Here is a 144,179-nt window from a genome sequence, read left to right on the forward strand (position 1 = left end):
AATAAATTATGCAATATTATGGAACCGAAACAAAATGACAAATATTGATTTTTCATATAATCTTACAATGACATCATGAATAAAGATGATGATCTGGAACCAAAATCTGTCATTACATGTCAAAATAGACATGATTGGACTCAATGGAAAGGAGCAATACGAGCTGAATTAGAATCGCTCAATAAAAGAAAAAAGTTTTCGGATCAATTGTTATCACTTTTAAAGATGTGAAACGTATGAGATATAAAATGAATTTTTATCCAAAAAAAGAAATGAAAAAAAATCAAGTTACAAGGTAAAGCTAGACTTGTAACTCAAGATTTCTCTCAAAGACTATGAATGGATTATGAGGAAAACTTATTCTCCTGTTACGGATGCAATTACTTTTAGATACTTAATCAGCCTAACAGTTTTTAAAAAAAATTAGAAATGCATCTCATGGATGTTATTACTACTTATTTAAATGAATCACTTGATAATGATATATACATAAATATCCATGAAGGGTTTAAGGTATCAGAAGCATCTAATGCAAAACCCAAAGAAATGTATACCATTGAATCACAAAGATTTTTATATGGGCTGATACAATAGTATAACTAATTAAGTGATTACTTAATAAGAAAAAGGGTATACAAATAATCTTAATTGAACATGTGTTTTTATTAAGAAAACAACATCCGGATATGTGATCATAGCCGTTTATGTCGATGATCTTAACATCATAGGTACAAATAAAGAGATCCATGAAGCCATTCAACTTCTAAAGAAAGAATTTGAAATGAAAGATCTCGGAAAAACTAAGTATTGCCTTGGTTTGCAGATTTAGCATATGCCTAACAGTTTACTTGTACATCAAACAACTTATACAGAAAAGATTTTAAAACGTTTCAATATGGATAAGGCAAAACCATTAAGTACTCCTATGGTTGTTGCATCCCTAAATATTGACACTGATCCATTTCGTCCCTGTGAAGATCATGAAGATATCCTAGGACCAGAAGTACCATATCTTAGTGCAATTGGAGCTCTTATGTATCTTACAAATTGTACAAGACCTGACATTTCTTTTGCAGTTAATTTGTTGACAAGGTTTAGCTCAATCCCTACAAAAAGACATTGAAATGGGATCAAGCAGATATTCTGATACCCTTGAGGAACTGCTAATTTAAAATTATTTTATTCTAACGCTTCAAAACAAGATTTGTTTGATTATGTATATGCAGGTCATTCATCAAATCCTCATAAAGATAAATCTTAAACTCGGTATGTATTCTTAAATGGAGGTACCACAAAATCATGGCGTTCTTAAAACAAACACTTGTTGCAACATTATCAAATCATGACGAAGTGATTGCATTATATGAAACTACTCGAAAATGTGTTTGGTTGAGATCAATGACACAAATCATTATTGATTCTTGTGGACTAGAACGTTATAAAAGACCAACAACTTTCTTCACCAACAACTATATATGAAGATAATGCAGCTTGCATAATACAAATGAAAGAAGAGTATCAAAAGTGACAGAACAAAATATAAATGCTGACGAGGCGCCAAAGCCATAGACGGCCTAAGCGGTCATAAGTTTGATGGAAAAGAATGGTATGTTGGTAAGGCTCAGAAAAGACTGAAAGGGAATAAGAATTGAAACAAGGGTTTGAGCAAATCATGAAGGAGACTGTAGACAAATCACAGGGGCTAAACTTGTACATAAAAGATTTAGATGATACAATTTTAGATGAACAAGATCTCGTAAAAGACAACCAGTTAAAATGAGATACGTTCAATCAACAACTCTGCTGATCTTTATACCAAAGCACTGTCAACCGCTGTTTTCAGAACACACGTTCACAATATTGGCATGAGGCAACTACAAAAGATGTGACGACTCAGCGATGTCTGCTTGAGGGGGAGTCAACTCTATACTGCACTCTTTTTTCCTTGACTAAAGTTTTTATCCCACTGGTATAACAACCCTCATATTTCCATACCTGAATTGACTAATTTGACTATAGGGTTGTTATCCATACGTAATATATAATAAAATTTGACATTGATCAAATATTTATTTTTAGTCGACACTTTTTGTTAACTAAAGTTTACACTAATTATATAAAATAACTTTAGTTAATATTAATATTAATGCGTATTATATTTAAAACTATATGAAACATAATTATTAATTAAATGATAAGTTATTTTAATCATTATATATATATTTTTAGCTTATAAAAAAAAGAGATTTTTTTTTATAAATTAAATAATGAGCCCATGAATTTTGACTAAATATTTTCAAAAACAAAAACTTATTAAAAATATTTTTAACATGTTTTTATTTTTTGTCAAAATTGGCACCTTTATTTTATTTATATTTTTTCTTTTCACCAACCATTTTTTTTCCTATAAATACCCACTTCCATTTCATAAAAAACTTGTATCAAATCTTTGGAAAAACTCTCTCACAAACTTGGGAAAGTACTTGAGGTATTTTCTATATTTTTTATCGAATTGCTTTTATTTTTTTGTATATTCTTTAAAAATTCGAATTTAATATATATAAATTATTTTTACATGTTATAATTAGTATTATAAGTATTATGATGTATAAAAATAATTTTGATAATTTATGGAATATTATTTATGTGACGACCCGGGAATTTCCGACCAAATTTAAACTTAATCTTTATATGTTTCCGACACGATAAGCAAAGTCTGTAATATTGAGTCTCAAAAATTCTTGAATTGGTTACGTGAATTCAGTTAACCTTTGACCTTGCCCGATGATTCACGAACAATTGTTGTTAATAAATATGTAATATGTATATATATATATATATATATATATATATATATATATATATATATATATATATATATAATTAATAAATATTAAAGATTCAATAAATTATATAACTGATAAGTTTTATATAACAAATGGTAATATATTAAATGTAATTACTAGTACAAGTGAAGGAATAATTATTATATTAATTTTGTTAGTATTATTGTTATTAGTATTATTAATATTAATATGATTAATGTTATTATTATTATCATTAGATATTATCATTAATATAATTACTGATATTATTATTAAAATTATTTTTATTATTAATAATAAAATTAATAATATTATTTTTATTAATATATATTTATTAATGATTAATAATAAATGTAATATAAATATAAAGAATCTGATAAAGGTGCAATTGGTTATACATCCATTTCAGTATCTTTAGTTTTCTATGCTCGTGATCTTTTACATTTCACATCCTACTACCAAACACATCAATCTTTTCTTTTGAAAATTGATCAACTCACATGTATTATTATCACCCACTATCATATTTCTTATAAACTATAACCACATGTTCAACAACTCATTGACCATTTATCAATCCTCAACTCTCTCTTTACAAACTAACTTCTATCTATATTTATATATATACATACGTACACATATGTCTAACAGAGAATGAATCCACCACTCCACCTTTTAATCACACACCCCCTTCACATGTTTCGTTGATCAACACCACGACTACCATCAATAGCTCCCACAACCCACCCCATCCTCTTCAACCATCAACCTTGATCATTCCCTTATAACCATCGGAAACCATCACCTCAACCACTTATCTTCTTCACCATTCCAACCACCATGAACCCACTGTACAACCACAAATCCCTCATCTTTTATTTCTGTTTCTAGCTTGTCCAAAATAAGTAATATATCGAACCATTGATGACACCAACAGTCACGGTTGCTGCTACACATGTTATTATGTTTCTGTTTTGCTTAACTCAGTCCAAAACCACCACCAAAGATGTTAAAACAGCCTGATATGGCAGCTTGTTCACTATTCCAGATCAAACAACCATTTTCTTCATCGTTATCTACTGCACGTTACCTTTTTGTTACTGCAAACTACACAGGCTGTTGCTATTAATTTATGTTCCCGTTCATATTTGATCACTAACATCAACCAACTAATATTTCGTCTCGTGTTTGGTTCCACACAACAATATCACCACAGCCATTAGAACCACTAATTCCACCATCAAACCCGAACACCCTTGAGTTGCTTCTCGTATCTACTACTCCTGTTGAAGCGAAGATCAAATCAAAAACATTTATCACAATTTCATCTACTGATCTTATATTTTTTACAGATCACAACACAAATATAACTGCAGTATTTTGTTCCAACTCATTCATATTCTTAGTATGTTCAATTTAGAAATCAATCAATTTAGGTTGGTTACCACACTTTGAGTTCGAATATGTTCTCTATATGTGAATCCTATTTTCCGTGCTCAGTTTTTAAGGATTAACAACAAACAAAAATTTCAACAATATAGCAGAATCTCTAATAAAGTATTCGAAAACCACCATGAATGAACTTGAATGGTGAACTTTTGATCGAGCACGATTTAGATTATGATTCGTTCTCGATCACTCAAGCTATGTGATGTTTCAATATGTCTAAAATTAATTATAGATTTCCAGAATTCAAAGTCAATGAATAAAGCTTTTCGGTCAATTTGTCAATTCTTAAATTCTAAAGTATTGCTGGAACAATTGATGGTTTACGAGTGTTCTATGGAAGATTATAAACACTTTTCAGGAAGTAATCTATACCTGATACGCTTCAGATGTCAATTTCTGACTTTCAAGTTCATCATCATCATCGCCTCTACTCTTAACAAATTGGAGTTGTTGATTTGTTCTTGGCTTTAATTCCTTCACAAAACTTCTTAAACGCGGGTATAGGGAGCAAGATCATTTGATTTTGTGACTTGATTTTATGGAAGTAATTTTGGGGATAATTGGTGTTCATATGAATTGAGGAAAGAACCGGTTTGTAGCAGACAGACGAATCGAATGATATAGCAGACCATCGGATTCAGTTTAATCGAGCAAAGTATTTGGATTCAAATCTTGGGTTTCCAGTTTTATTTTAACATGATGGACTTATATTAAGCCCACACATTTCCTTATGGTAATAATATAGTTATTAATGTAGTTATTAATATTATTATTATTATTATTATCATTATTATTATTATTATTATTAATATTATTGATATAAATATTAGTATCATTATTTTTATAGTTATTACTATAAATATTCATCATTGTTAAAAATTAACATTTTTACTAAAGTTATCATTTTTTTTACATTATTATTAAAAGTATCTTTATTTTTTTAAATTTATCATTTTTATTATTATTATTATTATTATTATTATTATTATTATTATTATTATTATTATTATTATTATTATTATTATTATTATTATTATTATTATTATTATTATTATTATTATTATTAATTAGTATTACTATTATCATAATAGATAAACATTTTTACATATACTATAGATATCAATATAATTATGTATGAAAGTATTAATTTTAATGCGTAATAGATAAAGATAAAACATTAATAAATATATATATATATAACACTATTAAATTATAATAATTAATAATTAATAAGAATATATAAAATTGTTTGATTACCATTATATGTGTTAATATATATATATATATATATATATATATATATATATATATATATATATATATATATATATATATATATATATATATATATATATATAATATAGGTTCGTGAATTCGAGGTCAACCCTACACTTGTTAAATGACGTCATATGTATTTTTACTACAAAATACAGTATGGTGAGTTCATTTGATTCCCTTTTACTCTTTACATTTTTGGGACTGAGAATACATGCGCTGTTTTTACAACTGCTTTATTAAATGCTTTTGAAATATATTTTGAACTGCTAATACATGAAATGCTTTTATAAATGTTTGACGAGATAGACACAAGCAATACATTCCTCGAATGAATTATTATGCAGACAGAAGTTCTGCGGATTATTGTTGAATTATGTGGACATGATAATTGCCACCGTTGAATTATGTGGACATGATAATTGCCACCATTGAATTATGTGGACATGATAATTGCCACCAATTGATAAGAATGTTATGTATCGAGAGAATGATTTTATACACAGGTTATGTGTATGTTATTTTTGTGCACAAGATATGTGTACGGTTACTAAGATTTATGAAAGATGATTTCGTACACAAGAAAGGTGTACTGTATTTAAAAAATATAGCATGTACATTACAGGCGGGTATAGGATTCGGGCCCATTTGTACCATGCAACATTTAACTTTTGTGGTCTATTAAAATGATGAATTTTATTGTTTTATGATAAACCTATGAACTCACCAACCTTTTGGTTGACACTTGAAAGCATGTTTATTCTCAGGTATGAAAGAAATCTTTCGCTGTGCATTTGCTCATTGTAAAGACATCATTTGGAGTCGATCATCGCAATGGAACCAGATGTTGGTGACTTCGTCCAGACGAATTAGGACGGGGTATGACAATTTATAATTAAATACGAATTATGTAGTATTTAAACATAAAAACAATATAAAATTCTTAATAAAATATTAACAGTAATAAAAATAATTATAATTTTTTTTTGAGATTATTAAACTTTTATAAACAAGCAAAAATTATAAAAATTAAATAAATGGGACGATTAGTATTTAAAAAGAATTTACTTTTGCATTATTCTAAACCGAGAGAAATAATAAAGAAAATACAAAATAAATACAAACGTGTATTAAATATTTTTTTAAATTTTTATATAATTAGTAGCATCACTAGATACTTTAGAAAAAATATAAAAATTAATTTTAAATTATTTTTCCTATTTATTTAATTATAGGTCGATTACAATGGTTAAATAATTAGAAAACATTAAATAAATAATATTTTGATATAAAATTTGATTTAATAATTTTTATAACATTTTTACATAATATAGAACCTGTAAAAAATATAAAATTATTTATTTAGGTCGATTTAATATTTATTACGTAATTAAATTTGATTAATATAAACCGAGTATATATATAAAGAAAAGTGGGAAATAAATACAAAAACTTGATAAAATTATTTTTATAAAATATCCTACTGAATTGTATAATTAACTAAGTTTATAAAAATTATAAATATAATATTTAATGAATTAATATTTGAATTAACATATATTAGTATGATTTTCGATTAACATAAGTATATTACATATACTAAATTAATATTATTATTATAACTTACGGTTAATAACTAAGTATACTATATAATAAAGTATAATTCTTATAATGTAAGTTAATAACAATACATTATTAATAAACAATTATTTTATAACTATACTAATTTAATAATAATAACTTATAGTATATAATATAAGATAATCAAATTGTTAATACATTAATAAATATAATACAACAACAACAACAACAATACCCAATCCCACCAATGTGGGGTATGGGGGAGGTTGATCGTAGACAATCCTTCCTCTATCCTAGAATAAAGAGCGATCATTTCTCCACCCCGAGTGTAACACTCCCAAGAGTAGAGAAATTCCTTTCTCTCTATATTCGTCAGATAGAGAGATTGCTTCCAGGGACCTCCGGCCAGAAAGTAAAAAAAAAAAAAAAAAAAAAAAAAAAAAAACGATACAAACGAGACGCCATGAAAATGGTGAGATCAAATCTTCATGGGTTTTACATCATGCCTGGGGTTTAATTTAGGCTCTAAGTGGCGGTAAAGTCTCCAATAAATCGATGCTTGCCGTTGACTCACTTAGTAGAGCCATAAAATATAAATATATATATATATTTATATATATATATATATATGGGAACGTACCTTAGACTGCCGTGCGAAGCTCAAGGGATGACGGGAAATGCTACACTACATACCAACATACCTGCATACGCATACATACATACGAGAACATACGAGCATACAACCATAGACATGACGGCCAACAAAAAAGCACGCATACCAACAAACATAAACATGCATACCCAAAAACATACCTACATCACATGCTAGCAACCATAACCCAAACCCTAAACATAAATATGCAAACAAACCAACACAAGCAAACATACATACCCTACAACCAAACAAACTCATACGAACCAGCACATACATACATACACAAAACCAAGAAGAGGTCCAGGTAAACACACAAACACACAGACCCACAAACGCAAAACAAACAACAACCTACTCGTCTATTCTAATTCTAGTCCTCCACGTAAGCCTATCAGAAGTCATGTCCTCGGTCAATAAAAGTTCCTTCAAGTCGAGCTTAATTCTATCATCCCACCTACGAGTAGGTCTACCCCTTCTCCTTACTCCGTCAACCGTCAGTGCCTTGATTCTCCTAACAGGTGCAGTAGGGGGTCACCTCTTCACATGTCCAAACCATCGAAGTCGTTCTTCTCTTAGCTTGTCGATGATGCTTCTGACTTTCAGGTTCTCCCTAAAAACGCTATTTGGGATCATATCTAGCATTGTTTTACCGCATATCCACCTCAGCATCCTCATCTCTGCCACCTCCATCCTTCTCTCTTGTGCCTTCGTCATTGGCCAACATTCTGATCCATATAGCATAGCAGGTCTAATTGCCACCTTGTAAAATTTCCCTTTCAGCTTTAGAGGGATCTTCTTGTCGCATAAGACCCAGTCGCTGCCCTCCATTTCATCCACCCTACTTTAATACGGTGTGTCACGTCTTCATCGATCCTCCCCGATTTGTGGAGCATCGAGCCTAGGTATCTAAACGAGGTTTGCGGATGCAAGATCTGGTCTCCAATGCAGATGTTCACTCCATCCTCTTGTTCAATGATCCTATCAAAATCACATCTAAGATATTCCGTCTTTTGTCTACTAATTAGTAAAGTGAAGGTTAATCAAAGATAATGTACAATTCATGTGAACTTCATCGCTACTCACGGTCGTAAGTGAATGATGTCTTGGTTGCCATTTATGGGTAAGCTTGTGGATCTCGAATGCCATGACTTAGATTCTGGTCAAGAATCCTCAGCCCCCGGTTACATCTGGTCATTCCTGACTTATTTGATAGCAACGAAGTTTGAGTAAAGTTATACAACGTCTTGCTAAAGATTAACCCGAACTTTCTAAAATTGGAAAATTACTATAAGTGGAAACTTTCCATAAATAGTAACCTTCCAAAAATGGAAATTCTTTAGTGAACCATTACTATCAATATAGTACTATATACTATTGTCTGTTAGGAAATGTCTGATCATAAGTTCTATATCTAGGTTGAGATCTCGGTCACGTTCTTCCGTTCAATTCTTTCGTGGAATACTCTTTTGTGCTACTAAGGTGAACTTCATAGCCCCACTTTTTACTGTTTCATAACTGTTTTATAACTTTTGGGGTGAGACACATGCTTGCTTTATAACTGTTTTACGCTTAGACACAAGTACTAAATTGTTAACTATGCTGTCATGCTTTGATTCATGCTAAATCCCTACCGTAATATCTTTAATTGCTACGTTTAAATGCAAACTTAATTATTGTGAATAGGCCTATTGAGAGTAACGTCTCTAACCATTTGACCGTTGGTCTTTGGTTACATAATAATGATTTCACGACACTGACAGTACAAGATGTCATAGGGTAAACTTGTTTAGTAGCGATATTACAAAATGCAGCAACACTTTTAGATTGATATTTCTATATCAATCAACTTTAAACTAAATCTTGCGGTCTAAAACTTTGGATATTATTTATAAACCTGTGAATTTCACTCAAACTTTTTGGTTGACACTTTAAGCATGTTTTGTCTCAGGTGATGATTGAGCTAGCTGTTTGCAACTTTGTGATGATAGATTTGATGCTTGCATGGAGTCCACATCGCATATTATATTTTAGTTCATAAACATTTATTTTACGTTTTAATAATAATGTAAACATGTATTACTGCTTCCGCTGTTTTATTAACAAAGGTTTTATTTAAAAAGTCTCATATAGAGTCGTTCTCGTTTATACAACTGTGTTATGATATGATTGGTCATAATTACCCCTGGTCCATTTTGGGGGGTGTGACAGATTGGTATCAGAGCAGTGCTGTTGTAGAGAACCAGGATTGCATTTTAAGTGTGCCTTATACAATTAGGTACCTTAGCAATGTAGGACTACAACTTTCCTTGACTATAGTGCCTTTAATTGTTAAATGCTACACTATACTTTAGAAACTTTACTTATCTTAGAATGCCAAGTCAATCTAAGAACTCTGTTCACTTTTTTAAGTACTATCTAATTACGCCACCCCGTTTAAATGCGACACTACGATTTCTAAAAATTTTGACATTCCTAAGTCATCTATCATGGTTTGTGTATTACATATGTATTACATGAAATATTATCCATGAATTTTGAAACTCCTATATTTGTTACTATTCATACTCAAACGTATATAACTCCCTGTTATATCACGTACCTATATGCCTTATGCCTTTATGCATCGGTTTGCGAACCAGAAAATTTTATTGAGTTATCGAGAATCTCAAAGACATTATAATGTCATCACTATTCATATTCATTACTTTCTTTGCTTTCTTGTTGTTTTGATCATTGAATTTTTCTGACGGATGACGTCTACGAAACTATAGAATAGAAAGCGTTTGGATTACTGATTTTAAAGGATCCTATAGCTCAAGTCCCTGGACCTGAATAGGGCATTACGAATTGAAAATCTTTAATCAAAAGATTATCAGATTACATACTTATCATCTAGACACGTCATACTACCATTATTAGAGTATAGGCACATCATATCTTATTATATCTTATCGTATCTATCCCAATAATCTTTGTCTAACACTTTTCCTAAATTTCCTCCATAAATTACGGAAATCTTTTTGCTACATATGCATATTCAAGGAGATGAATATATCATCCAGTATTTAACACTAATCTCATATCAAACCCTAATTCAAATCACATAATATGGATTTCTCAACTGATTCCTCGAGCTCCAATGGCAGCGTAACTGGAACAAACGAACCAATCAGCCATCATCTATTTTGGATGAATTGGGGATGGGTTCGTAGTAAACTTAATCAATGGAGACAAGAAGAAGGTAATCCCTTCCACCAACCGAATTCACCTCTTGGTGAAGAACCTGAAGCACTTACCGGCGAACCCGTTCGAAACACTATTTTCACCCTCATTTCCAGGATATCCAGTCACGAATATATAATATCTAAAATTCTAGATCTTATTCATCCACTTGTCCGAACCGCCAATCATCCCGGAATAATAGAAGAAGTCAACGAGCTTCGCGCTCGAGTGGTGGCTCTAGAGAATATGGTGCGAAACCTACGAACACCAGCAGCAACACCAGCAGCATAACCAGTACCATCAGCATCACCACCAACAGCATCAGTTTCACCAACAACAACATCCGCATCCCACGCCTCAACATCACACTCAGTACCTCGAACATCAACATCATACGCCCCATAGATACCAAGGAATATTAGTAATAATGAGTTAAGATGTATTGACTCATTCTTCCTGAAGAACTATATATGTATACTTTATATATATGGATTGGAACAATAATAAATCTTTTCGTACTAAGCTATTACGTGTGAATCTTAACTAGTATGTACTACTTGGTTAATTCATATCATAATATGCTATGATGTATATCCTTTGTTAACGACTTAACAATCGTTAATCACTGCTTCAACACAATAAACTCCGTTTCATAATAAACCAAGTGTATTACTCAAATACAAGATTGATTGTATACTTCCATTTTTGATATACTCGAAATTTTTTAGAAAAACATTATTCGTGTCTTGTGAATTTCACAAGGATTACACGAGCACCAACATCATACACCAAGGTATATCTATAATAATGAACGATGAACTATTGAATCATAACTTCATTAGCGAAATATTTCGCGACAATTATGAAATCTCTAAGATTTCGGAGATTATTTACTCTCGTTTCAACAGCAAATTAAATGAGTTTAATATTATATTACTCATTAAACCTATCTGAAGAATACATATATGAACGTATATCTTCACAAAGATTGTAATTCTTTTGTACAAACTGTTAATTGTGAAAATATTTTAACGGGTAGGTAATACCTGAGAAATATTTAGATTTCACATTAATATGTTACACCGTACATTCTACAAATTCTGATTCAATAATCAGTAACTATACATCCACAAGATATATGTATCTGTTCACTAAAAAGAACAACCATCTTTATACAAATTCAATTATCTATTCTAATTTTGACATATCAGAATCCAAGTAAAGCTTTAGCAGGTGTTATCCTTCTAAAAAAATAACTACATTCATGAATTATATTCATTCGTATTCTATGATGAATTATCACATCAAACCACCGAAATTATCGTTCATTTCTTTTGAAATCAACAACGCCTATTCATCAACCATTAGATCCGTTGACGATTACAATCAGATTTTAATCATCTAAAAACGAAATTTCTTGAAACCATCTCGGATTGATAACCAATGATTCAAATATGGCTGCATTAAATGCAGAGGAAACAGCAAAATTGTAGATGGTCTCAATGGCCAAAAGTTTTATAATAAAGAATGGTACGTTGGAAAAGCTCAAAAGAAAATTTAGAACTGAAAAACGGATTGAGCTAACCATGGAGGAGACCAAGGACAAATACAGGGACCAAACCCTATATTCAAAGAATCCAGGTAATTCTGGATCCGATGAATTCTTTAGAGAATATCTTGCTCCGAAGTCATGTTAAAAGCTTGCGGAAAATTTTCTTCATCAACTTTCGAACTTAGAAATTCCAAAATATCATCATAAATATCCTTTATATTTCTGATGATATCATCATAACGATTCTTGTCTGTAATTAATTATCTCTTTGCGGTATCTTTATCACATCATAAAGGAAACTGTATTAGTTTCTATATTCTGTAAAATTCAAGTTTAAATTATGAATGATTTGAAGAAGTGTTGGGAATTGAAGCATGAGTTAGTATAATATAATGATGTCAGGCCAACGTGATTATATTACAGTAAGTCATGCTAAATTTTTAATGGAAGATGATGATTCATAGACTGTATAAATCACCATTCGCCATGTTACACGACTCTTACATTCTATTTAACCTCTAAACATATCAAGAAAATATTTTTCTTGATGATTCGGTCTTTTCCGAATATTCTGGTAATTTGACAAATCAAATCGTGCTATTACCTTTCCTTTCTACTTTATAAATTATGATCATTCGAAACTTCATACCTATGAGTTTTGGACCATTATTCGCTTGACTTGAAGTCGGGAAGAAGAAACAAAAGCATAAAGCTCCGACATATAAGGGAAAATATAAAGCCCGATAACAACACGGAAATTACAAACCGTGTATATCAATGAGTATAGCAACATAAAGACACAGGAGAATTAAAAACACTATAACCCCAAGATAATTGTAGAAGTAAACAGATTCCTCTGGGGGTAAATGAAAAAGAAGAATGACAGAAATGATAGTCAGAAAAATATCCAGGATAAGAACTGGATGGAGCATTTTCACAATCTTTGGAAGTATGAATCGAGAAAGAAAGTATAGAAGTGGTGAAGATAATGAAACAGAAGAAGCTAATTTATAGCAAAATTCTAGACACAACAATCAAGGCAATTTTAATTTCCTTAATTACCGGAGAATCAAATCTTATACAGATTATAAAGTTTTCCTTTAAATGAAATGTCCCGTTCTTATTGATTAAAAACGTTCCATATTAATTGATTTCGTTGCGAGGTTTTGACCTCTATATGAGACGTTTTTTAAAGACTGCATTCATTTTTAAAACAAACCATAACCTTTATTTCATAAATAAAGGTTTAAAAGGCTTTACGTATATTATCAAATAATGATAATCTAAAATATCCTGTTTACACACGACCATTACATAATGGTTTACAATACAAATATGTTACATCGAAATCAGTTTCTTGAATGCAGTTTTTACACAATATCATACAAACATGGACTCCAAATCTTGTCCTTATTTTAGTATGCAACAGCGGAAGCTCTTAGTATTCACCTGAGAATAAACATGCTTTAAACGTCAACAAAAATGTTGGTGAGTTATAGGTTTAACCTATATATATCAAATCGTAACAATAGACCACAAGATTTCATATTTCAATACACATCCCATACATAGAGATAAAAATCATTCATATGGTGAACACCTGGTAACCGACATTAACAAGATGCATATATATAAGAATATCCCCATCATTCCGGGACACCCTTCGGATATGATATAAATTTCAAAGTACTAAAGCATCCGGTACTTTGGATGGGGTTTGTTAGGCCCAATAGATCTATTTTTAGGATTCGCGTCAATTAGGGTGTCTGTTCCCTAATTCTTAGATTACCAGACTTAATAAAAAGGGGCATATTCGATTTCGATAATTCAACCATAGAATGTAGTTTCACGTACTTGTGTCTATTTTGTAAATCATTTATAAAACCTGCATGTATTCTCATCCCAAAAATATTAGATTTTAAAAGTGGGACTATAACTCACTTTCACAGATTTTTACTTCGTCGGGAAGTAAGACTTGGCCACTGGTTGATTCACGAACCTATAACAATATATACATATATATCAAAGTATGTTCAAAATATATTTACAACACTTTTAATATATTTTGATGTTTTAAGTTTATTAAGTCAGCTGTCCTCGTTAGTAACCTACAACTAGTTGTCCACAGTTAGATGTACAGAAATAAATAGATAAATATTATCTTGAATCAATCCACGACCCAGTGTATACGTATCTCAGTATTGATCACAACTCAAACTATATATATTTTAGAATCAACCTCAACCCTGTATAGCTAACTCCAACATTCACATATAGAGTGTCTATGGTTGTTTCGAAATATATATAGATGTGTCGACATGATAGGTCGAAACATTGTATACGTGTCTATGGTATCTCAAGATTACATAATATACAATACAAGTTGATTAAGTTATGGTTGGAATAGATTTGTTACCAATTTTCACGTAGCTAAAATGAGAAAAATTATCCAATCTTGTTTTACCCATAACTTCTTCATTTTAAATCCGTTTTGAGTGAATCAAATTGCTATGGTTTCATATTGAACTCTATTTTATGAATCTAAACAGAAAAGTATAGGTTTATAGTCGGAAAAATAAGTTACAAGTCATTTTTGTCAAGGTAGTCATTTCAGTCGAAAGAACGACGTCTAGATGACCATTTTAGAAAACATACTTCCACTTTGAGTTTAACCATAATTTTTGGATATAATTTCATGTTCATAATAAAAATCATTTTCTCAGAATAACAACTTTTAAATCAAAGTTTATCATAGTTTTTAATTAACTAACCCAAAACAGCCAGCGGTGTTACAACGACGGCGTAAATCCGGTTTTACGGTGTTTTTCGTGTTTCCAGGTTTTAAATCATTAATTTAGCATATCATATAGATATATAACATGTGTGTAGTTAATTTTAAAAGTCAAGTTAGAAGGATTAACTTTTGTTTGTGAACAAGTTTAGAATTAACTAAACTATGTTCTAGTGATTACAAGTTTAAACCTTCGAATAAGATAGTTTTATATATATGAATCGAATGATGTTATGAACATCATTACTACCTCAAGTTTAGTAGGTAAACCTACTGGAAGTGACAAGAAATGATCTAGCTTCAAAGGATCTTGGATGGCTTGAAATTTCTTGAAGTAGGATCATGACACAAAAACAAGTTCAAGTAAGATTTTTACTCGAATTAAGATAGTTTATAATTATAGAAATCGAATCAAAGTTTGAATATGAATATTACCTTGAATAAGAAAGATAACCTACTGTATATAACAAAGGTTTCTTGATCTTAGATGATTACTTGGAATGGATTAGAAAGCTTGGAAGTAAATTAGTAAACTTGAAGGGATTTTTGAAGTGTTCTTAAAGTGTTCTTCCTATGATGATTATAGCTTGATTCTTGAAGTGATTTTTGATGAAGATGATGATTAACTACTGGAAAAATACATTCATAATAGTGTGTGTGTGTTGAGAAAGAATTAGAAAGAGAATTGGAAGTGAAATGGAGTGAATGATGAGTGGTAATTGGTGAGTGGTGAGTGGGGTTAAAAGGAGTTCTAGTTAGTTGACTAGCTCATGGTAGAAGTTAAAATTGATTAGTCATACATGAAATAATCAAGAGTGGAATCCCATGCTTGTTCCTATTGGTATATACTCATAGTAAGTACGTTTTGAAGCTGTGTATAATACGGGTAAGAATACGACTAGAATTCTTGATGAAAGAAAAGAATGGAAAAGTAACTGTAGCCATTTTTGTTAAGTATGAGTGTTTTGATATATGTCTTGAAGTCTTCCAAAATTATTTTAATACATCTAAATACACTACATGTATATACATTTTAACTGAGTCGTTAAGTCATCGTTAGTCGTTACATGTAAGTGTTGTTTTGAAACCTTTAAGTTAACGATCTCAATTAATGTTGTTAACCCATTGTTTATTATATCTAATGAGATGTTAAATTATTATATTATCATGATATCATGATATATTAATATATCTTAATATGATATATATACATTTAAATGTCGTTACAACGATAATCGTTACATATATGTCTCGTTTCGAAATCCTTAAGTTAGTAGTCTTGTTTATATGTATATAACTCATTGTTAATATAATTATGGAGATACTTACTTATCATAATCTCATGTTAACCATATGTATATCCATATATATATCATCATGTCATTTTTACAAGTTTTAACGTTCGTGAATCGCCGGTCAACTTGGGTGGTCAATTGTCTATATGAAACATATTTCAATTAATCAAGTCTTAACAAGTTTAATTGCTTAACATGTTGGAAACATTTAATCATGTAAATATCAATCTCAATTAATATATATAAACATGGAAAAGTTCGGGTCACTACAGTACCTACCCGTTAAATAAATTTCGTCCCGAAATTTTAAGCTGTTGAAGGTGTTGACGAATCTTCTGGAAATAGATGCGGGTATTTCTTCTTCATCTGATCTTCACGCTCCCAGGTGAACTCGGGTCCTCTACGAGCATTCCATCAAACCTTAACAATTGGTATCTTGTTTTGCTTAAGTCTTTTAACCTCACAATCCATTATTTCGACGGGTTCTTCGATGAATTGGAGTTTTTCGTTGATTTGGATTTCATCTAACGGAATAGTGAGATCTTCTTTAGCAAAACATTTCTTCAAATTCGAGACGTGGAAAGTGTTATGTACAGCCACGATTTGTTGAGGTAACTCAAGTCGGTAAGCTACTGGTCCGACACGATCAATAATCTTGAATGGTCCAATATACCTTGGATTTAATTTCCCTCGTCTACCAAATCGAACAACGCCTTTCCAAGGTGCAACTTTAAGCATGACCATCTCTCCAATTTCAAATTCTATATCTTTTCTTTTAATGTCAGCGTAGCTCTTTTGTCGACTTTGGGCGGTTTTCAACCGTTGTTGAATTTGGATGATCTTCTCGGTAGTTTCTTGTATAATCTCTGGACCCGTAATCTGTCTATCCCCCACTTCACTCCAACAAATCGGAGACCTGCACTTTCTACCATAAAGTGCTTCAAACGGCGCCATCTCAATGCTTGAATGGTAGCTGTTGTTGTAGGAAAATTCTGCTAATGGTAGATGTCGATCCCAACTGTTTCTGAAATCAATAACACATGCTCGTAGCATGTCTTCAAGCGTTTGTATCGTCCTTTCGCTCTGCCCATCAGTTTGTGGATGATAGGCAGTACTCATGTCTAGACGAGTTCCTAATGCTTGCTGTAATGTCTGCCAGAATCTTGAAATAAATCTGCCATCCCTATCAGAGATAATAGAGATTGGTATTCCATGTCTGGAGACGACTTCCTTCAAATACAGTCGTGCTAACTTCTCCATCTTGTCATCTTCTCTTATTGGCAGGAAATGTGATTATTTGGTGAGACGATCCACTATTACCCAAATAGTATCAAAACCACTTGCAGTCCTTGGCAATTTAGTGATGAAATCCATGGTAATGTTTTCCCATTTCCATTCCGGGATTTCGGGTTGTTGAAGTAGACCTGATGGTTTCTGATGCTCAGCTTTGACCTTAGAACACGTCAAAGATTCTCCTACGTATTTAGCAACATCGGCTTTCATACCCAGCCACCAAAAATATTTCCTGAGATCCTTGTACATCTTCCCCGTTCTAGGATGTATTGAGTATCTGGTTTTATGAGCTTCTCTAAGTACCATTTCTCTCATATCTCCAAATTTTGGTACCCAAATCCTTTCAGCCCTATACCGGGTTCCGTCTTCCCGAATATTAAGATGTTTCTCCGATCCTTTGGGTATTTCATCCTTTAAATTTCCCTCTTTTAAAACTCCTTGTTGCGCCTCCTTTATTTGAGTAGTAAGGTTATTATGAATCATTATATTCATAGATTTTACTCGAATGGGTTCTCTGTCCTTCCTGTTCAAGGCATCGGCTACCACATTTTCCTTCCCCGGGTGGTAACGAATCTCAAAGTCGTAATCATTCAATAATTCAATCCACCTACGCTGCCTCATATTCAGTTGTTTCTGATTAAATATGTGTTGAAGACTTTTGTGGTCGATATATATAATACTTTTGACCCCATATAAGTAGTGCCTCCAAGTCTTTAATGCAAAAACAACCGCGCCTAATTCCAAATCATGCGTCGTATAATTTTGTTCGTGAATCTTCAATTGTCTAGACGCATAAGCAATCACCTTCGTTCGTTGCATTAATACACAACCGAGACCTTGCTTTGATGCGTCACAATAAATCACAAAATCATCATTCCCTTCAGGCAATGACAATATAGGTGCCGTAGTTAGCTTTTTCTTCAATAACTGAAACGCTTTCTCTTGTTCATCATTCCATTCAAATTTCTTCCCTTTATGCGTTAATGCAGTCAAGGGTTTTGCTATTCTGGAAAAGTCTTGGATGAACCTTCTGTAGTAACCAGCTAGTCCTAAAAAATGGCGTATGTGTTTCGGAGTTTTCGGGGTTTCCCACTTTTCAACAGTTTCTATCTTTGCCGGATCCACCTTAATACCTTCTTTGTTCACTATGTGACCGAGGAATTGAACTTCTTCCAACCAAAATGCACACTTTGAAAACTTAGCGTACAATTCTTCCTTCCTCAATACTTCTAACACCTTTCTCAAATGTTCACCGTGTTCTTGGTCATTCTTTGAGTAAATAAGTATGTCATCAATAAAAACAATGACAAACTTGTCAAGGTATGGTCCACACACTCGGTTCATAAGGTCCATGAACACAGCTGGTGCATTAGTTAAACCAAACGGCATGACCATAAACTCGTAATGACCGTAACGTGTTCTGAAAGCAGTCTTTGGAATATCATCTTCTTTCACCCGCATTTGATGATACCCGGAACGTAAGTCAATCTTTGAATAAACAGACGAGCCTTGTAGTTGATCAAATAAGTCGTCGATTCTTGGTGGTGGGTAGCGGTTCTTGATGGTAAGTTTGTTCAACTCTCGGTAGGCGATAGACAACCTGAATGTACCATCTTTCTTCTTGACAAACAAAACAAGAGCTCCCCACGGTGATGTGCTTGGTCGAATGAAACCACGCTCTAAAAGTTCTTGTAATTGGCTTTGCAGTTCTTTCATCTCGCTGGGTGCGAGTCTGTAAGGAGCACGAGCTATTGGTGCAGCTCCTGGTACAAGATCTATTTGAAATTCAACGGATCGCTGTGGGGGTAATCCCGGTAATTCTTTCGGAAATACATCGGGAAATTCTTTTGCAATGGGAACATCATTGATGCTCTTTTCTTCAGTTTGTACTTTCTCGACGTGTGCTAGAACAGCATAGCAACCTTTTCTTATTAGTTTTTGTGCCTTCAAATTACTAATAATATGTAGCTTCGTGTTGCCCTTTTCTCCGTACACCATTAAGGGTTTTCCTTTTTCTCGTATAATGCGAATTGCATTTTTGTAACAAACGATCTCTGCTTTCACTTCTTTCAACCAGTCCATACCGATTATCACATCAAAACTCCCTAACTCTACTGGTATCAAATCAATCTTAAATGTTTCGCTAACCAGTTTAATTTCTCAATTCCGACATATATTATCTGCTGAAATTAATTTACCATTTGCTAATTCGAGTAAAAATTTACTATCCAAAGGCGTCAATGGACAACTTAATTTAGCACAAAAATCTCTACTCATATAGCTTCTATCCGCACCCGAATCAAATAAAACGTAAGCAGATTTATTGTCAATAAGAAACGTACCCGTAACAAGCTTCGGGTCTTCCTGTGCCTCTGCCGCATTAATATTGAAAACTCTTCCGTTGCCTTGTCCATTCGTGTTCTCCTGGTTCGGGCAATTTCTAATAATGTGGCCCGGTTTTCCACATTTATAACAAACTACATTGGCATAACTTGCTCCGACATTACTTGCTCCGCCATTACTCGTTCTGACACCATTTGTTCCTTTCGTTCTATTAACCCCTCGTCCGTAGACCTCACACTTCACCGCGCTATGACCATTTCTTTTACACTTGTTGCAAAATTTGGTGCAGAACCCCGGGTGATACTTTTCACACCTTTGGCATAGCTGCTTCTGATTGTTGTTGTTGTTGCGGTTATTATTGTTGTTGGGATGATTGTTGTAGTTGCTGTTGTTGTTGTTGTTGTTGTTGTTGTTGTTGTTGAGCCGTTTGTTGTAGTTGCGATTGATGTTGCGATTGTTGGGATAATTGTTGCGATTATTGTTGTAATTGCTGTTGTTGTTGTATTGGTGATTCTTATCACCATTTTCCTCCCACTTTCTTTTGACTTGCTTCACATTGGCCTCTTCAGCAGTCTGTTCTTTAATTCTTTCTTCAATCTGGTTCACTAGTTTGTGAGCCATTCTACATGCCTGTTGTATGGAGGCGGGCTCGTGTGAACTTATATCTTCTTGGATTCTTTCCGGTAATCCTTTCACGAACGCGTCGATCTTCTCTTCCTCATCTTCGAATGCTCCCGGACACAATAGGCACAATTCTATGAATCGTCTTTCGTACGTGGTAATATCAAATCCTTGGGTTCGTAACCCTCTAAGTTCTGTCTTGAGCTTATTGACCTCGGTTCTGGGACGGTACTTCTCGTTCATCAAGTGCTTGAATGATGACCACGGTAGTGCGTACGCATCATCTTGTCCCACTTGCTCTAGATAGGTATTCCACCATGTTAACGCAGAACCTATGAAGGTATGCGTAACGTACTTCACTTTATCCTCTTCAGTACACTTACTTATGGCAAACACCGATTCGACCTTCTCGGTCCACCGTTTCAATCCGATCGGTCCTTCGGTTCCATTAAATTCCAAAGGTTTGCAGGCAGTGAATTCTTTGTAGGTGCATCCTACACGATTTCCTGTACTGCCAGATCCAAGGTTATTGTTGGTATGTAGCGCAGCCTGTACTGCGGCTATGTTTGAAGCTAGAAAAGTACGGAATTCCTCTTCATTCATATTCACGGTGTGTCGAGTAGTCGGTGCCATTTCCTTCAAAATAGTCAAATGGAACAAGTTAATCATACAGAATATTAAGAGTAGTTAATAGTATTTCGTAGCATAATATGAACTCATTTATAAAAGCTTTTTCTTCATATTAGCATTTTATAAGTTTAAATTCGGGTAGTACCTACCCGTTAAGTTCATACTTAGTAGCTAATATACAATTCAACTACTACAATTCTATATGAAAAACTGATTGTAATAATATTTCGCGTTCAAACTTCTATACAATATTTTACAAACTTACAATACCGCTTATTTTACATAAAGCATGAAATATAGCACACAATAACTTTGATACAAGATAGTTGTGAAGATAATTCTAGCTAGTACACAAGTCGTTCAGCAAAGGCAATAAAGACACGTAATTCATACGTCCAGAAACAAGTCATGCATTCTGGTTTTACTAGGACTACTTCCCATCCTTGGTCTTGTGGAACATAACCGTTATGGCCATTGATAAGACAGCGTGTTGTAACGTCGTCAAAGGGACGAGGGTTACGTAATGACCAACCGTCTCGTAATAACCTAAAAACCTCATTTCTTACCCCAATTACCGACTCCGTCACTTGTGGGAACGTTTTGTTTAATAGTTGTAGCCCGATGTTCTTGTTCTAACTTTGGTGAGAAGCGAACATTACTAACCCGTAAGCATAACATGCTTCTTTATGTTGCATGTTAGCCGCTTTTTCTAAATCATGAAGTCCTATATTCGGATATACTGAGTCAAAATAATTTCTTAACCCGTTGCGTAAAATAGCATTTGGGTTCCCCGCAATATATGCGTCAAAGTAAACACATCGTAACTTATGGATTTCCCAATGTGATATCCCCCATCTTTCGAACGAAAGCCTTTTATAAACCAAGGCATTCTTGGAACGTTCTTCGAATGTCTTACAAACTGATCTCGCCTTAAATAGTTGTGCCGAGGAATTCTGACCGACTCTAGACAAGATTTCATCAATCATGTCTCCGGGTAGGTCTCTTAAAATATTGGGTTGTCTATCCATTTTGTGTTTTTATACTGTAAAATAGACAAGAGTTAGATTCATAAAAAAAATACTTATTAATACAAGCAATTTTTACATATATCATAAAGCATAAGCACACTATATTACATATATTACACCACACGAATACAACTATCTTATTCCGACTCGCTCGTTTCTTCTTGTTTGGTTTTGGTTCGTTTTGCCAAGTTTTTAGGGATATATGATGTTCCCCTAATACGAGCCGTCGTTGTCCACATTGGTTTAGAAAAACCTGGTGGTTTAGAGGTTCCCGGGTCATTGTTACAACTTAAGGACTTCGGGGGTTGACGATACATATAAAGTTCATCGGGGTTGGAATTAGATTTCTCTATTTTTATACCCTTTCCCTTTTTATTTTCTTTTGCCTTTTTAAATTCAGTTGGGGTAATTTCTCTAACATCACAGGAATTCTCGTCGGAATCCGATTCATCGGAGAATTGGTAATCCTCCCAATATTTTGCTTCCTTGGCGGAAACACCATTGACCATAATTAACCTTGGTCGGTTGGTTGAGGATTCTCTTTTACTTAACCGTTTTATTATTTCCCCCACCTGTTCTATTTCTTCTTCCGGTTCCGATTCTTCTTCCGGTTCCGATTCTTCTTCCGGTTCCGACTCTTCTTCCGGTTCCTCTTCGGGAACTTGTGAATCAGTCCACGAATCATTCCAATTTACATTTGACTCTTCATTATTATTAGGTGAGTCAATGGGACTTGTTCTAGAGGTAGACATCTATCACATAATATCAAACACGTTAAGAGATTAATATATCACATAATATTCATATGTAAAAATATATAGTTTCCAACAAAAATGTTAAACAATCATTTTTAAAGAAAACACGGTCGAAGTCCAGACTCACTAATGCATCCTAACAAACTCGATAAGACACACTAATGCAAATTTTCTGGTTCTCTAAGACCAACGCTCTGATACCAACTGAAATGTCCCGTTCTTATTGATTAAAAACGTTCCATATTAATTGATTTCGTTGCGAGGTTTTGACCTCTATATGAGACGTTTTTCAAAGACTGCATTCATTTTTAAAACAAACCATAACCTTTATTTCATAAATAAAGGTTTAAAAGGCTTTACGTAGATTATCAAATAATGATAATCTAAAATATCCTGTTTACACACGACCATTACATAATGGTTTACAATACAAATATGTTACATCGAAATCAGTTTCTTGAATGCAGTTTTTACACAATATCATACAAACATGGACTCCAAATCTTGTCCTTATTTTAGTATGCAACAGCGGAAGCTCTTAGTATTCACCTGAGAATAAACATGCTTTAAACGTCAACAAAAATGTTGGTGAGTTATAGGTTTAACCTATATATATCAAATCGTAACAATAGACCACAAGATTTCATATTTCAATACACATCCCATACATAGAGATAAAAATCATTCATATGGTGAACACCTGGTAACCGACATTAACAAGATGCATATATATAAGAATATCCCCATCATTCCGGGACACCCTTCGGATATGATATAAATTTCGAAGTACTAAAGCATCCGGTACTTTGGATGGGGTTTGTTAGGCCCAATAGATCTATCTTTAGGATTCGCGTCAATTAGGATGTCTGTTCCCTAATTCTTAGATTACCAGACTTAATAAAAAGGGGCATATTCGATTTTGATAATTCAACCATAGAATGTAGTTTCACGTACTTGTGTCTATTTTGTAAATCATTTATAAAACCTGCATGTATTCTCATCCCAAAAATATTAGATTTTAAAAGTGGGACTATAACTCACTTTCACAGATTTTTACTTCGTCGGGAAGTAAGACTTAGCCACTGGTTGATTCACGAACCTATAACAATATATACATATATATCAAAGTATGTTCAAAATATATTTACAACACTTTTAATATATTTTGATGTTTTAAGTTTATTAAGTCAGCTGTCCTCGTTAGTAACCTACAACTAGTTGTCCACAGTTAGATGTACAGAAATAAATCGATAAATATTATCTTGAATCAATCCACGTCCCAGTGTATACGTATCTCAGTATTGATCACAACTCAAACTATATATATTTTGGAATCAACCTCAACCCTGTATAGCTAACTCCAACATTCACATATAGAGTGTCTATGGTTGTTCCGAAATATATATAGATGTGTCGACATGATAGGTCGAAACATTGTATACGTGTCTATGGTATCTCAAGATTACATAATATACAATACAAGTTGATTCAGTTATGGTTGGAATAGATTTGTTACCAATTTTCACGTAGCTAAAATGAGAAAAATTATCCAATCTTGTTTTACCCATAACTTCTTCATTTTAAATCCGGTTTGAGTGAATCAAATTGCTATGGTTCCATATTGAACTCTATTTTATGAATCTAAACAGAAAAGTATAGGTTTATATTCGGAAAAATAAGTTACAAGTCGTTTTTGTCAAGGTAGTCATTTCAGTCGAAAGAACGACGTCTAGATGACCATTTTAGAAAACATACTTCCACTTTGAGTTTAACCATAATTTTTGGATATAGTTTCATGTTCATAATAAAAATCATTTTCTCAGAATAACAACTTTTAAATCAAAGTTTATCATAGTTTTTAATTAACTAACCCAAAACAGCCCGCGGTGTTACTACGACGGCGTAAATCCGGTTTTACGGTGTTTTTCGTGTTTCCAGGTTTTAAATCATTAAGTTAGCATATCATATAGATATAGAACATGTGTGTAGTTAATTTTAAAAGTCAAGTTAGAAGGATTAACTTTTGTTTGCGAACAAGTTTAGAATTAACTAAACTATGTTCTAGTGATTACGAGTTTAAACCTTCGAATAAGATAGTTTTATATATATGAATCGAATGATGTTATGAACATCATTACTACCTCAAGTTTAGTAGGTAAACCTACTGGAAGTGACAAGAAATGATCTAGCTTCAAAGGATCTTGGATGGCTTGAAAGTTCTTGAAGTAGGATCATGACACAAAAACAAGTTCAAGTAAGATTTTTACTCGAATTAAGATAGTTTATAGTTATAGAAATCGAATCAAAGTTTGAATATGAATATTACGTTGAATAAGAAAGATAACCTACTGTATATAATAAAGGTTTCTTGATCTTAGATGATTACTTGGAATGGATTAGAAAGCTTGGAAGTAAATTAGTAAACTTGAAGGGATTTTTGAAGTGTTCTTGAAGTGTTCTTCCTATGATGATTATAGCTTGATTCTTGAAGTGATTTTTGATGAAGATGATGATTAACTACTGGAAAAATACGTTCATAATAGTGTGTGTGTGTTGAGAAAGAATTAGAAAGAGAATTGGAAGTGAAATGGAGTGAATGATGAGTGGTAATTGGTGAGTGGTGAGTGGGGTTAAAAGGAGTTCTAGTTAGTTGACTAGCTCATGGTAGAAGTTAAAATTGATTAGTCATACATGACATAATCAAGAGTGGAATCCCATGCTAGTTCCTATTGGTATATACTCATAGTAAGTACGTTTTGAAGCTGTGTATAATACGGGTAAGAATATGACTAGAATTCTTGATGAAAGAAAAGAATGGAAAAGTAACTGTAACCATTTTCGTTAAGTATGAGTGTTTTGATATATGTCTTGAAGTCTTCCAAAAGTATTTTAATACATCTAAATACACTACATGTATATACATTTTAACTGAGTCGTTAAGTCATCGTTAGTTGTTACATGTAAGTGTTGTTTTGAAACCTTTAAGTTAACGATCTCAATTAATGTTGTTAACCCATTGTTTATTATATCTAATGAGATGTTAAATTATTATATTATCATGATATTATGATATATTAATATATCTTAATATGATATATATACATTTAAATGTCGTTACAATGATAATCGTTACATATATGTCTCGTTTCGAAATCCTTAAGTTAGTAGTCTTGTTTATATGTATATAACTCATTGTTAATATAATTATGGAGATACTTACTTATCATAATCTCATGTTAACCATATGTATATCCATATATATATCGTCATGTCGTTTTTACAAGTTTTAACGTTCGTGAATCGCCGGTCAACTTGGGTGGTCAATTGTCTATATGAAACATATTTCAATTAATCAAGTCTTAACAAGTTTGATTGCTTAACATGTTGGAAACATTTAATCATGTAAATATCAATCTCAATTAATATATATAAACATGGAAAAGTTCGGGTCACTACATTAAATCCCTTGAATTTCGGAAATCATCTTTAATTATGTCAAAAGTTAAGGCAAACTGATATTTCCTTATTTCAAACTTTTAAGATAACTTCATTTATACTCTTCCTATAATCGAATCATTTTATCCATATTACCCAAGGTTGATAAAACAATATTTTCAACTCATATTCATCATTCTTGTTGTAAAGAATGACAATCTCTATCAAATTTCACGACTATGATTTTCATGAACTCCTCTCTATTTTGTCTACCCAAGCGTGGTGGCGTAAACGCTCAAGATTTAAATGAGCTCGATATTATTCATAACACATTTTATATATCCAATTTACTGAAATAACTTGTATAACATCATCATTTTGAATGATCTCCGCATTAATAATAAAATGCACTTCGTAGAAGAACTTGTAGAAATTATGGTTTGTATGATTTTAATTCTTGAAACAGAACAATATTCTATCCGTTGGAATTCACGCAAGGCCCCGAGCATACCTGGGAACGTGAAAACCAAATAAAACGTAAATATCCTCGTCTATGTACGAACAACACCGATTAATGGCAACAACTAAATTTCGGGACGAAATTTCTTTTAACGGGTAGGTACTATAACAACCCTCATATTTCCATACTTAAATTGACTAATTTGACTATAGGGTTGTTATCCATACGTAATATATAATTAAATTTGACATTGATCAAATATTTATTTTTAGTCGACACTTTTTGTTAACTAAAGTTTACACTAATTATATAAAATAACTTTAGTTAATATTAATATTAATGCGTATTATATTTAAAACTATATGAAACATAATTATTAATTAAATGATAAGTTATTTTAATCATTATATATATATTTTTAGCTTATAAAAAAAGAGATTTTTTATAAATTAAATAATGAGCCCATGAATTTTGACTAAATATTTTAAAAAAAAAAACTTATTAAAAACATTTTTAACATGTTTTTATTTTTTGTCAAAATTGGCACCTTTATTTTATTTATATTTTTTATTTTCACCAACTATTTTTTTCCCTATAAATACCCACTTCCATTTCAAAAAACTTGTATCAAATCTTTGGAAAAACTTTCTCACAAACTTGGGAAAGTACTTGAGGTATTTTCTATATTTTTTATCGAATTGTTTTTATTTTTTTGTATATTCTTTAAAAATTCAAATTTAATATATATAAATTATTTTTACATGTTATAATTAGTATTATAAGTATTATGATGTATAAAAACAATTTTGATAATTTATGGAATATTATTTATAATTAAATACGAATTATGTAGTATTTAAACATAAAAACAATATAAAATTCGTAATAAAATATTAAACAGTAATAAAAATAATTATAATTTTTTTTGAGATTATTATACTTTTATAAACAAGCAAAAATTATAAAAATTAAATAAATGGGACGATTAGTATTTAAAAATAAGTTACTTTTGCATTATTCGAAACCGAGAGAAATAATAAAGAAAATACAAAATAAATACAAATGTTTATTAAATATTTTTATAAAATTTTTATATGATTAGTAGCATTACTAGATACTTTAAAAAAATATAAAAATTAATTTTAAATTAATTTTCCTATTTATTTAATTATAGACCGATTACAATGGTTAAATAATTAGAAAACATTAAATAAATAATATTTTGATATAAAATTTGATTTAATAATTTTTATAACATTTTTACATAATATAGAACCTGTAAAAAATATAAAATTATGGATTTAGGTCGATTTAATATTTATTACCTAATTAAATTTGATTAATATAAACCGAGTATATATATAAAGAAAAGTGGGAAATAAATACAAAAACTTGATAAAATTATTTTTATAAAATATCCTACTGAATTGTATAATTAACTAAGTTTATAAAAATTATAAATATAATATTTAATGAATTAATATTCGAATTAACATATATTAGTATGATTTTCGATTAACATAAGTATATTACATATACTAAATTAATATTATTATTATAACTTACGGTTAATAACTAAGTATACTATATAATAAAGTATAATGCTTATAATGTAAGTTAATAACAATACATTATTAAGTGGAAACTCGAATGCCATGACTTAGATTCTGGTCAAGAGTCCTGAGCCCCCGGTTACATCTGGTCATTCCTGACTTATTTGATAGCAACGAAGTTTGAGTAAAGTTATACAACGTCTTGCTAAAGATTAACCCGAACTTTCTAAAATTGGAAAATTACTATAAGTGGAAACTTTCCATAAATAGTAACCTTCCGCAAATGGAAATTCTTTAGTGAACCATTACTATCAATATAGTACTATATACTATTGTCTGTTAGGCAATGTCTGATCATACGTTCTATCTCTAGGTGGAGATCTTGGTCACGTCCTTCCGTTCAATTCTTTCGTGAAATACTCTTTTGTGCTACTAAGGTGAACTTCATAGCCCCACTTTTTACTGTTTCATAACTGTTTTATAACTTTTGGGGTGAGACACATGCTTGCTTTATAACTGTTTTACGCTTAGACACAAGTACTAAATTGTTAACTATGCTGTCATGCTTTGATTCATGCTAAATACCTACCGTAATATCGTTAATTGCTACGTTTAAATGCAAACTTAATTATTATGAATAGGCCTATTGAGAGTAACATCTCTAACCATTCGACCGTTGGTCTTTGGTTACATAATAATGATTCCACGACACTGACAATACAAGGTGTCATAGGGTAAACTTGTTTAGTAGCGATATTACAAAATGCAGCAACACTTTTAGATTGATATTTCTATATCAATCAACTTTAAACTAAATCTTGCGGTCTAAAACTTTGGATATTATTTATAAACCTGTGAATTTCACTCAACCTTTTTGGTTGACACTTTAAGCATGTTTTGTCTCAGGTAATGATTGAGCTAGCTGTTTGCAACTTTGTGATGATAGATTTGATGCTTGCATGGAGTCCACATCGCATATTATATTTTAGTTCATAAACATTTATTTTACGTTTTAATAATAATGTAAACATGTATTACTGCTTCCGCTGTTTTATTAACAAAGGTTTTATTTAAAAAGTCTCATATAGAGTCGTTCTCGTTTATACAACTGTGTTATGATATGATTGGTCACAATTACCCCTGGTCCATTTTGGGGGGTGTGACTGTAGTGACCCGAACTTTTCCATGTTTATATATATATTAAATAAAATTGTTATTTACATGATTAAGTGTTTCCAACATGTTAAGCAATCAAACTTGTTAAGACTTGATTAATTGAAATAGGTTTCATATAGACAATTGACCACCCAAGTTGACCGGTGATTCACGAACGTTAAAACTTGTAAAAACTATATGATGACATATATATGGATATATATATAGTTAACATGATATTATGATAAGTAAACATATCATTAAGTATATTAACAATGAACTACATATGTAAAAACAAGACTACTAACTTAATGATTTTGAAACGAGACATATATGTAACGATTATCGTTGTAACGACATTTAATGTATATATATCATATTAAGAGATATTTATACATCATAATATCATGATAATATAATAATTTAAAATATCATTTGATATTATAAACATTGGGTTAACAACACTTAACAAGATCGTTAACCTAAAGGTTTCAAAACAACACTTACATGTAACGACTAACGATGACTTAACGACTCAGTTAAAATGTATATACATGTAGTTTTTTAATATGTATTCATACACTTTTGAAAAACTTCAAGACACTTATCAAAATACTTCTACTTAACAAAAATGCTTACAATTACATCCTCGTTCAGTTTCATCAACAATTCTACTCGTATGCACCCGTATTCGTACTCGTACAATACACAGCTTTTAGATGTATGTACTATTGGTATATACACTCCAATGATCAGCTCTTAGCAGCCCATGTGAGTCACCTAACACATGTGGGAACCATCATTTGGCAACTAGCATGAAATATCTCATAAAATTACAAAAATATGAGTAATCATTCATGACTTATTTACATGAAACCAAAATTACATATCATTTATATCTAATCCATACACCAACGACCAAAAACACCTACAAACACTTTCATTCTTCAATTTTCTTCATCTAATTGATCTCTCTCAAGTTCTATCTTCAAGTTCTAAGTGTTCTTCATAAATTCCAAAAGTTCTAGTTTCATAAAATCAAGAATACTTCCAAGATTGCAAGTTTACTTCCAAGTTTTCTAAATCCACTCCAAGTAATCATCCAAGATCAAGAAACCTTTGTTACTTACAGTAGGTTATCTTTCTAATACAAGGTAATAATCATATTCAAACTTTAATTCAATTTCTATAACTATAACAATCTTATTTCGAGTGGAAATCTTACTTGAAATTGTTTTCGTGTCATGATTCTGCTTCAAGAACTTTCAAGCCATCCAAGGATCCTTTGAAGCTAGATCCATTTTTCTCATTTCCAGTAGATTTATCCAAGGAACTTGAGGTAGTAATTATGTTCATAACATCATTCGATTCATACATAAAAAGCTGTCTTATTCAACGTTATAAACTTGTAATCACTAGAACATAGTTTAGTTAATTCTAAACTTGTTCGCAAATAAAGTTAATCCTTCTAAATAGACTTTTAAAATCAACTAAACACATGTTCTATATCTATATGATATGCTAACTTAATGATTTAAAACCCGGAAACACGATAAACACCATAAAACTGGATATACGCCGTCGTAGTAAAACCGGGGGCTGTTTTGGTTGGGATAATTAAAAGCTAAGAAGAAATTTGATTTAAAAGCTATACTTCTGGAAAAATGATTTTTCTTATGAACATGAAACTATATCCAAAAATCATGGTTAAACTCAAAGTGAAAGTATGTTTTTCAAAATGGTCATCAAGATGTCGTTCTTTCGATGGAAATGACTACCTCTTTCAAAAACGACTTGTAACTTGTATTTCTGACTATAAACTTATACTTTTTCTATTTAGATTCATAAATTTAAGTTCAATACGAAACCGTGGCCACTGGAATCACTCAAAACGGATTAGAAACGAAGAAATGGCGAGTAAAACAAGATTGATAAAAACTACTCATTTTACCTACGTGAAAGTTAGTAATAAATCTATTCCAACCATAACCTAATCAACTTATATTGTATATTATGTAATCTTGAGATACCATAAATACGTATACAATGTTTCGACCTATCATGTCGACCCATCTATATATATATTGCGGAACAACCATAGACACTCTATATGTAAATGTTGGAGTTAGCTATACAGGGTTGAGGTTGATTCCAAAATATATATATAGTTTGAGTTGTGATCAATACTGAGATACGTATACACTGGGTCGTGGATTGATTCAAGATAATATTAATCGATTTATTTTTGTACATCTAACTGTGGACAACTAGTTGTAGGTTACTAACGAGGACAGCTGACTTAATAAACTTAAAACATCAAAATGTATTAAAAGTATTGTAAATATATTTTGAACATACTTTGATATATATGTATATATTGTTATAGGTTCGTGAATCAACCAGTGGCCAAGTCTTACTTCCCGAAGAAGTAAAAATCTGTGAAAGTGAGTTATAGTCCCACTTTTAAAATCTAATATTTTTGGGATGAGAATACATGCAGGTTTTATAAATGATTTACAAAATAGACACAAGTACGTGAAACTACATTCTATGGTTGAATTATCGAAATCGAATATGCCCCTTTTTATTAAGTCTGGTAATCTAAGAATTAGGGAACAGACACCCTAATTGACGCGAATCCTAAAGATAGATCTATTGGGCCTAACAAACCCCATCCAAAGTACCGGATGCTTTAGTACTTCGAAATTTATATCATATCCGAAGGGTGTCCCGGAATGATGGGGATATTCTTATATATGCATCTTGTTAATGTCGGTTACCAGGTGTTCACCATATGAATGATTTTTATCTCTATGTATGGGATGAGTATTGAAATATGAAATCTTGTGGTCTATTGTTACGATTTGATATATATAGGTTAAACCTATAACTCACCAACATTTTTGTTGACGTTTAAAGCATGTTTATTCTCAGGTGAATACTAAGAGCTTCCGCTGTTGCATACTAAAATAAGGACAAGATTTGGAGTCCATGTTTGTATGATATTGTGTAAAAACTGCATTCAAGAAACTGATTTCGATGTAACATATTTGTATTGTAAACCATTATGTAATGGTCGTGTGTAAACAGGATATTTTAGATTATCATTATTTGATAATCTACGTAAAGCTTTTTAAACCTTTATTTATGAAATAAAGGTTATGGTTTGTTTTAAAAATGAATGCAGTCTTTGAAAAACGTCTCATATAGAGGTCAAAACTGTAGTGACCCGAACTTTTCCATGTTTATATATATTAATTGAGATTGATATTTACATGATTAAATGTTTCCAACATGTTAAGCAATCAAACTTGTTAAGACTTGATTAATTGAAATATGTTTCATATAGACAATTGACCACCCAAGTTGACCGGTGATTCACGAACGTTAAAACTTGTAAAAACTATATGATGACATATATATGGTTATATATATAGTTAACATGATATTATGATAAGTAAACATATCATTAAGTATATTAACAATGAACTACATATGTAAAAACAAGACTACTAACTTAATGATTTTGAAACGAGACATATATGTAACGATTATCGTTGTAACGACATTTAATGTATATATATCATATTAAGAGATATTAGTACATTATAATATCATGATAATATAATAATTTAAAATCTCTTTTGATATTATAAACATTGGGTTAACAACATTTAACAAGATCGTTAACCTAAAGGTTTCAAAACAACATTTACATGTACCGACTAACGATGACTTAACGACTCAGTTAAAATGTATATACATGTAATGTTTTAATATGTATTCATACACTTTTGAAAGACTTCAAGACACTTATCAAAATACTTCTACTTAACAAAAATGCTTACAATTACATCCTCGTTCAGTTTCATCAACAATTCTACTCGTATGCACCCGTATTCGTACTCGTACAATACACAGCTTTTAGATGTATGTACTATTGGTATATACACTCCAATTATCAGCTCTTAGCAGCCCATGTGAGTCACCTAACACATGTGGGAACCATCATTTGGCAACTAGCATGAAATATCTCATAAAATTATAAAAATATGAGTAATCATTCATGACTTATTTACATGAAAACAAAATTACATATCCTTTATATCTAATCCATACACCAACGACCAAAAACACCTACAAACACTTTCATTCTTCAATTTTCTTCATCTAATTGATCTCTCTCAAGTTCTATCTTCAAGTTCTAAGTGTTCTTCATAAATTCCAAAAGTTCTAGTTTCATAAAATCAAGAATACTTTCAAGTTTGCTAGCTCACTTCCAATCTTGTAAGGTGATCATCCAACCTCAAGAAATTTTTGTTTCTTACAGTAGGTTATCATTCTAATACAAGGTAATAATCATATGCAAACTTTGGTTCAATTTCTATAACTATAACAATCTTATTTCAAGTGATGATCTTACTTGAACTTGTTTTCGTGTCATGATTCTGCTTCAAGAACTTCGAGCCATCCAAGGATCCATTGAAGCTAGATCCATTTTTCTCTTTTCCAGTAGGTTTATCCAAGGAACTTAAGGTAGTAATGATGTTCATAACATCATTCGATTCATACATATAAAGCTATCTTATTCGAAGGTTTAAACTTGTAATCACTAGAACATAGTTTAGTTAATTCTAAACTTGTTCGCAAACAAAAGTTAATCCTTATAACTTGACTTTTAAAAATCAACTAAACACATGTTCTATATCTATATGATATGCTAACTTAATGATTTAAAACCTGGAAACACGAAAAACACCGTAAAACCGGATTTACGCCGTCGTAGTAACACCGCGGGCTGTTTTGGGTTAGTTAATTAAAAACTATGATAAACTTTGATTTAAAAGTTGTTATTCAGAGAAAAAGATTTTTATTATGAACATGAAACTATATCCAAAAATTATGGTTAAACTCAAAGTGGAAGTATGTTTTCTAAAATGGTCATCTAGACGTCGTTCTTTCGACTGAAATGACTACCTTTACAAAAACGACTTGTAACTTATTTTTCCGACTATAAACCTATACTTTTTCTGTTTAGATTCATAAAATAGAGTTCAATATGAAACCATAGCAATTTGATTCACTCAAAACGGATTTAAAATGAAGAAGTTATGGGTAAAACAAGATTGGATAATTTTTCTCATTTTAGCTACGTGAAAATTTGTAACAAATCTATTCCAACCATAACTTAATCAACTTGTATTGTATATTATGTAATCTTGAGATACCATAGACACGTATACAATGTTTCGACCTATCATGTCGACACATCTATATATATTTCGGAACAACCATAGACACTCTATATGTGAATGTTGGAGTTAGCTATACAGGGTTGAGGTTGATTCCAAAATATATATAGTTTGAGTTGTGATCAATACTGAGATACGTATACACTGGGTCGTGGATTGATTCAAGATAATATTTATCGATTTATTTCTGTACATCTAACTGTGGACAACTAGTTGTAGGTTACTAACGAGGACAGCTGACTTAATAAACTTAAAACATAAAAATATATTAAAAGTGTTGTAAATATATTTTGAACATACTTTGATATATATGTATATATTGTTATAGGTTCGTGAATCAACCAGTGGCCAAGTCTTACTTCCCGACGAAGTAAAAATCTGTGAAAGTGAGTTATAGTCCCACTTTTAAAATCTAATATTTTTGGGATGAGAATACATGCAGGTTTTATAAATGATTTACAAAATAGACACAAGTACGTGAAACTACATTCTATGGTTGAATTATCGAAATCGAATATGCCCCTTTTTATTAAGTCTGGTAATCTAAGAATTAGGGAACAGACACCCTAATTGACGCGAATCCTAAAGATAGATCTATTGGGCCTCACAAACCCCATCCAAAGTACCGGATGCTTTAGTACTTCGAAATTTATATCATATCCGAAGGGTGTCCCGGAATGATGGGGATATTCTTATATATGCATCTTGTTAATGTCGGTTACCAGGTGTTCACCATATGAATGATTTTTATCTCTATGTATGGGATGTGTATTGAAATATGAAATCTTGTGGTCTATTGTTATGATTTGATATATATAGGTTAAACCTATAACTCACCAACATTTTTGTTGACGTTTAAAGCATGTTTATTCTCAGGTGAATATTAAGAGCTTCCGCTGTTGCATACTAAAATAAGGATAAGATTTGGAGTCCATGTTTGTATGATATTGTGTAAAAACTGCATTCAAGAAACTGATTTCGATGTAACATATTTGTATTGAAAACCATTATGTAATGGTCGTGTGTAAACAGGATATTTTAGATTATCATTATTTGATAATCTACGTAAAGCTTTTTAAACCTTTATTTATGAAATAATGGTTATGGTTTGTTTTAAAATGAATGCAGTCTTTGAAAAACGTCTCATATAGAGGTCAAAAACCTCGCAACGAAATCAATTAATATGGAACGTTTTTAATCAATAAGAACGGGACATTTCAGTTGGTATCCGAGCGTTGGTCTTAGAGAACCAGAATTTTGCATTAGTGTGTCTTATCGAGTTTGTTAGGATGCATTAGTGAGTCTGGACTTCGACCGTGTTTACTTGAAAAATGATTGCTTAACAAATTTTGTTGGAAACTATATATTTTTAACATGTGAATATTATGTGATATATTAATCTCTTAACGCGTTTGATATTATGTGATAGATGTCTACCTCTAGAACAAGTCCCATTGACTCACCTAATAATAATGAAGAGTCAAATGTAAATTGGAATGATTCGTGGACTGATTCACAAGTTCCCGAAGAGGAACCGGAAGAAGAGTCGGAACCGGAAGAAGAGTCGGAACCGGAAGAAGAATCGGAACCGGAAGAAGAATCGGAACCAGATGAAGAAATAGAACCGGTGGGGAAAATAATAAAACGGTTAAGTAAAAGAAAATCCTCAACCAACCGACCAAGGTTAATTATGGTAAATGGTGTTTCCGCCAAGGAAGCAAAATATTGGGAGGATTACCAATTCTCCGATGAATCGGATTCCGACGAGAATTCCAATGATGTTATAGAAATTACCCCAACTGAATTTAAAAAGGCAAAAGAAAATAATAAGGGAAAGGGCATAAAAATAGAGAAATCTAATTCCAACCCCGATGAACTTTATATGTATCGTCAACCCCCGAAGTTCTTAAGTTGTAACAATGACCCGGGAACCTCTAAACCACCAGGTTTTTCTAAACCAATGTGGACAACGATGGCTCGTATTAGGGGAACATCATATATCCCTAGAAACTTGGCAAAACGAACCAAAACCGAAGAAGAAGAAACGAGCGAGTCGGAATAAGATAGTTGTATTCGTGTGGTGTAATATATGTAATATAGTGTTCTTATGCTTTATGATATATGTAAAAATTGCTTGTATTAATAAGTATTTTTTTATGAATCTAACTCTTGTCTATTTTACAGTTTAAAAACACAAAATGGATAGACAACCCAATATTTTAAGAGACCTACCCGGAGACATGATTGATGAAATCTTGTCTAGAGTCGGCCAGAATTCCTCGGCACAACTATTTAAGGCGAGATCAGTTTGTAAGACATTCGAAGAACGTTCCAAGAATGTCTTGGTTTATAAGAGACTTTCGTTTGAAAGATGGGGGATATCACATTGGGAAACCCATAAGTTACGATGTGTTTACTTTGACGCATATATTGCGGGGAACCCAAATGCTATTTTACGCAACGGGTTAAGAAATTATTTTGATTCAATATATCCGAATATTGGACTTCGTGATTTAGAAAAAGCGGCTAGCATGCAACATAAAGAAGCATGTTATGCTTACGGATTAGTAATGTTCGCTTCTCACCAAAGTGAGAACAAGAACATCGGGCTACAACTATTAAACAAAACGTTTCCACAAGTGACGGAGTCGGTAATTGGGGTAAGAAATGAGGTTTTTACATTATTACGGGACTGTTGGATATTACGTAACCCTCGTCCCTTTGACGACGTTACAACACGCTGTCTTATCAACGGCCATAACGGTTATGTTGCACAAGACCAAGGATGGGAAGTAGTCCTAGTAAAACCAGAATGCATGACTTGTTTCTGGACGTATGAATTACGTGTCTTTATTGCCTTTGCTGAACGACTTGTGTACTAGCTAGAATTATCTTCACAACCATCTTGTATCAAATTTATTGTGTGCTATATTTCATGCTATATGTAAAATAAACGGTATTGTAAGTTTGTAAAATGTTGTGTAAAAGTTTGAACGCGAAATATTATTATAATCAGTTTTTCATATAGAATTGTAGTAGTTGAATTGTATATTAGCTACTAAGTATGAACTTAACGGGTAGGTACTACCCGAATTTAAACTTATAAAACGCTAATATGAAGAAAAAGCTTTTATAAATGAGTTCATATTATGCTACGAAATACTATTAACTACTCTTAATATTCTGTATGATTAACTTGTTCCATTTAACTATTTTGAAGGAAATGGCACCGACTACTCGACACACCGTGAATATGAATGAAGAGGAATTCCGTACTTTTCTAGCTTCAAACATAGCCGCAGTACAGGCTGCGCTACATACCAATAATAACCTTGGATCTAGCAGTACAGGAAATCGTGTAGGATGCACCTACAAAGAATTCACTGCATGCAAACCTTTGGAATTTGATGGAACCGAAGGACCGATCGGATTGAAACGGTGGACCGAGAAGGTCGAATCGGTGTTTGCCATAAGTAAGTATACTGAAGAGGACAAAGTGAAGTACGCTACGCATACCTTCACAGGTTCTGCGTTAACATGGTGGAATACCTATCTAGAGCAAGTGGGACAAGATGATGCTTACGCACTACCGTGGTCAGCATTCAAGCACTTGATGAACGAGAAATACCGTCCCAGAACCGAGGTTAATAAGCTCAAGACAGAACTTAGAGGGTTACGAACCCAAGGATTTGATATTACCACGTACGAAAGACGATTCACAGAATTGTGCCTATTGTGTCCGGGAGAGTTCGAAGATGAGGAAGAGAAGATCGACGCGTTTGTGAAAGGATTACCGGAAAGAATCCAAGAAGATATAAGTTCACACGAGCCCGCCTCCATACAACAGGCATGTAGAATGGCTCACAAACTAGTGAACCAGATTGAAGAAAGAATTAAAGAACAGACTGCTGAAGAGACCAATGTGAAGCAAGTCAAAAGAAAGTGGGAGGAAAACGGTGATAAGAATCACCAATACAACAACAAAAGCAATTACAACAATAATCGCAACAATTATCCCAGCAATCGCAACATCAATCGCAACTACAACAAACGGCCCAACAACAACAACAACAACAACAACAACAACTACAACAATCATCCCAACAACAATAATAACCGCAACAACAACAACAATCAGAAGCAGCTATGCCAAAGGTGTGAAAAGTATCACTCGGGGTTCTGCACCAAATTTTGCAACAAGTGTAAAAGAAATGGTCATAGCGCAGCGAAGTGTGAGGTCTACGGACCAGGGGTTAATAGAACCAAAGGAACAAATGGTGTCGGAACGAGTAATGGCGGAGCAAGTAGTGTCGGAGCAAGTTATGCCAATGTAGTTTGTTATAAATGTGGAAAACCGGGCCACATCATTAGAAATTGCCCGAACCAGGAGAACACGAATGGACAAGGCCGCGGAAGAGTTTTCAATATTAATGCGGCAGAGGCACAGGAAGACCCGGAGCTTGTTACGGGTACGTTTCTTATTGACAATAAATCTGCTTACGTTTTATTTGATTCGGGTGCGGATAGAAGCTATATGAGTAGAGATTTTTGTGCTAAATTTAGTTGCCCATTGACGCCTTTGGATAGTAAATTTTTACTCGAATTAGCAAATGGTAAATTAATTTCAGCAGATAATATATGTCGAAATCGAGAAATTAAACTGGTTAGCGAAACATTTAAGATTGATTTGATACCAGTAGAGTTAGGGAGTTTTGATGTGATAATCGGTATGGACTGGTTGAAAGAAGTGAAAGCAGAGATCGTCTGTTACAAAAATGCAATTCGCATTATACGAGAAAAAGGAAAACCCTTAATGGTGTACGGAGAAAAGGGCAACACGAAGCTACATCTTATTAGTAATTTGAAGGCACAAAAACTAATAAGAAGAGGTTGCTATGCTGTTCTAGCATACGTCGAGAAAGTACAAACTGAAGAAAAGAGCATCAATGATGTTCCCATTGCAAAAGAATTTCCCGATGTATTTCCGAAAGAATTACCGGGATTACCCCCACATCGATCAGTTGAATTTCAAATAGATCTTGTACCAGGAGCTGCACCAATAGCTCGTGCTCCTTACAGACTCGCACCCAGCGAGATGAAAGAACTGCAAAGCCAATTACAAGAACTTTTAGAGCGTGGTTTCATTCGACCAAGCACATCACCGTGGGGAGCTCCTGTTTTGTTTGTCAAGAAGAAAGATGGTACATTCAGGTTGTGTATCGACTACCGAGAGTTGAACAAACTTACCATCAAGAACCGCTACCCACTACTGAGAATCGACGACTTATTTGATCAACTACAAGGCTCGTCTGTTTATTCAAAGATTGACTTACGTTCCGGGTATCATCAAATGCGGGTGAAAGAAGATGATATTCCAAAGACTGCTTTCAGAACACGTTACGGTCATTACGAGTTTATGGTCATGCCATTTGGTTTAACTAATGCACCAGCTGTGTTCATGGACCTTATGAACCGAGTGTGTGGACCATACCTTGACAAGTTTGTCATTGTTTTCATTGATGACATACTTATTTACTCAAAGAATGACCAAGAACACGGTGAACATTTGAGAAAGGTGTTAGAAGTATTGAGGAAGGAAGAATTGTACGCTAAGTTTTCAAAGTGTGCATTTTGGTTGGAAGAAGTTCAATTCCTCGGTCACATAGTGAACAAAGAAGGTATTAAGGTGGATCCGGCAAAGATAGAAACTGTTGAAAAGTGGGAAACCCCGAAAACTCCGAAACACATACGCCAATTTTTGGGACTAGCTGGTTACTACAGAAGGTTCATCCAAGACTTTTCCAGAATAGCAAAACCCTTGACTGCATTAACGCATAAAGGGAAGAAATTTGAATGGAATGATGAACAAGAGAAAGCGTTTCAGTTATTGAAGAAAAAGCTAACTACGGCACCTATATTGTCATTGCCTGAAGGGAATGATGATTTTGTGATTTATTGTGATGCATCAAAGCAAGGTCTCGGTTGTGTATTAATGCAACGAACGAAGGTGATTGCTTATGCGTCTAGACAATTGAAGATTCACGAACAAAATTATACGACGCATGATTTGGAATTAGGCGCGGTTGTTTTTGCATTAAAGACTTGGAGGCACTACTTATATGGGGTCAAAAGTATTATATATACCGACCACAAAAGTCTTCAACACATATTTAATCAGAAACAACTGAATATGAGGCAGCGTAGGTGGATTGAATTATTGAATGATTACGACTTTGAGATTCGTTACCACCCGGGGAAGGCAAATGTGGTAGCCGATGCCTTGAGCAGGAAGGACAGAGAACCCATTCGAGTAAAATCTATGAATATAATGATTCATAATAACCTTACTACTCAAATAAAGGAGGCGCAACAAGGAGTTTTAAAAGAGGAAAATTTAAAGGATGAAATACCCAAAGGATCGGAGAAGCATCTTAATATTCGGGAAGACGGAACCCGGTATAGGGCTGAAAGGATTTGGGTACCAAAATTTGGAGATATGAGAGAAATGGTACTTAGAGAAGCTCATAAAACCAGATACTCAATACATCCTGGAACGGGGAAGATGTACAAGGATCTCAAGAAACATTTTTGGTGGCCGGGTATAAAAGCCGATGTTGCTAAATACGTAGGAGAATGTTTGACGTGTTCTAAGGTCAAAGCTGAGCATCAGAAACCATCAGGTCTACTTCAACAACCCGAAATCCCAGAATGGAAATGGGAAAACATTACCATGGATTTCATCACTAAATTGCCAAGGACTGCAAGTGGTTTTGATACTATTTGAGTAATAGTTGATCGTCTCACCAAATCAGCACACTTCCTGCCAATAAGAGAAGATGACAAGATGGAGAAGTTAGCACGACTGTATTTGAAGGAAGTCGTCTCCAGACATGGAATACCAATCTCTATTATCTCGGATAGGGATGGCAGATTTATTTCAAGATTCTGGCAGACATTACAGCAAGCATTAGGAACTCGTCTAGACATGAGTACTGCCTATCATCCACAAACTGATGGGCAGAGCGAAAGGACAATACAAACGCTTGAAGACATGCTACGAGCATGTGTTATTGATTTCGGAAATAGTTGGGATCGACATCTACCGTTAGCAGAATTTTCCTACAACAACAGCTACCATTCAAGCATTGAGATGGCGCCGTTTGAAGCACTTTATGGTAGAAAGTGCAGGTCTCCGATTTGTTGGAGTGAAGTGGGGGATAGACAGATTACGGGTCCGGAGATTATACAAGAAACTACCGAGAAGATCATCCAAATTCAACAACGATTGAAAACTGCCCAAAGTCGACAAAAGAGCTACGCTGACATTAAAAGAAAAGATATAGAATTTGAAATTGGAGAGATGGTCATGCTTAAAGTTGCACCTTGGAAAGGTGTTGTTCGATTTGGTAAACGAGGGAAATTAAATCCAAGGTATATTGGACCATTCAAGATTATTGATCGTGTCGGACCAGTAGCTTACCGACTTGAGTTACCTCAACAACTCGCGGCTGTACATAACACTTTCCACGTCTCGAATTTGAAGAAATGTTTTGCTAAAGAAGATCTCACTATTCCGCTAGATGAAATCCAACTCAACGAAAAACTCCAATTCATCAAAGAACCCGTCGAAATAATGGATCGTGAGGTTAAAAGACTTAAGCAAAACAAGATACCAATTGTTAAGGTTCGATGGAATGCTCGTAGAGGACCCGAGTTCACCTGGGAGCGTGAAGATCAGATGAAGAAGAAATACCCGCATCTATTTCCAGAAGATTCTTCAACACCTTCAACAGCTTAAAATTTCGGGACGAAATTTATTTAACGGGTAGGTACTGTAGTGACCTGAACTTTTCCATGTTTATATATATTAATTGAGATTGATAGTTACATGATTAAATGTTTCCAACATGTTAAGCAATCAAACTTGTTAAGACTTGATTAATTGAAATATGTTTCATATAGACAATTGACCACCCAAGTTGACCGGCGATTCACGAACGTTAAAACTTGTAAAAATGACATGACGATATATATATATGGATATACATATGGTTAACATGAGATTATGATAAGTAAGTATCTCCATAAGTATATTAACAATGAGTTATATACATATAAACAAGACTACTAACTTAAGGATTTCGAAACGAGACATATATGTAACGATTATCGTTGTAACGACATTTAAATGTATATATATCATATTAAGATATATTAATATATCATAATATCATGATAATATAATAATTTAACATCTCATTAGATATAATAAACAATGGGTTAACAACATTAATTGAGATCGTTAACTTAAAGGTTTCAAAACAACACTTACATGTAACGACTAACGATGACTTAACGACTCAGTTAAAATGTATATACATGGAAACTCGCATGGATCCTAATTATAGTTAGGGGACAATTCGTCACAACGTTTTATTGTCTCGAGGTTGTTTAATACCAGAGCGATAGAAACCTTATATCTAAGAACCTTAGTGTTATGACTGATAAGCCATTAACAACCATGAGAGTTAAGTATTCTATAGGACAAGCTAATGGTAAGCTGGCAGAGATAGAGGAGTAATTTAAGGTAGTACCTTAAAATTAACAGGTGTGTCATTTGGAGATGACCTCATGCCAACAAAACTTGGAAGTTTTAGAGTAGTAGTTGGAAAGGATTATTTACCTGCGCACAAGCAGATATTATTTGAGAAGGTTGATGAAAATTTTCACGGCAGTATAATAAGATTTGGTTGGAATGAACCTTAAGATTAACCTAATACTCATCGAGTTAGGAAGCTTTGATGAAATAGTTGGAGTGGACTGGCTTTCAAGGATGAAAGCGAAAGTTATTTATAGTAAGAAGATTACTCGTATACCTCGCTAGAATGATGAGCCAAAAGCCATCTGGGTTACTTCAATAACCCGAGATCCCACAATGGAAACGGGAAGGGATGACGATGGATTTCATCCCAAGGCTACCAAAAACAATAGGCAGTTATTACACTATCTGGATCATCGTTGACCGCCTCACCAAATCTGCTCGCTTTCTAACCATGAAAGAAACCGATACAATGGACAACGATACATAAAGGAAATTGTATCCCGTCACTTCAGCAATTCAAATTCTATACTACCCAAGAATCCTATTTGATGCTCATTCTTACGCAACTCTAAATCCTAACTTATTCCGAGAGATTCCTTGTTCGGTGATAATCACACCATCATCCTTCTTACTTCGATATTAGCCATACAAGTTTGAAACTTTCCAAAATCAATGGGTGGTTAATTCCCATCCTCATACTCTCCCATTCGTATCTCACTTATAAGCAACAACTTCACACTTAAGCATTTTTGGTCGAAGGACTTATGCCCTACTAATAGTCATCAACCACATTTAAATTCAACAGTTTTCATTACCTCGTAACATTTTTGCTCAAATATCACCCGAAAGTTTCAAAAGTCTTCTACTCGATTCTCATTAATCTTTTTCCAATTTGTAACCTCCAAAATACGAAAATTTTGTTTGCCAAAATTTTTCACACACTATTTTATGGTACGATCCTCTCAAAGTTTTATAAAGGTAAATTATTTTATTAGTCATTCGTGCAAATTTTTGAAATCGTATATGTTATACAAAATAAAGTAAATGATTACTTATTTTTGACAAATACATATGAAATTTTTCTATTACTTTTACAAATCAAATCTTTTATTCAAAAGATATTTTACTTAGAACAGTACATGTTGTACATAACCCCAGTTTACTAAGAACTTCGTTTCTTTTCATACATTGTCACCTTAAACGATTTCTATAAAAATTTTGTTGCTGATTATATAAAATTTTACGTTGGTTATTCGTATCCAAGTCATCATGAAGACTTTACAACCGTCGAAATCTAGAGATTCATGTGTGTATGTGATAAAGGCACTTACTACCACGTCATGCAGAGCCTACGAGCATCCACTAAAACTTAAACCATTCAAAATTTTTGCGTTACCCCAAGGATCTTATTTGCCACACCCGTTGGAGCGATGCTCTTTCATACATAACTCTATGTCCTGACTTATTCCAAAGGATTCTCATCTAGTGATATTAACATCATCAGTACTTCGACTTTAATATTGGCCATAACCTGTTTGGCATTTTGCAAAGTCAAGAAGCAATTAACTCCTCATCCTCATGCTCTATTCTTCATACCTCACTTTTTAGCAACGGCTTCGCACATGAACATTTTTGGGCCAAAGACTTAAGTCCCTGATAATCATCAAAACTACATTTAATTCATTAGTTTTCATTACCTAGTAACATGTCAACCGATGATTCAAAGATTTTTCACTCGACCTTTTTCAACTCATAACCTCTGAAATACGAAGAACTATGTTTATCAAAATTTTTACACGTTGATTTTACACGTTTTATTTGTGCGGTCCTCACGAGATTTATGGACAAATGAAAGTACCAAAAATTTTTCTGTCACTTATGCGATTTATAAAATCATATATGTATAAATTTACCCTTAATTATTTTGGTTATTACATATTAAGTTATACTTTTAAATTATTTAAAAATCGCTTCTTTATTAAGTTGTTTAACTTAAGACAAATAGTTTTGAGCAAAATGGTACACGTTATACGTACTTAAAAAGTTCCTAGGAACTTCGTTTTGTTTATGTTGTAACATCAAACGTTAAAAGTTTTTTTTTTTCAAAACTTCCTTGGTTGATTTTATTAAAGGTTTTTCGTATTAGACTACACCATGTATGAATCACACTTTTTCTCGCCCTCCGTTAGGGATGAAGCTTACTACTAAGATCTTTGTTAAAAACTCTTGAGCCACTTTGTATGGCAGTTTTATAAAAATTTGTTAGGAAGTCTTTGCGCTCATGAAATGTTTCTTTTAAGGTTAGACATGGCAAAAACGCGGGCCGATAAATCAGTTTCTGAGGCACCCTCAGTGGTCACCTTATTGTAGGAAAGGCACCAGGTGGATTTATACTCTCAATGTTTCACGATTAATCACAACACCCTCGTAAACATCATCTCTATGAATCAGTAGGTTGAGGTACAAGGAATCGTTTTTGAGATTCTTTTCACTTAGAGTAAACCGTTCCTTACGACAAAGGGTCCACGTATCTTCTCATCCGCGCATCCCCTTAGGTATAAGGACAAATTCAGGATGAACCGCTCGAAGAGTTCACTCTCGTTTAAAGATTACACCTTTCGTGCGATTTTCTTTCGGAAATGTAGTATAAAATACCTTAAGAATCTATGAATCTTGTTATCCTCTTGGAAGGGACTGCTTAAAACGTCTGTAACACAGATATGGTTACTCTACACATTCCTTCCTTCGTTGGTTGCAACTATATGTTGTTCCAGTTAATGTTAACCCTAACTGAATGGATAAAGTTATATTATGGAACTGTGCTTTCTTTCCATCCAAGGATAAGTTCACATGTGGTATATTGTGATCGCCATGTTTTCCATTCTATCTGCCAGCTTGGTACTACAACATAAGCGCTCAATGTTTTAGATGAGTTTAGTAACTTCCATGATGTATTCCACGCATCCAGCTTACTGAAGATGCCTGTAAGGATAAAAACGTCATCTTTCCTTTTGTGGGTATATATTCAGATGACATACTCATGTTAACCAGAAACAAAATCAATTTGTTGATCTCTTAGGACAAGAGACTTAAATAATGGCATATGCCTATTCTTACTTTTATACGCCCAAGTACCTTTCGAGGTAAATAGCTCACTTCTGAGACCACCAGTCTCTCGGAACCGTGATACGCTACTTCTTATTTAAATACGGTACCATTTTTAGTCACTCCTCAAATTTCAGGACGAAATTCCCATTAACAGGTGGGTAATGTAACGACCCGACTTTTTCGACTTGCTTTTGTGCTTTGCATTTTAGTGAAATTGCGTATTTGTACGTACTGTGTTACTGTATACTCTGGAAACTTGATATACGTGGTTTACTTCCAATTATATGTTAAAACGTGCCTTAGAGTACGTAGGATACTTAACTTGTTCACCGGATGCCTTTATAACCGTTAGTGTTATTTGACGTTTCGAATAAACCGCGAACTACGCGTACGTTTAACTTTTGTCGTAATCGGAATATTATGACTGCGAAATATTAATTATTATTTTATCATAATAATTACCTGGGTTTTTGGATGCTTAATTACGCGTAGTAATTTAATTATGCACAATAGTTAGTCTTGTTGGACTTTCTACCTTGTTGGACTTAAGCCCACCCTACACTAACTAGTGGCCCAATTAATTAGCCCAAGTATTATTTACTAGTGACCCATAATAAATAAAATAAATACCCATTAATTAGATGAGTCATACTAGCATTTGGATAAGGATTATCCATATTGTTACATGGGATTCTAGCATAAGTACATGCTTTAGACAACCACTAACCAAAAAGCAAAATGGTGTCTCCCCCTCCCCCCTTTGAAAATCACGGCCAAGGAGGCCTCCACCTCATCAATCCATGTCAATTTTTGCCTAAAAATACTAGCCATTTTCCTCTCATTTTACACTTGCTCTCATTTGATTTTCACACACACTTGCTCTCTTCTTTCCTCCCTTTCTAGTATTCTTGTAAGTTTTCTTTTCTTTCTCTTTTTCTTTTCAAATTCGTGGCTCATCATCATCATTATATGGAGATCAAGTTCCTTTAACTTTGATCTTGATTATATCTTTTTGATTCAAGCATGAATCCTTCAAGAACATGGAAGATTCAAGCTTTCTAGCTTTGAATCTTCACCAACTTTGTAGATCTATTTCTTTTATGCTTTAATCTTGTTATTTTATGATAAAGATTCAAACTTTTGTTTGTAATCTTCATGTATCTTCAAGATCTAAGCTTTATGCTTCAGGATCTTCAAGAACAATCAAGAATCAAGCTTTCTAGCTTGAATCTTCATATCTTTTTGTTGGATCTAAGTTTTCTAACTTATGATCTTGTTATTTTGTTGAAAAGGTTCAAACTTGTGTTTGCAATCTTCATGTATCTTCAAGATCCAAGCTTTATGCTTCAAGATCTTCAAGAACATCAAAGGTGCAAGCTTTCTAGCTTTGCAACCTTGTAACTTGTGTGAAATGGATCCAAGCTCTCTAGCTTAGAGTTCCATCACCCCATTTGACTTAGATTGTATTTATACTTGGTTGATTGATGTAAAGTTTGTAGCTTTAGTTGTAAATGTGACTTGTAATTGTGTTAAGACTAAGGATATGATGTAACCTTGGTTCATCCTCCATCTAAGACTCATAAATGAGTTGTATTCTTATTTGGTCTTAAGATATTGTGTATTGAGGGTGGAACCTTAGTCAAGGTGATGCTAACCCATCAACGAGTTGTACACTTGAAGCTACAAGCATCAAGGATGAGAACCGTGATGAGCATCAAGTACTAAGAACCCCACCGGAGCACCTAACCTACTATTTTTCGTATCTTATCAGACCACCTGTGAAATGTCCCGTTCTTATTGATTATAAACGTTCCATATTAATTGATTTCGTTGCGAGGTTTTGACCTCTATATGAGACGTTTTTCAAAGACTGCATTCATTTTAAAACAAACCATAACCTTTATTTCATCAATAAAGGTTTAAAAAGCTTTACGTAGATTATCAAATAATGATAATCTAAAATATCCTGTTTACACACGACCATTACATAATGGTTTACAATACAAATATGTTACAACAAAATAAGTTTCTTGAATGCAGTTTTTACACAATATCATACAAGCATGGACTCCAAATCTTGTCCTTATTTAAGTATGCGACAGCAGAAGCTCTTAATAATCACCTGAGAATAAACATGCTTAAAACGTCAACAAAAATGTTGGTGAGTTATAGGTTTAACCTATATATTTCAAATCATAATAACAGACCACAAGATTTCATATTTCAATACACCTCCCATACATAGAGATAAAAATCATTCATATGGTGAACACCTGGTAACCGACATTAACAAGATGCATATATAAGAATATCCCCATCATTCCGGGACACCCTTCGGATATGATATAAATTTCGAAGTACTAAAGCATCCGGTACTTTGGATGGGGTTTGTTAGGCCCAATAGATCTATCTTTAGGATTCGCGTCAATTAGGGTGTCTGTTCCCTAATTCTTAGATTACCAGACTTAATAAAAAGGGGCATATTCGATTTCGATAATTCAACCATAGAATGTAGTTTCACGTACTTGTGTCTATTTTGTAAATCATTTATAAAACCTGCATGTATTCTCATCCCAAAAATATTAGATTTTAAAAGTGGGACTATAACTCACTTTCACAGATTTTTACTTCGTCGGGAAGTAAGACTTGGCCACTGGTTGATTCACGAACCTATAACAATATATACATATATATCAAAGTATGTTCAAAATATATTTACAACACTTTTAATATATTTTGATGTTTTAAGTTTATTAAGTCAGCTGTCCTCGTTAGTAACCTACAACTAGTTGTCCACAGTTAGATGTACAGAAATAAATCGATAAATATTATCTTGAATCAATCCACGACCCAGTGTATACGTATCTCAGTATTGATCACAACTCAAACTATATATATATTTTGGAATCAACCTCAACCCTGTATAGCTAACTCCAACATTCACATATAGAGTGTCTATGGTTGTTCCGAAATATATATAGATGTGTCGACATGATAGGTCGAAACGTTGTATACGTGTCTATGGTATATCAAGATTACATAATATACAATACAAGTTGATTAAGTTATGGTTGGAATAGATTTGTTACCAATTTTCACGTAGCTAAAATGAGAAAAATTATCCAATCTTGTTTTACCCATAACTTCTTCATTTTAAATCCGTTTTGAGTGAATCAAATTGCTATGGTTTCATATTGAACTCTATTTTATGAATCTAAACAGAAAAAGTATAGGTTTATAGTCGGAAAAATAAGTTACAAGTCGTTTTTGTAAAGGTAGTCATTTCAGTCGAAAGAACGACGTCTAGATGACCATTTTAGAAAACATACTTCCACTTTGAGTTTAACCATAATTTTTGGATATAGTTTCATGTTCATAATAAAAATCATTTTCTCAGAATAACAACTTTTAAATCAAAGTTTATCATAGTTTTTAATTAACTAACCCAAAACAGCCCGCGGTGTTACTACGACAGCGTAAATCCGGTTTTACGGTGTTTTTCGTGTTTCCAGGTTTTAAATCATTAAGTTAGCATATCATATAGATATAGAACATGTGTGTAGTTAATTTTAAAAGTCAAGTTAGAAGGATTAACTTTTGTTTGCGAACAAGTTTAGAATTAACTAAACTATGTTCTAGTGATTACGAGTTACTAGCTCAAGTCAAGTCAAGTTAATTTTAAAAGTCAAGTTAGAAGGATTAACTTTTATATATATGAATCGAATGATGTTATGAACATCATTACTAGCTCAAGTTTAGTAGGTAAACCTACTGGAAGTGACAAAAAATGATCTAGCTTCAAAGGATCTTGGATGGCTTGAAAGTTCTTGAAGTAGGATCATGACACAAAAACAAGTTCAAGTAAGATTTTTACTCGAATTAAGATAGTTTATAGTTATAGAAATTGAATCAAAGTTTGAATATGAATATTACCTTGAATAAGAAAGATAACCTACTGTATATAACAAAGGTTTCTTGATCTTAGATGATTACTTGGAATGGATTAGAAAGCTTGGAAGTAAATTAGTAAACTTGAAGGGATTTTTGAAGTGTTCTTGAAGTGTTCTTCCTATGATGATTATAGCTTGATTATTGAAGTGATTTTTGATGAAGATGATGATTAACTACTGGAAAAATACGTTCATAATAGTGTGTGTGTGTTGAGAGAGAATTAGAAAGAGAATTGGAAGTGAAATGGAGTGAATGATGAGTGGTAATTGGTGAGTGGGGTTAAAAGGAGTTCTAGTTAGTTGACTAGCTCATGGTAGAAGTTATAATTAATTAGTCATACATGACATAATCAAGAGTGGAATCCCATGCTAGTTCCTATTGGTATATACTCATAGTAAGTACGTTTTGAAGCTGTGTGTAATACGGGTAAGAATACGACTAGAATTCTTGATGAAAGAAAAGAATGGAAAAGTAACTGTAACCATTTTCGTTAAGTATGAGTGTTTTGATATATGTCCTGAAGTCTTCCAAAAGTATTTTAATACATCTAAATACACTACATGTATATACATTTTAACTGAGTCGTTAAGTCATCGTTAGTCGTTACATGTAAGTGTTGTTTTGAAACCTTTAAGTTAACGATCTCAATTAATGTTGTTAACCCATTGTTTATTATATCTAATGAGATGTTAAATTATTATATTATCATGATATTATGATATATTAATATATCTTAATATGATATATATACATTTAAATGTCGTTACAACGATAATCGTTACATATATGTCTCGTTTCGAAATCCTTAAGTTAGTAGTCTTGTTTATATGTATATAACTCATTGTTAATATACTTATGGAGATACTTACTTATCATAATCTCATGTTAACCATATGTATATCCATATATATATATCGTCATGTCATTTTTACAAGTTTTAACGTTCGTGAATCGCCGGTCAACTTGGGTGGTCAATTGTCTATATGAAACATATTTCAATTAATCAAGTCTTAACAAGTTTGATTGCTTAACATGTTGGAAACATTTAATCATGTAAATATCAATCTCAATTAATATATATAAACATGGAAAAGTTCGGGTCACTACAGTACCTACCCGTTAAATAAATTTCGTCCCGAAATTTTAAGCTGTTGAAGGTGTTGACGAATCTTCTGGAAATAGATGCGGGTATTTCTTCTTCATCTGATCTTCACGCTCCCAGGTGAACTCGGGTCCTCTACGAGCATTCCATCGAACCTTAACAATTGGTATCTTATTTTGCTTAAGTCTTTTAACCTCACGATCCATTATTTCGACGGGTTCTTCGATGAATTGGAGTTTTTTGTTGATTTGGATTTCATCTAACGGAATAGTGAGATCTTATTTAGCAAAACATTTCTTCAAATTCAAGACGTGGAAAGTGTTATGTACAGCCGCGAGTTGTTGAGGTAACTCAAGTCGGTAAGCTACTGGTCCGACACGATCAATAATCGTGAATGGTCCAATATACCTTGGATTTAATTTCCCTCGTTTACCAAATCGAACAACGCCTTTCCAAGGTGCAACTTTAAGCATGACCATCTCTCCAATTTCAAATTCTATATCTTTTCTTTTAATGTCAGCGTAGCTCTTTTGTCGACTTTGGGCGGTTTTCAACCGTTGTTGAATTTGGATGATCTTCTCGGTAGTTTCTTGTATAATCTCCGGACCCGTAATCTGTCTATCCCCCACTTCACTCCAACAAATCGGAGACCTGCACTTTCTACCATAAAGTGCTTCAAACGGCGCCATCTCAATGCTTGAATGGTAGCTGTTGTTGTAGGAAAATTCTGCTAATGGTAGATGTCGATCCCAACTGTTTCCAAAATCAATAACACATGCTCGTAGCATGTCTTCAAGCGTTTGTATCGTCCTTTCGCTCTGCCCATCAGTTTGTGGATGATAGGCAGTACTCATGTCTAGACGAGTTCCTAATGCTTGCTGTAATGTCTGCCAGAATCTTGAAATAAATCTGCCATCCCTATCAGAGATAATAGAGATTGGTATTCCATGTCTGGAGACGACTTCCTTCGAATACAGTCGTGCTAACTTCTCCATCTTGTCATCTTCTCTTATTGGCAGGAAATGTGCTGATTTGGTGAGACGATCAACTATTACCCAAATAGTATCAAAACCACTTGCAGTCCTTGGCAATTTAGTGATGAAATCCATGGTAATGTTTTCCCATTTCCATTCCGGGATTTCGGGTTGTTGAAGTAGACTTGATGGTTTCTGATGCTCAGCTTTGACCTTAGAACACGTCAAACATTCTCCTACGTATTTAGCAACATCGGCTTTCATACCCGGCCACCAAAAATATTTCCTGAGATCCTTGTACATCTTCCCCGTTCCAGGATGTATTGAGTATCTGGTTTTATGAGCTTCTCTAAGTACCATTTCTCTCATATCTCCAAATTTTGGTACCCAAATCCTTTCAGCCCTATACCGGGTTCCGTCTTCCCGAATATTAAGATGTTTCTCCGATCCTTTGGGTATTTCATCCTTTAAATTTCCCTCTTTTAAAACTCCTTGTTGTGCCTCCTTTATTTGAGTAGTAAGGTTATTATGAATCATTATATTCATAGATTTTACTCGAATGGGTTCTCTGTCCTTTCTGCTCAAGGCATCGGCTACCACATTTGCCTTCCCTGGGTGGTAACGAATCTCAAAGTCGTAATCATTCAATAATTCAATCCACCTACGCTGCCTCATATTCAGTTGTTTCTGATTAAATATGTGTTGAAGACTTTTGTGGTCGGTATATATAATACTTTTGACCCCATATAAGTAGTGCCTCCAAGTCTTTAATGTAAAAACAACCGCGCCTAATTCCAAATCATGCGTCGTATAATTTTGTTCGTGAATCTTCAATTGTCTAGACGCATAAGCAATCACCTTCGTTCGTTGCATTAATACACAACCGAGACCTTGCTTTGATGCGTCACAATAAATCACAAAATCATCATTCCCTTCAGGCAATGACAATATAGGTGCCGTAGTTAGCTTTTTCTTCAATAACTGAAACGCTTTCTCTTGTTCATCATTCCATTCAAATTTCTTCCCTTTATGCGTTAATGCAGTCAAGGGTTTTGCTATTCTGGAAAAGTCTTGGATGAACCTTCTGTAGTAACCAGCTAGTCCTAAAAACTGGCGTATGTGTTTCGGAGTTTTCGGGGTTTCCCACTTTTCAACAGTTTCTATCTTTACCGGATCCACCTTAATACCTTCTTTGTTCACTATGTGACCGAGGAATTAAACTTCTTCCAACCAAAATGCACACTTTGAAAACTTAGTGTACAATTCTTCCTTCCTCAATACTTCTAACACCTTTCTCAAATGTTCACCGTGTTCTTGGTCATTCTTTGAGTAAATAAGTATGTCATCAATGAAAACAATGGCAAACTTGTTAAGGTATGGTCCACACACTCGGTTCATAAGGTCCATGAACACAGCTGGTGCATTAGTTAAACCAAACGGCATGACCATAAACTCGTAATGACCGTAACGTGTTCTGAAAGCAGTCTTTGGAATATCATCTTCTTTCACCCGCATTTGATGATACCCGGAACGTAAGTCAATCTTTGAATAAACAGACGAGCCTTGTAGTTGATCAAATAAGTCGTCGATTCTCGGTAGTGGGTAGCGGTTCTTGAAGGTAAGTTTGTTCAACTCTCGGTAGTCGATACACAACCTGAATGTACCATCTTTCTTCTTGACAAACAAAACAGGAGCTCCTCACGGTGATGTGCCTGGTCGAATGAAACCACGCTCTAAAAGTTCTTGTAATTGGCTTTGCCGTTCTTTCATCTCGCTGGGTGCGAGTCTGTAAGGAGCACGAGCTATTGGTGCAGCTCCTGGTACAAGATCTATTTGAAATTCAACGGATCGCTGTGGGGGTAATCCCGGTAATTCTTTCGGAAATACATCGGGAAATTCTTTTGCAATGGGAACATCATTGATGCTCTTTTCTTCAGTTTGTACTTTCTCGACGTGTGCTAGAACAGCATAGCAACCTTTTCTTATTAGTTTTTGTGCCTTCAAATTACTAATAATATGTAGCTTCGTGTTGCCCTTTTCTCCGTACACCATTAAGGGTTTTCCTTTTTCTCGTATAATGCAAATTGCATTTTTGTAACAAACGATCTCTGCTTTCACTTCTTTCAACCAGTCCATACTGATTATCACGTCAAAACTCCCTAACTCTAGTGGTATCAAATCAATCTTAAATGTTTCGCTAACCAGTTTAATTTCTCGATTCCGACATATATTATCTGCTGAAATTAATTTACCATTTGCTAATTCGAGTAAAAATTTACTATCCAAAGGCGTCAATGGACAACTTAATTTAGCACAAAAATCTCTACTCATATAGCTTCTATCCGCACCCGAATCAAATAAAACGTAAGCAGATTTATTGTCAATAAGAAACGTACCCGTAACAAGCTCCGGGTCTTCCTGTGCCTCTGCCGCATTAATATTGAAAACTCTTCCGCGGACTTGTCCATTCGTGTTCTCCTGGTTCGGGCAATTTCTAATAATGTGGCCCGGTTTTCCACATTTATAACAAACTACATTGGCATAACTTGCTCCGACACTATTTGCTCCGCCATTACTTGTTCCGACACCATTTGTTCCTTTCGTTCTATTAACCCCTGGTCCGTAGACCTCACACTTCGCCGCGCTATGACCATTTCTTTTACACTTGTTGCAAAATTTGGTGTAGAACCCCGAGTGATACTTTTCACACCTTTGGCATAGCTGCTTCTGATTGTTATTGTTGTTGCGATTATTATTATTGTTGGGATGATTGTTGTAGTTGTTGTTGTTGTTGTTGTTGTTGTTGTTGGGCCGTTTGTTGTAGTTGCGATTGATGTTGCGATTGTTGGGATAATTGTTGCGATTATTGTTGTAATTGCTGTTGTTGTATTGGTGATTCTTATCACCGTTTTCCTCCCACTTTCTTTTGATTTGCTTCACATTGGCCTCTTCAGCAGTCTGTTCTTTAATTCTTTCTTCAATCTGGTTCACTTGTTTGTGAGCCATTCTACATGCCTGTTGTATGGAGGCGGGCTCGTGTGAACTTATATCTTCTTGGATTCTTTCCGGTAATCCTTTCACAAACGCGTCGATCTTCTCTTCCTCATCTTCGAATGCTCCCGGACACAATAGGCACAATTCTGTGAATCGTCTTTCGTACGTGGTAATATCAAATCCTTGGGTTCGTAACCCTCTAAGTTCTGTCTTGAGCTTATTGACCTCGGTTCTGGGACGGTACTTCTCGTTCATCAAGTGCTTGAATGCTGACCACGGTAGTGCGTACGCATCATCTTGTCCCACTTGCTCTAGATAGGTATTCCAACATGTTAACGCAGAACCTGTGAAGGTATGCTTAGCGTACTTCACTTTGTCCTCTTCAGTACACTTACTTATGGCAAACACCGATTCGACCTTCTCGGTCCACCGTTTCAATCCGATCGGTCCTTCGGTTCCATCAAATTCCAAAGGTTTGCAGGCAGTGAATTCTTTGTAGGTGCATCCTACACGATTTCCCGTACTGCCAGATCCAAGGTTATTGTTGGTATGTAGCGCAGCCTGTACTGCGGCTATGTTTGAAGCTAGAAAAGTACGAAATTCCTCTTCATTCATATTCACGGTGTGTCGAGTAGTCGGTGCCATTTCCTTCAAAATAGTCAAATGGAACAAGTTAATCATACAGAATATTAAGAGTAGTTAATAGTATTTCGTAGCATAATATGAACTAATTTATAAAAGCTTTTTCTTCATATTAGCGTTTTATAAGTTTAAATTCGGGTAGTACCTACCCGTTAAGTTCATACTTAGTAGCTAATATACAATTCAACTACTACAATTCTATATGAAAAACTGATTGTAATAATATTTCGCGTTCAAACTTTTATACAATATTTTACAAACTTACAATACGCTTATTTTACATAAAGCATGAAATATAGCACACAATAACTTTGATACAAGATAGTTGTGAAGATAATTCTAGCTAGTACACAAGTCGTTCAGCAAAGGCAATAAAGACACATAATTCATACGTCCAGAAACAAGTCATGCATTCTGGTTTTACTAGGACTACTTTCCATCCTTGGTCTTGTGGAACATAACCGTTATGGCCGTTGATAAGACAGCGTGTTGTAACGTCGTCAAAGGGACGAGGGTTACGTAATGACCAACAGTCTCGTAATAACCTAAAAACCTCATTTCTTACCCCAATTACCGACTCCGTCACTTGTGGGAACGTTTTGTTTAATAGTTGTAGCCCGATGTTCTTGTTCTCACTTTGGTGAGAAGCGAACATTACTAACCCGTAAGCATAACATGCTTCTTTATGTTGCATGTTAGCCGCTTTTTCTAAATCACGAAGTCCTATATTCGGATATACTGAGTCAAAATAATTTCTTAACCCGTTGCGTAAAATAGCATTTGGGTTCCCCGCAATATATGCGTCAAAGTAAACACATCGTAACTTATGGATTTCCCAATGTGATATCCCCCATCTTTCGAACGAAAGCCTTTTATAAACCAAGGCATTCTTGGAACGTTCTTCGAATGTCTTACAAACTGATCTCGCCTTAAATAGTTGTGCCGAGGAATTCTGACCGACTCTAGACAAGATTTCATCAATCATGTCTCCGGGTAGGTCTCTTAAAATATTAGGTTGTCTATCCATTTTGTGTTTTTATACTGTAAAATAGACAAGAGTTAGATTCATAAAAAAATACTTATTAATACAAGCAATTTTTACATATATTATAAAGCATAAGCACACTATATTACATATATTACACCACACGAATACAACTATCTTATTCCGACTCGCTCGTTTCTTCTTGTTCGGTTTTGGTTCGTTTTGCCAAGTTTCTAGGGATATATGATGTTCCCCTAATACGAGCCGTCGTTGTCCACATTGGTTTAGAAAAACCTGGCGGTTTAGAGGTTCCCGGGTCATTGTTACAACTTAAGGACTTCGGGGGTTGATGATACATATAAAGTTCATCGGGGTTGGAATTAGATTTCTCTATTTTTATGCCCTTTCCCTTATTATTTTCATTTGCCTTTTTAAATTCAGTTGGGGTAATTTCTATAACATCATCGGAATTCTCGTCGGAATCCGATTCATCGGAGAATTGGTAATCCTCCCAATATTTTGCTTCCTTGGCGGAAACACCATTGACCATAATTAACCTTGGTCGGTTGGTTGAGGATTCTCTTTTACTTAACCGTTTTATTATTTCCCCCACCGGTTCTATTTCTTCTTCCGGTTCCGATTCTTCTTCCGGTTCCGATTCTTCTTCCGGTTCCGACTCTTCTTCCGGTTCCTCTTCGGGAACTTGTGAATCAGTCCACGAATCATTCCAATTTACATTTGACTCTTCATTATTATTAGGTGAGTCAATGGGACTTGTTCTAGAGGTAGACATCTATCACATAATATCAAACACGTTAAGAGATTAATATATCACATAATATTCATATGTCAAAAATATATAGTTTCCAACAAAAATGTTAAGCAATCATTTTTAAAGAAAACACGGTCGAAGTCCAGACTCACTAATGCATCCTAATAAACTCGATAAGACATACTAATGCAAATTTTCTGGTTCTCTAAGACCAACGCTCGGATACCAACTGAAATGTCCCGTTCTTATTGATTAAAAACGTTCCATATTAATTGATTTCGTTGCGAGGTTTTGACCTCTATATGAGACGTTTTTCAAAGACTGCATTCATTTTAAAACAAACCATAACCTTTATTTCATCAATAAAGGTTTAAAAAGCTTTACGTAGATTATCAAATAATGATAATCTAAAATATCCTGTTTACACACGACCATTACATAATGGTTTACAATACAAATATGTTACAACAAAATAAGTTTCTTGAATGCAGTTTTTACACAATATCATACAAGCATGGACTCCAAATCTCGTCCTTATTTAAGTATGCGACAGCGGAAGCTCTTAATAATCACCTGAGAATAAACATGCTTAAAACGTCAACAAAAATGTTGGTGAGTTATAGGTTTAACCTATATATTTCAAATCATAATAATAGACCACAAGATTTCATATTTCAATACACCTCCCATACATAGAGATAAAAATCATTCATATGGTGAACACCTGGTAATCGACATTAACAAGATGCATATATAAGAATATCCCCATCATTCCGGGACACCCTTCGGATATGATATAAATTTCGAAGTACTAAAGCATCCGGTACTTTGGATGGGGTTTGTTAGGCCCAATAGATCTATCTTTAGGATTCGCGTCAATTAGGGTGTCTGTTCCCTAATTCTTAGATTACCAGACTTAATAAAAAGGGGCATATTCGATTTCGATAATTCAACCATAGAATGTAGTTTCACGTACTTGTGTCTATTTTGTAAATCATTTATAAAACCTGCATGTATTCTCATCCGAAAAATATTAGATTTTAAAAGTGGGACTATAACTCACTTTCACAGATTTTTACTTCGTCGGGAAGTAAGACTTGGCCACTGGTTGATTCACGAACCTATAACAATATATACATATATATCAAAGTATGTTCAAAATATATTTACAACACTTTTAATATATTTTGATGTTTTAAGTTTATTAAGTCAGCTGTCCTCGTTAGTAACCTACAACTAGTTGTCCACAGTTAGATGTACAGAAATAAATCGATAAATATTATCTTGAATCAATCCACGACCCAGTGTATACGTATCTCAGTATTGATCACAACTCAAACTATATATATTTTGGAATCAACCTCAACCCTGTATAGCTAACTCCAACATTCACATATAGAGTGTCTATGGTTGTTCCGAAATATATATAGATGTGTCGACATGATAGGTCAAAACATTGTATACGTGTCTATGGTATCTCAAGATTACATAATATACATTACAAGTTGATTAAGTTATGGTTGGAATAGATTTGTTACCAATTTTCACGTAGCTAAAATGAGAAAAATTATCCAATCTTGTTTTACCCATAACTTCTTCATTTTAAATCCGTTTTGAGTGAATCAAATTGCTATGGTTTCATATTTAACTCTATTTTATGAATCTAAACATAAAAATTATAGGTTTATTGTCTAAAAAATAAGTTACAAGTCGTTTTTGTAAAGGTAGTCATTTCAGTCGAAAGAACGACGTCTAGATGACCATTTTAGAAAACATACTTCCACTTTGAGTTTAACCATAATTTTTGGATATAGTTTCATGTTCATAATAAAAATCATTTTCTCAGAATAACAACTTTTAAATCAAAGTTTATCATAGTTTTTAATTAACTAACCCAAAACAGCCCGCGGTGTTACTACGACGGCGTAAATCCGGTTTTACGGTGTTTTTCGTGTTTCCAGGTTTTAAATCATTAAGTTAGCATATCATATAGATATATAACATGTGTGTAGTTAATTTTAAAAGTCAAGTTAGAAGGATTAACTTTTGTTTGCGAACAAGTTTAGAATTAACTAAACTATGTTCTAGTGATTACGAGTTTAAACCTTCGAATAAGATAGTTTTATATATATGAATCGAATGATGTTATGAACATCATTACTACCTCAAGTTTAGTAGGTAAACCTACTGGAAGTTACAAGAAATGATCTAGCTTCAAAGGATCTTGGATGGCTTGAAAGTTCTTGAAGTAGGATCATGACACAAAAACAAGTTCAAGTAAGATTTTTACTCGAATTAAGATAGTTTATAGTTATAGAAATTGAATCAAAGTTTGAATATGAATATTACCTAGAATAAGAAAGATAACCTACTGTATATAACAAAGGTTTCTTGATCTTAGATGATTACTTGGAATGGATTAGAAAGCTTGGAAGTAAATTAGTAAACTTGAAGGGATTTTTGAAGTGTTCTTGAAGTGTTCTTCCTATGATGATTATAGCTTGATTCTTGAAGTGATTTTTGATGAATATGATGATTAACTACTGGAAAAATACGTTCATAATAGTGTGTGTGTGTTGAGAGAGAATTAGAAAGAGAATTGGAAGTGAAATGGAGTGAATGATGAGTGGTAATTGGTGAGTGGTGAGTGGGGTTAAAAGGAGTTCTAGTTAGTTGACTAGCTCATGGTAGAAGTTAAAATTGATTAGTCATACATGACATAATCAAGAGTGGAATCCCATGCTAGTTCCTATTGGTATATACTCATAGTAAGTACGTTTTGAAGCTGTGTATAATACGGGTAAGAATACGACTAGAATTCTTGATGAAAGAAAAGAATGGAAAAGTAACTGTAACCATTTTTGTTAAGTATGAGTGTTTTGATATATGTCTTGAAGTCTTCCAAAAGTATTTTAATACATCTAAATACACTACATGTATATACATTTTAACTGAGTCGTTAAGTCATCGTTAGTCGTTACATGTAAGTGTTGTTTTGAAACCTTTAAGTTAACGATCTCAATTAATGTTGTTAACCCATTGTTTATTATATCTAATGAGATGTTAAATTATTATATTATCATGATATTATGATATATTAATATATCTTAATATGATATATATACATTTAAATGTCGTTACAACGATAATCGTTACATATATGTCTCGTTTCGAAATCCTTAAGTTAGTAGTCTTGTTTATATGTATATAACTCATTGTTAATATACTTATGGAGATACTTACTTATCATAATCTCATGTTAACCATATGTATATCCATATATATATATCGTCATGTCATTTTTACAAGTTTTAACGTTCGTGAATCGCCGGTCAACTTGGGTGGTCAATTGTCTATATGAAACATATTTCAATTAATCAAGTCTTAACAAGTTTGATTGCTTAACATGTTGGAAACATTTAATCATTTAAATATCAATCTCAATTAATATATATAAACATGGAAAAGTTCAGGTCACTACAACCTGGGCTACTGGAAAGTTGATTTTCAGTTAGTTTGTTTCGAGTAGATGATTTCCGTTTAGACCTCGTCTTAATCCGAGTTACGATTTAGGATCTTTGGCCTTCCGAAAGTCAATGCTCCTTTGTAACGTTGTGCTGAAAATTCGGACCTACTCGCACTTAGACCGTCACCACGGTCAAACTAAGACGAGTCTGAGTCTTGAAATTGGTCAGAAACTAGAGAACTCCCATACGGAGCCATGGCCACTGATTTTGTGTCTTTTCGATTTACGTAGAGGTCGTAGCAGCTGATCCAATTCAGGCTATTGTTTTGACCTCTATACTTGATTAACTTACTTAGCTTTTATGATGATGAATGATGATGATGATGACACTTAAACTTATTTTATGCACTATTAGAACTTGTAAAGACAACCTACTGATCTAGTAACCTTTGATTTAGGTTGACGACCTTTCGGACCGACTTACTACTTGCACACTTTCGTATCAACTTGTATTGCTTATTCACTGTGAGTTATAGCATCCTTTTTACTTTAACTATTTTGGGACTGAGAATACATGCGCTTTTTATGTTTTACATACTAGGCACGAGTACTTAAACTTTATATGTGTGTGGGTTATACAACGGCATAAACATTCCTCTTAGCACGGTAACGTTTAGTCATTGGTTTATGAACCGGTGAATGCGAATCTTAGATATGGATCCATAGGGTTTGACATCCCCACTCGGGCTAGTCGCGCTAGCATTTAATGGGTGTTTAATACTTCGTAAACATACGCACTCGCCAAGTGTACTTTTAGGGGGTTATAAACGTTAAGTCTAGTTACCAGGTGCCCACGGTTTTACATATACTTTTCATACTGTCTTGATACGCTGTTTGTAGCACTGAAATCTCGTGGCCTATCTTACGTTACTATTACAACTTAAACTATAGCTCACCAACATTCGTGTTGACTTTTAAGCGTGTATTTCTCCGGTGCTTAGAGGTTTATTGCTTCCGCTGTTAGACTTGCTGTCATGCTGTTACTGAATTGCTGTTAAGGACCTGCTGTATTAGATATCCGCTGCATTACTAGAGATGTCTCAATCATGGAACTTTTATTTTGCATTCGTAGTTTATGTTAATTTCAAACAATGGCTTTGTAACGACCTTAGGGTCAAATACTTATGTTTATGCTCCTATTAGTAGGATGCACGCTATCTCTTGTAAAACATTATCTTTTTATGAATGCAAACTGGTTTTCAAACAGCATATAGTGTTTGACCTTGTGATGATCCTGTGGTTGATGATCGTACACGATGGTTTTGTACGGGGCGTCACAGTTTGCAGGTAATATAACTTGATTATCTTGCTGAAATAAAACTCATTATTTGCTTATCTTATTTGAAGTTTTAGTATGAATCCTGCTGAAATACAACATCAATTAAATGGTAAAGACCTATGTATTGCAGATAGTGGTAACATACACCCTATGATCAAATCTAAGAAATATTTCATTGATTTAAATCAAATGAAGGAATTATAAATACTATATCAGGTCTTGCAAACTTGATATAAGGAATGGAAAAGGCAAAAATTCATATTACCAAATGGTACGGATTTTATGATAAACAATGCCTTGTTTTCTCCCAAATCAAAGAGAAATTTGTTAAGTTTCTTTGATATATATCATAATGGATATGATTATCAGTCAATGATAACCGGAAATGGGAAATATCTATGTAGCACCAAAAAGCGCATATGATGAAAAGCGCATCGCATATGATAAAAAGCGCATATGATGAAAAGCGCAGCGCATATGATTAAAAGCGCATATGATAAAAAGTGCATATGATGAAAAGCGCATATGATGAAAAGCGCAGCGCATATGATTAAAAGCGCATATGATGAAAAGTGCATATGATGAAAAGCATAGCGCATATGATTTAAAGCGCATATGGTGAAAAGGATATATGATTAAAAGCGCATATGATAAAAGTTGCATATGATGAAAAGCGCATATGATGAAAAGCGTAGCACATATGATTAAAAGCGCATATGATGAAAAGTGCATATGATGAAAAGCACAGCGCATATGATTAAAAGTGCATATGGTGAAAAGGATATATGATGAAAAGAGCATATGGTGATTAATGAAAAAGCACATATGGTGTTTAATGAAAAGCATATATATGGAGTAATTCATCCATCATGTAGACCATTCTGATATTTCATGGTTCTAATAGACGCATCTAGCGGATGGTCTCATGTTTGTGTGTTATCAAGCCATAATATGGCATTTGCAAAGTTTCTCGCACAAATTATTAAATTGAGAACACATTATTCTGATTACACCATTAAAAGGATGAGACTTGATAATGCTTGTGAGTTAACATCTCAAACATTTAATGATTATTATATGTCTACAGGGATTGTTGTTGAACATCCAGTTGCTCATGTGCATACACAAAATTGATTTAGCTGAATCAATAGATAAACTCTTGCAGGTAATAACAAGACAATTGGTAATGAGTACAAAACTCTCAATATTTATATGGGGACATGTAAATTTACATGATGCGATATTAATTCACATTAAACCAAGTGCAAGTCATAAGTATTCTCCATTACCAACTTAATTTTGGTCGAGAGATAAATATTTTCCATCTTTAAACATTTGGTTGTGCGGTTTATGTTCCTATCGCACCACCACAACGCACTAAAATGGGTCCTCAAAGAAGGATGGGAATATATATTGGATATGAAACATCTTCAATCATAAGATATATTGAACCCATGACGGGTGATGTTTATACAGCACGTTTTGCTGATTGTCATTTTAATAAAATATTATTCCCTAGATTAGGGGGAGAAATAAAAAATAAAGAAAATGATGTTTCATGGTGTGAACCTCAATTAATGTATCTTGATCCTCGTGCAAAAGAATGCGAGATCGAAGTTCAAAAATAATGCATATGCAAGAACTTGCGAATAAATTGCCTGATGCATTTACAGATATAAAAAAAGTGACTAAATCATATATACCAGCAGCAAATGCTCTAGCTCGAATTGAAATTCCAAAAGCTGGAAATAATGTCACTCTTGAGTCTTTGTCATGCCAGAAACGTGAGAGACCAATTGGTTCAAAAGATAAAAATCCTCGAAAAAGAAAATCAGCTGATAATGAGGTAAAAGAACGTGTTCAAGAAGAACCACAAATCAATATTTCTTCTGCAGAGGATATTGACTATGTAAATATATAAATTGCAATAAATTATGCAATATTATGGAACCGAAACAAAATGACAAATATTGATTTTTCATATAATTTTACAATGACATCATGTATAAAGATGATGATCTGGAACCAAAATTCGTCATTGCATGTCAAAATAAACATGATTGGACTCAATGGAAAGGAGCAATACGAGCTGAATTAGAATCGCTCAATAAAAGAAAAGTTTTCGGATCAATTGTGACGCCCCGTACTAAATCATCATGTACGGACCATCAACAACAGGATCATTACAAGGTCAAACACTATATGCGTTTTCAAAACAAGTTGCATTCATGATAAAAAGGTGACGTCATAACTAACGTCGAATGTTTAGTCACCAAAAGTATGCTTCAATGAACAGAAGCTATTAATAATAGTACGTGGCCCTTAGGTCGTTACAAATCATAGTTTCAAATGTAATTAAGTTTGAATGCAAGATAAAGTAGTTCATGTAGTGACATCTCTAAAGCAGCGGGTGTCTACGGCAAGACTAGTACACAGTGGAAGCAACCTTAAGCACCTGAGAAAAACATGCTTAAAAACGTCAACACAAAGGTTGGTGAACTATAGTTTAAGTATAACAGTATGTAAGGTAGGCCACGAGATTTCAGTGTTACAAAGAGCGTTTCAAAACAGTATGATAAAGTATATGTTAACCGTGGGCACTTGGTAACTAACTTAACGTTTATACCCCCTGAAAGTACACTTGGCAAGTGCGTATGTTTACGAAGTATTAAACACTCGTTAAATGCTAGCGCTACTAGCTCGAGTGGGGATATCAAACCCTATGGATCCATATCTAAGATTCGCGTTCACCAGTTCAAAAACCAATGACTAAACGTTACCGAGCTAAAGGAAATGTTTTTGCCGTTATATAACCCACACATATATAAGTTTAAGTACTCGTGCCTAGTATGTAAAATGTAAAATGCGCATGTATTCTCAGTTCCCAAAATAGTTAAAGTAAAAAGAGAATGCTATAACTCACAATGATAAAGTAGCGGTAAAGTCGAGTCGGGAAATAAGCAAGTACGTAGGTCCGGAAAGTCCTCAACCTAAGTCAAATAGTACTAAGTCAGTAAATCATCTCAATAGGTTTAAATGTATGTAAATAAGGTCTTAAAGGTCATCATCATTCATCATCAAACAAAAGGTGTAAAGTAAGTTTCGTTCATGAGAAGAGTTTAAAACAAAGGCTGAGTTCGGTCATTCACCACGGTCTCTATACCTACTTAAATAAGGTGAGACCAGTGGCCATGGCTCCGTATATGAGTCCTTTAGTTGTGGTAAAAATTCCAGAAGCAAACTCGTCTTTGTTTGACCGTGGCGACGGTCTAAGTGCGAGTAGGTCAGAATTTTCAGCACAACGTTAAAAGACATAGTGACGATTGGAGGGCCATAAATCCTAAATCATAACTCGGATTAAGATGAGTCTTAAATGAAAATTTATATACACGAACTGAGAAATCTGAAAATTAGTAGCAAGTCTTAGATTTAACACATATATGAAATATAAAAGTAATATTAACTAAGTTTTGACTATTATGACACAAGTGTAGATCTAAGACATGTAGCACAACTCACTTAAGAATTGTATGAAGTTTGATGAACCAAAGTTACATCAAGGTCTTAGATCTAACACATACATGAACTTTAAAACTAATAATAAGTTGCAAACTTGAAAGTAAACTTATGAAATCAAGATCTTAAGTTGTAGAACATAGTTCTTAGTTAGATCTTGAAGATCCAAGACTCAAAAGTCTAGATCTAACATAAGTGTACAAAGTTATAATTAAAGAAAGCTTACTTACATGTTCTTGAACTTTCAAAGTTAACTTTTAGTTCAAGATTAATGAGATCAAAGTTAACTAGTAACACTTGACCAATAACAACCAACAAACATGAAATTAAAGTGCATAATATGAAGAAATAAACTAAGTAAACAAGTAACTAGTTCATGGGTTGTTCATACTTTAAAGATTCAAACCAAAGTTTGATCTTTAAGAATGTAAACTTTTAAGTTTACAAACATGATTCACAAGTATGATTTTACAACCAAGAACTTACAATCTTTTAACATTAAATGTAGAGCATAACTAGTAAGTTTAAGCTCTTGTATGTTCTTGTAAATACAAGATAAAGGAAGAACAAACTAGTAAGTTTGATCCTTGATAACATGTAAGTAAATAACAACAAGTAATCTAGTAACAAACATGAACAAGTATCAAACAACAAATGATGATGGTAGATGTATTATGGTTTCGGTTTTTGTAAGAAAAGAAGAAGAGAAAAGAAGTTCAATTTACTTACAAGAAAGAAAGAAAACCTTGAGAGAAAAATGAGAGAAGTTACAAGTATTTTGTGTGTGTGTGTGTGAATGGGAGAAAACAAGTGAGCAAGTAGTAAGTAAAAAAAGATTTTTGACTCCCTTTAGACATAGAGAGCCGACGGTTTGGGTTTAAAAAAGGGGGAAGGATTTGTTCACTAGTCCATGCATGGTAAAGCCTTAAAAGTTGGTTATTAGATGGTTGTTTATGGGAAAGAACAAGTAACTAGATTCTTAATGAAACAAACTAACTAGTTTGTTTCCAAAGTGATACTTACATGCAAGAATGGGCTAAAGAATCCATTTAAATGGGTAGGGTGGGCTTATAAGCCCAAAATCATGAGTCCATAACATTAACAAGCCTAAGATCAAGTAATTAACAAGTTAATCCAATAAAGGTCCAAGTAACTAACTAATAACCATAGTTAATTAAAATGATTAACAAAAATCAATCATGAATGTAAATAATATTTGAAAATATTTTTCGTGTAAGTTTCGTGTGTCACAGAGACGTTTCGGGCATTCAAAAGTCAAGTATGGTTAATCATGGCAACATGTAAATGTAATAACATACATTTGTTTAATCACAAGTATTAATAATAATAATTATTAATAATTAACGTTGGAAAATCCAGGGTCGTTACATTACTGATAATGCTAAAAACGAACATATATTTCATAGCATTATTCCTCAAGAAAGACAAGCTTTTAGTTGCAATTATTCTATTTACAAGTGATATTCGTTTAAATAATAAAAGGTGAAGAAAAAAGACAGATTCGACGAATTGAAGACGCAAACGACCAAAAAGCTCAAAAGTACAAAAGACAATCAAAGAGGTTCCAATTATTGATAAGAAACGTCTCGAAATTACAAGAGTACAAGATTCAAAACGCAAAGTACAAAATATAAAATTGTACGCAAGGACGTTCGAAAATCCGGAACCGGGACCGGAGTCAACTCTCAATGCTCGACGCAACGGACTAAAAATTACAAGTCAACTATGCACATAAATATAATATAATATTTAAATAATTCTTATAATTATTTAATATATTATATTATTTATAAAACGTCGGCACAAGGAAACAAGCAACATGTGAGCTCTCCCAGCTGGCCATGCGATCGCATGGCCAGGAAGAAGAAAGTCCATGCGATCGCATGGCATGAAAAGTCAGGCCACATCTCCTATAAATTCGCAGTTTGGTGAACCAAAATATCCATCTTTCTCTCTTCTCTCATATATACGTAAAATATATATATATAATTTATATTTTAATTTTAATTTTAATTATAATTCTAATAATAAGGGTATGTTAGCGGATATTGTAAGGGTGTAAGTCGAAATTCTGTCCGTGTAACGCTACGCTATTTTTAATCATTGTAAGTTATGTTCAACCTTTTTATATTAATGTCTCGTAGCTAAGTTATTATTATGCTTATTTAATCCGAAGTAATCATGATGTTGGGCTAATTACTAAAATTGGGTAATTGGGCTTTGTACCATAATTGGGGTTTGAACAAAAGAACGACACTTGTGGAAATTAGACTATGAGCTATTAATGGACTTTATATTTGTTTAACTAAATGATAGTTTGTTAATGTTAATATAAAGATTTACAATTGGGCGTCCTTATAAATTACCATATACACTCGATCGGACACGATGGGCGGGGTATTTATATGTACTAATAATCGTTCATTTAACCGGACACGGGAATGGATTAATAGCCACTAGAATAATTAAAACAGGGGTGAAATTACATTCAAGGGTAATTGGTGTAATTGCTAACAAAGTAGTAAAACCTTGGTTTACACGCAGTTGATAACCTGGTGTATTCATTAAACAAAGTATTAAAACCTTGTTACAATTCGAATCCCCAATTAGTTGGAATATTTAACTTCGGGTATAAGGATAATTTGACGAGGACACTCGCACTTTATATTTATGACTGATGGACTGTTATGGACAAAAACCAGACGGACATATTAAATAATCCAGGACAAAGGACAATTAACCCATGGGCATAAAACTAAAATCAACACGTCAAACATCATGATTACGGAAGTTTAAATAAGCATAATTCTTTTATTTCATATTTAATTTCCTTTATTTTATATTTAATTGCACTTCTAATTATCGCATTTTTATTGTTATTTTATTTAATTGCACTTTTAATTATCGTACTCTTTAATTATCGCAAGTTTATTTTATCGCACTTTTATTATTCGCAATTTCATTATCATTATTTACTTTACGCTTTAATTTAAGTCTTGTATTTATTTTTAATATTTTACATTTGGTTTTAACTGCGACTAAAGTTTTAAAATCGACAAACCGGTCATTAAACGGTAAAAACCCCCCTTTATAATAATAATATTACTTATATATATATTTGTATTTTTATAAAAGTAAACTAATATAGCGTTAAGCTTTGTTTAAAGATTTCCCTGTGGAACGAACCGGACTTACTAAAAACTACACTACTGTACGATTAGGTACACTGCCTATAAGTGTTGTAGCAAGGTTTAAGTATATCCATTCTATAAATAAATAAATATCTTGTGTAAAATTGTATCGTATTTAATAGTATTTTCTGCTAAAATTAATAACTATTTTATATACTACCCCCTACGACATCAAGTATTTTTGGCGCCGCTGCCAGGGATCGTCTTAAAAACCGGAAGCGCAATGCTATATATATATAAAAAAAAAGATTTTTAGTTTACTTTTATTAAAATTCGTTTTTATAAAAATACGTTTTAAATATTCAAAAATATAAAAAGAAAAACAAAAATATAAATATTTTTAGGAGTTTGATAAATATTTAAATTTTATAAAGTTTCTTTATTTCCATTTTTTTTGTTTGTAAAAATATAAGTTTTAATTAATTAATAAATATATTTTATATTTTACAGCAAAAAAAAAAAATAATAATTAATTCGGCCTGTACTGTAGCAGCCCACTCTATGGCCCGAAACCCTAACCCATGCGATCGCATGGCTGGGCAACTGAGGACTCATGCGATCGCATGAGCCCATCTGACACGCCAGATTTGACTTCCTGCTGCAATAATTACGAAATTATTATTATTATTATTATATAATTAAAACCCTAATTAGGGTATTATTTTTTTATTATTAGTTTAATTTTTATTATTATTAATTTGTTATATTTAGTTTTATTTTAGTTTTCATTAAATTATAAAATTAATAGTTTTATAAAATAAATAATATAAAAATAATATTTTTATAAAAATTGTACTTTTTACAACTTTTTATATATTTTTATATTTTGTCCCTTTTTAATCGTTTTAGCGTAACTTTTGTATTTTTAGCTCATATTTAGTTTTAATTCATAGTTTTTACCATAATTATTTTTACTTCTAGATTTTTAGGCTTTGCCGTAAAATCCCTTAAGTGCTTTTTTTTAGACTAAGATTTAGGTACTCTAGAATTTTGCGACGCCTTTTTAAGTTTTAGTTTCTTTTTAAGTTATTTCCATTTGGGATTCAGTTTTTCCTGTAAGCTTTAATATTTTTAGACACCTTTTACTATGTATCAATTATCATTCCAATTAGTAATTTCAATTTGCGATTATAATTTTAAGTTAGTTGTAGTAATAAGGTTAGGTTAGTCAAAGTACTTTTTATTTTTCAACCTTTTTTTTTCGACGAACTCTTTTTCTTTCTTATTTCTCGCTATTCTAGTTTTAGGACATAGATTTTTATTCTACTTCTTATCTAAATTTCTTAAAATTACGAAAATTTATTTTAAGTGGTTAAATTGATAGACATCAAAATTTTCTGGTTCGTAGTAATAGTTGGATTTGTACGTGGACCGGGTTATTGGAGCCAAACAGTCCTCAATTATATTGAGACCAAACGAATCCTGCCCCTCTGCTGCATCTTTTGGCTATTCGAAACGTGGGCAAAATCAGAAAAGTCTATTAATTGGATAACTTAATATAATTTTTCTTTCCTTTTTAAAACTAATAGGATATTCAGTGAATGCACCGAGCAAGACGTTCACCACCTTTTGTACGTTCACCACCTGTAACTAGATCAAGACATTTAGCAAATATAACCGCCGTTGATTTTTCTTTAGAATCGTCATCCAGTAGACCAAGTACTTCAGTTCAAATTTCCGATAATCCATTTTTTGAACCCAACCTCACAATTGAGAATCCGGAGAATATTCAGGAACGGTTCATAGATCCTGAACCATTAAACTTTCCTCCGGAGCCACCAATTATTCAAACAGAGATTGTTGAGGAACGAACCATTAAATCAGAATCCTCTAGTGATTCCGATTCAACAAATTCAATTATGGAGAATCTGGAACCTTTAAGTATGGAAGACCGAATGAGAGCTAAACGCACTGGCCAAGGTCACGCAATTACTCATCCAGACATTAATGCGCCAGATTATGAAATCAAAGGACAAATTCTACACATGGTGACTAATCAATGCCAATTTAGTGGTGCGCCGAAGGAAGATCCAAATGAACATCTACGTACCTTTAATAGGATCTGCACACTATTTAAAATCCAAGAAGTAGAGGATGAACATATATATCTCATGTTATTTCCCTGGACTTTAAAGGGAGAAGCCAAAGATTGGTTGGAATCGTTACCTGAAGGGGCGATCGATACATGGGATGTTTTAGTTGACAAATTTCTTAAACAATTCTTTCCTGCATCTAAAGCCGTAAGACTTCAAGCAGAAACCAAATGAAACTCTATATGAGGCATGGACAAGATATGGAAAGTTGTTAAGAGGATGTCCGCAACATGGTTTAAACACCTGTCAAATAGTACAAATATTCTACCAAGGATGCGACATCACTACAAGGAAAGACATAGATATAGCAGCTGGTGGTTCTATTATGAAGAAAACCGAAACTGATGCTTACAAAATTATTGATAACACTGCTTCCCACTCACATGAGTGGCACCAAGAAAAAGACATCGTTAGATCATCTAAAGCAGCTAGAGCCGATTCTAGCCATGACTTAGATTCTATTTCCGCAAAGATAGATGATGTGGAGAGACGAATGGAAAAGATGACTAAAGATATTCACTCAATACGAATTAGTTGTGAGCAGTGTGGAGGACCACATTTGACAAAAGATTGTCTCAGTATTGAATTAACAATGGAACAAAGAGAGAATATTTCATACATAAACCAAAGGCCTGGAAATAATTACCAGAATAATTATCAACCGCCAAGACCGATTTACAATTAAAACCAGAATTATAACCGAAATATTCCATACAACAACCAACAAGGTCCTAGCAATCAACAAGTATCCAATAATACTTACAACCAGCAAAGAACGAATTTTCAAAACAAACCACCACAACAAACCGATGATAAAAAGCCGAATTTAGAAGATATGATGACGAAGCTAGTTGAAACTCAAACACAGTTTTTCACATCTCAGAAACAAACCAATGAACAAAATGCTCAAGCATTTAGAAATCAACAAGCTTCTATTCAAAATCTGGAACAAGAAGTAAGTAACCTAGCAAGGTTAATAGGTGAAAGAAAACCGGGAAGTCTACCTAGTGATACAAATGCTAACCCCCGGAATGAAACAGCTAAAGCCATTACCACAAGAAGTGGTACAACACTTAAACCACCTGAAATACCTGTAACTTCTGATAAAGTTATTCCTACTCCACAAGAACCACAACCTGATCAAGATAAGGAAAAAGAACCGGTAGTTAAGAAGGTTAATGAAGATAACACAGTTAAGGATAAACCTTATGTTAAACCATACCAACCACCACTTCCTTACCCAAGTAAAATGAAGAAAGAAAAACTTGAAGCCGAGCAATCCAAATTCTTGGATATGTTTAAACAGATAAATGTAAATCTTCCTTTCATTGATGTGATTTCAGGAATGCCTAGATATGCTAAATTCTTGAAAGATCTAATCTCAAATAGAAAGAAAATGGAAGAACTCTCGGCTGTTACTATGAATGCTAATTGTTCAGCAGTGCTGTTGAATAAGATACCAGAAAAACTATCTGATCCAGGAAGTTTCACAATTCCATGTTTTCTGGGTAGTCTTAGTTCAATAGAAGCATTGGCAGACTTAGGTGCTAGTATAAATCTAATGCCGTATTCACTATACACTAAACTAGACCTTGGAGAATTGAAACCAACCAGAATAAGCATACAACTAGCAGATAGATCAATAAAATATCCTAGAGGGATAATGGAGAACATGCTAGTTAAAGTTGGTACTTTAGTATTTCCAGTAGATTTTGTTGTTCTGGACATGGAAGAAGATTCTCAAGTTCCTCTCATATTAGGAAGACCATTCTTAAACACGGCTAAAGCAATGATAGACGTGTTCGGTAAGAAACTGACCCTAAGTATAGAGGATGAGAGTGTTACCTTTTCAGTTGATAGAGCAATGCAACAACCACAATTTGCAGATGATACATGTTATTATATTCAAACTATAGATGCACATGCAGAATTATTAGAAGAATTTCCAGAATTACAAGGAACAGGAGAATGTTCTTTAGGAGAAGGTAATGAACCAATTGATGAAGCTGAAATGTTAGCTACACTTATAGCTAATGGATATGACCAACAACAGAAGAAATTCAAATGCTAAAAGAAGAAGACAGATATCGATACAAATCATCGATAGAAGAACCTCCGAAATTAGAGTTAAAGCCACTTCCAAACCATTTGGAATACGCTTATTTACATGGTGAATCTGAATTACCTGTAATAATATCATCTTCTCTTACTGAAAATGAGAAATCACAACTCATTTCTGTGTTGAAAGCTCATAAACCAGCCATTGCATGGAAGATTCATGATATTAAAGGAATAAGTCCTTCGTATTGCACACATAAAATCCTTATGGAAGAAGGTCATAAAACGTATGTGCAACGCCAACGAAGACTAAATCCTAATATGCAAGATGTAGTTAAGAAAGAGATTATTAAACTGCTAGATGCAGGTTTAATTTATCCAATCTCTGATAGTCCATGGGTAAGCCCAGTTCAATGCGTGCCTAAGAAGGGTGGCATGACTGTCATTACAAATGAGAAAAATGAGCTTATTCCTACTAGGACTGTAACAGGATGGCGTGTGTGTATTGATTATAGAAAATTAAATGACGCCACCAGAAAAGATCACTTTCCCTTACCTTTCATAGATCAAATGTTGGAAAGATTAGCCGGAAATAGTTACTATTGTTTTCTAGATGGATTTTCCGGATATTTTCAAATTCCAATAGCACCCGAGGACCAAGAGAAAACCACATTCACGTGCCCTTATGGTACTTTTGCTTACAAACGCATGCCATTTGGACTTTGTAATGCCCCTGCAACCTTTCAAAGGTGTATGATGGCAATTTTTCATGACATGATAGAAGAATGCATGGAAGTTTTCATGGATGACTTTTCAGTCTTCGGTGATACATTTGAATCATGTCTAGTTAATCTGGAACGAATGCTTCTTAGATGCGAACAATCAAATCTAGTACTTAATTGGGAGAAATGCCATTTCATGGTTAAAGAAGGCATCGTTCTTGGACATAAAATTTCAAAAGAAGGAATTGAAGTGGATAGAGCTAAAGTAGATGTAATTGCTAAACTTCCACATCCCACCAATGTTAGAGGAGTTAGGAGTTTTCTAGGGCATGCCGGTTTTTACCGACGTTTCATAAAAGATTTTTCTAAAATTGCCACTCCTATGAATAAACTCCTAGAAAAGGATGCTCCATTCATCTTTTCAGATGAGTGTATCAAATCTTTTAATATTCTTAAAGAGAAACTCACTAATGCACCGATCATGATAACACCAATTTGGAATCTACCATTTGAACTAATGTGCGATGCAAGTGATTTTGCAATGGGAGCCGTTTTAGGACAAAGGATTGAAAAACGATTTCAACCTATATATTATGCTAGTAAGACGTTACAAGGAGCACAAACGAACTATACAACTACTGAAAAAGAACTCCTTGCTATTGTCTTTGCTTTTGACAAATTTCGATCATATCTCGTTCTAGCAAAAACGGTGGTCTATACCGACCATTCTGCTCTTAGATACCTATTTTCAAAACAAGATGCTAAACCAAGATTAATCCGTTGGATCTTACTCTTACAAGAGTTTGATATTGAAATCCGAGATAAAAGAGGAGCAGAAAATCTCGCCGCTGATCATCTTTCTCGTCTTGAAAATCCCGAATTAGAAGTTCTGAATGAATCGGCCATACAAGACAACTTTCCTGATGAATATCTATTGAAGATAGATTATAAAGAAATCCCATGGTTTGTAGATTATGCAAACTACTTAGTTTGTGGATTCCTTGAAAAAGGATTATCGTACCAAAGACGAAAGAAATTCTTCAGTGATATAAAACACTATTTCTGGGAAGATCCACATCTGTTTAAAAGTTGTCCCGATGGAATAATACGCCGATGTGTATTTGGAGATGAAGCTAGTAAAATTTTAAACCATTGTCACACAGGACCAACAGGAGGGCATTATGGGCCTCAACTAACAGCAAGAAAAGTTTATGATGCTGGATTCTATTGGCCTACAATTTACAAAGACGCACACCTTCTTTGCAAATCCTGTGATGCTTGTCAAAGGGCCGGAAAAATAAGTCAACGTGATGAAATGCCACAAAATGTCATCCAAGTATGTGAAGTATTTGACATTTGGGGTATTGACTTTATGGGTCCATTTCCAAAATCTCATAATAATCTATATATACTCGTAGCCATTGATTATGTATCTAAATGGGCGGAAGCACAAGCTCTCCCAACTAACGATGCACGAGTTGTAGTCAACTTTTTAAAACGTCTTTTTGCAAGGTTTGGAACACCGAAAGCTTTAATAAGTGATCGGGGTACTCATTTCTGTAATAATCAACTTGAGAAAGTTCTTAAAAGATATGGAGTAACTCATAAAATCTCCACCGCATATCATCCACAAATAAGTGGACAAGTTGAAAATACCAACCGAGCTTTAAAACGTATTCTAGAGAAAACCGTAGGATCAAATCCGAAGGAATGGTCCATTAAATTGGAGGATGCACTCTGGGCTTTTAGAACAGCCTACAAAACTCCAATTGGAACCACACCTTTTAGACTTGTTTATGGAAAAGCATGTCATCTTCCAGTAGAAATTGAACACAAAGCATTTTGGGCTTTGAAAACATGTAATCTTGATTTACATGAAGCCGGACGTCTACGATTAAGTCAACTAAACGAATTAGAAGAATTAAGACATGAAGCATACGATAATTCGTCAATCTATAAAGAAAGAACGAAGAAATGGCATGATAAAAGAATCAGAAGTTCAAAAGAATTTAAAGAAGGAGACAGAGTTCTTCTTTTCAATTCACGATTCAAGCTATTTCCTGGAAAATTGAAATCAAGATGGTCTGGACCATTCATAGTCAAAAGAGTTTTCCCATACGGAACGATAGAATTAATAAATTCACATGGGATTGAATTTAAAGTTAATGGTCACAGAGTTAAACATTACATACATGGTCCGATGGAAGTCGACAACGAAGTTTATCACAATTTCGACACCACAGCTAACTAAGTGTGGGGAGAATCAAGTCTTTAAAGGATAATATGTATTTCTGTTAGAGTTAGATTGTCTGTTTTCGTGTACTTCTCGAAAATGGAACCCGAATGGTCTTTCCCTAGCAGACCCTAAAGAACTAGTCTTCTCCCCCCATTCTGAATTTTTATTTTTTTTAGGTTTTTACAAAATGAAGACTGCCTGTGAACTAAACCATGGTCTAATGCTACACGCTTTGATCACTAAACATAATAATGACATACTCCCGAGTGAATTAGTATCAGTAATCTGAGAAAGAATGGACGGAGTTAGAAAAGAATCCAGATGCGAAGATAATAAGTTACAATTTGGTAAAGGAAAATCAAAATCCGCAGCGAAAAGAAGAGCACGACACCTAGAAAGATGTCACAAATGCGGAAAATGGTCACATGGAGGTAAATGTTCAAATAATCAAACCTATTCAAATACCGAATTTGTTACTTTATGCAGAGACGGACCGTTCATATGTTTAGAAGAAAAGACACTGAATGCTCGAGGTTACGCCTATGTAGCCATGGAAAACCAATTAAACCGACTATCTTATGAATGGGATAGATCATATAACTAAGAAATCTATTACACATGTATGTATGTACAGTTTTTATTTTTATTTTTATTTTTAACCTTTTGATAATAAACGCTAATTTGTTCGCTAAAAAGTATTAAATTGGTATTGAATAAAATTAGGTTTGGCGACCGAAATTATTGATATCATTCAAAAATTTATTACATCACTGCGAAATTTAACGTTTATTCTTAAGGTATAAATATCTTTAATCAATCAACCCAAAATATTTCAAAAATTCGTCATGAGTTAAATTAGGTCTTGGAACCGAAATTACTTTACCGAAAAGAGGGGCGCATATTTTTGATAATATTTGATTGATTAAAGTGGGATAAAAAGCCAAAAAGATTTTTAATTTTATTTTTACCATGTTTTTAAAATTAATATTTAAATCTTAAATTAATATTGTAAACTTTGTAAAAACAATATTTTTAAAATTGTAAATATTTGAATTTTTAAATTAAGTTTGGTGTGAATTTTTAATTTTTAAAATATGAATTTTTAATTTTATGCATTTCAAATTTTAAGTTTGGTGTGAATTTTTAATATTAATTTTGAATTTTATATTTAAGTTGTGTGAATTTAAAAACAAAAATTTACTTTATCTCATTAAGTTAAAAATATGATTTTTAAAATTCGTCGTAAGTTGAAGACTAGGTCTTTAAACCAAAATTGCTTTACCCGAGGGAGGGACGAGAACTTTTATTATCATTATTTTTAATCTTATTGAATTAAAGTATGCCAAAAACATTAAAAAAAAAAAAAAAAACCCAAAAATCTTTACTTTTAAAAACAGCGCTTTGATTTGACAAATTTTAAAAGTTTGTCGAGAGACAGACTAGGACAACGATCCGAAACGCCCTCGCTCCTAAAGGAAACCAAATTTTTAAAATTTAAATAATTATAAGTTTTATAAAGTATAAGTTTAAAAAAAAAAAAAAAAAAAAAAAAAAAAAAACAACCTGAAAACACTGTACCCGGACCCCCATGCGATCGCATGGGTTTTACACTTCAACTCCATGCGATCGCATGGAGCTGAAGTCCAGACCTGATACATACAGCAGCCTGTTCTGCCTTCCTCACCACAACACACACACATTCACGAAACTCACCCAAAAATTCACCAATTTTCGCCATTTTCCACCGTAATTCGTCATTTTTCTTGCTCTAATCATGCCTAGATTCTCATTCCTCAGCAAATTGGTAAAAATTACACCCCTAAACTCTATAAATTCCTAGTTTTTGTGATAATTACCAATTTTTTTTCCTAATGCAATTTTGTTAATTTCTAGTGTAATTAGTGATAAATTGTTAGTATTTTATACATGTATAACCTAGATTGATGCTATTTAACATGATTTGAAGCTAAAAACTTCAAAAAATTTTAGAAATCTAGGGTTTGTGTTCTTGAGCAATTTGGGGCTTTTTGATATAAACAGGTTATGGCCGATTTTTGTCATGAATTATTGCTAAATTGAGTAGTGTAACATGTTTAGATAGTTAAATGATCCAAACAATGATCCTAAACATGATTTTTGGAAATTAAAGTGGACTTTTTAAGTCCAAAATTCATGAACTTGATTAATTTGATATATTTGCCATTTGAGACTTGTTTAATTATTAATAATGAATATTTTGACATGTTATTTGAGTTAAATGCTTATGAATTTTGTATACATTTTCATATGTGCTTATTTGAAAAGTGTAGAATTGTGAAAAATTGTGAAAATGTGTATAAGTTTAATTTTGATTTAACATGTTATAGTGATTGTTTTAAGTTGTTATTTTGCTAACACTAATGCATATTTGGATGCACAATTTTTGTGTTTAATGTGTTTTACAGAGAGCCGATACTGGAGGTTCAGGAGCATCATCATCTAGACGACCAGCACAAGAACCACAGCCAGAAATGTAACACGAACAAGAACCACAACAGGAACAACAACAGCCTGATCAGCACATACCTTATTATGATCCGGTACAGTTTGTTGATGAATTCATAGTATTCCCAATGAGGCCGCCAGTAGAATTCCCAACGATTCCTGAGCACACTCTACATCCTAATCTGAGATTTGATAGAAGATGGAGAGATTACGAGACATATCAAAGGAACAAATTCAAATTGGTAACAAAAAATGTAGAGGTGCCAAGGGTAATTGATTGGGCCCCTTTGGAAACGGTCCATCTAGCTGACCGTGTTAGACAGCTTTTAGTTCAAAGGTATGGCAGTTCTTCTTTTACAGATTGGGAACGTCTTTTCACCATTCGTAGACCTGTATATAAGGAATGGTGTGTTGAGTTGATGAGTACTGTATCACTTGATACAAATATAGTTAGAATAGATGATAGAAGATTTCTTAGGTTTATCCTTGGAGGTAGGATGTACAGAATGTCCATGCTGGACATGGCCAGGGCCTTACAGATATATACTCCTGGTGAGTTGCTATTACCCGATTGTACAAACTTGATTCATTATGGTGAACGGGTAGATAGTAACTTTGACGCTGACGCCATTTGGAGGCGTATGTCACATTTTGATGTTTTTACACGAGCAGGAGGACACTCCTATACACATATTGACAGAGCCGAGCTTCGTATTATTCATAGATTTTTGGCCAACTCGATTACACAAAGAGGTCATAATAAAGAAAAAATTACCTTATATGATTTATTCTACCTAAAGTGTATTCGGGATCCTAGAAGCTTTGTCAATATCCCTTACTGTGTTGCTTTTTATTTATCTAAAATGGTAGAGAGAATGCAGAACGGGAGTATAATAGGAGGAGGTATTTTTGTTACTCTCATTGGAGAGTATTTAGGTGTTGATAGGAACCAAGGGGGTCCATTACAGATTTGTAGAGAACAGGTTGAGCCCTTAGGATTGAAAGTTTATGTGGGTGCTAAGGTATTGAAAAGTAGACGTAACCAGGCAGTACCCTATGAGGGATCTCATCCTCAGGTAGAGAGAGGCTCGGACGAGGAAATGGAGGAGGCGAAAGACATTAGGGATGTCTTTCGAGATGCTATTCTTGACGTCCACGTTCGTATAGATGAGGAAGCAATGACGAATGCGGCAAGACATAGTATGTCTGAGCAGTGGAACTCCGAGCGAGTATACGAGGATTATAGGCGACGCCAACACGATAGCTGGTTAGTTCATCAGCACCAAATCATGAGCCAGCTATCATATCAGGTACCAAATAACTATGTACCTACTCGACCTGCTCATTTTCCGCCACATAGCCCCGATATCCGACCACCCTTTAACCGGTATGACTATGACCAAGCCTATCAGAACACCTATAACCAACAATGGAACCCACCCGATGAGATGAACTGGAACCCCTATCCAGACTGATTTAGTTCCAATTGGTTATTTTTATGATTTTTATGTTTTTATCTTTTGACTTTTTCATGTTTAAACTTATGTTATTGGATAAATTTGTGTAATTTTTATTATTTTATTATTATTGTGTACTAATATTTCATATTTAGAATTTGAAAGTGGGATATTAAGTCCCATTTCAAATTGCCATGCATGATTATACTTGTATGTATGTATATTGTCGATTGTTCAAAACAGGGTAAAACAGCGCATTTTCAAAGACTGGCATTAAGTTCAGCAAAAGCTACTAATTTTGATGACAAGATGACAAATAAATGTGATGTCACAACAGACGGAATGAACAAATGATGTGCACCATTTATCATTCAGCAAACAAACGCCAATATATTTGGAAACTTTGGTAAAATTTAATCATTTTCACACAAATCACCCTCAATAATTTAAATTGTTACTGATTTCTTGCAAATGAGGGCATTGCAAGATCTTAAGTGTGGGAAGGGGTTAAATTCTTTCGGATTTTAAAAATTTTTACTTTATACACTTGGTTACCATTAAAAATACTAGTAACGTAGTAGTTGTATTAGAATCTAGTGCTCTCTGATAATAAAGAACAGCCCTAGTCTTATATACTGACTACCCAATTCTAGTAAAAATTTTCAAAATTTTCAATTAAATGAACTCAAAATCATGTTTATACATATTTATGAACGATAAAACTAGGTGTTAACACCGAAATTATCGTTACCTCGGAAAGGACATAAATTGAGAAACAAACCAAAATGTTGAAATTCATTTAAAATGGAATAGAGGACGATAAAAAAGGAAAATAAAAGCCAAGTGTGGGAAAATTTACCAAGTTATCTTAAACATATGTCACATATATCTGTAACAAATAACTGAAAATACTTTTGCTTTGGACTAAACTAAACCATTTTACCCGATGAAAGAAAAGAAGAGATGGATCTACACGATGAATCAATTCCATCATTAAAAGGAAGTAAAGTCTTCCGAAAAAGAAACGCACTTCTTGATTTAGGTCAAGAAGTTGTCGTCCAGACCAGCTGTAGGTTGACGAAAAATCTAGAAAAGTCATCACTAAAATCAGCAGGAAATCCACGGACCTCAGCATTAAACAGGGTCGCCAAGTGGTCAGATTTATCCTAACCATGAGAAGGATTTATCTCGTACAATGGGGGGGGGCACCATGCAAATTAGCTGGACAAGACTAATGAATCAGATCCCCAGAAAGGATAATCTCCTTAAAAATTAAAAATTAGCTTTTAAGACTGATATTACTCAATCTTAGAGATTGACCTTAAAGATTGAGAATTACAAACTCATGGAATTCGATGATATCTAAACTCGAGCTTGAACGAGAAAATATTTTGATCAAATTAAAACCGATTTGTTTTCTGAAAACCAATTTTCGATGCGTTCATTACCATTGAATGTAAAATCCTAGGAATTCACCTGGAATTCATTAGGTCACCTGAACCAAATCGGGTGTCAACTGTAAGAACGGTGGTTGCATAGTGGTCAAAGACAGGACCTTGTGCCAGACCGAAAAATCATAAGGGTGAGCTTTACTATTGCTCCTACCAAGGATAGTAATTGCATCCGACACGTTATAAACCATAATTAAAAGCATGTCAGGGAACATTGCCTTAACAGTTGCTTGTTCAACGCTTTCCTTTACAACCGGACGGTAGTTTATCGAAAGGTAATATACGGGACAAGTAAACTGGACGTGTTGCTTTCCAAATACAAGGTTAGCAAGTGGGTGACACAAAACCGCAAGTTTTGAGCTAAAAATTTTCAAATCTGAAACCCACCAAAACCACAAAAATATTTTGCAAACACCGGTGAAGGGTTATTCCGGAAAACTTATCTAGGGTAAAAGCTAGATTGAATTGTCAAAAGATCAAATATTTTCATAAAAGGATCTACATTTTCATAGTCATGTGGGACTGTAAACCGCCTTTCAAATGTGCACTTTGCTTTGGAAACCGAAAGTAAATCGGCTATTTGATTGCAAGTGTCGTTGACCTAAACCCGAGGCAACTATGGATGACACACCCACCTTTAACCATGGTTCTATCGTTACTATCATTGTTTATACCGCCGTATAGAAATCACTGATGTACAAAGTGTGAAGAATAAAGAAGTGATTTTAGTATTTCAAGACGATATTGCTTGAGGACAAGAAACGCTCAAGTGTGGGAATATTTGATAATGCTAAAAACGAACATATATTTCATAGCATTATTCCTCAAGAAAGACAAGATTTTAGTTGCAATTATTCTATTTACAAGTGATATTCGTTTAAATAATAAAAGGTGAAGAAAAAAGACAGATTCGACGAATTGAAGACGCAAACGACCAAAAAGCTCAAAAGTACAAAAGACAATCAAAGAGGTTCCAATTATTGATAAGAAACGTCTCGAAATTACAAGAGTACAAGATTCAAAACGCAAAGTACAAAATATAAAATTGTACGCAAGGACGTTCGAAAATCCGGAACCGGGACCGGAGTCAACTCTCAATGCTCGACGCAACGGACTAAAAATTACAAGTCAACTATGCACATAAATAAAATATAATATTTAAATAATTCTTATAATTATTTAATATATTATATTATTTATAAAACGTCGGCACAAGGAAACAAGCAACATGTGAGCTCTCCCAGCTGGCCATGCGATCGCATGGCCAGGAAGAAGAAAGTCCATGCGATCGCATGGCATGAAAAGTCAGGCCACATCTCCTATAAATTCGCAGTTTGGTGAACCAAAATATCCATCTTTCTCTCTTCTCTCATATATACGTAAAATATATATATATAATTTATATTTTAATTTTGATTTTAATTATAATTCTAATAATAAGGGTATGTTAGCGAATATTGTAAGGGTGTAAGTCGAAATTCTGTCCGTGTAACGCTACGCTATTTTTAATCATTGTAAGTTATGTTCAACCTTTTTATATTAATGTCTCGTAGCTAAGTTATTATTATGCTTATTTAATCCGAAGTAATCATGATGTTGGGCTAATTACTAAAATTGGGTAATTGAGCTTTGTACCATAATTGGGGTTTGAACAAAAGAACGACACTTGTGGAAATTAGACTATGAGCTATTAATGGACTTTATATTTGTTTAACTAAATGATAGTTTGTTAATGTTAATATAAAGATTTACAATTGGGCGTCCTTATAAATTACCATATACACTCGATCGGACACGATGGGCAGGGTATTTATATGTACGAATAATCGTTCATTTAACCGGACACGGGAATGGATTAATAGCCACTAGAATAATTAAAACAGGGGTGAAATTACATTCAAGGGTAATTGGTGTAATTGCTAACAAAGTAGTAAAACCTTGGTTTACACGCAGTTGATAACCTGGTGTATTCATTAAACAAAGTATTAAAACCTTGTTACAATTCGAATCCCCAATTAGTTGGAATATTTAACTTCGGGTATAAGGATAATTTGACGAGGACACTCGCACTTTATATTTATGACTGATGGACTGTTATGGACAAAAACCAGACGGACATATTAAATAATCCAGGACAAAGGACAATTAACCCATGGGCATAAAACTAAAATCAACACGTCAAACATCATGATTACGGAAGTTTAAATAAGCATAATTCTTTTATTTCGTATTTAATTTCCTTTATTTTATATTTAATTGCACTTCTAATTATCGCATTTTTATTGTTATTTTATTTAATTGCACTTTTAATTATCGTACTCTTTAATTATCGCAAGTTTATTTTATCGCACTTTTATTATTCGCAATTTCATTATCGTTATTTACTTTACGCTTTAATTTAAGTCTTGTATTTATTTTTAATATTTTACATTTGGTTTTAACTGCGACTAAAGTTTTAAAATCGACAAACCGGTCATTAAACGGTAAAAACCCCCCTTTATAATAATAATATTACTTATATATATATTTGTATTTTTATAAAAGTAAACTAATATAGCGTTAAGCTTTGTTTAAAGATTTCCCTGTGGAACGAACCGGACTTACTAAAAACTACACTACTGTACGATTAGGTACACTGCCTATAAGTGTTGTAGCAAGGTTTAAGTATATCCATTCTATAAATAAATAAATATCTTGTGTAAAATTGTATCGTATTTAATAGTATTTTCTGTTAAAATTAATAACTATTTTATATACTACCCCCTACGACATCAATTACCCAACTGTTAAAGAAAATTTTGTCCCGAAATTTAAGCTGAGGTAGATGGAGGACTCGGGAAAAGGTGAGGATACTTCCGCATCATTTGATCCTCTCACTCCCAAGTAAACTCAGGTCCTCGTTTGGCATTCCATCGTACTCGGACGATCGAAATCTTGTTGCGTTTCAAAGTTTTGATCTCACGATCCATAATTTCAACAGGTTCTTCCACAAAGTGAAGTTTGTCGTCAATCATAAGTTCCTCAAGTGGTATGATAAGTTCAGGTGCAGCAAGACACTTCTTAAAGTTTGAAACGTGGAAGGTAGGATGAACTGAGCTCAATTATGCTGGTAAATCCAAACGGTAAGCAACGGGTCCAACACGTTCCAATATTTCAAAAGGACCAATGTATCGTGGGTTTAACTTTCCACGTTTTCCAAAATGGATCACACCTTTCCAAGGTGCAACCTTCAACATTACATGGTCACCCACGTTGAATTCAAAGTCTTTTCGTTTAAGATCGGCATAACTCTTTTGACGATGGCAGTCTTAAGTCTCGCTTGAATCTGAGAAATCTTCTCCGTTGTTTCGTGGACTACCTCGGGTCCGGTGATTTGATTTTCGCCTACTTCGGCCTAACAAATAGGAGATCGGAACTTGCGGCCATACAACGCTTCAAAAGGTGCGGCATTAATGCTCGAGTGATAACTGTTGTTGTAAGAAAATTCGGCGAGTGGTAAATGCCTTTCCCAGGACTTTTCGAAATTGATAACACATGCACGCAACATGTCTTCCAAGGTTTGAATCGTTCGTTCACTTTGCCCGTCGGTCTGTGGGTGATAAGCAGTACTCATGTCGAGACGGGTTCCCATGGCTTCTTGTAAAGAATGCCAAAATCTAGAAGCAAAACGGGGATCTCGATCTGAGATGATCGATAACGGTACACCATGACGAGATACAACCTCTTTGATGTATAATTGAGCAAGTCTCTCCATCGTATCTGTTTCCTTCATAGCCAAGAAGTGTGCAGATTTGGTAGACGGTCAACGATAACCCAGATGGTATCGTATTCGCCCACCGTCTTTGGTAGCTTGGTGATGAAATCCATTGTGATCCTTTCCCACTTCCATTGCAGGATTTCCGGCTGTTGAAGTAACCCAGAAGGTCTCTGATGCTCGGCCTTAACTTTCGAGCAAGTTAAACACTTACCAACATAGGTTGCAACGTCTTTCTTAAGATTCGGCCACCAATTCTGTTCTTTAAGGTCGTGGTACATCTTGCCCGCACCGGGGTGAATCGAATATCTCGATTTGTGTGTTTCATCAAGTATAAGGTTCCGTAGATCTCCATAACAAGGTACCCAAATTCTTCCGGCATAACATCGGAGTCCAGACTCCCTAACCTCGAATCGAGAAACACGTATGTTCAAATGTTCATGAGATATATTCTCCTCCTTGAGAGCCTCATCTTGGGCTACTCTGATCTGGCTGTTGAGATTCGAATGGATGGTGATGTTCAGAGCCCTAACACGAAGAGGTGTCATCCTCTCCTTTCGGCTTAAAGCGTCAGCTACAACATTGGCCTTGCCAGGGTGATAACGGAGTTCACAATCATAGTCGTTCAACGTCTCAATCCATCGACGCTGTCTCATGTAGTGACCCGAACTTTTCCATGTTTATATATATTAAATGAAATTGTTATTTACATGATTAAGTGTTTCCAACATGTTAAGCAATCAAACTTGTTAAGACTTGATTAATTGAAATAGGTTTCATATAGACAATTGACCACCCAAGTTGACCGGTGATTCACGAACGTTAAAACTTGTAAAAGCTATACGATGACATATATATGGTTATATATATAGTTAACATGATTTTATTATAAGTATTATCTCATTAGGTATTTTAACAATGAGTTATATACATAAAAATGAGACTATTAATTTAAGAAACTCGAAAACGATATATATAACGATTATCGTTATAACAACGTCTTACTAGGTACATATGAATCATATTAAGATATTGATACACTTGGTTAATTATGTTAAATGATAAGTAAATATATTATTAAGTGTATTAACAATGAAATACATATGTAAAAATAAGACTACTAACTTAACGATTTCGAAACGAGACATATATGTAACGATTATCGTTGTAACGACATTTAACTGTATATATATCATACTAAGATATATTATATATCATAATATCATGATAATGTAACAATTTAACATCTCATTTGTTATAATAAACAATGGGTTAACAACATTCAACAAGATCGTTAACCTAAAGGTTTTAAAACAACATTTACATGTAACGACTAACGATGACTTAACGACTCAGTTAAAATGTATATACATGTAGTGTTTTAATATGTATTCATACACTTTTGAAAGACTTCAAGACACTTATCAAAATACTTCTACTTAACAAAAATGCTTACAATTACATCCTCGTTCAGTTTCATCAACAATTCTACTCGTATGCACCCGTATTCGTACTCGTACAATACACAACTTTTAGATGTATGTACTATTGGTATATACACTCCAATGATCAGCTCTTAGCAGCCCATGTGAGTCACCTAACACATGTGGGAACCATCATTTGGCAACTAGCATGAAATATCTCATAAAATTACAAAAATATGAGTAATCATTCATGACTTATTTACATGAAAACAAAATTACATATCCTTTATATCTAATCCATACACCAACGACCAAAAACACCTACAAACACTTTCATTCTTCAATTTTCTTCATCTAATTGATCTCTCTCAAGTTCTATCTTCAAGTTCTAAGTGTTCTTCATAAATTCCAAAAGTTCTAGTTTCATAAAATCAAGAATACTTCCAAGATTGCAAGTTTACTTCCAAGTTTTCTAAATCCATTCCAAGTAATCATCCAAGATCAAGAAACCTTTGTTACTTACAGTAGGTTATCTTTCTAATACAAGGTAATAATCATATTCAAACTTTAATTAAATTTCTATAACTATAACAATCTTATTTCGAGTGGAAATCTTACTTGAAATTGTTTTCGTGTCATGATTCTGCTTCAAGAACTTTCAAGCCATCCAAGGATCCTTTGAAGCTAGATCTATTTTTCTCATTTCCAGTAGGTTTATCCAAGGAACTTGAGGTAGTAATGATGTTCATAACATCATTCGATTCATACATATAAAGCTATCTTATTCGAAGGTTTAAACTTGTAATCACTAGAACATAGTTTAGTTAATTCTAAACTTGTTCGCAAATAAAAGTTAATCCTTCTAACTTGACTTTTAAAATCAAATAAACACATGTTATATATCTATATGATATGCTAACTTAATGATTTAAAACCTGGAAACACGAAAAACACCGTAAAACCGGATTTACGCCGTCGTAGTAACATCGCGGGCTGTTTTGGGTTAGTTAATTAAAAACTATGATAAACTTTGATTTAAAAGTTGTTATTCTGAGAAAATGATTTTTATTATGAACATGAAACTATATCCAAAAATTATGGTTAAACTCAAAGTGGAAGTATGTTTTCTAAAATGGTCATCTAGACGTCGTTCTTTCGACTGAAATGACTACCTTTATAAAAAAGACTTGTAACTTATTTTTTCGACTATAAACCTATACTTTTTCTGTTTAGATTCATAAAATAGAGTTTAATATGAAACCATAGCAATTTGATTCACTCAAAACGGATTTAAAATGAAGAAGTTATGGGTAAAACAAGATTGGATAATTTTTCTCATTTTAGCTACGTGAAAATTGGTAACAAATCTATTCCAACCATAACTTAATCAACTTGTATTGTATATTATGTAATCTTGAGATACCATAGACACGTATACAATGTTTCGACCTATCATGTCGATACATCTATATGTATTTCGGAACAACCATAGACACTCTATATGTGAATGTTGGAGTTAGCTTTGCAGGGTTGAGGTTGATTCCAAAATATATATAGTTTGAGTTGTGATCAATACTGAGATACGTATACACTGGGTCGTGGATTGATTCAAGATAATATATATATCGATTTATTTCTGTACATCTAACTGTGGACAACTAGTTGTAGGTTACTAACGAGGACAGCTGACTTAATAAACTTAAAACATCAAAATGTATTAAAAGTGTTGTAAATATATTTTGAACATACTTTGATATATATGTACATATTTGTTATAGGTTCGTGAATCGACTAGTGGCCAAGTCTTACTTCCCGACGAAGTAAAAATCTGTGAAAGTGAGTTATAGTCTCACTTTTAAAATCTAATATTTTTGGGATGAGAATACATGCAGGTTTTATAAATGATTTACAAAATAGACACAAGTACGTGAAACTACATTCTATGGTTGAATTATCGAAATCGAATATGCCCCTTTTTATTAAGTCTGGTAATCTAAGAATTAGGGAACAGACACCCTAATTGACGCGAATCCTAAAGATAGATCTATTGGGCCTAACAAACCCCATCCAAAGTACCGGATGCTTTAGTACTTCGAAATTTATATCATATCCGAAGGGTGTCCCGGAATGATGGAGATATTCTTATATATGCATCTTGTTAATGTCGGTTACCAGGTGTTCACCATATGAATGATTTTTATCTCTATGTATGGGATGTGTATTGAAATATAAAATCTTGTGGTCTATTGTTACGATTTGATATATATATAGGTTAAACCTATAACTCACCAACATTTTTGTTGACGTTTAAAGCATGTTTATTCTCAGGTGAATACTAGAGCTTCCGCTGTTGCATACTAAAATAAAGACAAGATTTGGAGTCCATGTTTGTATGATATTGTGTAAAAACTGCATTCAAGAAACTGATTTCGATGTAAAATATTTGTATTGTAAACCATTATGTAATGGTCGTGTGTAAACAGGATATTTTAGATTATCATTATTTGATAATCTACGTAAAGCTTTTTAAACCTTTATTTATGAAATAAAGGTTATGGTTTGTTTTAAAAATGAATGCAGTCTTTGAAAAACGTCTCATATAGAGGTCAAAACCTCGCAACGAAATCAATTAATATGGAACGTTTTTAATCAATAAGAACGGGACATTTCAGTTGGTATCCGAGCGTTGGTCTTAGAGAACCAGAAAATTTGCATTAGTGTGTCTTATCGAGTTTGTTAGGATGCATTAGTGAGTCTGGACTTCGACCGTGTTTTCTTTAAAAATGATTGCTTAACATTTTTGTTGAAAACTATATATTATTAACATGTACATATTATGTGATATATTAATTTCTTAACATGTTTGATATTGTGTGATAGATGTCTACTTCTAGCACAAATCCCATTGACTCACCTAATAATAACGAAGAGTCGAATATATATTGGACTGATTCACAAGTTCCTGAAGAAGAACCGGAAGAAGAATCAGAACCGGAAGAAGAATCAGAACCGGAAGAGGAGGAACCGGAGGAGGAAATAGAACCGGTGGGGGAAATAATAAAACGGTTAAGTAAAAGAAAATCCTCAACCAACCGACCAAGGTTAATTATGGTCAATGGTGTTTCCGCCAAGGAAGCAAAATATTGGGAGGATTACCAATTCTCCGATGAATCGGATTCCGACGAGAATTTCGATGATGTTATAGAAATTAGCCCAACTGAATTTAAAAAGGCAAAAGAAAATAATAAGGGAAAGGGCATAAAAATAGAGAAATCTAATTTCAACCCCGATGAACTTTATATGTATCGTCAACCCCCGAAGCCCTTAAGTTGTAACAATGACCCGGGAACCTCTAAACCACCAGGTTTTTCTAAACCGTTGTGGAAAACGACAGCTAGTATTAGGGGAACATCATATATCCCTAGAAACTTGGCAAAACGAACCAAAACTGAAGAAGAAGAAACGAGCGAGTCGGAATAAGATAGTTGTATTCGTATGGTGTAATATATGTAATATAGTGTGCTTATGCTTTATGATATATGTAAAAATTGCTTGTATTAATAAGTAATTTTTTTTATGAATCTAACTCTTGTCTATTTTACAGTTTAAAAACACAAAATGGATAGACAACCCAATATTTTAAGAGACCTACCCGGAGACATGATTGATGAAATCTTGTCTAGAGTCGGTCAGAATTCCTCGGCACAACTATTTAAGGCGAGATCAGTTTGTAAGACATTCGAAGAACGTTCCAAGAATGCCTTGGTTTATAAAAGGCTTTCGTTCGAAAGATGGGGGATATCACATTGGGAAATCCATAAGTTACGATGTGTTTACTTTGACGCATATATTGCGGGGAACCCAAATGCTATTTTACGCAACGGGTTAAGAAATTATTTTGACTCAATGTATCCGAATATAGGACTTCATGATTTAGAAAAAGCGGCTAACATGCAACATAAAGAAGCATGCTATGCTTACGGGTTAGTAATGTTCGCTTCTCACCAAAGTGAGAACAAGAACATCGGGCTACAACTATTAAACAAAACGTTCCCACAAGTAACGGAGTCGGTAATTGGGGTAAGAAATGAGGTTTTTAGATTGTTACGGGACTGTTGGACATTACGTAACCCTCGTCCCTTTGACGACGTTACAACACGCTGTCTTATCAACGGCCATAATGGTTATGTTCCACAAGACCAAGGATGGGAAGTAGTCCTAGTAAAACCAGAATGCATGACTTGTTTCTGGACGTATGAATTACGTGTCTTTATTGCCTTTGCTGAACGACTTTTGTACTAGCTAGAATTATCTTCACAACCATCTTGTATCAAAGTTATTGTGTGCTATATTTCATGCTTTATGTAAAATAAGCGGTATTGTAAGTTTGTAAAATATTGTATAAAAGTTTGAACGCGAAATATTATTATAATCAGTTTTTCATATAGAATTGTAGTAGTTGAATTGTATATTAGCTACTAAGTATGAACTTAACGGGTAGGTACTACCCGAATTTAAACTTATAAAACGCTAATATGAAGAAAAAGCTTTTATAAATGAGTTCATATTATGCTACGAAATACTATTAACTACTCTTAATATTCTGTATGATTAACTTCTTCCATTTGAATATTTTGAAGGAAATGGCACCGACTACTCGACACACCGTGAATATGAATGAAGAGGAATTCCGTACTTTTCTAGCTTTAAACATAGCCGCAGTACAGGCTGCGCTACATACCAACAATAACCTTGGATCTAGCAGTACAGGAAATCGTGTAGGATGCACCTACAAAGAATTCACTGCCTGCAAACCTTTGGAATTTGATGGAACCGAAGGACCGATTGGATTGAAACGGTGGACCGAGAAGGTCGAATCGGTGTTTGCCATAAGTAAGTATACTGAAGAGGATAAAGTGAAGTATGCTACGCATACCTTCACAGGTTCTGCGTTAACATGGTGGAATACCTATCTAGAGCAAGTGGGACAAGATGATGCTTACGCACTACCGTGGTCAGCATTCAAGCACTTGATGAACGAGAAGTACCGTCCCAGAACCGAGGTCAATAAGCTCAAGACAGAACTTAGAGGGTTACGAACCCAAGGATTTGATATTACCACGTACGAAAGACAATTCACAGAATTGTGCCTATTGTGTCCGGGAGCGTTCGAAGTTGAGGAAGAGAAGATCGACGCGTTTGTGAAAGGATTACCGGAAAGAATCCAAGAAGATATAAGTTCACACGAGCCCGCCTCCATACAACAGGCATGTAGAATGGCTCACAAACTAGTGAACCAGATTGAGGAAAGAATTAAAGAACAGACGGCTGAAGAGGCCAATGTGAAGCAAGTCAAAAGAAAGTGGGAGGAAAACGGTGATAAGAATCACCAATACAACAACAACAGCAATTACAATAATAATCGCAACAATTATCCCAACAATCGCAACATCAATCGCAACTACAACAAACGGCCCAACAACAACAACAACAACAACAACAACAACAACAACAACAACAACAACAACAGCAACTACAACAATCATCCCAATAACAATAACAACTGCAACAACAACAACAATCAAAAGCAGCTATGCCAAAGGTGTGAAAAGTATCACTCGGGGTTCTGCACCAAATTTTGTAACAAGTGTAAAAGAAATGGTCATAGCGCGGTGAAGTGTGAGGTCTACGGACCAGGGGTTAACAGAACGAAAGGAACAAATGGTGTCGGAACGAGTAATGGCGGAGCAAGTAGTGTCGGAGCAAGTTATGCCAATGTAGTTTGTTATAAATGTGGAAAACCGGGCCACATTATTAGAAATTGCCCGAACCAGGAGAACACGAATGGACAAGGCCGCGGAAGAGTTTTCAATATTAATGCGGCAGAGGCACAGGAAGACCCGGAGCTTGTTACGGGTACGTTTCTTATTGACAATAAATCTGCTTACGTTTTATTTGATTCGGGTGCGGATAGAAGCTATATGAGTAGAGATTTTTGTGCTAAATTAAGTTGTCCATTGATGCCGTTGGATAGTAAATTTTTACTCGAATTAGCAAACGGTAAATTAATTTCAGCAGATAATATATGTCGGAATCGAGAAATTAAACTGGATAGCGAAATATTTAAGATTGATTTGATACCAGTAGAGTTAGGGAGTTTTGATGTAATAGTTGGCATGGACTGGCTGAAGAAGGTGAAAGCAGAGATCGTATGTTATAAAAATGCAATTCGCATTGTACGAGAAGAAGGAGAACCCTTAATGGTGTACGGAGAAAAGGGAAACATGAAGCTACATCTTATTATTAATTTGAAGGTACAAAAACTAATAAGAAAAGGTTGCTATGCTGTTCTAGCACACGTCGAGAAAGTACAAACTGAAGAAAAGAGCATCAATGATGTTCCCGTCGCAAAAGAATTTCCCGATGTATTTCCGAAAGAATTACCGGGACTACCTCCACATCGATCTGTTGAATTTCAAATAGATCTTGTACCAGGAGCTGCACCAATAGCTCGTGCTCCTTATAGACTCGCACCCACCGAGATGAAAGAACTGCAAAGCCAACTACAAGAACTATTAGAACGTGGTTTCATTCGACCAAGCACATCACCATGGGGAGCTCCTGTTTTGTTTGTCAAGAAGAAGGATGGTACATTTAGGTTATGTATTGACTACAGAGAGTTGAACAAACTTACCATCAAAAACCGTTATCCACTGCCGAGAATTGACGACTTATTTGATCAACTACAAGGCTCGTCAGTTTATTCGAAGATCGATTTACGTTCTGGATATCATCAAATGCGAGTAAAGGAGGATGATATTCCAAAAACTGCTTTTAGGACGCGTTATGGTCATTACGAGTTTATGGTTATGCCGTTTGGATTGACTAACACACCAGATGTGTTCATGGACCTTATGAACCGAGTGTGTGGGCCATATCTTGACAAGTTTGTCATTGTTTTCATCGATGACATACTTATTTACTCAAAGAATGATCAAGAGCATGAAGAACATTTGAGAAAAGTGCTAGAAGTATTGAGGAAAGAAAAACTGTACGCTAAGTTTTCAAAGTGTGCATTTTGGTTGGAAGAAGTTCAATTTCTCGGTCACATAGTGAACAAAGAAGGTATCCAGGTGGACCCGGCAAAGATCGAAACCGTTGAAAAGTGGGAAATCCCAAAAACTCCGAAGCATATACGTCAATTTTTAGGATTGGCTGGTTACTACAGAAGATTCATCCAAGATTTCTCCAAAATAGCAAAACCCTTGACTGCATTAACGCATAAAGGGAAGAAATTTGAATGGAAGGATGAACAAGAGAAGGCGTTTCAATTATTGAAGAAAAAGCTAACTACGGCACCTATATTGTCATTGCCTGAAGGGAATGATGATTTTGTGATTTATTGTGACGCATCAAAGCAAGGTCTCGGTTGTGTATTAATGCAACGGACGAAGGTGATTGCTTATGCGTCTAGACAATTGAAGATTCACGAGCAAAATTATACGACGCATGATTTGGAATTAGGCGCGGTTGTTTTTGTATTAAAGACTTGGAGGCACTACTTATATGGGGTCAAAAGTATTATATATACCGACCACAAAAGTCTTCAACACATATTTAATCAGAAACAACTGAATATGAGGCAGCGTAGGTGGATTGAATTGTTGAATGATTACGACTTTGAGATTCGTTACCACCCGGGGAAGGCAAATGTGATAGCCGACGCCTTGAGCAGAAAGGACAGAGAACCCATTCGAGTAAAATCTATGAATATAATGATTCACACTAACCTTACTACTCAAATAAAGGAGGCGCAACAAAGAGTTTTAAAAGAGGGAAATTTAAAGGATGAAATACCCAAAGGATCGGAGAAGCATCTTAATATTCGGGAAGACGGAACCCGATATAGGGCTGAAAGGATTTGGGTACCAAAATTTGGAGATATGAGAGAAATGGTACTTAGAGAAGCTCATAAAACCAGATACTCAATACATCCTGGAACGGGGAAGATGTACAAGGATCTCAAGAAACATTTTTGGTGGCCGGGTATGAAAGCCGATGTTGCTAAATACGTAGGAGAATGTTTGACGTGTTCTAAGGTCAAAGCTGAGCATCAGAAACCATCAGGTCTACTTCAACAACCCGAAATCCCGGAATGGAAATGGGAAAACATTACCATGGATTTCATCACTAAATTGCCAAGGACTGCAAGTGATTTTGATACTATTTAGGTAATAGTTGATCGTCTCACCAAATCAGCACACTTCCTGCCAATAAGAGAAGATGACAAGATGGAGAAGTTAGCACGACTGTATTTGAAGGAAGTCGTCTCCATACATGGAATACCAATCTCTATTATCTCTGATAGGGATGGTAGATTTATTTCAAGATTCTGGCAGACATTACAGCAAGCATTAGGAACTCGTCTAGACATGAGTACTGCCTATCATCCACAAACTGATGGGCAGAGTGAAAGGACGATACAAATGCTTGAAGACATGCTACGAGCTTGTGTTATTGATTTCGGAAACAGTTGGGATCGACATCTACCGTTAGCAGAATTTTCTTACAACAACAGCTACCATTCAAGCATTGAGATGGCGCCGTTTGAAGCACTTTATGGTAGAAAGTGCAGGTCTCCGATTTTTTGGAGTGAAGTGGGGGATAGACAGATTACGGTCCGGAGATAATACAAGAAACTACCAAGAAAATCATCCAAATTCAACAAAGATTAAAAACCACCCAGAGTCGACAAAAGAGCTACGCGCACAGTAAAAGAAAAGATATAGAGTTTGAAATTGGAGAAATGGTCATGCTTAAGGTTTCATCTTGGAAAGGCGTTGTTCGATTTGGTAAACGGGGGAAACTAAATCCAAGGTACATTGGACCATTCAAGATTATAGATCGTGTCGGACCAGTAGCTTACCAACTGGAGCTACCTCAACAACTCGCGGCTGTACATAACACTTTCCACGTCTCAAATTTGAAGAAATGTTTTGCTAAAGAAGATCTCACTATTCCATTGGACGAAATCCAAATCAATGAAAAACTTCAATTCATTGAAGAACCCGTCGAAATAATGGATCGTGAGGTTAAGAGACTTAAAAAAAACAAGATACCGATTGTTAAGGTTCGATGGAATGCTCGTAGAGGACCCGAGTTAACCTGGGAGTGAGAAGATCAGATGAAGAAGAAATACCCGCATTTATTTCCAGAAGATACGTCAACACCTCCAACTGCTTAAAATTTCGGGACGAAATTTATTTAACGGGTAGGTACTGTAGTGACCCGAACTTTTCCATGTTTATATATATTAAATGAAATTGTTATTTACATGATTAAGTGTTTCCAACATGTTAAGCAATCAAACTTGTTAAGACTTGATTAATTGAAATAGGTTTCATATAGACAATTGACCACCCAAGTTGACCGGTGATTCACGAACGTTAAAACTTGTAAAAACTATACGATGACATATATATGGTTATATATATAGTTAACATGATTTTATTATAAGTATGTATCTCATTAGGTATTTTAACAATTAGTTATATACATAAAAATGAGACTATTAATTTAAGAAACTCGAAAACGATATATATAACGATTATCGTTATAACAACGTCTTACTAGGTACATATGAATCATATTAAGATATTGATACACTTGGTTAATTATGTTAAATGATAAGTAAATATATTATTAAGTGTATTAACAATGAAATACATATGTAAAAATCAGACTACTAACTTAATGATTTCGAAACGAGACATATATGTAACGATTATCGTTGTAACGACATTTAACTGTATATATATCATACTAAGATATATTATATATCATAATATCATGATAATATAACAATTTAACATCTCATTTGTTATAATAAACAATGGGTTAACAACATTCAACAAGATCGTTAACCTAAAGGTTTCAAAACAACATTTACATGTAACGACTAACGATGACTTAACGACTCAGTTAAAATGTATATATATGTAGTATTTTAATATGTATTCATACACTTTTGAAAGACTTCAAGACACTTATCAAAATACTTCTACTTAACAAAAATGCTTACAATTACATCCTCGTTCAGTTTCATCAACAATTCTACTCGTATGCACCCGTATTCGTACTCGTACAATACACAGCTTTTAGATGTATGTACTATTGGTATATACACTCCAATGATCAGCTCTTAGTAGCCCATGTGAGTCACCTAATACATGTGGGAACCATCATTTGGCAACTAGCATGAAATATCTCATAAAATTACAAAAATATGAGTAATCATTCATGACTTATTTACATGAAAACAAAATTACATATCCTTTATATCTAATCCATACACCAACGACCAAAAACACCTAAAAACACTTTCATTCTTCAATTTTCTTCATCTAATTGATCTCTCTCAAGTTCTATCTTCAAGTTCTAAGTGTTCTTCATAAATTCCAAAAGTTCTAGTTTCATAAAATCAAGAATACTTCCAAGATTGCAAGTTTACTTCCAAGTTTTCTAAATCCATTCCAAGTAATCATCCAAGATCAAGAAACCTTTGTTACTTACAGTAGGTTATCTTTCTAATACAAGGTAATAATCGTATTCAAACTTTAATTCAATTACTATAACTATAACAATCTTATTTCGAGTGGAAATCTTACTTGAAATTGTTTTCGTGTCATGATTCTGCTTCAAGAACTTTCAAGCCATCCAAGGATCCTTTGAAGCTAGATCTATTTTTCTCATTTCCAGTAGGTTTATCCAAGGAACTTGAGGTAGTAATGATGTTCATAACATCATTCGATTCATACATATAAAGCTATCTTATTCGAAGGTTTAAACTTGTAATCACTAGAACATAGTTTAGTTAATTCTAAACTTGTTCGCAAATAAAAGTTAATCCTTCTAACTTGACTTTTAAAATCAACTAAACACATGTTCTATATCTATATGATATGCTAACTTAATGATTTAAAACCTGGAAACACGAAAAACACCGTAAAATCGGATTTACGCCGTCGTAGTAACACCGCGGGCTGTTTTGGGTTAGTTAATTAAAAACTATGATAAACTTTGATTTAAAAGTTGTTATTCTGAGAAAATGATTTTTATTATGAACATGAAACTATATCCAAAAATTATGGTTAAACTCAAAGTGGAAGTATGTTTTCTAAAATGGTCATCTAGACGTCGTTCTTTCGACTGAAATGACTACCTTTATAAAAACGACTTGTAACTTATTTTTCCGACTATAAACCTATACTTTTTTTGTTTAGATTCATAAAATAGATTTTAATATGAAGCCATAGCAATTTGATTCACTCAAAACGGATTTAAAATGAAGAAGTTATGGGTAAAACAAGATTGGATAATTTTTCTCATTTTAGCTACGTGAAAATTGGTAACAAATCTATTCCAACCATAACTTAATCAACTTGTATTGTATATTATGTAATCTTGAGATACCATAGACACGTATACAATGTTTCGACCTATCATGTCGACACATCTATATATATTTCGGAACAACCATAGACACTCTATATGTGAATGTTGGAGTTAGCTATACAGGGTTGAGGTTGATTCCAAAATATATATAGTTTGAGTTGTGATCAATACTGAGATACGTATACACTGGGTCGTGGATTGATTCAAGATAATATATATCGATTTATTTCTGTACATCTAACTGTGGACAACTAGTCGTAGGTTACTAACGAGGACAGCTGACTTAATAAACTTAAAACATCAAAATGTATTAAAAGTGTTGTAAATATATTTTGAACATACTTTGATATATATGTACATATTTGTTATAGGTTCGTGAATCGACCAGTGGCTAAGTCTTACTTCTCGACGAAGTAAAAATCTGTGAAAGTGAGTTATAGTCCCACTTTTAAAATCTAATATTTTTGGGATGAGAATACATGCAGGTTTTATAAATGATTTACAAAATAGACACAAGTACGTGAAACTACATTCTATGGTTGAATTATCGAAATCGAATATGCCCCTTTTTATTAAGTCTGGTAATCTAAAAATTAGGGAACAGACACCCTAATTGACGCGAATCCTAAAGATAGATCTATTGGGCCTAACAAATCCCATCCAAAGTACCGGATGCTTTAGTACTTCGAAATTTATATCATATCCGAAGGGTGTCCAGGAATGATGGGGATATTCTTATATATGCATCTTGTTAATGTCGGTTACCAGGTGTTCACCATATGAATGATTTTTATCTCTATGTATGGGATGTGTATTGAAATATGAAATCTTGTGGTCTATTGTTACGATTTGATATATATAGGTTAAACCTATAACTCACCAACATTTTTGTTGACGTTTAAAGCATGTTTATTCTCAGGTGAATACTAAGAGCTTCCGCTGTTGCATACTAAAATAAGGACAAGATTTGGAGTCCATGTTTGTATGATATTGTGTAAAAACTGCATTCAAGAAACTGATTTCGATGTAAAATATTTGTATTGTTAACCATTATGTAATGGTCGTGTGTAAATAGGATATTTTAGATTATCATTATTTTATAATCTACGTAAAGCTTTTTAAACCTTTATTTATGAAATAAAGGTTATGGTTTGTTTTAAAAATGAATGCAGTCTTTGAAAAACGTCTCATATAGAGGTCAAAACCTCGCAACGAAATCAATTAATATGGAACTTTTTTAATCAATAAGAACGGGACATTTCATCTCATATTTAGTTGCTTCTGATCGAAGATGTGCTGGAGGCTCTTGTGGTCGGTGAAGATAGTGCTCTTAGTCCCATACAAATAATGTCTCCACAATTTGAGCGCAAAGACAACGGCTCCAAGTTCAAGATCGTGAGTAGTGTAGTTCCGCTCGTGAATCTTCAATTGTCGGGAGGCATAAGCGATAACCTTTGATCGTTGTATCAGTACACAACCAAAACCACTCTTCGATGCATCACAATAAATGATGAAATCGTCACTGCCTTCAGGAAGAGATAGGATAGGTGCGGTGGTTAACTTCTTCTTCAAAGTTTAGAATGCTGATTCGTGTGCGGGTTCCCAAATAAACTTCTTGCCTTTGTGAGTCAGCGCGGTCAAAGGACGCACAATCAGAGAGAAACCTTCAATAAACCTTCGGTAGTAACCGGCGAGACCTAGGAATTGGCGAATATGCGTCGGAGTAATGGGGGTCTCCCACTTACTGATAGCTTCAATCTTGGCGGGATCAACTTTGATACCCTGGTCGCTCACAACATGACCCAGAAATTGGACTTCCTTCAACCAAAATTCACACTTGGAGAATTTGGCGTAAAGTTGCTCTTGCCTCAAGAGTTCAAGTACTAATCGGAGGTGTTGCTCATGCTCTTCTTCACTCTTAGAGTAGATGAGGATATCATCTATGAAGACGATAACAAACTTATCCAAGTACAGCTTGCAGACACGATTCATGAGGTCCATGAACACGGCAGGTGCATTTGTCAAACCGAATGGCATCACGAGAAACTCATAATGACCATAACGAGTTCTGAACACAGTTTTCATCACATTGCTTTCCTTCACCCTCAACTGGTGATAACCAGATCGCAAATCAATCTTAGAGTAAATGCTCGATCCTTGAAGTTGGTCAAAAAGATCGTCAATTCTGGGAAGAGGATACCGATTCTTGATTGTCAATTTGTTGAGTTCACGGTAGTCGATACACATACGGAAGGATCCATCCTTCTTCTTCACAAATAAAACAGGTGCACCCCAAGGTGAGAAGCTTAGTTGGATAAATCCTCGATCAAGTAATTCTTGTAATTGGCTTTGTAATTCTTGCATCTCGGAAGGTGCGAGTCTATAAGGTGCGCGAGCTACAGGTGCTGCTCCTGGCACTAAATCAATCTGAAACTCTACTGCTCTCGGCGGCGGTAATCCAGGCAATTCTTCAGGGAAGACATCGGAAAATTCGTTCACAATTCGAACGTCGTTCACGCTCTTCACCTCAGTTTCTACTGTTTTCACATGCGCTAGGACAGCAAGACGTCCCTTCTTCATAATCTTTTGCGCTTTCACGCAACTAATGAGGTTCAGCTTCGAGGTACATCTCTCTCCGTAGATGATCAGTGGCTCACCATCTCCGTGTGGTATACGAAGAGCTTTATCTCCACAAATAATATCGGCCCTTATCTTGCTCAACCAATCCATACCGACGATCACGTCAAAACTTCCCAGTTTGATAGGTATCAAATCAATTTCGAAATCTGCACCAGCTATGTTGATAATAGCTCCTCGACTAATATGGTCAACTTTCTCAAGTTTTCCATTGGCGACCTCGACAAGCATACTCTCTTTTAACGGGACTAATGACCAATTAATCTTATCGTAAAAATGTCTACATACATAACTTCTATCGGCACCAGTATCAAATAAGACATAAGCTAATTGATTGTGATAGTGAATATACCTGTCACCAAGTCAGGATTCTCTCGGGCGTCCCTTGCATTAATGTTGAAAGATCTACCACGGGGTGGTCCGCCGTCTTTTCTTTTGTTGGGGCACGCATTTCTGAAATGGCCCGTTTGTCCGCATTCGTAGCACTTTTTCGGTCCATTGGTGTTCGGCTTCCCATTCAAAGTGGTGACCTTGCAGTCTTTCCCGATATGCCCAGTCCATTGACACTTTTCACAAACAACATTACAATACCCAGTATGGTGCTTGTAGCAACCCTTGCATTGTGGTAAGGTTCCCTTGTAGTTCGGGTTTGAGTTGGTGTTCGGATTGGGGTTTCCACCGTTGTTGTTTCCTCTGAAACCCTCATGTCATTTCGCCGGGTTCTGTTCATAGGTCTGTCCCCTATTGTTATCCCATTTGCGCTTCTCACTAGTACCCGCTTCAGACTTAGTTTTCTCCGGTTCATCGATGGTTATTTGATTCATTAAAGTATGCACCATGCGCATCGCTTCCGGGACATTTGGTGGCTTGGAGGAGGTGACGTTTCCTTTAATGCTCTTAGGAAGTCCCCAGAAGTACCTTTCCATTCGCTTGAATTCCAGGGTGACCATTGTCGGACACATTAGGGCTAATTCCAAAAATCTCCTGTTGTAACCATCAAGGTTGTTCCCAACGACCTTTAACTGCATGAACTCCATTTCCATCTTTTGTATCTCGGTTCTCGGACAATACTCCTCAATCATGGCACACTTAAATTCTTCCCATGGCATAGCATACGCCTCATCAATGCCTTGTGCCTGTGCCATTGTGTTCCACCATGTGAGTGCGCCATCAGACAGTGTGCAAGAAGCAAATTTTGTTTTGCTGTCCTCCGAACAGTTGCTAACTCGGAATACTGATTCTAGCTTTTCGAAACATCTAGTGAGACCAACCGGTCCCTCAGTGCCGCTGAAGTTATGTGGTTTACAGCTCTGGAATTCCTTGTAAGTACACCCATTACGAATGGGTTGAATAACCGGTGGCGGTGGCGGTGGAGCTTGGGGTTGCATTTCCGCAATGGCTGCGGCTACCCTTTCGGCAATCATCTCCTCGATTTGGGCTGTGGTAGGTGTTGATCGTCCGTTGGCCATGGTGTTCTAAACAAAAATTTTGACTCAAGTCAAAATCCAGCATTCAATATATAATAACACAGTATATGTAACCAACACGGAATCAACACATCACATGTTATTAAATAACGCATCTAGGTACAAATACCACAGAATCATCGTACAGTAATGTAAATAGAACATCGTGCAAGAATTAAATAACGCAAAGTTCCATTAATAATAACAAGTTTCATACATCTGAATAAGTCCGTATAATACATAAGTGAAACATAAAACTACAACTAGATTACATAATGAAATCTAAATACAAAAGCCTTACAGTGAAGGTGGGTGTAGGATGTCTATAACATGGGCCATCTGGTCCTCTAGCTCAGCAACTCGAGCTCGGAGGATCTCCACCTCCCTTGTCAATTCCTCGACAGTGGGAGATGGTGGGGCAGGCGGTGCTGGCGGTGCAGGTGGTGCGGGTGGTGCCGATGTAGATGGCCCGGCTCCAGAAATAGTCAGTACGTAATGGGGTGCCTTACGCACGAGTGGGTCGGCAGGGTACGGCACAAGCCGCTTACGGGCAGTAACCGTACGACGCCGACCAAATGCGTCAGTGAATGCTCGTCCTCCATTGATCCCCGGAATAATAGTACCGTCGAAGCGATACCGCTTCTTCGGTGGGGTGGAGGGTGGCTGTACAGGTGCGTCAGGGTCCTCCTCGTCGGAGTCATCGTCACTCGAGTCGTCTGTGGATGAGTCATCGGATGAAGAATCAGCGGATGATGGGTTGCCCGAATCATGTGGTGGTGACTGCACGGGCGGCCCTCCTTGGGCGGCTATCATTTGTCGGTAACGGGTGGGTCCGATCGGAATGAGATGTCCATCAGGGGCGCATCGGCACCAATGGCGATACCGGTTACGGAATGGACCTTCCCCGAATTCCGCGAGAATCACAATCTCACCGGAGCGGGGCTGTGACACCGAGGGTCCGGGGGCAGATGGAGCTGGAATCTCCGGAGGGTCTTGGGTTCCGTTAGAAGTAACCACTGGGGCAGGCGCATGGCTGCTAGCTCCGGAAGATGAAGCGCCGGGGTCACTAGTAGGCAACGGGATCGGTGTGTCGGCAGCAGCAGTAGGTGGGGTGGCTGACGAGTCTGAACTGCCCAAAATGATAGCAGGTGGAATATCCAACATCTGAACAAGGAAAAATAAATTTTTCATGTCAGTAAGTCATAAAGCAAGCACGTATTAGGCCAACAGTTTAAATCATGTATAACGGTAAATAGCATGGCAATAACAGTGAATCGTACAGAAGTAGCATGCAATCGAAAGCAGGTAATATCATGCAGTAGTGAAATCATGTAGTAGCATACGACATATCGCAGTAAAAGTAAGCAGCAGCATGCAGTAAGTTCAGCGGAAACAAGTAAACTAGCAAGTTGTAGATTAGTCCAATTAGTGAATAATACTCGGGTCGATCTTGACTCACTAATGCAACCTAATTCCCTACAACCAATGCTCTGATACCAAATGTGATGCCCCGTACTAAATCATCATGTACGGACCATCAACAACAGGATCATTACAAGGTCAAACACTATATGCGTTTTCAAAACAAGTTGCATTCATGATAAAAAGGTGACGTCATAACTAACGTCGAATGTTTAGTAACCAAAAGTATGCTTCAATGAACAGAAGCCAATAATAATAGTACGTGACCCTTAGGTCGTTACAAATCATAGTTTCAAATGTAATTAAGTTTGAATGCAAGATAAAGTAGTTCATGCAGTGACATCTCTAAAGCAGCGGGTGTCTACGGCAAGACTAGTACACAGCGGAAGCAACCTTAAGCACCTAAGAAAAACATGCTTAAAAATGTCAACACAAAGGTTGTTGAGCTATAGTTTAAGTTTAACAGTATGTAAGGTAGGCCATGAGATTTCAGTGCTACAAAGAGCGTTTCAAAACAGTATGATAAATTATATGTTAACCGTGGGCACTTGGTAACTAACTTAACGTTTATACCCCCTGAAAGTACACTTGGCAAGTGCGTATGTTTACGAAGTATTAAACTCTCATTAAATGCTAGCGCTACTAGCCCGAGTGGGGATGTCAGACCCTATGGATCCATATCTAAGATTCGCGTTCACCGGTTCAAAAACCAATGACTAAACGTTACCGAGCTAAAGGGAATGTTTCTGCCGTTGTATAACCCACACATATATAAGTTTAAGTACTCGTGCCTAGTATGTAAAACGTAAAATGCGCATGTATTCTCAGTTCCCAAAATAGTTAAAGTAAAAAGGGAATGCTATAACTCACAATGATAAAGTAGCGGTAAAGTCGAGTCGGGAAATTAGCAAGTACGTAGGTCCGGAAAGTCCTCAACCTAAGTTAAATAGTACTAAGTCAGTAAATCGTCTCAATAGGTTTAAATGTATGTAAATATGGTCTTAAAGGTCATCATCATTCATCATCAAACAAAAGGTGTAAAGTAAGTTTCGTTCATGAGAAGAGTTTAAAACAAAGGCTGAGTTCGGTCAGTCACCACGGCCTCTATACCTACTGAAATAAGGTGAGACCAGTGGCCATGGCTCCGTATATGAGTCCTTTAGTTGTGGTAAAAATTCTAGAAGCAAACTCGTCTTTGTTTGACAGTGGCGACGGTCTAAGTGCGAGTAGGTCAGAATTTTCAGCACAACGTTAAAAGACATAGTGACGATTGGAGGGCCATAAATCCTAAACTGTAAATCGGATTAAGACGAGTCTTAAAAGAAAAGTTATCTACACGAACTGAGATATCTTAAAATCCAGGTTACAGTAGCCCAGGTGTACTGGTCAGTTACCGAAAGCAGAAAACAAAAAATAGAAAACAGAAAAATAATGAGTTCCGGTGGGTTTCTGGTACTCGATGCTTATCACGGTTCTCATCCTTGATGCATATAGCTTCAAGTGTACAACTCGTTGATGTGTTTGCATCATTTTCACCAAGGTTTCACCATCATAACACATGTGCATGTCCAAGACATGTAGCACAACTCATTTAAGTGTTGCAAGTGTTTTGATGAACCAAAGTTACATCGAAGTCTTAGATTAACACATATATGAAATATAAAAGTAATATTAACCAAGTTTTGACTATTATGACACAAGTGTAGGTCTAAGACTTGTAGCACAACTCACTTAAGAGTTGTATGAAGTTTGATGAACCAAAGTTACATCAAGGTCTTAGATCTAACACATACATGAACTTTAAAACTAATAATAAGTTGCAAACTTTAAAGTAAACTTATGAAATCAAGATCTTAAGTTGTAGAACATAGTTCTTAGTTAGATCTTGAAGATCCAAGACTCAAAAGTCTAGATCTAACATAAGTGTACAAAGTTATAATTAAAGAAAGCTTACTTACATGTTCTTGAACTTTTAAAGTTAACTTTTAGTTCAAGATTAATGAGATCAAAGTTAACTAGTAACACTTGACCAATAACAACCAACAAACATGAAATTAAAGTGCATAATATGAAGAAATAAACTAAGTAAACAAGTAACTAGTTCATGGGTTGTTCATACTTTAAAGATTCAAACCAAAGTTTGATCTTTAAGAATGTAAACTTTTAAGTTTACAAACATGATTCACAAGTATGATTTTACAACCATGAACTTACAATCTTTTAACATTAAATGTAGAGCATAACTAGTAAGTTTAAGCACTTGTATTTTCTTGTAAATACAAGATAAAGGAAGAACAAACTAGTAAGTTTGATCCTTGATAACATATAAGTAAATAACAACAAGTAATCTAGTAACAAACATGAACAAGTATCAAACAACAAATGGTGATGGTAGATGTATTATGGTTTCGGTTTTTGTAAGAAAAGAAGAAGAGAAAAGAAGTTCAATTTACTTACAAGAAAGAAAGAAAACCTTGAGAGAAAAATGAGAGAAGGTACAAGTATTTTGTGTGTGTGTGTGTGTGAATGGGAGAAAACAAGTGAGCAAGTAGTAAGTAAAAAAAGATTTTTGACTCCCTTTAGACATAGAGAGCCGACGGTTTGGGCTCAAAAAAGGGGGAAGGATTTGTTCACTAGTCCATGCATGGTAAAGCCTTAAAAGTTGGTTATTAGATGGTTGTTTATGGGAAAGAACAAGTAACTAGATTCTTAATGAAACAAACTAACTAGTTTGTTTCCAAAGTGATACTTACATGCAAGAATGGGCTAAAGAATCCATTTAAATGGGTAGAGTGGGCTTATAAGCCTAAAATCATGAGTCCATAACATTAACAAGCCCAAGATCAAGTAATTAACAAGTTAATTTAATAAAGGTCCAAGTAACTAACTAATAACCATAGTTAATTAAAATGATTAACAAAAATCAATCATGAACGTAAATAATATTTGAAAATATTATTCGTGTAAGTTTCGTGTGTCACAGAGACGTTTCGGGCATTCAAAAGTCAAGTATGGTTAATCATGGCAACATGTAAATGTAATAACATACATTTGTTTAATCACAAGTATTAATAATAATAATTATTAATAATTAACGTTGGAAAATCCAGGGTCGTTACATCAATCGTTATCACTTTTAAAGATGTGAAACGTATGAGATATAAAATGAATTTTTATCCGAAAAAAAAATGAAAAAAAAAAATGAAGTTACAAGGTAAAGCTAGACTTGTAACTCAAGATTTCTCTCAAAGACCATGAATGGATTATGAGAAAAACTTATTCTCCTGTTATGGATGCAATTACTTTTAGATACTTAATCAGCCTAACAGTTTCTAAAAAAAATAGAAATGCATCTCATGAATGTTATTACTACTTATTTAAATGAATCACTTGATAGTGATATATACATGAATATCCATGAAGGGTTTAAGGTATCAGAAGCATCTAATGTAAAACCCAAAGAAATGTATTCCATTGAATCACAAAGATTTTTATATGGGTTGATACAATAGTATAACTAATTAAGTGATTACTTAATAAGAAAAAGAGTATACAAATAATCTTATTTGAACATGTGTTCTTATTAAGAAAACAACATCCGTATATGTGATCATAGCTGTTTATGTTGATGATCTTAACATCATAGGTACAAATAAAGAGATCCATGAAGCCATTCAACTTCTAAAGAAAGAATTTAAAATGAAAGATCTCGGAAAAATCAAGTATTGCCTTTGTTTACAAATTGAGCATATGCCTAATGGTTTACTTATACATCAAACAACATATACTGAAAAGATTTTGAAACGTTTCAATATGGAAAAGGCAAAACCATTAAGTAATCCTATGGTTGTTAGATCACTCAATGTTGAAGCTGACCCATTTCGTCCATGTGAAGATCATGAAGTTATTCTTGGACCAGAAGTACCATATCTTAGTGCAATTGGAGCTCTTATGTATCTTACAAATTGTACAAGACCTGACATTTCTTTTGCAGTTAATTTGTTGGCAAGGTTCAGCTCTGCTCCTACCAAAAGACACTGGAATGGGATCAAACACATATTTCGATACCTTCGAGGAACTATTGATTTAGGATTATTTTATTCTAACGAATCAAAACAAGATTTGGTTGGTTATGCAGATGCAAGTTATTTATCTGATCTACATAAAGCTAAATCTCAAACTGGATATGTATTCCTAAATGGAGGTACTGCAATATCATGGCGTTCTCAAAAACAAACACTTGTTGCAACATCATCAAATCATGCCGAAGTGATTGCATTACAAGAAGTTACTCGGGAATGTTTTTGGTTGAGATCAATGACACAACTCTTTACTGATTCTTGTGGACTAGAACGCAATAAAAGTCCAACAACTATATATGAAGATAATGCAGCTTGCATAATACAAATAAAAGAAGAGTATCAAAAGTGACAGAACAAAATATAAATGCTGACTAGGCACCAAAGCCATAGACGGTCTTAATGGTCATAAGTTTGATGGAAAAGAATTGTATGTTGATAAGGCTCAGAAAAGACTAAAAGGGAATAGGAATTGAAACAAGGGTTTGAGAAAACCATGAAGGAGACTGTAGACAAATCACAGGGGCTAAACTTGTACATAAAAGATTTAGATGATACAGTTTCAGATGAAAACCTCATATTCTTCTCATATACTCAAGATCTCGTAAAAGACAACCAGATTGAAATGACATATGTTCAATCCAGCAAAAACTCTGCTGATCTTTTCACGAAAGCACTTCCAACTGCTATTTTCAGAATACACGTTCATAACATTGGCATAAGACATGTTCAAAAGATGTAACAACTGAAGCGATGTCTACTTGAGGGGGAGTCAACTCCATGCTGCACTCTTTTTCCCTTAGCTAAAGTTTTTTTCCCACCGGGTTTTCTTTAGCAAGATTTTTAACGAGGCGGTAACTTATAGTTGATCTTCAACAAAACAAAATTGATATCCAAGGAGGAGTGTTATAATAATGATAATATTATTTATATGTAGATAATCAATTTTGTACCAATACTTAGTCAATATTGGGTAGCTTTGTTTGTAGTATAAATAGCCATGTATTGCAAGCTAAAACATTTGCACCATTCTAATATACCTTCAAGAAGTATTCTCTCCTTTCTCTCATATATATATTCTATTCTTATAAGAAATTTGTAGTTAGATTAGTATACTAAAAGTTGTTAAATACAACTTAATTATAACAAAAATTAGTAAAAGATAAATAGAAAATAAAATTGGTGGACCTGCTCTTTATTACATTCGATCACTCTATCACAACGCATGTAAAGATAGTAACAATAACTATGCAGGTTCGATTCTCGTTCCTGACATGCTGTAGGGGTTTATTGGTGATGGTGTTTCGCCGGGCTCCAGCGGCATACGGGTGCGGCTGGATGGGGTGACATAGTCAACACAGGGCTAACATGTCCCTGCCGATGCATATGTTTTAGTAACAAAACTACAATTCTACAAACCTCATCACTGATCACTACATCACAATTGTCACATCAGCATTATATCTCACAAACCCTTCATCACACCTAGTCACCCATTTGACCATCACCATTAATAATAGTCCAAGAAACCTTCTATTCCATAAACTACTCGTATCTCTTACGTTAATCATTTCAACCAATGTATTTTTCTATACAGAGAGAGTACTTTTTTTATTAATCAATAAAAAGTGTCACAATAACTAATCATTATCATCATTACATTACATTACATTATATATTAAATTAACATTAGAACTACTACCCTTATGACTTTACAAAACCAAATCTTATTTGAAAGACGGATAAATAAAAAGTATCAAAAAGTCGCAACATCATATATTCATATGTTACCAACCATCGTTTTTCACTGCTAAAAATGCATTTGATATTTTAACTTCTAGTTATGATTAAGCGTATTTCGATAAAGGAATCTACTTGAGTGTAAAGAGTAAAATACGTCTTTGGTTACCATAGTTTTGATCAATTATTCGCTCTTCGCTAATCGTGCAAATCCGATTCGTGATTTGGATACACACAGTGTTGTAAATCTCCCGAGATCTCCCCGAGATCTCCTCCGAGATCTCGTTTTTAGAAGTCAACCAAGACGAGATGTTCATCTCCCGAGATTTCTCGGTCAACAGGGTCAAACTCAGTCAAAGCCACGATTTCTCGGATTTTCTTGCTATTTTGTAAGATTTTCTTGTAAAATTAGTAATTTCTAAGATTTTCTCACTCATTTCTCGGATATTTTTGTAAAATTTTTATGTATATTTTTATTAAAAAAACTATAATGTCAACGTCCGAGATCTTCCCGAGATTATTTCGAGATGCCGAGATCTTCCTAAAAAGTCTAAACGAGATCTCCCCGAGATCCGTGATGTGTGCGAGGTGGTGTATAAAATAGTTATATATTTGCTACAAAATACTATTAAATACGATACAATTTTACACAAGTGATTTATTTATTTATAGAGTGGATATACCTAAACCTTGCTACAACACTTATAGGCAGTGTACCTAATCATACAGTAGTGTAGTTTTTAGTAAGTCTGGTTCGTCCACAGGGAACTCTAGCCAAGCTTAACGCTATATTAGTTTTAACTTATAATTGTAAAAATACAAAAATATGTAAAAGTAGTATTATTATTATAAAAGGGGGTTTTTACCGTTTAATGACCGGTTTGTCGATTTTAAAACTTTAGTCACAGTTAAAACCTAATGTAAAATATTAAATATATAAAAGACTTAATTTAAAGCGTAAAGTAAATAACAATAATGAAATTGCGATAAATAAAAGTGCGATAAAATAAAATTGCGACAATTAAAGAGTACGATAATTAAAAGTGCAATTAAATACAATGACAGTAAATAAAAGTGCGATAATTAAAAGTGCAATTAAATATGAAATAAAGGAAATTAAATATGAAATAAAGGAATTATGCTTATTTAAACTTCCATAATCATGATGTTCGACATGTTGTTTTTAGTTTATTCCCATGGGTTAATTGTTCTTTGTCCTGGATTATTCAATATGTCCATACGGATTTGTCCATAATAGTCCATCAGTCATAATCATAAAATGCAGAAGTCTTCGTCAAATTATTCTTATTCCCGAAGTCAAATATTCCAACTAATTGGGAATTCGAATTGTAACAAGGTCTTAATACTTTTTTTTTATGAATACACCAGGTTATCGACTGCGTGTAAACCAAGGTTTTACTACTTTGTTAACAATTACACCAATTACCCTTGAATGTAATCCACCCCTGTTTCAACAAGTCTATTAACTATTAATCCAGTTCCGTGTCCGGTAAAATGAACAATTATTGGTATTTATAGATATCCCGCCCACCGTGCCCAGTCAAGCGTATGTGGTTATATATAAATACGTCAAATTATAAGTCTATATATTAAATTAACGAGGTATCATTTAGTTAATATAAAGCTCATTAATAGCCATAGTCTAATTTCCTCAAGTGTCGTTCTTTTATCCAAACCCCAATTATAGTACAAAGCCCAATTACCCAATTTTAATATTTAGTCCAACATCATGATTACTTCGTCTTAAATAAGCATAATAATAACTTAGCTACGAGACATTAATTTAAAAATAACATTTACCATAACTTACAGTGATTAAAAATAGCGTAGCGTTACACGGACAGAATTTCAACTTACACCCTTTCAACATTCGCTAACATACCCTTATTATTAGAATTTAAAATTAAAATTAAAATTAAAAATATATATATATATATATATATATATATATATATACATACATATATATATATATATACATATATATATATATATATATATATATATATATATATATATATATATATATATATATATATATATATATATATATATATATATATATATATATATACGTGAGATAGATAGAGGAAAGATATATGGATATATGATCACCAAACTGCGAAATTTATAGGCATGTGGCCAGCCACCTACTGCCATGCGATTGCATAGATTTAACACTTCCAGGCCATGCGATCGCATGGCCTGCTTTTCCAGCTCACAGGTCTTTGTTTGTTTATTTGCCGACGGTTTAATAAAAAAATATAATATATAAATAATTTTAAGAATTATTTAAATATTATATTATATTTATGTGCATAGTTGACTTGAAATTTTTAGTCCGTTGCGTCGAGCGTTGAGAGTTGACTCTGGTCCCGGTTCCGGATTTTCGAACGTCCTTGCGTACAATTTAATATCTTGTATTTTGCGTTTCGCGTCTTGTATTGTTGTAATTTTGAGACGTTTCTCATCAATAATTTGAACCTCTTTGATTGTACTTTGTACTTTTGAGCTTTTTGGTCGTTTGCGTCTTCAATTCGTCGAATCTGTCTTTTGTCTTCACCTTTTATTATTTAAATGAATATCACTTGTAAATAGAACAATTGCAACTAAAAGTTTGTCTTTCTTGAGGGATAATGCTATGAAATATATGTTCATTTTTAGCATTATCAAATATTCCCACACTTGAGCATTGCTTGTCCTCAAGCAATATAGTCTTGAAATAAAAATACTAGAATCACTTCTTTATTCTTCACACTTTGTACATCAGTGATTTTTATACGGCGGTATAAACAATGGTAGTAACGATGTGGTTTACAGTCCCACATGACTATGAAAATTTAGATCCTTTAGAAAATTGGATCTTTATGAAAACATTTGATCTTTTTGAAAATTAAATCTGGCTTTTACCCTAGATAAGTTTTCCCGAATAACCCTTCACCGGTGTTTTGCAAAATGTTTTTGTGGGTTTGGTGGGTTTCAGATTTGAAAATTTTAGCTCAAAACTTGCGGTTTTGTGTCACCCACTTGCAAACCTTGTATTGGGAAAGCAACACGTCCAGTATACTTGCTCCGTATATTACCTTTCGATAAACTACCATCCGGTTGTAAAGAAAAGCGTTGAACAAGCAACTGTTAAGGCAATGTCCCCTGACATGCTTTTAATTATGGTCTATAACGTGTCGGATGCAATTATTATCCTTTGTAGGAGCAATAGTAAAGCTCACCCTATAGTTTTTCGGTCTGGCACAAGGTCCTGTCTTTGACCATGCTATGCAACCACCGTTCTTACGGTTGACACCCAATTTGGTTTAGGTGACCTAATGAATTCCAGGTGAATTCCTAGGATTTTACGTTCAATGGTAATGAACGCATTGAAAATGGGTTTTCAGAAAACAAATCGGTTTGTAATTTTGATCAAAATATTTTCTCGTTCAAGCTCGAGTTTAGATATCTTCGAATTCCATGAGTTTGTAATTCTCAATCTTTAAGGTCAATCTCAAGGATTGAGTAATATCAGGCTTAAAAGCTGATTTTTAATCTTTAAGGAGATTATCCTTTCTGGGGGTCTGATTCATTAGTCTTATCAAGCTAATTTGCACGGCGCCCTCCCTATTTTACGAGACAGATCCTCTCATGGTTAGGATAAGTCTGACCACTTGGCGACCCTGTTTGATACTGAGGTCCGTGGATTTTCTGCTGATTTTAGAGATGACTTTTCTAGATTTTTCGTCAACCTACAGCTGGTCTAGACGACAACTTCTTGACCTAAATCAAGAAGCGCGTGTCTTTTTCGGAAGACTTTACTTCCTTTTAATGATGGAATTGATTCATCGTGTAGATCCATCTTTCTTTCAAATATATTATAAGAAATTGGGTAAAACGCTTAATTTTGTCCAAAACAAAAGTATCTTTGTACAAAATATGTGATATATGTTTTAAAGAATTTGGTAAATTTTTCCCACACTTGGCTTTTATTTATCTTTCTTTGCCTTTTTATTGTCCTCTATTCCATTTTAAATGAATTCTAACATTTTGGGTTGTTTCTCAATTTATGTCCTTTTCGAGGTAACAATAATTTCGGTATTAACACCTAGTTTTATCGTTCATAAATATGTATAAACATGATTTTGAATTCATTTAATTGAAAATTTTGAAAATTTTACTAGAATTGGGTAGTCATTATATAAGACTAGGGTTGTTCTTTATTATCAGAGAGCACTAGATTCTAATACAACTACTACGTTACTAGTATTTTTAATGGTAACCAAGTGTTTAAATTTAAAATTTTAAAAATCTGAAAGAATTTAACCCCTTCCCACACTTAAGATCTTGCAATGCCCTCATTTGCAAAAAATCAGTAACAATTTAAATTATTGAGGGTGGTTAGCGTAGAAAAATGATTAAATTTTACCAAAGTTTCTAAACATATTGGCGTTTGTTTGCTGAATGATAAATGGTGCACATCATTTGTTCATTCCGTCTTGTTGTTACATCACATTTGTTTTTCGTTTTGTCATCAAAATTAGTAGCTTTTGCTGATCTTAATGCCAGTCTTTGAAAATGCGCTATTTTACCCTGTTGTGTACAATTGACAATATACATACATACAAATATAAACATGCATGGTAATTTGAAATGGGACTTTAAATCCCACTTTCAAATCAAATATGAAATATTAGTAAAAAATAATAAAATATTAAACTTACATAAAAGTATCAAAATATAATGTGTTTAAACATAAATAAATAGAAATAATAAAAAGATAAAAATCATAGAAATCACCAACTGAAACTATATCAATCTGGATAGGGGTTCCAGTTCATGTCGTCGTCCGGGTTCCATGGTTGGTGATATGTGTACTGGTATGCCTGGTTAGGGTTGTAGAGAGTAAATGGTGGTCTCATCTCGGGCTGGTGTGGAGGATAGTAAGCGGGTCGGGTCGGAACGTAGTGATCCTGAGGTGACAGCCGGCTCATAATCTGACACTGATGATAGTCCCATCTATCATGCTGTCGTTGCCTGGAATGCTCATACTCATTCCGGGCTTGCCACTGCTCCATCCGACGAAATCTCTCCGAGTTTGTCATATCTACCTCATCTACACGCTAGTAGACATCAGTCATAGCCTCCCGAATGACATCCCTAATGTCATCCGCTTCCTCCATTTCCTCATCTGAACCTCTCTCTTCCTGTAGATGACGACCAACATAGGGTATTGCCAGATTGCGTCTGCTTTTCAATACCTTAGCACCCTGATAGACCCGCAATCCTAAACGCTCAACTTGTTCCCTACATACCATAAGTAGACCCCCTTGATCCCTATCTACACCCAAATACTCTCCAATGAGAGTAACAAAAATACCTCCTCCTATTATTCCACCTTCCTGTATTCCTTCCACCATCTTAGACAAATAAAAACCAACACAGTAAGGGATATTAACAAAGATTCTTGGGTCTCGAATACACTTTAGGTAAAATAAATCATGTAAGGTAATTTTCTCCTTGTTGTGACCTCTCTGTGTAATCGAGTTAGCCAGAAATCTATGAATTATACGAAGCTCGGCTCTGTTAATATGTAAGTAGGTATGTGTTCCTGCCCGCCCAAAAACATTATAATCTGACATACGCCTCCAGACGGCGTTCGCATCAAAATTCCTATCTACCCTTTCACCACGATAAATCAAATTAATACAATCGGGTAGTAGTAATTCAGCGGGCGTATATATCTGCAAAGCCCTGGCCATGTCCAGCATAGACATCCTGTACATCCTACGGCCAAGTATAAATCTAAGAAAACTTCTATCATCTAACCTATCTACATATGCATTTAATGCTATAGTACTCATAAGCTCGACACACCATTCCTTATATACATGCCTACGAATAGTGAATAGACGTTCCCAATCGGTAAAAGAAGAACTGCCATACCTTTGAATCAGTAGCAGTCTAACAAGGTCAGCTAGATGTACCGTTTCCAAAGGATTCCAATCAATTACCCTAGGCACCTCTACATCTTTCGTTACTAATTTGAATTTATTACTTTGATATGCCGGGTAATCTCTTCAGCTTCTATCGAATCTCAGATTAGGATGAAATGTATGTTCAGGAATCGTTGGGTATTCTAATGGCGGATGTATCGGAAATACTGTGAAGGCATCAACAAATTGTAGCGGATCATAATAAGGTACATGTTGATCAGGTTGATGTTGTTATTCCTGTTGTGGTTCTTGTTCGGGTTCTGGCTCGTATTGCGGCTCATATTCTGTTTCAGGTTCTTGTTGTGGTTGTCTAGATGATGATGAAGCACCAGCAGTATCAGTTTTCTGCAAAACACATTAAACACAAAATTTGTGCATCCAAATATGCATTAGTGTTAGCAAAATAACAACTTGAAACAATTACAATAACATGTTAAATCAAAATTAAACTTATACACATTTTCACAATTTTATTAATTCTACACTTTTTTAAATAAGCCTATATGAAAATGTATACAAAGTTCATAAGCATTTAACTCAAATAACATGTCAAAATAGTCATTACTAACAATTAAACAAGTCTCAAATGGCAATTATATCAAATTAATCAAGTTCATGAATTTTGTACCTAAAAAGTCCACTTTAATTCTCAAAAATCATGTTTAGGATCGAAGTTTGGATCGTTTAACTACCTAAACATGTTACACTACTTAATTTAGCAATAATTCAAGACAAAAATCGGCCATAACCTGTTTATATCAAAAAGCCCCAAATTGCTCAAGAACACAAACCCTAGATTTCTAAAATTTTTGAAGTTTTTGACTTTAAATCATGTTAAATAGCATCAATCTAGGTTATAAATGCATAAAATACTAACAATTTAACACTAATTACACTAGAAATTAACAAAATCAAATTAGGTAAAATAATGGTAATTATCACAAAAACTAGAAAATTTATGAGTTTAGGGGTGTAATTTTTACCTTTTTGTTGAAGAATCCGAACCTAAGCATGATTAGAGCGGATTGTAGAACGAAATTTGGTTGAATTTGGGTGAAAATGGTGATTTTTGGGTGATATGTGTGTGTGTTTTCGTATGTGTGTGTGATGGTGAAATGGGACAGAGAAACAGCTCGCTGGTTCTTTTGTTCCTGACCTGATTTTTGCCTCCATGCGATCGCATGGAGGTGTAGTATAAATCCCACGCGATCGCATGGGTCTGTTTTTTTTTATATAAAAACCTTACACTTTTTAAAACATATAATTAAATTAAATTTTAAAAATTTGTTTCTTTTTAGAATGAGGGCGTTTCGGAACGATGTCCTGGTCCGTCCCTCGACAAAATTTTAAAATTTGTCAATTCAAAGCGCGGTTTTAAAAGTAAAGATTTTTGGATTTTTTAATGTTTTTGGCATACTTTAATTCAATAAGATTAAAAATAATGATAATAAAAGTTCTCGTCCCTCCCTTGGGTAGAACAATTTGGGTTCAACGACCTAGTTTTCAACTCACGATGAATTTTTAGAAATCAAATTTTTAACTTAGCGAAATAAAGTAAATTTTTGTTTTTAAATTCACACCAAACTTAAATTTAAAATGCATAAAATTAAAAATTCATATTAATATTATTAAAAATTCACACCAAATTCATATTATATTTTTGTTTTTATACATACAAACTTATATTAAAAATATTAATTTTTCAAATATTTACAAATTTAAATATATCGATTTTAAAAAGTTTACAATAATAATTTAACATTTATTTTAAAAACAAAGTAAAAATAAAAATTAAAAATCTTTTTGGTCTTTTATCCCACTTTAATCAATCAAATATTATCAAAAATATACGCCCCTCTTTTCGGTAAAGTAATTTCGGTTCCATAACCTAGTTTAACTCATGTCGAATTTTTAAAATATTTTGGGTTGATTGATTAAAGATATTTATACCTTAAGAATAAACGGTAAATTTCGCAGTGATGTAATAAATTTTTGTATGATATCAATAATTTCGGTCGCAAAACCTAATTTTATTGAATACCAATTTAATACTTTATAGCGAACGATTTAGCGTTTATTATCAAAAGGTTAAAAATAATAAAAATAAAAATAAAAACTGTACATACTTACCTGTTAGATAGAATTCTCAGTGACCTGTTTTAGCCCACTCATAAGATAGTCGGACTAATTGGTTTTCCATAGATACATAGGCGTAACCTCGAGCATTCAACGATTTTTCTTCTAAATATATGAACGGTCCATCTCTGCATAAAGTAACGAACTCGGTATTGGAATATGTCTGATTCGTCGAGCATTTTCCTTCGTGTGACCATTTTCTGCATTTGTGACATCTTTCAAGGTGTCGTGCTCTTCTTTTCACTGCGGATTTTGATCTTCCTTTACCAAATTGTAACTTATTATTTTCGTTCCTGGATTCTTTTCTTACTCCGTCCAATTTGCCTCTGATTAATGATACCAATTCACTTGGAAGGGTGTCATTATTCCGTTTAGTGATTAAAGCGTGTAGCATTAGACCATGGTTTAGTTCACAGGAAGTCTTCATCTTGTAAAACCTAAAAAAATAAAAATTCAGAATGAGGGAAGAAGACTAGTTCTTTAGGGTCTGCTAGGGAAAGATCATTCGGATTCCATTCTCGAGAACTACACGAAAACAGAATATCTAACTCTAACAGAAATACATATTATCCTTAAAAGACTTGATTCTCCCCACACTTAGTTAGCTGTGGTGTTGAAATTGTGATTAACTTCGTTGTCAACTTTCATCGGACCATGTATGTAATGTTTAACTCTGTGACCATTAACTTTAAATTCAATCCCATTTGAATTTATTAATTCTACTATTTCGTACGGAAAAACTTGGTCCAGACCATCTTGATTTCAATTTTCCAGGAAATAGCTTGAATCGTGAATTGAAAAAAAGAACTCTATCTCCTTCTTTAAATTCTTTTGAACTTCTGATTCTTTTATCATGCCATTTCTTCGTTATTTCTTTACAGATTAACGAATTTTCGTATGCTTCATGTCTTAATTCTTCTAATTCATTTAGTTGACTTAATCGTAGACGTCCGGCTTCATGTAAATCAAGATTACATGTCTTCAAAGCCTAAAATACTTTGTGTTCAATTTCTACTGGAAGATGACATGCTTTTCCGTAAACGAGTTTAAAAGGTGTGGTTCCAATTGGAGTTTTGTAGGCTGTTCTAAAAGCCCAGAGTGCATCCTCCAATTTCATGGACCATTCCTTCGGATTTGATCCTACGGTTTTCTCTAGAATACGTTTTAAAGCTCAGTTGGTGTTTTCAACTTGTCCACTTGTTTGTGGATGATAAGCGGTGGAGATTTTATGAGTTACTCCATATCTTTTGAGAATTTTCTCAAGTTGATTGTTACAAAAATGAGTACCCCGATCACTTATTAAAGCTTTCAGTGTTCCGAACCTAGCAAAAAGACGTTTTAAAATGTTGACTACAACTCGTGCATCGTTAGTTGGGAGAGCTTGTGCTTCCGCCTATTTAGATACATAATCAATGGCAACGAGAAAGTATAGATTATTATGAGATTTTGGAAATGGACCCATAAAGTCAATACCCCAAATGTCAAATACTTCACATACTTGAATGACATTTTGTGGCATTTCATCACGTTGACTTATTTTTTCGGCCCTTTGACAAGCATCACAGGATTTGGAAAGAAGGTGTGCGTCTTTGAAAATTGTAGGCCAATAGAATCCAGCATCGTAAACTTTTCTTGCTGTAAGTTGAGGCCCATAATGCCCTCCTGTTGGTCCTGTGTGACAATGGTTTAAGATTTAACTAGCTTCATCTTCGAATACACATCGGCGTATTATTCCATCGGGACAACTTTTAAACAAATGTGGATCTTTCCAGAAATAGTGTTTTATATCACTAAAGAATTTCTTTCGTTTTTGGTACGACAACCCTTTTTCAAGGAATCCACATACTAAGTAGTTTGCATAGTCTGCAAACCATGGAATTTCATTATAATCTATCTTCAATAGATATTCATCAGGAAAGTTGTCTTGTATGGCCGATTCATTCAGAACTTCTAATTCGGGATTTTCAAGACGAAAAAGATGATCAACGGCGAGATTTTCTGCTCCCTTTTTATCTCGGATTTCAATATCGAACTCTTGTAAGAGTAAGATCCAACGGATTAATCTTGGTTTGACATCTTGTTTCGAAAATAGGTATCTAAGAGCAGAATGGCCAGTATAGACCACCGTTTTAGCTAGAACGAGATATGAACGAAATTTGTCAAAATCAAAGACAATAGCAAGGAGTTCTTTTTCAGTAGTTGTATAGTTCGTTTGTGCTCCTTGTAACGTCTTACTAGCATAATATATAGGTTGAAATTGTTTTTCAATCCTTTGTCCTAAAACGGCTCCCATTGCAAAATCACTTGCATCGCACATTAGTTCAAACGGTAGATTCCAATTTGGAGTTATCATGATCGGCGCGTTAGTGAGTTTTTCTTTAAGAATATTAAAAGATTTGATGCATTCATCTGAAAAGATAAATGGAGCATCTTTTTCTAGGAGTTTATTCATAGGAGTGGCAATTTTAGAAAAATCTTTTATGAAACGTCGGTAAAAACTGGCATGCCCTAGAAAACTCCTAACTCCTCTAACATTGGTGGGATGTGGAAGTTTAGCAATTACATCTACTTTAGCTCTATCTACTTCAATTCCTTCCATTGAAATTTTATGACCAAGAACGATGCCTTCATTAACCATGAAATGGCATTTCTCCCAATTAAGAACTAGATTTGATTGTTCGCATCTAATAAGCATTCGTTCAAGATTAACTAGACGTGATTCACATGTATCACCGAAGACTGAAAAGTCATCCATGAAAACTTTCATGCATTCTTCTATCATGTCGTGAAAAATTGCCATCATGCACCTTTGAAAGGTTGCAGGGGCGTTGCAAAGTCCAAATGGCATGCATTTGTAAGCAAAAGTACCATAAGGGCACGTGAACGTGGTTTTCTCTTGGTCCTCGGGTGCTATTGGAATTTGAAAGTATCCGGAAAAACCATCAAGAAAACAATAGTAACTATTTTCGGCTAATCTTTCCAACATTTGATCAATGAAAGGTAAGGGAAAGTGATCTTTTCTGGTGGTGTCATTTAATTTTCTATAATCAATACAAACACGCCATCCTGTTACAGTCCTAGTAGGAATAAACTCATTTTTTTTCATTTGTGATGACAGTCATGCCACCCTTCTTAGGTACGCATTGAACTGGGCTTACCCATGGACTATCAGAAATTGGATAAATTAAACCTGCATCTAGCAGTTTAATAATTTCTTTCTTAACAACATCTTGCATATTAGGATTTAGTCTTCGTTGGCGTTGCACATACGTTTTATGACCTTCTTCTATAAGGATTTTATGTGTGCAATACGAAGGAATTATTCCTTTAATATCATGAATTTTTCATGCAATAGCTAGTTTATGAGCTTTTAGCACAGAAATGAGTTAAGATTTTTCATTTTCAGTAAGAGAAGACGATATTATTACAGGTAATTCAGAGTCACCAAGTAAATAAGCGTATTCCAAATGGTCTGAAAGTGGCTTTAACTCTAATGTCGGTGGTTCTTCTATCGATGATTTGTATCGATATCTGTCTTCTTCTTTTAGCATTTGAATTTCTTCTGTTGTTGGTTCATATCTATTAGCCATAAGTGTAGCTAACATTTCAGTTTCATCAATTGGTTCAGTTCCTTCTCCTAAAGAACATTCTCCTGTTCCTTGTAATTCTGGAAATTCTTCTAACAATTCTGCATGTGAATCTATAGTTTGAATATAATAACATGTATCATCTGCAGATTGCGGTTGTTGCATGGCTCTATCAACGGAAAAGGTAACACTCTCGTCCTCTATACTTAGGGTCAGTTTTTTTACCAAACACATCTATTATTGCTCTAGTTGTGTTTAAGAATGGTCTTCCTAATATGAGAGGAACTCGAGAATCTTCTTCCATGTCAAGAATAACAAAATCTACTGGAAATACTAAAGTACCAACTTTAACTAGCATGTTTTCCATTATCCCTCTAGGATATTTTACTGATCAATCGGCTAGTTGTATACTTATTCGTGTTGGTTTCAATTCTCCAAGGTCTAGTTTAGCGTATAGTGAATACGGCAGTAGATTTATACTAGCACCTAAGTCTGCCAATGCTTCTATTGAACTAAGACTACCCAGAAAGCATGAAATTGTGAAACTTCCTGGATCAGATAATTTTTCTGGTATCTTATTCAAAAGCACTGCAGAACAATTAGCATTCATAGTAACAGCCGAGAGTTCTTCCATTTTCTTTCTATTTGTGATTAGATCTTTCAAGAATTTAGCATATCTAGGCATTCCTGAAATCACATCAATGAAAGGAAGATTGACATTTATTTGTTTAAACATATCCAAGAATTTGGATTGCTCGGCTTCAAGTCTTTCTTTTCTCATTTTACTCGGGTAAGGAAGTGGTGGTTGGTATGGTTTAACATAAGGTTTTTCTTTAACTGTGTTATCTTCATTAACCTTTTCAACTACCGGTTCTGTTTCCTTATCTTGTTCAGGTTGTGGTTCTTGTAGAGTAGGAATAGCATCATCAGAAATTACAGGCATTTCAGGTGGTTTAAGTGTAATACCACTTCTTGTGGTAATGGCTTTAGCTGTTTCATTCCGGGAGTTAGCATTTGTATCACTAGGTAGACTTCCTGGTTTTCTTTCACCAATCAACCTTGCTAGGTTGCTTACTTCTTGTTCCAGATTTTGAATAGAAGCTTGTTGATTTCTAAATGCTTGAGCATTTTGTTCATTAGTTTGTTTCTGAGATGTGAAAAACTGAGTTTGAGATTCAACTAGCTTTGTCATCATGTCTTCTAAATTTGGCTTTTTATCATCGGTTTGTGGTGGTTTATTTTGAAAAATAGGTCTTTGCTGATTGTAAGTATTGTTGGATACCTGTTGATTACTAGGACCTTGTTGGTTGTTGTATGGAACATTTCGGTTATAGTTCTGATTTTGATTGTAAATTGTTCTTGGCGGTTGATAATTATTCTGATAATTATTTTCAGGCCTTTGGTTTATGTATGAAACATTCTCTCTTTGTTCCATTGTTAGTTCAATACTGAGACAATATTTTGTCAAATGTGGTCCTCCACACTGCTCACAACTAATTCGTATTGAGTGAATATCCTTAGTCATCTTTTCCATTCATCTCTCGACAGCATCTATCTTTGCGGAAATGGAATCTAAGTCATGGCTAGAATCGGCTCTAGCTGCTTTAGATGACCTAACGATATCTTTTTCTTGGTGCCACTCATGTGAGTGGGAAGCAGTGTTATCAATAATTTTGTAAGCGTCAGTTGCGGTTTTCTTCATAATGGAACCACCAGCTGCTATATCGATGTCTTTTCGTGTAGTGATGTCGCATCCTTGGTAGAATATTTGTACTATTTGACAGGTGTCTAAACCATGTTGCGGACATCCTCTTAATAACTTTTCAAATCTTGTCCACGCCTCATATAGAGTTTCATTTGGCTTTTGTGTGAACGTAATAATTTCTCCTTGAAGTCTCACGGCTTTAGATGCCGGAAAGAATTGTTTAAGAAATTTTTCAACTAAAACGTCCCATGTATCAATCGCCCCTTCAGGTAACGATTCTAACCAATCTTTGGCATCTCCCTTTAAAGTCCAGGGAAATAACATGAGATATATCTGTTCATCCTCCACTTCTCGGATTTTAAATAGTGTACAGATCCTATTAAAGGTACGAAGATGTTCATTTGGATCTTCCTTCAGCGCACCACTAAATTGGCATTGATTAGTTACCATGTGTAGGATTTGTTCTTTGATTTCATAATCTGGCACATTAATGTCTGGTTGAGTAATTGCGTGACCTTGGCCAGTGCGTTTAGCTCTCATTCGGTCTTCCATACTTAGAGGTTCCAGATTATCCATTATTGAATTTGTTGAATCTGAATCACTAGAGGATTCTGATTTAATGGTAGGTTCCTCGACAATCTCTGTTTGAATGATTGGTGGTTCCGGAGGAAAGATAAATGGTTCAGGATCTCTGAATTGTCCATGAATATCCTCCGGATTCTCAATTGTGAGGTCGGGTTCAAAAAATGGATTATCGGAAATTTGAATTGGAGTACTTGGTCGACTGGATGACGATTCTAAAGAAAAATCAACGGCGACAATATTAGCTAGATGTCTTGATCGAGTTATAGGTGGTGAACATACAAAAGGTGGTGAACGTTTTGCTCGGTGCATTCACTGAATATCCTATTAGTTATAAAAGATAAAAATTATATAAGTTATCAAATTAATAGACTTTTCTGCTTTTGCCCACGTTTCGAATAGCCAATAGATGCAGCAGGGAGCCAGAACCCTTTAAATCGGAAGCTCACAACTCAGCCACTAACAAATCCAACTATTACTACGAAGCAGAAAATTTGGATGTCTATCAATTTAACCACTTAAAATAATTTTTCGTTGAAATTTAAAGAAATTTTAGAGAAGAAATAGAAAAAATCTAAGTCCTAAAAACTAGAGCGGCGAAAAATAAGAAAGAAAAAGAGCGCGTCGAAAAACGTCGAAAAATAAATAGTCGAAAAATAATAGAAAGAACGTAGCGCGTCTAAACTTAAAAGTCTAAAAACTAAGAATTAAAAGTTGCGTCGAAATATATTAAAGATTAAAAGAAAAACTATATCCCAAATGGCAATAACTTAAAAAGGTACTAAAATTTATAAAACGGCGTCGCAAAATTCTAAAGCACCTAAATCTTAGTCTAAAGAAAAAGCACTTAAGGGATTTTACGGCAAAGCCTAAAAATCTAGAAATAAAAATAACTATGGCAAATACTATGTTTTAAAACTAAATAAGAGCGAAAAATACAAAAATTACGCTAAAATGACTAAAAATATACAATTAATATAAATAAAACTTAAAGTTTTAAAAATACAATTTTTATAAAAATATTATTTTTATATTATTATTTATAAAAGTATTAATCTTAAAACTAATAAAACTAAATTAAAACTAAGTAATACAAAATAATAAAATTAAAACTAAATAATATAATAATTATACCCTAATTTGGGTTTAATAAAAATTATAATAATTATTACTCCGTAATTAATGTTGTACGAGAATCAATTAGGGCGTGTCAGAACCCCTCATGCGATCACATGGGGTTTAGGTTATCCAGCCATGCGATCGCATGGCTTCGAATTCCAGGCCTTGTATTGGGCTGCTACAGTGTTCTGGCCCGAATGTTTTATTATTATTATTTTTTTCTGTTTTAAGATTATATAAAATATATATATAACTTAAATACAAATTTAATTTTAAAAACTAAAATAAAAAATACTTTTTAACTTTATATATATTTAACAACTCTTAAAAACAAATATATAGATTTTTTTATATTTTCTTTTTATATTTTTAGTTTTTAATATTTAAAACGTATATTTTTTTTATACAAAGAACTTAAAAAATCTTTTTTTTATATATATAGCGTTTCGCTTCCGGCGTTTTAGTATCCCCGGCAGCGGCGCCAAAAATACTTGATGTGTGCGAGGTGGTGTATAAAATAGTTATATATTTGCTACAAAATACTATTAAATACGATACAATTTTACACAAGTGATTTATTTATTTATAGAGTGGATATACCTAAACCTTGCTACAACACTTATAGGCAGTGTACCTAATCGTACAGTAGTGTAGTTTTTAGTAAGTTCGGTTCGTCCACAGGGAACTCTAGCCAAGCTTAACGCTATATTAGTTTTAACTTATAATTGTAAAAATATAAAAATATATAAAAGTAGTATTATTATTATAAAAGAGGGTTTTTACTGTTTAATGACCGGTTTGTCGATTTTAAAACTTTAGTCGCAGTTAAAACATAATGTAAAATATTAAATATATAAAAGACTTAATTTAAAGCGTAAAGTAAATAACGATAATGAAATTGCGATAAATAAAAGTGCGATAAAATAAAATTGCGATAAAATAAAATTGCGATAATTAAAGAGTACGATAATTAAAAGTGCAATTAAATACAATGACAGTAAATAAAAGTGCGATAATTAAAAGTGCAATTAAATATGAAATAAAGGAAATTAAATATGAAATAAAGGAATTATGCTTATTTAAACTTCCGTAATTATGATGTTCGACGTGTTGTTTTTAGTTTATTCCCATGGGTTAATTGTTCTTTGTCCTGGATTATTCAATATGTCCATATGGATTTATCCATAATAGTCCATCAGTCATAATCATAAAATGCGGAAGTCTTCGTCAAATTATTCTTATTCCCGAAGTCAAATATTCCAACTAATTGGGAATTCGAATTGTAACAAGGTCTTAATACTTTTTTTTATGAATACACCAGGTTATCGACTGCGTGTAAACCAAGGTTTTACTACTTTGTTAACAATTACACAAATTACCCTTGAATGTAATCCACCCCTGTTTCAACAAGTCTATTAACTATTAATCCAGTTCCGTGTCCGGTAAAATGAACAATTATTGGTATTTATAGATATCCCGCCCACCGTGCCCAGTCAAGCGTATGTGGTTATATATAAATACGTCAAATTATAAGTCTATATATTAAATTAACGAGGTATCATTTAGTTAATATAAAGCTCATTAATAGCCCATAGTCTAATTTCCACAAGTGTCGTTCTTTTATCCAAACCCCAATTATGGTACAAAGCCCAATTACCCAATTTTAATATTTAGTCCAACATCATGATTACTTCGTCTTAAATAAGCATAATAATAACTTAGCTACGAGACATTAATTTAAAAATAACATTAACCATAACTTACAGTGATTAAAAATAGCGTAGCGTTACACGGACAGAATTTCGACTTACACCCTTACAACATTCGCTAACATACCCTTATTATTAGAATTTAAAATTAAAATTAAAATTAAAATATAATATATATATATATATATATATATATATATATATATATATATATATATATATATATATATATATATACATACGTGAGATAGATAGAGGAAAGATATATGGATATATGATCACCAAACTGCGAAATTTATAGGCATGTGGCCAGCCACCTACTGCCATGCGATCGCATGGATTTAACACTTCCAGGCCATGCGATCGCATGGCCTGCTTTTCCAGCTCACAAGTCTTTGTTTGTTTATTTGCCGACGGTTTAATAAATAAATATAATATATAAATAATTTTAAGAATTATTTAAATATTATATTATATTTATGTGCATAGTTGACTTGAAATTTTTAGTCCGTTGCGTCGAGCGTTTAGAGTTGACTCTGGTCCCGGTTCCGGATTTTCGAACGTCCTTGCGTACAATTTAATATCTTGTATTTTGCGTTTCGCGTCTTGTATTCTTGTAATTTTGAGACGTTTCTCATCAATAATTTGAACCTCTTTGATTGTACTTTGTACTTTTGAGCTTTTTGGTCGTTTGCGTCTTCAATTCGTCGAATCTGTCTTTTGTCTTCACCTTTTATTATTTAAACGAATATCACTTGTAAATAGAACAATTGCAACTAAAAGCTTGTCTTTCTTGAGGGATAATGCTATGAAATATATGTTCGTTTTTAGCATTATCAATTCGAATTCTCCAACCTTGGATACACATGAGTGGCAAACAATTGATCCCCCGATCAAATGAGATTTGAGTACGAATTATGTATAATGATCGAGTTATAGAGAGAAACATTGTGTGAGGGAAAGATTGTAATATTTGACAAAATTTCAAGTATTCAAATAACGAAGGCTCATGTGTGTCCTATATTTATATGCAAAGAGTTAAGCCTTACACTTCGGGTGCAAAGAGTTAAGCCTTACACTTCGGACATCACGTGTCATAATCTAATTGAATGGTCAACCCCAAAGACTCGGAGTTGACCATTCAATCTCCAAAGACTCGAAGCTGACTTTTCATGTCAGGGCTTACGTGACATTATAACGGGTTGTGCGCACTACCGTGTTGCATGGGGCTGATACGTTGACCGACACCTAAAGGGTTACGTGTTCACGTTATTTGGATTAAACGTTTTCACGGCCTAATAGCTTTAAATTACGTTAACGATGAACGAATAACATATAATTCCCTTCATCTTGTAACGTTATCCTGAAAGCACAACAATAGATTAAAACCTGCATAAATCGTCATTTCAAGGGTATATTTATGTTTATCACCATGTTTATTTCTTTAATAAATCCACTTTGTTGTCTTGCTAAACCCATTATTTAACAATAATTTTTCTTGCATTTGAAGTATCTTAGTGTACGAACGAAAAGATTGATGTCTACCCTGACACACATGATTGGCTATGGATTACCTTCCAAGGTCACTAATACTACTCCCATTATGTTACTACTCCCACCGATGTTGACTTTGGCCGGGTAACAAGATGTCTCATAGTTTTGTGACCTCAATGGTTGTATGCAATATCTTCTAAACTTGTAGCAGTGATGGAGATCCTTACTAGTTTGCTTGAATAGGCTGGGTGATCAAACATAAAATGGTTCAAAGGGTTAGGTCTACACTTGATCAAAAAATTAGGGGGATTTAAGGGCATTCGGAGTTTAACTCTTCGGTTGGGAATACCGTGAATAATCCCAATACGATATGATGATCTCATAAAGGGTGGTTAAATGTAGCCCACCATTGTGCGGGTTAGCAGGAATTAATGGCTCAGGAAAGGTGTTAGAATTTATGTTTAAAGAACACTACCTGAGACCATAGGTTAGATGTTGTCTTCCAGAAGCGTGGGTAATTAAGGAGAGATTAACACACACCTTAATGGGGGCAGGTGCATTGAGTATTTGGTTATGTATTAAGAGGAAATTTTGAAGAACCGAGAGTATGATGATTGGGTTGTATCACGTCTATTTATAAGTGGAGGCTCTTTGTGTTTAAGTGCCACGTAAGGAGACAAGAGGGGCGTGCCAGTGCCTTTTATGAGTTAGCGCTTGGACCAGCTAGCCTTTACCTTGCGCATGCGTTCTCCACGCTACTTTGTCATAGCACCTTTATATGGTTAGTTGGCTTCCTGTGCTTTTAGCGTCTGGTAGCGCTTTTAGTGATGCCATTATCACATGTTAACCTCGTGCATTTGACATGTGCAAGTATGTGCATCATTAACGGGTAACAAGATGTCTCATGGTTTTATGGCCTCAATGCTGAATGTTATTTGGGATACCAGCTATCTTGATGTTATTGACTATATCATGTGTGATTTCTTCATTGGTGTGCGAGGGTTATGGAAAAGCTCGGGCCAAGTTGTCAACATAATCAATGTCTATGGGTCACACAATGATATTGAGAAACAAAATAGGTGGGATGATCTTACGACACTACTTAAAAGAGATAGTGGTGAAGCTTATGTTTTATGTTGAGATTTCAATGAAGTTCGAGAACAAACGGAAAGATTAAATTGTAAAAACATTGCTAGAAGAGCTAAAACATTCAATAAATTTATCGAAACAAACAATCTCATGGATTTACCTATGGGTGGCCTTAAATTCACCTGAGTTAGTGAAATATAGTAAACTAGATCATTTTCTAGTAACAAAAGAATTCAACCTTATGTGGAAAAATTTAACGGTGGTGGCGTTGAAGAGAAAAATGTCGGATCACTGTCAAATTTTGTTAAAGGATGAAGAAAATCTTTCGGTCCAAAGCCTATCAAAGTCTTCGATGAGTGGCTAAAAGTGGATGGCATTGAAAAAAATTATAAGTGATTCTTGGAACGAAACAGTTACAAATGTGAAGAGAAAAAGTTACAAATGTGAACGAAACTGTATATTTTGATTTAAGCTCAATAGATTAAAACTAGTCTTAAAAAATAAATGTAGTTCGATTTTTGATCAGTTGGAAGGTGATATTGAGACATTCAAAGAGATTGCAAACAAGTTAGAAACGAAGGCAGAGAATGAGATGTTAAGCGATAGTGAAAGAGAAATGTGGAAGGAGGCAAGGAAAAAATGGTTAGATAATGAAAAAAAATAAATATAAACACGCTGAAACAAAAAGCAAAGGTTTGGTAGATACTCGAAGGAGATAAGAATTCAAAATATTTTCATTCCTTGATCCGTAAAAGATACACCAGGAACAATATTAGAGGCGGTGTTTGAAATGAGGAACCACACGACATCAAAGAAGGAGCATTCAGACATTTCTCGAGAATATTCGAAGGACATGATGGAGATAGACCGAACATGGAAAAATTATGTTATCCAACTTTAGCTCATGATAAAGCCGTGAGCCTTGAGGAAAAATTTGATGAAAAGGAAATCTTAGAGGCGATCAATGAATGTGGTAGCTTAAAGGCTCCGGGTCCGGATGTGTTCAATACGTTATCTTTTGAAATATTTTGGAACATTATCAAGGCGGATCTTGTGGCGGCTATCTCATAGTTTTGGGAATATGGAGAAATTTCTAGAGGTTGCAATTGAAATGTCCCGTTCTTATTGATTAAAAACGTTCCATATTAATTGATTTCGTTACGAGGTTTTGACCTCTATATGAGACGTTTTTCAAAGACTGCATTCATTTTAAAACAAACCATAACCTTTATTTCATCAATAAAGGTTTAAAAAGCTTTACGTAGATTATCAAATAATGATAATCTAAAATATCCTGTTTACACACGACCATTACATAATGGTTTACAATACAAATATGTTACAACAAAATAAGTTTCTTGAATGCAGTTTTTACACAATATCATACAAGCATGGACTCCAAATCTCGTCCTTATTTAAGTATGCGACAGCGGAAGCTCTTAATAATCACCTGAGAATAAACATGCTTAAAACGTCAACAAAAATGTTGGTGAGTTATAGGTTTAACCTATATATATCAAATCATAATAATAGACCACAAGATTTCATATTTCAATACACATCTCATACATAGAGATAAAAATCATTCATATGGTGAACACCTGGTAACCGACATTAACAAGATGCATATATAAGAATATCCCCATCATTCCGGGACACCCTTCGGATATGATATAAATTTCGAAGTACTAAAGCATCCGGTACTTTGGATGGGGCTTGTTGGGCCCGATAGATCTATCTTTAGGATTCGCGTCAATTAGGGTGTCTGTTCCCTAATTCTTAGATTACCAGACTTAATAAAAAGGGGCATATTCGATTTCGATAATTCAACCATAGAATGTAGTTTCACGTACTTGTGTCTATTTTGTAAATCATTTATAAAACCTGCATGTATTCTCATCCCAAAAATATTAGATTTTAAAAGTGGGACTATAACTCACTTTCACAGATTTTTACTTCGTCGGGAAGTAAAACTTGGCCACTGGTTGATTCACGAACCTATAACAATATATACATATATATCAAAGTATGTTCAAAATATATTTACAACACTTTTAATATATTTTGATGTTTTAAGTTTATTAAGTCAGCTGTCCTCGTTAGTAACCTACAACTAGTTGTCCACAGTTAGATGTATAGAAATAAATCGATAAATATTATCTTGAATCAATCCACGACCCAGTGTATACGTATCTCAGTATTGATCACAACTCAAACTATATATATTTTGGAATCAACCTCCACCCTGTATAGCTAACTCCAACATTCACATATAGAGTGTCTATGGTTGTTCCGAAATATATATAGATGTGTCGACATGATAGGTCGAAACATTGTATACGTGTCTATGGTATCTCAAGATTACATAATATACAATACAAGTTGATTAAGTTATGGTTGGAATAGATTTGTTACCAATTTTCACGTAGCTAAAATGAGAAAAATTATCCAATCTTGTTTTACCCATAACTTCTTCATTTTAAATCCGTTTTGAGTGAATCAAATTGCTATGGTTTCATATTGAACCCTATTTTATGAATCTAAACAGAAAAAGTATAGGTTTATAGTCGGAAAAATAAGTTACAAGTCGTTTTTGTAAAGGTAGTCATTTCAGTCGAAAGAACGACGTCTAGATGACCATTTTAGAAAACATACTTCCACTTTGAGTTTAACCATAATTTTTGGATATAGTTTCATGTTCATAATAAAAATCATTTTCTCTGAATAACAACTTTTAAATCAAAGTTTTTCATAGTTTTTAATTAACTAACCCAAAACAGCCCGCGGTGTTACTTCGACGGCGTAAATCCGGTTTTACGGTGTTTTTCGTGTTTCCAGGTTTTAAATCATTAAGTTAGCATATCATATAGATATAGAACATGTGTTTAGTTGATTTTAAAAGTCAAGTTAGAAGGATTAACTTTTGTTTGCGAACAAGTTTAGAATTAACTAAACTATGTTCTAGTGATTACAAGTTTAAACCTTCGAATAAGATAGCTTTATATGTATGAATCGAATGATGTTATGAACATCATTACTACCTTAAGTTCCTTGGATAAACCTACTGGAAAAGAGAAAAATGGATCTAGCTTCAATGGATCCTTGGATGGCTCGAAGTTCTTGAAGCAGAATCATGACACGAAAACAAGTTCAAGTAAGATCATCACTTGAAATAAGATTGTTATAGTTATAGAAATTGAACCAAAGTTTGAATATGATTATTACCTTGTATTAGAATGATAACCTACTGTAAGAAACAAAGATTTCTTGAGGTTGGATGATCACCTTACAAGATTGGAAGTGAACTAGCAAACTTGAAAGTATTCTTGATTTTATGAAACTAGAACTTTTGGAATTTATGAAGAACACTTAGAACTTGAAGATAGAACTTGAGAGAGATCAATTAGATGAAGAAAATTGAAGAATGAAAGTGTTTGTAGGTGTTTTTGGTCGTTGGTGTATGGATTAGATATAAAGGATATGTAATTTTGTTTTCATGTAAATAAGTCATGAATGATTACTCATATTTTTGTAATTTTATGAGATATTTCATGCTAGTTGCCAAATGATGGTTCCCACATGTGTTAGGTGACTCACATGGGCTGCTAAGAGCTGATCATTGGAGTGTATATACCAATAGTACATACATCTAAAAGCTGTGTATTGTACGAGTACGAATACGGGTGCATACGAGTAGAATTGTTGATGAAACTGAACGAGGATGTAATTGTAAGCATTTTTGTTAAGTAGAAGTATTTTGATAAGTGTATTGAAGTCTTTCAAAAGTGTATAAATACATATTAAAACACTACATGTATATTCATTTTAACTGAGTCGTTAAGTCATCGTTAGTCGTTACATGTAAGTGTTGTTTTGAAACCTTTAGGTTAACGATCTTGTTAAATGTTGTTAACCCAATGTTTATAATATCAAATGAGATTTTAAATTATTATATTATCATTATATTATCATGTATGAATATCTCTTAATATGATATATATACATTAAATGTCTTTACAACGATAATCGTTACATATATGTCTCGTTTAAAAATCATTAAGTTAGTAGTCTTGTTTTTACATATGTAGTTCATTGTTAATATACTAAATGATATGTTTACTTATCATAGTATCATGTTAACTATATATATATATCCATATATATGTCATCATATAGTTTTTACAAGTTTTAACGTTCGTGAATCACCGGTCAACTTGGGTGGTCAATTGTCTATATGAAACATATTTCAATTAATCAAGTCTTAACAAGTTTGATTGCTTAACATGTTGGAAACATTTAATCATGTAAATATCAATCTCAATTAATATATATAAACATGGAAAAGTTCGGGTCACTACAGTACCTACCCGTTAAATAAATTTCGTCCCGAAATTTTAAGCTGTTGAAGGTGTTGACGAATCTTCTGGAAATAGATGCGGGTATTTCTTCTTCATCTGATCTTCACGCTCCCAGGTGAACTCGGGTCCTCTACGAGCATTCCATCGAACCTTAACAATTGGTATCTTGTTTTGCTTAAGTCTTTTAACCTCACGATCCATTATTTTGACGGGTTCTTCGATGAATTGAAGTTTTTCGTTGATTTGGATTTCATCTAACGGAATAGTGAGATCTTCTTTAGCAAAATATTTCTTCAAATTCGAGACGTGGAAAGTGTTATGTACAGCCGCGAGTTGTTGAGGTAACTCTAGTCGGTAAGCTACTGGTCCGACACGATCAATAATCTTGAATGGTCCAATATACCTTGGATTTAATTTCCCTCGTTTACCAAATCGAATAACGCCTTTCCATGGTGCAACTTTAAGCATGACCATCTCTCCAATTTCAAATTCTATATCTTTTCTTTTAATGTCAGCGTAGCTCTTTTGTCGACTTTGGGCGGTTTTCAACCGTTGTTGAATTTGGATGATCTTCTCGGTAGTTTCTTGTATAATCTCCGGACCCGTAATCTGTCTATCCCCCACTTCACTCCAACAAATCGGAGACCTGCACTTTCTACCATAAAGTGCTTCAAACGGCGCCATCTCAATGCTTGAATGGTAGCTGTTGTTGTAGGAAAATTCTGCTAACGGTAGATGTCGATCCCAACTGTTTCCGAAATCAATAACACATGCTCGTAGCATGTCTTCAAGCGTTTGTATCGTCCTTTCGCTCTGCCCATCAGTTTGTGGATGATAGGCAGTACTCATGTCTAGACGAGTTCCTAATGCTTGCTGTAATGTCTGCCAGAATCTTGAAATAAATCTGCCATCCCTATCAGAGATAATAGAGATTGGTATTCCATGTCTGGAGACGACTTCCTTCAAATACAGTCGTGCTAACTTCTCCATCTTGTCATCTTCTCTTATTGGCAGGAAGTGTGCTGATTTGGTGAGACGATCAACTATTACCCAAATAGTATCAAAACCACTTGCAGTCCTTGGCAATTTAGTGATGAAATCCATGGTAATGTTTTCCCATTTCCATTCCAGGATTTCGGGTTGTTGAAGTAGACCTGATGGTTTCTGATGCTCAGCTTTGACCTTAGAACACGTCAAACATTCTCCTACGTATTTAGCAACATCGGCTTTCATACCCGGTCACCAAAAATGTTTCTTGAGATCCTTGTACATCTTCCCCGTTCCAGGATGTATTGAGTATCTGGTTTTATGAGCTTCTCTAAGTACCATTTCTCTCATATCTCCAAATTTTGGTACCCAAATCCTTTCAGCCCTATACCGGGTTCCGTCTTCCCGAATATTAAGATGCTTCTCCGATCCTTTGGGTATTTCATCCTTTAAATTTCCCTCTTTTAAAACTCCTTGTTGCGCCTCCTTTATTTGAGTAGTAAGGTTATTATGAATCATTATATTCATAGATTTTACTCGAATGGGTTCTCTGTCCTTCCTGCTCAAGGCATCGGCTACCACATTTGCCTTCCCCGGGTGGTAACGAATCTCAAAGTCGTAATCATTCAATAATTCAATCCACCTACGCTGCCTCATATTCAGTTGTTTCTGGTTAAATATGTGTTGAAGACTTTTGTGGTCGGTATATATAATACTTTTGACCCCATATAAGTAGTGCCTCCAAGTCTTTAATGCAAAAACAACCGCGCCTAATTCCAAATCATGCGTCGTATAATTTTGTTCGTGAATCTTCAATTGTCTAGACGCATAAGCAATCACCTTCGTTCGTTGCATTAATACACAACCGAGACCTTGCTTTGATGCATCACAATAAATCACAAAATCATCATTCCCTTCAGGCAATGACAATATAGGTGCCGTAGTTAGCTTTTTCTTCAATAACTGAAACGCTTTCTCTTGTTCATCATTCCATTCAAATTTCTTCCCTTTATGCGTTAATGCAGTCAAGGGTTTTGCTATTCTGGAAAAGTCTTGGATGAACCTTCTGTAGTAACCAGCTAGTCCTAAAAACTGGCGTATGTGTTTCGGAGTTTTCGGGGTTTCCCACTTTTCAATAGTTTCTATCTTTGCCGGATCCACCTTAATACCTTCTTTGTTCACTATGTGACCGAGGAATTGAACTTCTTCCAACCAAAATGCACACTTTGAAAACTTAGCGTACAATTCTTCCTTCCTCAATACTTCTAACACCTTTCTCAAATGTTCACCGTGTTCTTGGTCATTCTTTGAGTAAATAAGTATGTCATCAATGAAAACAATGACAAACTTGTCAAGGTATGGTCCACACACTCGGTTCATAAGGTCCATGAACACAGCTGGTGCATTAGTTAAACCCAACGGCATGACCATAAACTCGTAATGACCGTAACGTGTTCTGAAAGCAGTCTTTGGAATATCATCTTCTTTCACCCGCATTTGATGATACCCGGAACGTAAGTCAATCTTTGAATAAACAGACGAGCCTTGTAGTTGATCAAATAAGTCATCGATTCTCGGTAGTGGGTAGCGGTTCTTGATGGTAAGTTTGTTCAACTCTCGGTAGTCGATACACAACCTGAATGTACCATCTTTCTTCTTGACAAACAAAACAGGAGCTCCCCACGGTGATGTGCTTGGTCGAATGAAACCACGCTCTAAAAGTTCTTGTAATTGGCTTTGTAGTTCTTTCATCTCGCTGGGTGCGAGTCTGTAAGGAGCACGAGCTATTGGTGCAGCTCCTGGTACAAGATCTATTTGAAATTCAACGGATCGATGTGGGGGTAATCCCGGTAATTCTTTCGGAAATACATCAGGAAATTCTTTTGCGACGGGAACATCATTGATGCTCTTTTCTTCAGTTTGTACTTTCTCGACGTGTGCTAGAACAGCATAGCAACCTTTTCTTATTAGTTTTTGTGCCTTCAAATTACTAATAAGATGTAGCTTCGTGTTGCCCTTTTCTCCGTACACCATTAAGGGTTTTCCTTTTTCTCGTATAATGCGAATTGCATTTTTGTAACAAACGATCTCCACTTTCACTTCTTTCAACCAGTCCATACCGATTATCACATCAAAACTCCCTAACTCTACTGGTATCAAATCAATCTTAAATGTTTCGCTAACCAGTTTAATTTCTCGATTCTGACATATATTATCTGCTGAAATTAATTTACCATTTGCTAATTCGAGTAAAAATTTACTATCCAAAGGCGTCAATGGACAACTTAATTTAGCACAAAAATCTCTACTCATATAGCTTCTATCCGCACCCGAATCAAATAAAACGTAAGCAGATTTATTGTCAATAAGAAAGGTACCCGTAACAAGCTCCGGGTCTTCCTGTGCCTCTGCCGCATTAATATTGAAAAATTTCCACAGCCTTGTCCATTCTTGTTCTCCTGGTTCGGGCAATTTCTAATAATGTGGCCCGGTTTTCCACATTTATAACAAACTACATTGGCATAACTTGCTCCGACACTACTTGCTCCGCCATTACTCGTTCCGACACCATTTGTTCCTTTCGTTCTATTAACCCCTGGTCCGTAGACCTCACACTTCGCCGCGCTATGACCATTTCTTTTACACTTGTTGCAAAATTTGGTGCAGAACCCCGAGTGATTCTTTTCACACCTTTGGCATAGCTGCTTCTGATTGTTGTTGTTGTTGCGGTTATTATTGTTGTTGGGATGATTGTTGTAGTTGCTGTTGTTGTTGTTGTTGTTGTTGTTGTTGTTGTTGTTGTTGTTGGGCCGTTTGTTGTAGTTGCGATTGATGTTGCGATTGTTGGGATAATTGTTGCGATTATTGTTGTAATTTCTGTTGTTGTTGTATTGGTGATTCTTATCACCGTTTTCCTCCCACTTTCTTTTGACTTGCTTCACATTGGCCTCTTCAGCAGTCTGTTCTTTAATTCTTTCTTCAATCTGGTTCACGAGTTTGTGAGCCATTCTACATGCCTGTTGTATGGAGGCGGGCTCGTGTGAACTTATATCTTCTTGGATTCTTTCCGGTAAACCTTTCACAAACGCGTCGATCTTCTCTTCCTCATCTTCGAATGCTCCCGGACACAATAGGCACAATTCTGTGAATCGTCTTTCGTACGTGGTAATATCAAATCCTTGGGTTCGTAACCCTCTAAGTTCTGTCTTGAGCTTATTGACCTCGGTTCTGGGACGGTACTTCTCGTTCATCAAGTGCTTGAATGCTGACCACGGTAGTGCGTACGCATCATCTTGTCCCACTTGCTCTAGATAGGTATTCCACCATGTTAACGCAGAACCTGTGAAGGTATGCGTAGCGTACTTTACTTTGTCCTCTTCAGTACACTTACTTATGGCAAACACCGATTCGACCTTCTCGGTCCACCGTTTCAATCCGATCGGTCCTTCGGTTCCATCAAATTCCAAAGGTTTGCAGGCAGTGAATTCTTTGTAGGTGCATCCTACACGATTTCCTGTACTGCTAGATCCAAGGTTATTGTTGGTATGTAGCGCAGCCTGTACTGCGGCTATGTTTGAAGCTAGAAAAGTACGGAATTCCTCTTCATTCATATTCACGGTGTGTCGAGTAGTCGGTGCCATTTCCTTCAAAATAGTCAAATGGAACAAGTTAATCATACAGAATATTAAGAGTAGTTAATAGTATTTCGTAGCATAATATGAACTCATTTATAAAAGCTTTTTCTTCATATTAGCATTTTATAAGTTTAAATTCGGGTAGTACCTACCCGTTAAGTTCATACTTAGTAGCTAATATACAATTCAACTACTACAATTCTATATGAAAAACTGATTATAATAATATTTCGCGTTCAAACTTTTACACAATATTTTACAAACTTACAATACCGCTTATTTTACATATAGCATGAAATATAGCACACAATAAATTTGATACAAGATGGTTGTAAAGATAATTCTAGCTAGTACACAAGTCGTTCAGCAAAGGCAATAAAGACACGTAATTCATACGTCCAGAAACAAGTCATGCATTCTGGTTTTACTAGGATTACTTCCCATCCTTGGTCTTGTGGAACATAACCGTTATGGCCGTTGATAAGACAGCGTGTTGTAACGTCGTCAAAGGGACGAGGGTTACGTAATGTCCAACAGTCCCGTAACAATCTAAAAACCTCATTTCTTACCCCAATTACCGACTCCGTCACTTGTGGAAACGTTTTGTTTAATAGTTGTAGCCCGATGTTCTTGTTCTCACTTTGGTGAGAAGCGAACACTACTAATCCGTAAGCATAACATGCTTCTTTATGTTGCATGTTAGCCGCTTTTTCTAAATCACGAAGTCCAATATTCGGATATATTGAGTCAAAATAATTTCTTAACCCATTGCGTAAAATAGCATTTGGGTTCCCCGCAATATATGCGTCAAAGTAAACACATCGTAACTCATGGATTTCCCAATGTGATATCCCCCATCTTTCGAACGAAAGCCTTTTATAAACCAAGGCATTCTTGGAACGTTCTTCGAATGTCTTACAAACTGATCTCGCCTTAAATAGTTGTGCCGAATAATTCTGACCGACTCTAGACAAGATTTCATCAATCATGTCTCCGGGTAGGTCTCTTAAAATATTGGGTTGTCTATCCATTTTGTGTTTTTATACTGTAAAATAGACAAGAGTTAGATTCATAAAAAAAATACTTATTAATACAAGCAATTTTTACATATATCATAAAGCATAAGCACACTATATTACATATATTACACCACACGAATATAACTATCTTATTCCGACTCGCTTGTTTCTTCTTCTTCGGTTTTGGTTTGTTTTGCCAAGTTTCTAGGGATATATGATGTTCCCCTAATACGAGCCGTCGTGATCCACATTGGTTTAGAAAAACCTGGTGGTTTAGAGGTTCCCGGGTCATTGTTACAACTTAAGGACATCGGGGATTGACGATACATATAAAGTTCATCGGGGTTGGAATTAGATTTCTCTATTTTTATGCCCTTTCCCTTATTATTTTCTTTTGCCTTTTTAAATTCAGTTGGGGTAATTTCTATAACATCATCGAAATTCTCGTCGGAATCCGATTCATCGGAGAATTGGTAATCCTCCCAATATTTTGCTTCCTTGGCGGAAACACCATTGACCATAATTAACCTTGGTCGGTTGGTTGAGGATTTTCTTTTACTTAACCGTTTTATTATTTCCCCCACCGGTTCTATTTCTTCATCCGGTTCCGATTCTTCTTCCGGTTCCGATTCTTCTTCCGGTTCCGACTCTTCTTCCGGTTCCTCTTCGGGAACTTGTGAATCAGTCCACGAATCATTCCAATTTACATTTGACTCTTCATTATTATTAGGTGAGTCAATGGGACTTGTTCTAGAGGTAGACATCTATCACATAATATCAAACACGTTAAGAGATTAATATATCACATAATATTCACATGTTAAAAATATATAGTTTCCAACAAAATTTGTTAAGCAATCATTTTTCAAGTAAACACGGTCGAAGTCCAGACTCACTAATGGATCCTAACAAACTCGATAAGACACACTAATGCAAAATTCTGGTTCTCTAAGACCAACGCTCGGATACCAACTGAAATGTCCCGTTCTTATTGATTAAAAACGTTCCATATTAATTGATTTCGTTGCGAGGTTTTGACCTCTATATGAGACGTTTTTCAAAGACTGCATTCATTTTAAAACAAACCATAACCTTTATTTCATCAATAAAGGTTTAAAAAGCTTTACGTAGATTATCAAATAATGATAATCTAAAATATCCTGTTTACACACGACCATTACATAATGGTTTACAATACAAATATGTTACAACAAAATAAGTTTCTTGAATGCAGTTTTTACACAATATCATACAAGCATGGACTCCAAATCTCGTCCTTATTTAAGTATGCGACAGCGGAAGCTCTTAATAATCACCTGAGAATAAACATGCTTAAAACGTCAACAAAAATGTTGGTGAGTTATAGGTTTAACCTATATATATCAAATCATAATAATAGACCACAAGATTTCATATTTCAATACATATCTCATACATAGAGATAAAAATCATTCATATGGTGAACACCTGGTAACCGACATTAACAAGATGCATATATAAGAATATCCCCATCATTCCGGGACACCCTTCGGATATGATATAAATTTCGAAGTACTAAAGCATCTGGTACTTTGGATGGGGCTTGTTGGGCCCGATAGATCTATCTTTAGGATTCGCGTCAATTAGGGTGTCTGTTCCCTAATTCTTAGATTACCAGACTTAATAAAAAGGGGCATATTCGATTTCGATAATTCAACCATAGAATGTAGTTTCACGTACTTGTGTCTATTTTGTAAATCATTTATAAAACCTGCATGTATTCTCATCCCAAAAATATTAGATTTTAAAAGTGGGACTATAACTCACTTTCACAGATTTTTACTTCGTCGGGAAGTAAAACTTGGCCACTGGTTGATTCACGAACCTATAACAATATATACATATATATCAAAGTATGTTCAAAATATATTTACAACACTTTTAATATATTTTGATGTTTTAAGTTTATTAAGTCAGCTGTCCTCGTTAGTAACCTACAACTAGTTGTCCACAGTTAGATGTACAGAAATAAATCGATAAATATTATCTTGAATCAATCCACGACCCAGTGTATACGTATCTCAGTATTGATCACAACTCAAACTATATATATTTTGGAATCAACCTCAACCCTGTATAGCTAACTCCAACATTCACATATAGAGTGTCTATGGTTGTTCCGAAATATATATAGATGTGTCGACATGATAGGTCGAAACATTGTATACGTGTCTATGGTATCTCAAGATTACATAATATACAATACAAGTTGATTTAGTTATGGTTGGAATAGATTTGTTACCAATTTTCACGTAGCTAAAATGAGAAAAATTATCCAATCTTGTTTTACCCATAACTTCTTCATTTTAAATCCGTTTTGAGTGAATCAAATTGCTATGGTTTCATATTGAACCCTATTTTATGAATCTAAACAGAAAAAGTATAGGTTTATAGTCGGAAAAATAAGTTACAAGTCGTTTTTGTAAAGGTAGTCATTTCAGTCGAAAGAACGACGTCTAGATGACCATTTTAGAAAACATACTTCCACTTTGAGTTTAACCATAATTTTTGGATATAGTTTCATGTTCATAATAAAAATCATTTTCTCTGAATAACAACTTTTAAATCAAAGTTTTTCATAGTTTTTAATTAACTAACCCAAAACAGCCCGCGGTGTTACTACGACGGCGTAAATCCGGTTTTACGGTGTTTTTCGTGTTTCCAGGTTTTAAATCATTAAGTTAGCATATCATATAGATATAGAACATGTGTTTAGTTGATTTTAAAAGTCAAGTTAGAAGGATTAACTTTTGTTTGCGAACAAGTTTAGAATTAACTAAACTATGTTCTAGTGATTACAAGTTTAAACCTTCGAATAAGATAGCTTTATATGTATGAATCGAATGATGTTATGAACATCATTACTACCTTAAGTTCCTTGGATAAACCTACTGGAAAAGAGAAAAATGGATCTAGCTTCAATGGATCCTTGGATGGCTCGAAGTTCTTGAAGCAGAATCATGACACGAAAACAAGTTCAAGTAAGATCATCACTTGAAATAAGATTGTTATAGTTATAGAAATTGAACCAAAGTTTGAATATGATTATTACCTTGTATTAGAATGATAACCTACTGTAAGAAACAAAGATTTCTTGAGGTTGGATGATCACCTTACAAGATTGGAAGTGAACTAGCAAACTTGAAAGTATTCTTGATTTTATGAAACTAGAACTTTTGGAATTTATGAAGAACACTTAGAACTTGAAGATAGAACTTGAGAGAGATCAATTAGATGAAGAAAATTGAAGAATGAAAGTGTTTGTAGGTGTTTTTGGTCGTTGGTGTATGGATTAGATATAAAGGATATGTAATTTTGTTTTCATGTAAATAAGTCATGAATGATTACTCATATTTTTGTAATTTTATAAGATATTTCATGCTAGTTGCCAAATGATGGTTCCCACATGTGTTAGGTGACTCACATGGGCTGCTAAGAGCTGATCATTGGAGTGTATATACCAATAGTACATACATCTAAAAGCTGTGTATTGTACGAGTACGAATACGGGTGCATACGAGTAGAATTGTTGATGAAACTGAACGAGGATGTAATTGTAAGCATTTTTGTTAAGTAGAAGTATTTTGATAAGTGTATTGAAGTCTTTCAAAAGTGTATAAATACATATTAAAACACTACATGTATATTCATTTTAACTGAGTCGTTAAGTCATCGTTAGTCGTTACATGTAAGTGTTGTTTTGAAACCTTTAGGTTAACGATCTTGTTAAATGTTGTTAACCCAATGTTTATAATATCAAATGAGATTTTAAATTATTATATTATCATTATATTATCATGTATGAATATCTCTTAATATGATATATATACATTAAATGTCTTTACAACGATAATCGTTACATATATGTCTCGTTTAAAAATCATTAAGTTAGTAGTCTTGTTTTTACATATGTAGTTCATTGTTAATATACTAAATGATATGTTTACTTATCATAGTATCATGTTAACTATATATATATCCATATATATGTCATCATATAGTTTTTACAAGTTTTAACGTTCGTGAATCACCGGTCAACTTGGGTGGTCAATTGTCTATATGAAACATATTTCAATTAATCAAGTCTTAACAAGTTTGATTGCTTAACATGTTGGAAACATTTAATCATGTAAATATCAATCTCAATTAATATATATAAACATGGAAAAGTTCGGGTCACTACAGCAATGCCTCATTTATCACTATAATCCCCAAAAAGAATGACCCAATGGGATTTGGTGATTTTTAGTCCGATAAGTTTATTTAATAGCTACTACAAGGTTATTACAAAGATATTATCTAATAGATTAAAGAAAGTCATCTCAGAGCTCGTGGGTTCTGAACAATCGATGTTTTTGAAAGGAAGGAATATTTTGGATGGGGGGTTGATTGCAAATGAAACACTCGA

The 144,179-nt window shown here is 34.1% G+C and overlaps 1 non-coding gene across 1 annotated transcript; it reads left to right on the forward strand.

Annotated features, from left to right (window-relative positions):
• The first annotated feature begins 123,825 nt into the window (after positions 1-123,825).
• On the forward strand, positions 123,826-123,932 carry LOC139903624 (small nucleolar RNA R71). The gene has a single exon (XR_011778434.1). It is a non-coding gene; the product is annotated as a small nucleolar RNA R71 (small nucleolar RNA).
• Positions 123,933-144,179: the final 20,247 nt, after the last annotated feature.

Source organism: Rutidosis leptorrhynchoides, chromosome 3, assembly GCF_046630445.1.
Source record: "Rutidosis leptorrhynchoides isolate AG116_Rl617_1_P2 chromosome 3, CSIRO_AGI_Rlap_v1, whole genome shotgun sequence".
NCBI classification, from domain to species: Eukaryota; Viridiplantae; Streptophyta; class Magnoliopsida; order Asterales; family Asteraceae; genus Rutidosis; species Rutidosis leptorrhynchoides.